This window comes from Pogonomyrmex barbatus, unplaced genomic scaffold (assembly GCF_055798465.1).
Source record: "Pogonomyrmex barbatus isolate J1 unplaced genomic scaffold, ASM5579846v1 scaffold23, whole genome shotgun sequence".
NCBI classification, from domain to species: Eukaryota; Metazoa; Arthropoda; class Insecta; order Hymenoptera; family Formicidae; genus Pogonomyrmex; species Pogonomyrmex barbatus.
Window position 1 is genome coordinate 2,684 of NW_028297120.1, and position 144,179 is coordinate 146,862.

At 31.1% G+C, this 144,179-nt stretch overlaps 12 protein-coding genes and 1 pseudogene across 24 annotated transcripts; 7 read left to right on the forward strand and 6 right to left on the reverse strand.

Moving 5' to 3' along the window:
• The first annotated feature begins 10,791 nt into the window (after positions 1 to 10,791).
• LOC148936320 (corrinoid adenosyltransferase MMAB-like) lies at positions 10,792 to 11,661 on the forward strand (annotated as a pseudogene). The gene is made up of 2 exons (XR_016139620.1): positions 10,792 to 10,903; positions 11,059 to 11,661. The product of XR_016139620.1 is annotated as a corrinoid adenosyltransferase MMAB-like (transcript).
• Positions 11,662 to 12,443: 782 nt separating this feature from the next.
• On the reverse strand, positions 12,444 to 21,179 carry LOC148936321 (aminopeptidase N-like). 2 transcript variants are annotated; one of them, XM_089078510.1, is made up of 12 exons: positions 20,587 to 21,179; positions 19,270 to 19,366; positions 18,134 to 18,583; positions 17,774 to 17,957; positions 17,351 to 17,507; positions 17,015 to 17,096; positions 15,916 to 16,259; positions 14,959 to 15,239; positions 14,561 to 14,742; positions 14,106 to 14,447; positions 13,921 to 13,990; positions 12,444 to 12,988 (listed from the first exon to the last, which is right to left on the reverse strand). In XM_089078510.1, the coding sequence occupies exons 1-12, from the start codon at positions 20,726 to 20,728 to the stop codon at positions 12,854 to 12,856; spliced, it is 2,466 nt and encodes an 821-aa protein (XP_088934636.1). In that variant the 5' UTR covers positions 20,729 to 21,179; the 3' UTR covers positions 12,444 to 12,853. The 2 variants fall into 2 exon arrangements, with proteins under 2 accessions (XP_088934636.1, XP_088934635.1); XM_089078509.1 differs by having other exon boundaries at positions 19,270 to 19,886; positions 20,587 to 21,178.
• A 1,996-nt stretch (positions 21,180 to 23,175) lies between these two features.
• On the forward strand, positions 23,176 to 25,463 carry LOC105424680 (large ribosomal subunit protein uL5). Of its 2 annotated transcripts, none has more exons than XM_011635036.2 (5): positions 23,176 to 23,327; positions 24,200 to 24,388; positions 24,494 to 24,643; positions 24,723 to 24,870; positions 25,285 to 25,463. In XM_011635036.2, exons 1-5 carry the CDS (start codon positions 23,322 to 23,324, stop codon positions 25,410 to 25,412), a joined length of 621 nt encoding a protein of 206 aa, XP_011633338.1. In that variant the 5' UTR covers positions 23,176 to 23,321; the 3' UTR covers positions 25,413 to 25,463. The 2 variants fall into 2 exon arrangements, with proteins under 2 accessions (XP_011633338.1, XP_088934641.1); XM_089078515.1 differs by lacking the exon at positions 23,176 to 23,327 and adding an exon at positions 23,526 to 23,548.
• Positions 25,464 to 25,610: 147 nt separating this feature from the next.
• On the reverse strand, positions 25,611 to 40,926 carry qtc (GRIP domain-containing protein quick-to-court). Of its 3 annotated transcripts, XM_089078514.1 has the most exons (10): positions 40,511 to 40,926; positions 35,280 to 35,525; positions 33,301 to 33,605; positions 31,278 to 31,559; positions 30,405 to 30,956; positions 30,099 to 30,335; positions 29,927 to 30,022; positions 29,122 to 29,223; positions 28,551 to 28,608; positions 27,970 to 28,192 (listed from the first exon to the last, which is right to left on the reverse strand). In XM_089078514.1, exons 2-10 carry the CDS (start codon positions 35,491 to 35,493, stop codon positions 28,182 to 28,184), a joined length of 1,857 nt encoding a protein of 618 aa, XP_088934640.1. In that variant the 5' UTR covers positions 35,494 to 35,525; positions 40,511 to 40,926; the 3' UTR covers positions 27,970 to 28,181. The 3 variants fall into 3 exon arrangements, with proteins under 3 accessions (XP_088934638.1, XP_088934639.1, XP_088934640.1); XM_089078512.1 differs by lacking the exon at positions 28,551 to 28,608 and having other exon boundaries at positions 25,611 to 28,192; XM_089078513.1 differs by lacking the exons at positions 28,551 to 28,608; positions 29,122 to 29,223 and having other exon boundaries at positions 25,611 to 28,192.
• A 168-nt stretch (positions 40,927 to 41,094) lies between these two features.
• On the forward strand, positions 41,095 to 46,145 carry mIF2 (mitochondrial translation initiation factor 2). Of its 4 annotated transcripts, none has more exons than XM_011632661.3 (12): positions 41,095 to 41,460; positions 42,091 to 42,229; positions 42,344 to 42,627; positions 42,708 to 42,868; positions 42,945 to 43,171; positions 43,247 to 43,517; positions 43,741 to 43,994; positions 44,115 to 44,370; positions 44,455 to 44,619; positions 44,685 to 44,825; positions 44,892 to 45,084; positions 45,590 to 46,145. In XM_011632661.3, the coding sequence occupies exons 1-11, from the start codon at positions 41,405 to 41,407 to the stop codon at positions 45,062 to 45,064; spliced, it is 2,127 nt and encodes a 708-aa protein (XP_011630963.1). In that variant the 5' UTR covers positions 41,095 to 41,404; the 3' UTR covers positions 45,065 to 45,084; positions 45,590 to 46,145. The 4 variants fall into 4 exon arrangements, with proteins under 4 accessions (XP_011630963.1, XP_011630975.1, XP_011630959.1 ...); XM_011632673.2 differs by lacking the exon at positions 41,095 to 41,460 and adding an exon at positions 41,706 to 41,858; XM_011632657.2 differs by lacking the exon at positions 41,095 to 41,460 and adding an exon at positions 41,729 to 41,888.
• On the reverse strand, positions 45,156 to 63,668 carry LOC105423048 (uncharacterized). The gene is made up of 6 exons (XM_011632691.3): positions 62,894 to 63,668; positions 51,233 to 51,348; positions 47,461 to 47,576; positions 46,959 to 47,103; positions 46,515 to 46,697; positions 45,156 to 45,984 (listed from the first exon to the last, which is right to left on the reverse strand). The coding sequence occupies exons 1-6, from the start codon at positions 62,985 to 62,987 to the stop codon at positions 45,631 to 45,633; spliced, it is 1,008 nt and encodes a 335-aa protein (XP_011630993.1). The 5' UTR covers positions 62,988 to 63,668; the 3' UTR covers positions 45,156 to 45,630.
• LOC105423007 (uncharacterized) lies at positions 63,142 to 70,573 on the reverse strand. 2 transcript variants are annotated; one of them, XR_016139618.1, is made up of 6 exons: positions 69,408 to 70,573; positions 68,614 to 68,884; positions 66,874 to 67,143; positions 65,846 to 66,096; positions 65,091 to 65,436; positions 63,142 to 63,301 (listed from the first exon to the last, which is right to left on the reverse strand). XR_016139618.1 is itself a non-coding variant. In XM_011632627.2 (4 exons), exons 1-4 carry the CDS (start codon positions 69,662 to 69,664, stop codon positions 65,842 to 65,844), a joined length of 1,053 nt encoding a protein of 350 aa, XP_011630929.2. In that variant the 5' UTR covers positions 69,665 to 70,573; the 3' UTR covers positions 65,519 to 65,841. The 2 variants fall into 2 exon arrangements, 1 of the variants encoding a protein (XP_011630929.2); XM_011632627.2 differs by lacking the exons at positions 63,142 to 63,301; positions 65,091 to 65,436 and having other exon boundaries at positions 65,519 to 66,096.
• Positions 70,574 to 72,291: 1,718 nt separating this feature from the next.
• On the reverse strand, positions 72,292 to 78,816 carry LOC105423077 (uncharacterized). 2 transcript variants are annotated; one of them, XM_025217301.2, is made up of 6 exons: positions 77,466 to 78,815; positions 74,585 to 74,615; positions 74,181 to 74,505; positions 73,290 to 73,523; positions 72,893 to 73,128; positions 72,292 to 72,716 (listed from the first exon to the last, which is right to left on the reverse strand). In XM_025217301.2, exons 3-6 carry the CDS (start codon positions 74,450 to 74,452, stop codon positions 72,490 to 72,492), a joined length of 969 nt encoding a protein of 322 aa, XP_025073086.2. In that variant the 5' UTR covers positions 74,453 to 74,505; positions 74,585 to 74,615; positions 77,466 to 78,815; the 3' UTR covers positions 72,292 to 72,489. The 2 variants fall into 2 exon arrangements, with proteins under 2 accessions (XP_025073086.2, XP_025073081.2); XM_025217296.2 differs by lacking the exon at positions 74,585 to 74,615 and having other exon boundaries at positions 77,466 to 78,816.
• A 2,540-nt stretch (positions 78,817 to 81,356) lies between these two features.
• On the reverse strand, positions 81,357 to 90,249 carry LOC105422993 (uncharacterized). Of its 2 annotated transcripts, none has more exons than XM_011632613.3 (4): positions 90,006 to 90,249; positions 89,189 to 89,291; positions 88,893 to 89,087; positions 81,357 to 88,762 (listed from the first exon to the last, which is right to left on the reverse strand). In XM_011632613.3, the coding sequence occupies exons 2-4, from the start codon at positions 89,282 to 89,284 to the stop codon at positions 87,050 to 87,052; spliced, it is 2,004 nt and encodes a 667-aa protein (XP_011630915.2). In that variant the 5' UTR covers positions 89,285 to 89,291; positions 90,006 to 90,249; the 3' UTR covers positions 81,357 to 87,049. The 2 variants fall into 2 exon arrangements, with proteins under 2 accessions (XP_011630915.2, XP_011630923.2); XM_011632621.3 differs by lacking the exon at positions 90,006 to 90,249 and adding an exon at positions 89,654 to 89,903.
• Positions 90,250 to 91,648: 1,399 nt separating this feature from the next.
• Positions 91,649 to 99,589, forward strand: LOC105430715 (aminopeptidase N-like). Of its 2 annotated transcripts, none has more exons than XM_089078455.1 (12): positions 91,649 to 91,727; positions 92,447 to 93,060; positions 93,779 to 94,226; positions 94,398 to 94,581; positions 94,843 to 94,999; positions 95,282 to 95,363; positions 95,994 to 96,334; positions 96,917 to 97,197; positions 97,401 to 97,582; positions 97,698 to 98,036; positions 98,166 to 98,235; positions 99,147 to 99,589. In XM_089078455.1, the coding sequence occupies exons 3-12, from the start codon at positions 94,156 to 94,158 to the stop codon at positions 99,255 to 99,257; spliced, it is 1,818 nt and encodes a 605-aa protein (XP_088934581.1). In that variant the 5' UTR covers positions 91,649 to 91,727; positions 92,447 to 93,060; positions 93,779 to 94,155; the 3' UTR covers positions 99,258 to 99,589. The 2 variants fall into 2 exon arrangements, with proteins under 2 accessions (XP_088934581.1, XP_088934582.1); XM_089078456.1 differs by having other exon boundaries at positions 91,651 to 91,727; positions 97,698 to 97,759.
• A 1,601-nt stretch (positions 99,590 to 101,190) lies between these two features.
• LOC148936322 (glutamyl aminopeptidase-like) lies at positions 101,191 to 103,163 on the forward strand. The gene is made up of 2 exons (XM_089078458.1): positions 101,191 to 102,171; positions 102,884 to 103,163. The coding sequence occupies exons 1-2, from the start codon at positions 101,552 to 101,554 to the stop codon at positions 103,098 to 103,100; spliced, it is 837 nt and encodes a 278-aa protein (XP_088934584.1). The 5' UTR covers positions 101,191 to 101,551; the 3' UTR covers positions 103,101 to 103,163.
• Positions 103,164 to 103,548: 385 nt separating this feature from the next.
• LOC148936323 (aminopeptidase N-like) lies at positions 103,549 to 109,480 on the forward strand. Its single transcript, XM_089078457.1, has 9 exons — positions 103,549 to 103,723; positions 103,985 to 104,141; positions 104,411 to 104,492; positions 105,166 to 105,512; positions 106,119 to 106,399; positions 106,596 to 106,777; positions 106,891 to 107,244; positions 107,371 to 107,440; positions 108,571 to 109,480. Exons 1-9 carry the CDS (start codon positions 103,670 to 103,672, stop codon positions 108,694 to 108,696), a joined length of 1,653 nt encoding a protein of 550 aa, XP_088934583.1. The 5' UTR covers positions 103,549 to 103,669; the 3' UTR covers positions 108,697 to 109,480.
• Positions 109,481 to 110,248: 768 nt separating this feature from the next.
• LOC112552291 (aminopeptidase N-like) lies at positions 110,249 to 118,972 on the forward strand. The gene is made up of 12 exons (XM_089078454.1): positions 110,249 to 110,313; positions 111,018 to 111,628; positions 112,368 to 112,814; positions 112,986 to 113,169; positions 113,430 to 113,586; positions 113,863 to 113,944; positions 114,624 to 114,967; positions 115,574 to 115,854; positions 116,051 to 116,232; positions 116,346 to 116,699; positions 116,826 to 116,895; positions 118,096 to 118,972. Exons 2-12 carry the CDS (start codon positions 111,018 to 111,020, stop codon positions 118,219 to 118,221), a joined length of 2,838 nt encoding a protein of 945 aa, XP_088934580.1. The 5' UTR covers positions 110,249 to 110,313; the 3' UTR covers positions 118,222 to 118,972.
• The last annotated feature ends 25,207 nt before the right edge of the window (positions 118,973 to 144,179 follow it).

The window sequence follows — 144,179 nt, forward strand, 5'->3', positions numbered from 1 at the left end:
AACCTAACCTAACCTAACCTAACCTAACCTAACCTAACCTAACCTAACCTAACCTAACCTAACCTAACCTAACCTAACCTAACCTAACCTAACCTAACCTAACCTAACCTAACCTAACCTAACCTAACCTAACCTAACCTAACCTAACCTAACCTAACCTAACCTAACCTAACCTAACCTAACCTAACCTAACCTAACCTAACCTAACCTAACCTAACCTAACCTAACCTAACCTAACCTAACCTAACCTAACCTAACCTAACCTAACCTAACCTAACCTAACCTAACCTAACCTAACCTAACCTAACCTAACCTAACCTAACCTAACCTAACCTAACCTAACCTAACCTAACCTAACCTAACCTAACCTAACCTAACCTAACCTAACCTAACCTAACCTAACCTAACCTAACCTAACCTAACCTAACCTAACCTAACCTAACCTAACCTAACCTAACCTAACCTAACCTAACCTAACCTAACCTAACCTAACCTAACCTAACCTAACCTAACCTAACCTAACCTAACCTAACCTAACCTAACCTAACCTAACCTAACCTAACCTAACCTAACCTAACCTAACCTAACCTAACCTAACCTAACCTAACCTAACCTAACCTAACCTAACCTAACCTAACCTAACCTAACCTAACCTAACCTAACCTAACCTAACCTAACCTAACCTAACCTAACCTAACCTAACCTAACCTAACCTAACCTAACCTAACCTAACCTAACCTAACCTAACCTAACCTAACCTAACCTAACCTAACCTAACCTAACCTAACCTAACCTAACCTAACCTAACCTAACCTAACCTAACCTAACCTAACCTAACCTAACCTAACCTAACCTAACCTAACCTAACCTAACCTAACCTAACCTAACCTAACCTAACCTAACCTAACCTAACCTAACCTAACCTAACCTAACCTAACCTAACCTAACCTAACCTAACCTAACCTAACCTAACCTAACCTAACCTAACCTAACCTAACCTAACCTAACCTAACCTAACCTAACCTAACCTAACCTAACCTAACCTAACCTAACCTAACCTAACCTAACCTAACCTAACCTAACCTAACCTAACCTAACCTAACCTAACCTAACCTAACCTAACCTAACCTAACCTAACCTAACCTAACCTAACCTAACCTAACCTAACCTAACCTAACCTAACCTAACCTAACCTAACCTAACCTAACCTAACCTAACCTAACCTAACCTAACCTAACCTAACCTAACCTAACCTAACCTAACCTAACCTAACCTAACCTAACCTAACCTAACCTAACCTAACCTAACCTAACCTAACCTAACCTAACCTAACCTAACCTAACCTAACCTAACCTAACCTAACCTAACCTAACCTAACCTAACCTAACCTAACCTAACCTAACCTAACCTAACCTAACCTAACCTAACCTAACCTAACCTAACCTAACCTAACCTAACCTAACCTAACCTAACCTAACCTAACCTAACCTAACCTAACCTAACCTAACCTAACCTAACCTAACCTAACCTAACCTAACCTAACCTAACCTAACCTAACCTAACCTAACCTAACCTAACCTAACCTAACCTAACCTAACCTAACCTAACCTAACCTAACCTAACCTAACCTAACCTAACCTAACCTAACCTAACCTAACCTAACCTAACCTAACCTAACCTAACCTAACCTAACCTAACCTAACCTAACCTAACCTAACCTAACCTAACCTAACCTAACCTAACCTAACCTAACCTAACCTAACCTAACCTAACCTAACCTAACCTAACCTAACCTAACCTAACCTAACCTAACCTAACCTAACCTAACCTAACCTAACCTAACCTAACCTAACCTAACCTAACCTAACCTAACCTAACCTAACCTAACCTAACCTAACCTAACCTAACCTAACCTAACCTAACCTAACCTAACCTAACCTAACCTAACCTAACCTAACCTAACCTAACCTAACCTAACCTAACCTAACCTAACCTAACCTAACCTAACCTAACCTAACCTAACCTAACCTAACCTAACCTAACCTAACCTAACCTAACCTAACCTAACCTAACCTAACCTAACCTAACCTAACCTAACCTAACCTAACCTAACCTAACCTAACCTAACCTAACCTAACCTAACCTAACCTAACCTAACCTAACCTAACCTAACCTAACCTAACCTAACCTAACCTAACCTAACCTAACCTAACCTAACCTAACCTAACCTAACCTAACCTAACCTAACCTAACCTAACCTAACCTAACCTAACCTAACCTAACCTAACCTAACCTAACCTAACCTAACCTAACCTAACCTAACCTAACCTAACCTAACCTAACCTAACCTAACCTAACCTAACCTAACCTAACCTAACCTAACCTAACCTAACCTAACCTAACCTAACCTAACCTAACCTAACCTAACCTAACCTAACCTAACCTAACCTAACCTAACCTAACCTAACCTAACCTAACCTAACCTAACCTAACCTAACCTAACCTAACCTAACCTAACCTAACCTAACCTAACCTAACCTAACCTAACCTAACCTAACCTAACCTAACCTAACCTAACCTAACCTAACCTAACCTAACCTAACCTAACCTAACCTAACCTAACCTAACCTAACCTAACCTAACCTAACCTAACCTAACCTAACCTAACCTAACCTAACCTAACCTAACCTAACCTAACCTAACCTAACCTAACCTAACCTAACCTAACCTAACCTAACCTAACCTAACCTAACCTAACCTAACCTAACCTAACCTAACCTAACCTAACCTAACCTAACCTAACCTAACCTAACCTAACCTAACCTAACCTAACCTAACCTAACCTAACCTAACCTAACCTAACCTAACCTAACCTAACCTAACCTAACCTAACCTAACCTAACCTAACCTAACCTAACCTAACCTAACCTAACCTAACCTAACCTAACCTAACCTAACCTAACCTAACCTAACCTAACCTAACCTAACCTAACCTAACCTAACCTAACCTAACCTAACCTAACCTAACCTAACCTAACCTAACCTAACCTAACCTAACCTAACCTAACCTAACCTAACCTAACCTAACCTAACCTAACCTAACCTAACCTAACCTAACCTAACCTAACCTAACCTAACCTAACCTAACCTAACCTAACCTAACCTAACCTAACCTAACCTAACCTAACCTAACCTAACCTAACCTAACCTAACCTAACCTAACCTAACCTAACCTAACCTAACCTAACCTAACCTAACCTAACCTAACCTAACCTAACCTAACCTAACCTAACCTAACCTAACCTAACCTAACCTAACCTAACCTAACCTAACCTAACCTAACCTAACCTAACCTAACCTAACCTAACCTAACCTAACCTAACCTAACCTAACCTAACCTAACCTAACCTAACCTAACCTAACCTAACCTAACCTAACCTAACCTAACCTAACCTAACCTAACCTAACCTAACCTAACCTAACCTAACCTAACCTAACCTAACCTAACCTAACCTAACCTAACCTAACCTAACCTAACCTAACCTAACCTAACCTAACCTAACCTAACCTAACCTAACCTAACCTAACCTAACCTAACCTAACCTAACCTAACCTAACCTAACCTAACCTAACCTAACCTAACCTAACCTAACCTAACCTAACCTAACCTAACCTAACCTAACCTAACCTAACCTAACCTAACCTAACCTAACCTAACCTAACCTAACCTAACCTAACCTAACCTAACCTAACCTAACCTAACCTAACCTAACCTAACCTAACCTAACCTAACCTAACCTAACCTAACCTAACCTAACCTAACCTAACCTAACCTAACCTAACCTAACCTAACCTAACCTAACCTAACCTAACCTAACCTAACCTAACCTAACCTAACCTAACCTAACCTAACCTAACCTAACCTAACCTAACCTAACCTAACCTAACCTAACCTAACCTAACCTAACCTAACCTAACCTAACCTAACCTAACCTAACCTAACCTAACCTAACCTAACCTAACCTAACCTAACCTAACCTAACCTAACCTAACCTAACCTAACCTAACCTAACCTAACCTAACCTAACCTAACCTAACCTAACCTAACCTAACCTAACCTAACCTAACCTAACCTAACCTAACCTAACCTAACCTAACCTAACCTAACCTAACCTAACCTAACCTAACCTAACCTAACCTAACCTAACCTAACCTAACCTAACCTAACCTAACCTAACCTAACCTAACCTAACCTAACCTAACCTAACCTAACCTAACCTAACCTAACCTAACCTAACCTAACCTAACCTAACCTAACCTAACCTAACCTAACCTAACCTAACCTAACCTAACCTAACCTAACCTAACCTAACCTAACCTAACCTAACCTAACCTAACCTAACCTAACCTAACCTAACCTAACCTAACCTAACCTAACCTAACCTAACCTAACCTAACCTAACCTAACCTAACCTAACCTAACCTAACCTAACCTAACCTAACCTAACCTAACCTAACCTAACCTAACCTAACCTAACCTAACCTAACCTAACCTAACCTAACCTAACCTAACCTAACCTAACCTAACCTAACCTAACCTAACCTAACCTAACCTAACCTAACCTAACCTAACCTAACCTAACCTAACCTAACCTAACCTAACCTAACCTAACCTAACCTAACCTAACCTAACCTAACCTAACCTAACCTAACCTAACCTAACCTAACCTAACCTAACCTAACCTAACCTAACCTAACCTAACCTAACCTAACCTAACCTAACCTAACCTAACCTAACCTAACCTAACCTAACCTAACCTAACCTAACCTAACCTAACCTAACCTAACCTAACCTAACCTAACCTAACCTAACCTAACCTAACCTAACCTAACCTAACCTAACCTAACCTAACCTAACCTAACCTAACCTAACCTAACCTAACCTAACCTAACCTAACCTAACCTAACCTAACCTAACCTAACCTAACCTAACCTAACCTAACCTAACCTAACCTAACCTAACCTAACCTAACCTAACCTAACCTAACCTAACCTAACCTAACCTAACCTAACCTAACCTAACCTAACCTAACCTAACCTAACCTAACCTAACCTAACCTAACCTAACCTAACCTAACCTAACCTAACCTAACCTAACCTAACCTAACCTAACCTAACCTAACCTAACCTAACCTAACCTAACCTAACCTAACCTAACCTAACCTAACCTAACCTAACCTAACCTAACCTAACCTAACCTAACCTAACCTAACCTAACCTAACCTAACCTAACCTAACCTAACCTAACCTAACCTAACCTAACCTAACCTAACCTAACCTAACCTAACCTAACCTAACCTAACCTAACCTAACCTAACCTAACCTAACCTAACCTAACCTAACCTAACCTAACCTAACCTAACCTAACCTAACCTAACCTAACCTAACCTAACCTAACCTAACCTAACCTAACCTAACCTAACCTAACCTAACCTAACCTAACCTAACCTAACCTAACCTAACCTAACCTAACCTAACCTAACCTAACCTAACCTAACCTAACCTAACCTAACCTAACCTAACCTAACCTAACCTAACCTAACCTAACCTAACCTAACCTAACCTAACCTAACCTAACCTAACCTAACCTAACCTAACCTAACCTAACCTAACCTAACCTAACCTAACCTAACCTAACCTAACCTAACCTAACCTAACCTAACCTAACCTAACCTAACCTAACCTAACCTAACCTAACCTAACCTAACCTAACCTAACCTAACCTAACCTAACCTAACCTAACCTAACCTAACCTAACCTAACCTAACCTAACCTAACCTAACCTAACCTAACCTAACCTAACCTAACCTAACCTAACCTAACCTAACCTAACCTAACCTAACCTAACCTAACCTAACCTAACCTAACCTAACCTAACCTAACCTAACCTAACCTAACCTAACCTAACCTAACCTAACCTAACCTAACCTAACCTAACCTAACCTAACCTAACCTAACCTAACCTAACCTAACCTAACCTAACCTAACCTAACCTAACCTAACCTAACCTAACCTAACCTAACCTAACCTAACCTAACCTAACCTAACCTAACCTAACCTAACCTAACCTAACCTAACCTAACCTAACCTAACCTAACCTAACCTAACCTAACCTAACCTAACCTAACCTAACCTAACCTAACCTAACCTAACCTAACCTAACCTAACCTAACCTAACCTAACCTAACCTAACCTAACCTAACCTAACCTAACCTAACCTAACCTAACCTAACCTAACCTAACCTAACCTAACCTAACCTAACCTAACCTAACCTAACCTAACCTAACCTAACCTAACCTAACCTAACCTAACCTAACCTAACCTAACCTAACCTAACCTAACCTAACCTAACCTAACCTAACCTAACCTAACCTAACCTAACCTAACCTAACCTAACCTAACCTAACCTAACCTAACCTAACCTAACCTAACCTAACCTAACCTAACCTAACCTAACCTAACCTAACCTAACCTAACCTAACCTAACCTAACCTAACCTAACCTAACCTAACCTAACCTAACCTAACCTAACCTAACCTAACCTAACCTAACCTAACCTAACCTAACCTAACCTAACCTAACCTAACCTAACCTAACCTAACCTAACCTAACCTAACCTAACCTAACCTAACCTAACCTAACCTAACCTAACCTAACCTAACCTAACCTAACCTAACCTAACCTAACCTAACCTAACCTAACCTAACCTAACCTAACCTAACCTAACCTAACCTAACCTAACCTAACCTAACCTAACCTAACCTAACCTAACCTAACCTAACCTAACCTAACCTAACCTAACCTAACCTAACCTAACCTAACCTAACCTAACCTAACCTAACCTAACCTAACCTAACCTAACCTAACCTAACCTAACCTAACCTAACCTAACCTAACCTAACCTAACCTAACCTAACCTAACCTAACCTAACCTAACCTAACCTAACCTAACCTAACCTAACCTAACCTAACCTAACCTAACCTAACCTAACCTAACCTAACCTAACCTAACCTAACCTAACCTAACCTAACCTAACCTAACCTAACCTAACCTAACCTAACCTAACCTAACCTAACCTAACCTAACCTAACCTAACCTAACCTAACCTAACCTAACCTAACCTAACCTAACCTAACCTAACCTAACCTAACCTAACCTAACCTAACCTAACCTAACCTAACCTAACCTAACCTAACCTAACCTAACCTAACCTAACCTAACCTAACCTAACCTAACCTAACCTAACCTAACCTAACCTAACCTAACCTAACCTAACCTAACCTAACCTAACCTAACCTAACCTAACCTAACCTAACCTAACCTAACCTAACCTAACCTAACCTAACCTAACCTAACCTAACCTAACCTAACCTAACCTAACCTAACCTAACCTAACCTAACCTAACCTAACCTAACCTAACCTAACCTAACCTAACCTAACCTAACCTAACCTAACCTAACCTAACCTAACCTAACCTAACCTAACCTAACCTAACCTAACCTAACCTAACCTAACCTAACCTAACCTAACCTAACCTAACCTAACCTAACCTAACCTAACCTAACCTAACCTAACCTAACCTAACCTAACCTAACCTAACCTAACCTAACCTAACCTAACCTAACCTAACCTAACCTAACCTAACCTAACCTAACCTAACCTAACCTAACCTAACCTAACCTAACCTAACCTAACCTAACCTAACCTAACCTAACCTAACCTAACCTAACCTAACCTAACCTAACCTAACCTAACCTAACCTAACCTAACCTAACCTAACCTAACCTAACCTAACCTAACCTAACCTAACCTAACCTAACCTAACCTAACCTAACCTAACCTAACCTAACCTAACCTAACCTAACCTAACCTAACCTAACCTAACCTAACCTAACCTAACCTAACCTAACCTAACCTAACCTAACCTAACCTAACCTAACCTAACCTAACCTAACCTAACCTAACCTAACCTAACCTAACCTAACCTAACCTAACCTAACCTAACCTAACCTAACCTAACCTAACCTAACCTAACCTAACCTAACCTAACCTAACCTAACCTAACCTAACCTAACCTAACCTAACCTAACCTAACCTAACCTAACCTAACCTAACCTAACCTAACCTAACCTAACCTAACCTAACCTAACCTAACCTAACCTAACCTAACCTAACCTAACCTAACCTAACCTAACCTAACCTAACCTAACCTAACCTAACCTAACCTAACCTAACCTAACCTAACCTAACCTAACCTAACCTAACCTAACCTAACCTAACCTAACCTAACCTAACCTAACCTAACCTAACCTAACCTAACCTAACCTAACCTAACCTAACCTAACCTAACCTAACCTAACCTAACCTAACCTAACCTAACCTAACCTAACCTAACCTAACCTAACCTAACCTAACCTAACCTAACCTAACCTAACCTAACCTAACCTAACCTAACCTAACCTAACCTAACCTAACCTAACCTAACCTAACCTAACCTAACCTAACCTAACCTAACCTAACCTAACCTAACCTAACCTAACCTAACCTAACCTAACCTAACCTAACCTAACCTAACCTAACCTAACCTAACCTAACCTAACCTAACCTAACCTAACCTAACCTAACCTAACCTAACCTAACCTAACCTAACCTAACCTAACCTAACCTAACCTAACCTAACCTAACCTAACCTAACCTAACCTAACCTAACCTAACCTAACCTAACCTAACCTAACCTAACCTAACCTAACCTAACCTAACCTAACCTAACCTAACCTAACCTAACCTAACCTAACCTAACCTAACCTGACCTGACCTGACCATCTTGACCTAACCTTTCATATACTGGTTAGGACGAGTCAATTAGGTTACTCAAAACACAACCAACAAGCAAAAAAAAAAAAAAAAAAAAAACTTTGTTTACTACCAACGCTAATAATTAATAAGAAATATAGTAGCTAGGCCAGAAAATAAATCAAATCACACAAAAAATGAAAGAATGGCACACACATTCTAACTGAAAAAAAAAAAAAAAAAAAGAAAAAAAAGAAAAAAAAATAAGAAAATTTTTTCAACAACCTCAAAAATCCTCGTCTGTGAAAACACAAAGCAATAAAAAAAAAAAAAAAAAAAAAACAAGAACTATCTACTCCAATTCACAATTTTAAGAAAAAAAAAAAAAAAAAAAAAAAAAAAAAGAAAAAAAAAATTGAAATTATATTTCAATTTTACAGTTAAATTTAAAATTTAAGTTTTTAATTTCTTATATTTTAATCTTAAAATTTTAACTTGTAAAATTTAAATTTTCGAATTTAAAATTCATAATTTATTTCATTTTTAATCTAAATTATATTTGTTTTAAAATTTTTAATTTGAATTTAATTTATATTCTGATCTTAATTTTAAATACAAATTTTAATTTTAATTTATATCCAATATTTTCAATTTTATAGTTTAAAATTTTTAATTTTAATTTACATTATATTTTAAATTTAAATTTTAGTTTTATATTTTAATTTTAAATTTTCAAATCTAAAATTTATATTTTCAAATTTAAAATTCAAAATTTATAATTTAATTTTATAATTAAATTTTCATTTAAATTCTTCGTTTTTAAATTTTAATTTTAATTTTATATTTATATTCAAATTGCAAATTTATTTTTAAATTTATATTTTAATTTTAACTTATATTTCGAATTTTTGAAATTTTGTTATTTAAAATAATATAAACTTAATATGCTATATACTGTTACGTAAAGTTGTTAAACATAAAAAAATAAAAAATAATTTATTTAAATAGTCTTACAAACCTTAGAACCTCATAGTCTTATGTTGTCATTGTAGATTAGGCTACAGGCTTCTCTCTAATTCCATCAGAGTCTGTTCTTTTTATCTGAATTGGCTGCACTTGTTCGAAATTTATATTTCTTTTCCCATTGTTATAAAGAAAGAAGAAACTGCCAACTAGTACACACAGTTCAATTAAAAAAAAAAAAAAAAAAAAAAAGAAAAAGTCTATATGCAGTGTCTACAATGAAGTCTTAAGGCAGACTCAAGAAATTGACCAATCATAGTCAGCTATTCTTCGCAGTTATAATGCGATTATGATTGGCCAATTTCTCAAATCTACGTCTTGAAGTGGCATTGTAAAGGCTGCTATAGTCAAAGCTCTATACATCTTTCCTTTTTTTTTTTTTTTTTTTTTTTTTCGTACGTAAGTATCGGTCCACAATAAGTATTTAATCTTTAAGTCGTAAGAAATTAACCAATCATAGTCGATTATTCTTTTCATATTCGATTATAATTGGTCAATTTCTTACGTCTTAAAGCTTAAATCACCTATTGTGGACCGACACTTACAAGATAGAAGAAAGAAGATGAACGATACAATTTCAGCTAAAAAGAATAGGGTTGCCGTATAGCTCCAAAGCGTCATATATTTTTATCGATATGTTATATATATGTCGATATTATCGTATGCCGAAGGATTACAAAACACGTTTGAGAGTTATAAATTCGAAAATATAATCATCACGGTCGTAATTGTATATTTGTTATCTCGTTTTATATTCTGCGTTAAACATTCTTCGATTTTACGTGTGATACCACGCATGGAACTTCTCTTTTCATTTACCTTTATCAAAGTAACTACGAACTGTCTTGTTGCTCGTTAATTTCGTATCAATGCGTTATTGATGATCGACAAAAAAACGTTGATAATTATTATCACTAGCTGAAATTATTGACGCGCAAAAAAAAATAGAATTGATCAGAAGCATGTGGAAAAAGTCTACTTTCATATACAAGAGCGGAGTGCAGTGTATATCTTTAAGACACAGGTACGCGTTTAAATATTAACCTCAAAATGCACCATGAGACATGTAATACGTAACTTTGCCAACAGAAGCGATGTGCTATGTAATGGATGATAACAATAAAATGTTACATTGAAATAATATATACTATTGATTTACTGAAGATGACATCGTTGCAGCGGTACCACGACATCGAATGTAGCCGAGGTAGCGGTGTTCTCGCGAGATGGTGACTCCGGATTAACAATCACAGACACATACGAAACCAAAGGATGATATGATTTTCAATGCCCTCAGAGCAACCGACGAGTTGTCGTCTTACATAGCGAGGGAGTTTGCCAGTGATGGAAAGATTGAACATTCATATATCGACAAGCTTAAAAGAGTTCAAATGATCTTGTTCGATCTAAGCCATGCCATATCAAAGTCGGTACCTGGGAAAACCAAATTGATTGGAAAGCAAACATATCAAAGATCTGGAAGAATGGATTCTTGAACATGCGAATCAATTTCTTCTTCCTGAAGATTATATCATTCCAGTAATTGTAAATATTACAATAATTTTATATATAATATATATATATATATTAGGGTTGAAAAAATTATTTTTATTAAAATAACTTGTTACCGTTACTCATTACCAAGTAAAAAAAAAAATAACTAGTTACCATTACTATCGTTACTGTTATTACTAATTCTAAAGCATCTCGTAATCGTTACATTAAAAAAAAAAGTAAGTACCATTAGCAATTTGTTACAAAACAAAAAAAAAAAAAAGAAAATCGATAACGACATTACAAGTAATGCGTTATTTCTCAACCCTGATATATATATATATATATATATACACACACACACACGCACGCACGCACGCACGCACGCACGCACGCACGCACACACACACACACACACACACACACACACACACACACACACACACACATCAGATGTAAATTTAAAGTTGTAGACAATGTCTACAACTTTTAGAACATTTAGACAATGTCTAAATGTTCTTCAATTCAAAATTTTTAATAATATTGTTAATAGAAGATTCTATTATATATTTCAGAAATTTTTATAGTATATAATCTTACATTTTTACGTTATTCAAAGCAAATAAATGTTGATACATATTTGTTTATTTTTGCAGAAGTTTAATGAAATATTTTTACGGTTCTTCGAATAGCTTCTGAATTGCATCTAAAATTAAAATATATTAATAAATATAAATTAAAATATATAATGACGCTACTGATTCCTATGTTAAATTTATTTAAAAATACAACTTATCTTTACGATAGATAAACAATAAATAATTATTTAAATTAATACTTTAAAATTCTCTAAGGATAGTCCAAGTATTTAAATCATTTTGTCAATTGTATTCATAAAATTTCAAATATTGGGGATTGCAGTGCCAATTATAATATTTGAAATTTTGAATTAATTATCAATATTTATGCCATTCTTCGTTAACTATCTTGTAATTCTTTTCGTAAAGCGCCATATTCAATTTCGAAATAAGATTAGCGGACTAGTCAAAGATAAGACTAATGTAAAATCGTTAGTATTATTTGACGTTTATTATATGCATTTACATACATTTACAGACATCGTTTACGCTTCTTAGTATATCATAGTATTATTAATGATTATTATAAAATTAACTATGTATAAAAATAGTTTATAATAATATTAATAATATTTTTTAAAGTAATCTAGTCTAACATAAATGCAAGAAAGATGCGAATACGGATATGTATCTATTCTAACAACCAATCACAACTCACAAAATGATAAATCCTAAATTGTATTCCGATTTTCTCTAACAGTATTGAAAATCTATAATATTTGACACGAATTACGGATACAATTTTAGTACTGGTAATAATATCAAGATGACTCATAAAGCAGAATAAATTTAATGCAACCTTCTCTTATATAATCCATTATATCTTATATAATCCATCCAAGCTAAAGTGGATGGATCATCATACATACTTCACTTATAGTACCAACATATCGTTTCCTGAGACGCATATATATTTTGTATTCGTAATTGAACTGAAGTAATGAATTAGTAAGATTCTTATGAATCCATTCCCATACCTGCAACATTAGCATGGTCATGTTAAATATGCATATATTTTGCAAATTTAATAATTTTATTTAAAAAAAAATTGTAATATGAAACATGATATTATATAATAATGTTATAACATTACTTGTGTATTATACGTGTATTCGTTTATGTATTTTTTTACAGACTATCTAATCATTATTGACAGAGAGCTTATGTGCAGATAAAAACGATTTTACTGATAATAAATAAAAGAATTCGTACCGCGTCGCGAGTTTTATAATTAATAAAAAGTTATCGATTGATAAAAAGGTAGGAGCGAATTTGGAGAGGCAGTTCAATATTACGCGTATTTACAATTGTTAGGTATACAATGAGATGTTTTGGAGTTTGATCTACAAATAATGCACTATTCGCTTATTTGCACATATTCAAACATCTCGCAGCGTTTCTAATAATAATGGAGGGCTTCCTCTCCTAAGCATATGTATATTCACGAATTTTTATTAATTAATGATTTACTAGCAATTGGGAAATACGAAAAATACAGGACTTTTTATCCTATTTTGACAATGCTACTTGCATACAGACTTGTGTCATGAAGTATAAATGATCTTTTATATCACACGTGAGAGTATATCAAGTTTTAGAAAATACAGACGTTATTGTTTTCGTGTAAATAACATAATTTTTTAAATTTTTATGTTGTTTGAAAGGAAATAAAAATATACATTAAAAATTATTCATTTTACCGATTTTTATGAAATAAATAGAAATAGAGTATTATTTTCCTTATGTTACATTTATAAGTTATTCATCTGATTTCCTAAACAACAAATTCTCAACAACATTAAAGTAAAATTTTTGTAACATTATGACATATAAAATATAATCATAAAAATCATCAAAAAATCATAATTTAAAGAAAAGAACAAGAATTATTATGCATAATAAAACTTACCTTACAGAGTGATTCACTAGAATAGGTATAATTTATAATATTAATTAATGCTGCGGTTGTACTCATCTCTCTAAAAAAAAATTTGCATGTAATGTAATACAAGAAAATAATGTAATAAAATTTTAATTGCATTAAAATGAAAAATTTGCATTAAAAATTTAGAATTTGTGAAAACATGTTATTACTTAGGTTTGATTTTTTCCAAATTGTTTAATAAAATGTTATTCATTAAGCCATTTGCATGTCTCTGAATAACATAATAAAACAGATCAATATTGTATTTAGTAATAGTGATTGTCCTTGCATTATCTTCTGTATAAGCAGATATGTAATCATTTTTGAACGTTTTTAGCAAAGACACGAGACTAGAAATATCATGATAGCAAGCGACAACTTTAAACACATTTAGATTTTTAATTTTCAACATTGCATCCCAATCTTTAAATAGTTGGTCAAGAGAAATATTAGATACAGATAAACCATTACAGAACGTCCATTCCCTCCACCATGGTAATAGTTTATTTTCTCTGAAACATTTTATCACAAAATTAATATAATTTATAGTTTTACATTTTTATTTAAAGTAGGACGTGTATTGCAAATATTGTAAAAATATTATAACAGAAGAATTAATAATTACGTTGTATTTGACAAATGCCATTGCAATTTAAATTCAGCGTGTTTTTTGCATTCGCTATCACCGAGAACACATGCCCATTTTAGAGCTTCTTGTCTTAAACATTTAATGAGACTGTCGTCGTTAGGTTTTTCCTCGTACCCAATCTTTTTAAGAAGCGGACCCAGTTGCATTAGTAGATTCCTCTAAATATTGTGAAGTAACATAAAGATAACATTAATTATTCAAAAAATTTTAAGCTGAATCTTGTAGACACATAACAAATTTTATTTTTCTCAATTAGTTACATTATATCTTTTAGAGAAAGATTTAGATTATTATAAATAAAATATCAATATTTTGAACATAACAACATAAGTTGTTATGTTCAATAAAATTTTCCTTGCTGAAATCGCTTTTACCTTAAAGGTTATACTTTCGGTATCATAATACGGTAGAATGTATGACATGTGCTCAACAGCTTTAAACATAGGATACCATGCTACATAGTCCGTTTCCGACTTTAGGTAGCTTGTGGCTTCCCAAAATACAGAAACATTTAATTCGCCTGATATTAATAAATGGAACGTATCGTCGATGATTTGAGCACGATTTAAGACATTAATATTTGTATAATTCTCAGAATTAAGATAACTTACAATTCTTAACCAACTTTCCCTATTATAAAATACACGGTAATATCCTATCATATAATAAATAAATATTATTAATAAATATTATCATTAAATTGTATTAAATTATAATGTAATTGGTGTTAAGTAGAGATGGAATATCATTAAATGTTATTTTTATTTTTAAATGTGATTAAAAATACTTTCATTAGGTAATAATTAAGCTTGTATTATAAATAATAAGAAATTGATATTTACGAACTGATATAATATTGAATTTTATTGTCGAATTCTGCAGACCATTTACATTTAGTTGACAATTTGTTTACAACTATTTATAACTACTTTTATAACTATATGTTTATAACTACTAACTACAATTTGTTTTGTAGAAATAAATTAAAGTTTTAGAAAAGTTAATCTTTTTTCATAAATATTTCATGTCAGAAAGAATTAGTCCAAGAATTTCATCAAAAATGTGAATACGGTTATTAAACAAAATATGTTAAATGTAATTCATTTTCAAAAAAATAATTGTAGCCAGATTAAAATCTTTAATAGGCAGTTCTAATTTACTTTAAATGTATTTTAATTTAATTTTAAAGTCAATTTTAAAATATGTTTTATTTAAGAACTCTGTTATAGAAATAAGTAAAAAATTTTTCCTTTTCTATAGTTAACAGTGTACATAATACAAAATAAATGAATTAATGATATTCCACATTAAAGTATTTGATCGTTATTTACCTGTTTGTTGCTGATTAATTATTATAAATTGACTATCAAGACAGTCAGGATAATATTTTGCAAGAAAGTGCTTTTGTTCCCGGGTTAAACAAAAGTTAGGTAAAATTCGTTTTAAATTTATATACACTTGATTTGTTAATGGTACCGTCCAGTACCAGGGTTTGGAAGCGGTTTCTATAACAATTTGCGTCCCTTCAAAGGTTTCCGTTACATTAAGAATAGGATATTGCTTTTCTTGTATCCAAGGATTCATCAAGCCTTTTACATTAATTTTTTCCAAATCCATAGTTTGTGAATCATAGACAGATTGCATTACAGTCCAAAAATCGTCCAAACTACCCGTCCTTACAAAATTAATGTATAAAAATTAGTTCTATTCACAATGTATATTGTGTAATCGAGACATTATCAGAGGAAAAACATAATTCTCTGTATGTATAACATAAACACAAATTTATACAATTTTTATAATACTGTCAAAAGGCACGCATAGTTCGCATCATTCGCTCAGTTTAGTTCTTGTGGTACAGATGCCCGTGATTTTATTTGCGCAAATCTCCGGTGTAATTTATGTCTCAAAGTCTGAATAGCGATTAGACTGATTGAATTTTAGTTCATCATCAGGGATCATTGAATAACAGATAGATAAATTTTATAATAAAAATTTTATAATAAAAATTTATATAAAAAAAATTTTATAATAAAAATGTTTTTAATTTTTATCATTATAATCTACAATCAAAAATACATATGACAATATATTTGAAAAATAATTACATTATAAATTTTATTGCTGATTAGTCATTTATTTCGAATAACAAATTTTAGATAGAAAAACTTCCTACTTATTTTAACACATTTAAATTTTTCTTATTTTTTTCTTATTTCGAGAAGTAAGAAAGTATTTGAGAATATAATTTTATATGTAGTAATATAGTTGTCATACTTCGTAAAAATGGTGAAGAATATAGGCATAGAATATGGCAAATCATTATTTACATTATATAACCTTACATTATGTGAAAAATGAAGAAATGAAAAATTATTCATTTGACAGAAAGGAAAAGAAAGGAAAGACCCAAGACATGAAAATACTTACTCTCTTTTTATATACGCTTTAATTCCTTTCTGAAAAATTTCATCACCTACTGTATGATGGAGCATACGCAATATAGAAGGTGCTACGACAAATAACCATTATGAGATCAAACATGCAAGAAATTATACCGACGCTAAATTTATGAAAGTTCTCAGAAATCTTGATAAGCCTACAATTAATTAAAAACTTCTATGTTTTTGGAATATATTTGTTTTAGAATATGTCTTTATTTATTTTAGTGAATAAAAAAAAATACGTAAATTGAAAAACTTATTTTTGGTATCTTAAATAATTTTACATGTTTTGTTTTAATTTTATTTATCCAGTACTGTATACCTTTTATGTAATAAGTGAAAGAGAAGAGAGAATTAATTTCAGAGATACTGTTAACTTCTGAATCAAGAGGATTCATAACTTGTGAATCGTCTAGACGGAGAGATTCTTGTTGAGTCTGGACTACAAACAAATCCAACATCCGAGTATCTGGCATAGTCTAGATATTACAAGTATAGTCACGGAATAATTAATTATTAATTATCAGTTTATTATCATTTGACTAATAACCATTAACAATATAATTAAATTATTATAAATAATAATTTTTATAAAAGATGTTACATGAATGCGACAAATTTCTTTACGTTTAACATAAATATCATTGAAAATATTGGAAGAATATTCTTTCTCTCCGTGTATGTCTTCAAATAGAACTTATATTTAGTTTTCTTAAAAAGTATTATCGCATACATGAGGAAATACCTGATTGATTATGTACACGCCGAACAACGTAGCAATACCCTCGTTCAACCACATGTAAGACCACCATGATGGACTAACCGCAGTACCAAACAATTGGCCTACAATTTTACGTCCTATTATACGTGATAACTCTATTCTGCGTGCAATTGGATGTATCTCTTTATAGTAAATAATATCTTCAGCTCTGAAAACAACAACAACGACGATATCGTTATATCCATGTCACAAATATTCACAATACACCATCTTCTATTAATAACACTGCCTATTATATATTCTAATATTTATAACGTGTTTCTATTCTACAATTGTTTTATTATAAAAAATATAGAAATTAATTTCTTTAAATGCATATACTACCTGTAAAGTATGAACTGCAATTTGTCCACGCTATCATCTCTCAAACCTACGATCGCGTATTGATTTTCTAATAAAAATCTTTTTGTTTGTGGCGATATAGATTCAACAGTGACATTTTCCATTAATTCAAAAATTTTATCCCATTGCATTTTTATCCATTCTCTTTTCCATGATTTGAGAATAATTTTATTTTTTTCTTGTTTGGGAAAAATATGAAGATAATTATTTTTATCAAGTAGCAAAATTGCTATACGGTACGTAGGTATTTTAGGAGTTGTAACAAAACGTGTCATCGTCAATGTTGAGAGAAGAAAAGGTGTATTTGAAAAAACATTGTAATGTTCAGGATATTTTATAGCAATGGTAAATTTAGCTTTTATTCCCGGTTCGTCCCAACATGGAAAGAGACGTCGCATTCCTATCACTGAGTTACTTGTTGCGATAAGCCATCTAAAATATTTAATTAATTTTATTAGTGTTTATTAGTGTTATGAAATGAGATAATTCTTTATTTTTTAATAGCAATGGAAATTAATATAAAAAATGAGAAGAGAGCAAATATATTTTAAAATTAACATTTTTTTATATTTTATTAGTACAAGACAAATCCTTTTCTTCTATTACTTTTTTACAATTTATATACTTATTTTAATAGGCAGTTATGTCTATAGATCATGAATAAATGTTAAAAGATTTGAATTAAAAATTCTATTTTATATACGCGGGCAATATTTATATAGAATTTATTTAATAAAACATTTTTAAAGAAGGAATAATATCATTTTAAACATCATTACGTTCATAATTTTTTGCAGAATGTTTACATTCATTAAGTACACATTTTGTAACAAAACCAAAGTTCCTTTCAAAACTTTGTAAATATCATGACATTACTTTTATACATATTTAACGAACTTTCATTATCATGCAATGTAAGTCATTGTAAACGATGAATTTCTAATAGTTAATAGACTTTTTTAACTTTTGTTATATAACAATTGTAACAATTGTAATAAATATGTTCGCATAAATGGTTTTAGATATCAGGCATGAGTATTAGTTTTCAGTAATTAAGGAACATAAATAATGGAATTTTCTTTATTATTACATAATATAATATGTATTTTCTTACTTACTTTTTATGTCCTGTCGCATTTATATATGGTATCTTGATAAATCCTCCGACATCATTATCAATGACACCTTTATAGCTCATGCTCAAATTATATTCACCTGGATATAGGGTATCAATAAAATCCAAGACGATAATTTGTAGTTCGTGTATATAGTTAAGATTACTTATCGCATACATTTTTATTTCTCCATCAATAATATCAGTTAACATGCAACTAGTTATTTCTAAATTTGCTGAATGCAGGTTTATATTTTGTGTAGTTTTATTAATCAGAATGGTAATGTTACTCATTCCAGAGAAGCTATCCTCTTCTGTATTTAATCTTAAATCAATTTTGTATTCTTTTGGTATTATAAAATCAGGCAAACGAAAATTGATAAGTACTGATTTAACATGTTCATTATACGTTGTAGACATTATGTGAGCGTGTGTATCGTTGGATATGATTTCTGTTTTTTCTGATCTCCTAGTTCTCCTAGTTGTTTTTGGTCTGTCTGTTTGCTTGTTACTTATTGTATGTTTGTCGAATACATTTTCTTTATGTTGATAAAGAGCCGTAACGTAACTTAATATTAAACTTCCATATAGTAACAATTTTATTAATTCCATAATATTCATCTAAACAAATTTTTCATTTACAATAATGTATTTTTTACAAGAAACAAAAATATGAAGTAAAATTATATCTTATAAATTTGACTTCTGCAAAACTATAAAACCATAAGTATATGTTTTTATATTGATGGATTTTTTAGCACAATAAAGAATTAAACACAATTAAAAAGGTCACAGCCTCTCTTCAGAAGCAGTACCTTAAGTTCTAAATATCTATATATATAATAAATTAAATTACAATAGTAATATAATCCACTACGCGCCATTATTTTTAGCAGACTTGTAACGTATCGATTCTCAAATTCAGTATGCAAATTTTTGATATCGATTAAACGTTCCTTTCATTATGTACTACATCGAGAAAAAAATAGAAATAGAATCGTTTACTAATATTATAAGAACTAATATTATATTAATTATAGTTTACTAATATTATATATTTATTATATCGCCACATTTATAACGAAGTGAAATGATACTTCTTATCTTAAGAAAGACTTTTAACGTTAATAATAATTTTAAAAGAGGAATTTCATGTAAACTATACTTGTTTTGGAATACTTCTACATTTGTAAAAAGATTATATTTATAAAATATATATATATATATATATATACATATTATTTTATTGATTCAATTTATTAAAACTGTAGGTTAATAGATATTTAAAATGGTTATAATAATTGGTTCAAATTGTATTTACCATTATAAGTGATAGAAAATGATATTTTCTGAATCACGATCTCTCTGCTTCGACAGCTCGTTACAAAATGATGATTGTGCCAACAAACATCGATGCGTATAAAGGACATCATAATAAGTAGTGGGAAATATAAATATAACATATCATTATTTTGAACTAAATTCAGATCACAATTAATTTTTTGCTGTTATATATTTAAATGTATTATTAAAATTGATTTTAATACAAATTAAACTAACAATGAAAAATGTATATTGAAATATTTTTCTTAAAATTTATTAATATAAAAATAAGAAAAACGCAATTAAATGTAAAAATTCTTGAAATCTTCTTACACAAGTGAATGTATTATTAACGGATTAATCATAATTATTAAAGTTTATTATGAGTCGTAGGATTAAAAATATACATTAAATAACCATGTTATTGGATTGTGTTATTGGATTTCCTATTAAAAATATAAGGAACGTCCCATATGTTTTACATTTAACTGTATATAAATTATATTATTGTTTATTGCTAATAAAATGTTTTTATATTGATGTGTGTATAATATACATATTGACTAATCTTTTGTGATTCTTCAGGTCAGGTTGGATCTATCCTTCGTTGCCCCTGGCCACGTTGCTCTATCTATCCATTTGGTCACGTAGCCAGAACTTCTGGCCATATATAGCCAGAGATAAGGAAGAAAGCATACTCCTTCAATTATCGGCTAATTATGCCGGCAAATTCTTTGTTCGACGCGCGCACGACGGTCATACAATCGTGTCGATCACGAGGGCCATTTAACATTAATAAAATATGAAATTTGTAATAAAATCTTATAAAATTATATAAAATTTTTAAAGCTAATATAATTAATACCGCGTTTTTTGTGTAGTACGCGTGATTAGTCTTCGATTTAAAATAAAGAAACTCGATTACATAAAAAAAAAAAAAAAAAGAAAATAATAAGAATAGAAATATAAAAAAAATGATTTTAATCATTTTCATATACATAATTAATATACAGGATATTCCACAGCTATGGAGGACTATTTTCGGGTGTAGATAGAGCGGGCTAAATTCAGTCGAAAAGTCCTTTACCATTTTGCAATTTTCGCAATAGTTAACGAGTTATTAATTCTTAAAAATCATCGTATTAGTCCGTATTGGCCCACTGGCAAATGCAAGCGCGCGATAAGATATTCCCGCCCATCGTTGTTAGGCGCGCGAAGAATTTTTTTTCTTCAAGTGATAGTTATAGCTAATATATTGAAGAAAACAATTCCTCGCGCGCCTAGCAACGATGATCGCTGGGCGGAATATATTTTTATATATATTTTTTATTATGAGTAGTCCAGCTTAATAGCTGGCCCCTCTCAACTTTGAAATTTCGACGATTTCCTAGCTGCTAAAGGCTGGAGTAACAAAATTCAGATTTTGCCATATTTCGAAAGTGTGAGGTCTGTAGAATATATTATTATTAAATTCGACCGAGTGACAAAATATCTTTATTTATTTGTTATAATTACAACGTCTCAAATTTGACTCTCCGACACGCTATACAAATAAAATAGAATAAATAAAATAAAATGCATTAGATAAAATTATTCTTGTAATGTTTACTTTGAGACAATATGTGCAAAAAAACTTAACTTTAACACATACACAAAAATTTAACTTTTGAGTATGAATGTATTGTAAAAATTTTAGCTGCTATGCGCATGAGCAGAATGGTTAGAAAGAAAGAGATGACTCTCTGTCATCATGCTATTCCGTTCACGTTTCTGCTTATAGGCGTATTGTGGCAGTGCACGTTAGTCCAGTATTATTATGCTGGATTCAGACCAGCGCGATGACGCGACACGCGATGCGCGATATCCAATGAGCGTATAGCTTTTCCAAAAAGAGCTGTATCTGAATCCAGCATTATTTGGAAATTCAAGACCGTAGTAATAAAATATATAATTTTGTAGAAACAAAAGATATTTACTATTTAGCTCATAATGATAAATATTATAATAATATTATTGTAGTAATAAAATTTTTGTCATAATTAATATTTTCAGAACTTTCATACACAGAAAAGTTTTTAATTAAGCAGAAACAAAAATATCCTGAATTACTACGGTCTTGAATTTCCAAATGAAACATCTTCGACATCTTTGCGAGTTATGATGGGTTCGGAACACTTCTCGGTTTAGTTATATGGCAGCCAACATGTAAAAAAAGAAATAAGCCAAACTATCACCGTTTGAAATATATCCATAGTGTGTTTTGAACGCACTCTAAGGGCCTATCCAGACAAACTAGCATAAGGAAAATTATCCAATCGCATTTTACATGTCTCTTTATGATAGAAATGCGATTGGATAATTTTTCTTATGCATTATAATTATGCTACTATGCAAGTTTGTCTGGATGGGCTCTAAACAACACTATGGCTGCATTCTGATATTCACTGCCAGTACTGAAAATATATAGTTCAGGTCACGTATATTATAGATTTTCAATACTTGCAGTAAATATCGGAACGCAGTCTATAGCTCCTCTATGGCCTGTTCTACAATGCGTTGCATGTGACGTCGCAAGCCGCAAGCCACAAGAATTGACCAATCACAGACGAATGTGGGGAGAATACTTGATTGTGTCGGCCTATCTTACGGCCCACATCCACGCCAGCGACACACGACTCATTGTAGAACAGGCCTATGTGAAACTTTGGTTTTTGCGGTCCTTGATTTCTCAACATGGCGGTGAGTATGCGTTCCTTGTTTCAAAGAATCTTTTTAATCTGCATATATCCTTTGCATCATTAAGTTCTGTTAAATATCATTATCTAAAAATATAATTGACAAAATTATGCGCTATTGGTGATATCTATTTTTTTTTTATTGAAATATTGGTGTATAAAACTCGCTATGGCAGACAGGTGAGAGCGCACGCCTATTCTTAGACGTTAGACGATTTCAAACCGGTAAAACTATTTAACTTGCTTGCCAAATGAATACGTTTATATGATAAATTAGCTGTATGATATATTTTGTTTTAATTCACTAGTTTTGTGATTTTTAGTTTATTATAGATTAGATCAATTTGGTTCTCAAGTAAATGTCAACATAAGTATTTTCTGGTGTAATTAGTTTAGCCATTATTTATACATTTATAAATTTAATAATATTGTTTAAATTTAATAATATTCTAATTAATAATAATATTGCTTATATCCTATTAATTTTTATTTATGTAATGGAAATGTCTTCAAAACTATATAAGAGGATTAAAAATATATATTGTTAATAGGAACATTTCTTTTCTACGATGATTATTTTTAATATTTTTGTTGCAACAAATAATTTTTATTGTCTCATAAATATAAATATCATATAGCAATGTGATAGCTATTTTTTAAGAACATTTGTTTGATAGATTATTAATATGCGTAATATGTCAGATTTATTTAATATGCATAAGTAATTTATTAAAAGTATTATTTACAAACTATACTTGTTAACACTGAACAAAAAGTATTGAACTAAAAATGTTGACTCGTAAATTTATAATTCATGTAAATATTAATGTAATTGATATAAATACTTGATATTAATATTAAAAATAATAATTGTAGGACTCAAAGAAAGCGTCCGAAAAGAAGATTGAGAAAAAAATCGAAAAGAAGACTGAAAAAACCGTTAAAAAGGTAAAAAAAGAGCCAAAAGATGCATCGAAAAATATAATGCGGGAAGTACGAATCCGCAAATTATGTTTAAATATTTGTGTGGGCGAATCTGGTGATCGCTTGACACGTGCAGCTAAGGTAAATATTACATTATGATATAAGCATATTTTTATTTTATTTTATTAATTGAAATATTTTATGTGGCAATTAAATATTTGAAATTAACATACCTTTTTATAATAGGTGTTGGAACAATTAACTGGTCAACAACCTGTATTCTCTAAGGCACGATATACAGTACGATCCTTTGGTATTCGTCGTAATGAAAAAATAGCTGTGCATTGTACTGTTCGTGGTGCTAAAGCTGAAGAGATCCTCGAACGTGGCTTGAAGGTGAATTAAAGAATCTTTATAATTATTGTTCATACAATTTGTATTTATACTATAATCTTAATATATTATTTGTTTACAGGTACGTGAATATGAGTTGAGAAAAGAAAATTTCTCTGGTACTGGAAACTTTGGTTTTGGCATTCAGGAACACATTGACTTGGGAATTAAATATGATCCCAGCATCGGTATTTATGGTTTAGATTTCTACGTTGTACTAGGACGTCCAGGTTAGTCATAATAACAGTTTAATTGTAAATTGAAAATCTTAAATAATATTGCACATTATTTGCAATTCATAGATATCCTTGTTTTATAGTGATGTCTATTAAAATGTGCTAGAAAAAATGTTTCATATTTGCAACCCATGTCCACTTCATTTTACTGGACGTGTTACTTAATTGATACTACATTTTAAACATTAAGATATTTATATCTTATAGGCCTCTTCTTTGTCACTTATTGGAATACTAAAAACTTTTTCTTGTTTAAACTTCAAACTTCATACTTATTTCATTTTACAAATGTAGATTAGCTACAAAAAATAGATCTCTTAAATATAATAAAAAGGTGAAAGTTAAAAGCTTTATGATTTATATATGGATAAGTATAAACATAAATTATGAAATATGTTCTATTTATAGGATTTAACGTAGCCCATAGAAGAAGAAAAACCGGTAAGGTCGGCTTCCAACATCGACTTACCAAAGAAGATGCTATCAAGTGGTTTCAACAAAAGTACGATGGTATTATTATAACAGGAAGAAAATAAAAATACATATGTATTTTTTATTGTATGTCTTAGTAAATAAGTTAACAAAAATTATTTTTATTTTTTAATAATTTATCTAAACCTTGTATTATACATCTTGTGCTTACCTAAATTCATTTAGATATAATTATTAGATATAATTATTATTTAAAATCTTAAATTGAAATCTTAAAGCCTAAAATGATAAGACTATTAATATAAACCTTTAAAATTTTTATTTTAATTTTTTTCGCGTATTGCATACAATCAAAACATTGACATGTGAAGATAAATTAAAGCTTCTGATTTTTGCCGATCATTTGAATTAATAACAAGCGAATAAAGATAAAAACTCTTGCAATATAAAATAAAAATATTTCCAATAAAATAATTACTATAGGTACTATAAGTATAAAGTTACTAAAATATTTGCTATAAAATAGTTAATTGAGTAAAATATCTTAGAAACTTCTTTTGTCATAATAATCATTGAATATATTTAGAATTATAGTTGAATTATAGTATCAAAAACAAAAACTTTAATTATCAATTCAAAATGATCGTAATGAGTTGCTAAAGATTTTAAGAAAAGAATGTTCCTTATTAAAATATAAAGATAAGGAACAAATAAAAATAAAGTACATTGTTACTGTACGTAATTATTCAATCAAAAATACTGTATCAGGATAAAATCACAATATTCTATTTAAAAAAAAATGTCAAATGCTTAGTTCTAGCATCCTGTGCTATTACTTTTAATGGAATAATTGAAGTTTTATTAACTACAATCGAGCTTAGGCCTAGCATAACACTCGCATAAAAGGAACTTCATTATAAAATGAATATTATCTACAACGAAGATTCTCAGAGTTAGAAATGTGTGTTCGCATTAATATATTATATGAAACTATATTTTTTTCCTGTGCCATTGGACGTTTTGATATAGTAGGTATTACTGTCAATATTTCTGTTTCTTGATTTATAAAACATTTAGAAGAATGTTGCTTTAAAAAGCGATCTGTATGTGGTATAAACATTCGCATTTATTGGCACCTTAGGCATACTTTTCAAGCTAATTTCATTTCAACATTACAAAAATTTTAATGCTAAAAAAATTTTCATCTTCCCGTTGATTTTAGATCATATAATGTTAATGTTAATTCCAAATCATAACATAACAAAAATGTAAAAAGATGAAGGTAATTAGATATACCTGATTTTATAATATTCTTATTGCCAATGTTCAAAGCTTTAATATATAAAGTAACTTTAATTCGGTGGTCGATGTGGTGCCAAGCATTGAACTTAATTATAATCAAATATTCATTCATAATAATTAAATTGCCTGACTACTCTTTGGTTTTAAAAACATGAAAATGTTCCGTAAAAAAATGAATATAATAATGAATAATTATGATAAAATATATAGGAAGTGTATTTATTGACGTCCACTAATAGTTGCACTTGAATATCCTTTTCCAATCTACTTAACTTGAAGTTACGAGCAGATAAAAAGGCAAGATATATCCTTCAGTCTCCATATTGTTACCTTATCTGGACGTCATGTTAGACCAGACTTTGATATATAAGTAATATAGTGTATACAGGATGATTCAGAGTTACTATACATACGTACAATTAAGATTTCTATATTAATCACTTTAAAATCATTTTCTTGTACGTACTTAAAAATTTAAAAGATGGACAAAAAACTCTGACTCTTTTTTTTATCCTGAATACATGTATGTAAATATATATATGTACGTGTATATAGATATATATTTCATTTATAACAGGTGAATATATAAATAAATTTATTTATCTATATTCGGGGATTCTCACGTGATAACGAGAAAGATATATTTAACTTTTACCTTCATATTTGATGGACATGCATCTCAAATAATTACATAAAGATAAATTCTCGATTTAAGAAACTCTTCTCAGCAACTTCATCAATATCACATATCTCTTGCTCAATTTTGAAATATTTTATTATGATACAATGCATGCATAATAACCATTGAAAGAGCGATTGAAACACGATTTTAACTAGATATATATATATATATATATATATATATATATATAAATTTTTTTAAATATAACTATTATGTATATATCTACTAATTTCGAGCAAATCTGTCATGTGATACGCGTGATGTTAATTTGTAATACATGGCCATACATCGCAGAGCATTGGTATTACATACAACCGTAAACAAGTGTCTGTCCAAGTTGTATGTTATTTACGCTATTAAAATTCAGAATTTTAAATATATAACTAAAAGCAATCTCTTAAAATTGCTAGCTATTTACAAATTATTCACATATTTTTATAAGCTAGCAATTCTTTTTGTCAGAGAAGCTAGTTGCCTTTCGATATATATTTAAAATGTATATAAGTAATGTATATTTAAGATATCCATCAAGATTCGAAACGAATTTTCGAATTTTTCGAACACACATTAAAATATTTTTAAAGATACCAAAGAATTAAATGTATTCCGAAATCCGAGTGTTACATCGGATAATGCTAGTCGTCAATAATGATATAAGAGTTTTAAAATTGAAGAAGTTTTTAAAAAATATTACTTTCTCGCCGATCGATAATATCTATCGATATTGTGCCTTTCCGCATCCGTGAAGCCCAAGATACTTTCAATAGCATTTAAGTGACCGTGATGATTCTCCTTATCAGTTAGGAAATAATAGATCGCCGACTTTAGGAACTGCAGGGTAATTTCTGGGTCGAGAGTACCCTGGCTGCTTCTCGCCTCTACAATACGCCTATACATTGCCTAATCGGAACAAAATAGCATACTCGTTAAAGAATAAAGTTGAAATATTGTGACATTGACAAAGACAAATGTATAATTAGAAAGTGTACAATTGTTTAATATGATTATGTTTTATTACGTTTGAAACCAGATACATTAATATGTGTTTCATTTTCAAGATTTTGCAAAATAATGTAGTTTCAAAATTGCGTGTAGAATCAATTTCACATAAAGTCACAATATTATTTTTTTATTTTAAACTTTACACTTTTTAATATCAAATATTAAATTGATTCTGGATTCAAATATATAGTATAAAGTATTATTTTGAATGCAATGGTGAAAGCGTGCATTGCCTGTAAGCACGTGCAAAACTTACATTGCCCGAAGATATAAGAGGCTGTTTCTTCCAAGTGCACTGGATAACATCGTCCGATCTAAGAGCAACGTATAGAAGTATAAACCATCTACGTTTGTGCTTCAACGTCCGCATGCAATTGTTGCAGCAAAGCATTCACTAACGCGAATGTAAAGAAAAGAAAGATGCGAACGCAATTGTGCTTCTTTCCACACGCCCGTACCTATGTTCAAGAACTGATCGTCTTGCGACAGTATTTATGTATAACATTCCTCAAAATCATTCCTTTCATTTGCATTTGAATAAGCAACGACAATTCTGAGGTAATATTTATAAAACTCTGACAAGTTATAAAATAACAAATACCAAACTTGAATAAATTACAAAAATCTTTTCCAATTACATCCAGTTATTTAATCTCGGATTTTAGAAAAAGGAAACATTACGTTTGTGACGAAATATCAGTTCTTGAGATAGTAACACATCGATAGAATACGAGTGCATCGTATATGCGAACAACTGCTACTTTTATGGGCGATAAAAAGTGGATGAGAATTGCATCATCACGTCGTAGCCGAGTTAAGATACAGACCTTACGTGTGCCAAGGACCCAGAGAGAAACAGCCTCCTGAGCGCTTAATAAACTTTGGCTATGTTCGGCTGAAATGTGAGGTTCAGGCGAGTAGCTTGTGTCCTGGAGTGTGAGCGGCGACCAAAAAAAGTGGCACATCGTTAGTACAGGAGTAATGTGAACTACGAGAATGCTCGAAATGTGATGTACACGCCTCATAAGTGTGATAAATGTGACACATGTGAGAAATGAATAAACAATGCCTGCGAAACAAATGTAAAAGCTGGTTGGACTACGCGTAAAATACGCGTAAAATACGCGTTTGAAATTCACCTTATTCGGCGTGTTAATGTGTTAGCATTAATCGCGAATTAATCGCGAACAAATCTCGCTCGTTCGCTCTGTCTCAATCGTGAGAAAATCAGTTATTACGCGAAATTTATTATGCTTTAGATAGAACGCATTTAGAAAGAAAAACACACTAATGACTAAGCAAGGAAAATAAGAAAATAAGAATGCAAATGTCGAACTAATAAGAGATTCATTGTGTGCAAATATTGCAACGCAGTCTAAAATTATGAAAGTTCGTTGATGATAATTAAAATGAATAAATTCGCTGAAAAAAACTAATGTCATTAATAAACGTTTGAATCGTTTAAAAATCGTTAACAATTCTATTTATAAAATATATTAATAATTTAAAATTCCTCATCATTCCTCATCTATAGAATAAATGACATTTTCAATCACTTTGCGACGTTATATTGCTGTATTAGCATCAACGCAAGACTTATTGAATCCAGATTATAAACGAATCATATCTTACCTTAATATTTTCTAACTCAGCTTGCGTGACAGTTAATTGTTGAAGCAGTTCTGCGACGGTGACTTTAGGTGGTGACTGATGCGCTTGCACGAGTATCTGTAATTTTTAAAAAATTGTTTAATGACGTCGATTTTATTTATGTTTGTCATCCTTATATCTTCGATATATTTACCTGATCGGCTTGTTCGATACGCGCGGCTTCTTGACCTTTGGCATACATTTTCAGGTACATTTGCTTATTCCTTTCTTCCTGCTCGCTCAAAAGCGTTTTCTGCTCATTAAGCTCAGTCTTCACAGCCTCTAATTCCGCTTCTAATTCACGCGCCCGAGCCTCGGCGACATCCATAGCCGGCCGCACTTCGCAATAACGAGTATTAACTTCAGACAGCTGATTCAGCAAGCTTTCCACCTGTCAATATAAAAAGATCATAATTTTATTCTCAAAAAGAAAAAAAAAGGCTGCTAATTATAACTCTACCTTGTCGTTATGCTTCTGTTTGAGTTCTTGCAATTCGTCAACATGTCGTCTATGCATATCTTCGATTCTACTTTCATAATGACTAACTAATCGACGTCTCTCTTCGTCGCGCTCTGCGTTCGTTGGCGTTACAGGATTCGTATCGGAAACAATATTATTGGATACCGCGTCAATGCACGTTGTCGTCGTGCTGATAGTAATCTCCGGCTGCGATTCAGGTAGGCACACGGAATCTTTCGAATGGACGGAACCGTCCTCGAAGTGTCCGGAGTCAGCCAACGACGAGGGGAGATCCGTATGTACACGTTTCTCCGGCGTTTCCGGACTGGCAATGGATTTCTCCGGGATGCCTTCGTCGGGAAGATCTTTGCTCGGCGATTCCGGTGAGAAAGGATTGTTTTCGCGCACGGTGAGAGCGTCACTGCTATCTGTTCGCTCATCCGGACTGTTTAGAGAGGCCTTGTACAGCCTCAACTCTACAACCTCCTTCGTCAAACGTAGGATCTCTCGATCCTTCTCTTCGATCTCCTTACGCGCTTCCTTCAACAAAGCCTGGACATAATCGAAATAGAAACATTAATTAAGTAATATTGATAAGAAAAAAAATTATAGATATAAATACATGTGCGTAAATAATTATACTATTTGAGTTTTATTAACTTTTTGCCAATACAATTTCAGATTGCTCGTTATCTATCCATGAAAATTACTGTCTCTCAAGACAAGGATTCACAAACGATATTTTCTATTCAAAGGATAGACTAGATTGTACTTGGCTGCGCCAAAGAAAAGTACTAATAAGGGGAAGTTTAAGAGCGGAATAAATGATGAAGGCAACTCGCAGCTCCTTCTTCACTGTGGAAACTTAATTACCTGAAACTTTCTCACTTGTTTAGCCGCTCTCTGGGTAGGTGTGAGGTACTGTTCGTTGTCGCCGATGTAATTCGAGCAGTGCACGACATATTTCCGCGATCGACCAGACCAGGTGGTGCCGTTCAACGCAAAGGAGGCATGCTCGCAGGCGCTCGCCGTGCTGCAAGCGCTGCTGTAACTCTTCACGCTCTCGGCATCGCTGTCGTCGTTACCTCCCGCTGTCGTCGTTCCTCCTGAGGCCGCGTGACCTGGCCGCGGCCTCACCGGTGTCAGTGAGAGACTCTGAAACGATATATCATTCGGTTAATAACATCCGTTGGCGCGACTCATTAAAATAGACATGAATAGAATGAAATAGGCAATGTACAACGACGCTTGTGATATACGGCGGCACCATGTTATTAATTCTGGCGATACGATATAATCGTGTAGCTAAATTAGCGATTGTTTGGGAATAGCCTTGGAACTTTTTTGGAGAGATATCGTGTTGAGAAACATACATTTTCTTTAGAAACTCGCGGTTTAAGGAAAATATGCCTCTAATTTGATATAAATTTATGTTATGTTAAATCGAATGAGATTTAAATTTTACGTCAATTATTAAACAAGTAAAGGTACTTTAAAACTTAAAAAAAATCAATGTTTTCTAAAATCTAATTAGAAGAAAATATATAAGAAATATATAAAATATATAAAAAATATATAAAATATGTAAAAAAATATAATTTTTGAAAATATATAAAAAAATATAATTTTTGTCTCGCATGAATACATGTTTCTTGATTCCAAAATTCTATAGTTCTATAGTTTCTAAAATTTTTAAATTCTTAAATTGAAAAAAAGTAATTATTCCGTTAGCGATTCTCAATTATCTTCAAAATTTCTAGGTCCCTAAACTGATGAAAAAAGCTAATAAAAGTCAACTTAGTTTTCGATTCATATATAAATTTTTGCGAATTAAAAAAATAATCATTACATTAATATAATCATTTATATTAATATATTTAATATATTTAATATAAATAATATTTAAATACTATTTATAATATAAATTAATATTATTGATTATTATAAAATAATAAATAAGTTGATATAAATAGTATTTAATTGCTATTTATATTCAACGTTATATTATATTAAATATTATATTAAATAGTAATTATGCCGTTAGCGCACTTTTCAATTATTTTCAAAATTTCTAAGAGAATTGGTAAAAAGAGGCATGGTTTATGTACGGCGATGTGTGAGAGATCGATACGTGGGTGGATTTATAACGAGCTGCCTACCTGTTGGACGATTTCTTATATTTACCGCACTCGGAATAATGACACTCATCCGGGGTATATCTATCCAGTCACGCAACGGCGGGAGGGGCAGGCCGACTATCCGTGGCTTAACGTGCGAATCATCCGTTAAACAACGGAACTCGGAACGTCGTCTCGCGAAGTTATTACGGTTAACGCGACTAAAGGAAAAGGTCTCGGGCGAATAAAGGGAAAGGAATCTCTCGAGATACGAATCTCGAGAGATACTGACATTGCGCCGCACGCAAAAGCCAGAGATCAATTTCTTCTGTAGACTCGCCGAGGACGCTTAGAACGCGGATCCTAGAAAGGCGAGCGACGTTAAAAGGCGCATTTCAATATCCCGCTTCTCTCGCGTGAAAAAAATATTAAAAAATGCAAATATCAAGCAATATTTCCATACAGAATATCCGCGCTATTATATTACGAAACAAAGCGCGCAGAGCGGCATTCCAGTGGCATTCGATTTTTTTTGAATCGTTCAATTTTTAATACAATCCCTTTAATTTTCTCCCTTTTTCGCGCGATGCGAGAAAGGTCGTTATTCGCCGCCAGGATTCGCCTTCCTCAACCGTGCCGATTGTCGATACTTGGAATTCAACGCGGGACAGTCCGTCCGCACGTAGTGCGTAGCGATTAGTAGTTGTTCAATTCCCTCCGGAGTTTGGAGGACAGCGCGATTTCCCGGGGAAGAGACGCGTGTCTCGGCGGTTACTCACGAAGGATCGTTGTCGCGGCGAGTCGGTTCCATTCTCCGTGATGACCGGGAAGATACGATAATCCGGATGTTGATGCTGCTGCGGCGACTGCAGGAAGTGGTTGTGACGACGGGGATGGTGTTGGTGGCTGGCCAGGGCCGTGCTGGCTGCTGCTGCGGCGGCGGCGGCGGCGACGGCGGTGGTGGCTCGCGGATGATGTGGTGGTAGATGTTCGCCGCGCAGGCGCAGATTCGCGGCGCGACGCAGAGCCGACGGCGATGGCCTCGGTATACGGGAGTCCAGCGAAGACGGCGGCGAGGTGGCAGCTGCTCGTGATATATTCCGTTTAATAATTGAGTAGCGGAAGATGGAATCACGGTTCGCACGCTCGAGAATACGGCCATAAAGAAGGCCACGTCCGTTTTTCTGAGATCAGACAATTCTGGGAATTCTACTACTTAAAAACTTGAGAAAATCGACTTAATCCTCCGAATTATGAAACATCCTTTTTCTTTCGACGAATGTGGCTCGAAGCTCCATGATAAAATCGGAATTATATACATTGGGTCTTTGGAGTTTTCATCCGTTTTCTATGTACTTTATTATACTCGTGACAGCAACTTTAATATTTTTTCGATGTCGCCGACTTTAATATTGTGAAATCTTAAGTGAAAGTCTAAAGTTTTTAAATTCTATGAAAAAATTCTATTCATTAATCTTGATCATATTCTAGTAGTAAACTTTTGAGTGCAATTGCAATTTTAGCACATGTAAATATTAAATCTTTTTTTTTACAGAATATAATTCTTTCTAATATCTAAATTATTTATTGTTGTTAATACGTTTTAATGATATATAAGTTCAAGAGAAAATACATAATAAATAAGACATTCTTTTAAATAGAAACAGAATTTAAAAATAAGATAGAATAATATAAGTTATAATTTATAATAAAAAAAAATTAAAAAAAGAAATGAACGATAATGATAAATCAATTAATGAAAATAATGTATATATATATATATATATATATATATATATATATATATACACACACATATATAATCAATAAAATAAAAATAAAACTAATCAAAAGTAGACAATACAGAATAATATTCGAAACAATCACTTCTTTAAATAATTCTATAATTCGAATAAAACACCACTACAAATCTAAATATTATAACAATATTATATTTGCAAACATTTATCAAGCATAAAGATTAAAAAAAAAAAACATTCAAATTTCTGCTAGAATTATATAATATATTGTAATAGCAGGGCTGTAATTAAAATAATAATTCTATAATTATAATAGAAATTATGTAATAATAATAATAATAATAATAATAATAATAATAAACATTAATTTATTATTACTTTAATGATAATAAATTTATAATCATCTTAAGTTGAAGAATTATTACATTTTATACAAGGGTTTAATATAATTAGGAAGTGGTTAAAAAAAGTTTATGTAATCATTAATATTGTAATTGTATAACTAAAATTATAATGAGATAATTATTTCTATTATGACCTGTGCTTTTTTACAATATTATATTATTAGTTTCAGCGAAAATGTGAATATTTTTTCGTTTTAGTTTAACATAAATTATGATAATTGATAATTGAAAGTAACATTTTTATATTTTTGTGATTTATGTGATTATAATTTCGACACATAATATTGTATATTGCAAATGATTTAACTGTTTTAATGTTAAAAGACATGAAATAAATAAATAAATATCTATCGAATATTCAGATCGTTATCAAGTCTACCAAACATGGACATCGCGGCAGAAATAGTTTCTCATTGTTTCGAATAGAGTGTGATTTAGGTTGCGGTCCACTTGATACTTCAAATGTTTCGAAGCGTAAATTCCTTTGTCCTGATTACATTAAGCATTTTGAATCATTCGTAACACTAAGTAGACCGTAGCCCTAATAATAGCATTAAGCTGCTAATTCTTATGGAGGGTTTCTTATTGACTTACTAGGGCTATCAGCTGATTCAGCACCTGGCATGTGGGTAGAACTGGTAGTGGCAATGACCTTGTCGGTCGCGGTGACAGCACACGTTGCCAGGATCGGTGACGTCATGGGAGACGCCGAAGTGGCGGTGGTGGTGTGAGTTGAGTGACCCGGGTGCACCGGTTGCAGGGATTGCAGAGAAGATTGTTCGTTATCGTAACGGGCCATTCTGCCCATCCAGCTTATCTTGCCGCCACGACAGTTATCACCTGGAGAAACACATGTTTATCATTGTTTATCATTCCAGGAATCATAAAATGGAAAACGGCATATTAAAATACGATTTTTAAAATCTTGAGACGAAAGATTGCGACACGTGTTTTGCAATGGAAAATTTATATAATAATATATATTAATATAAATTTATATAATTTGGAATGGAAAATATACATATATAATAAAATTCGTAAAATAAATCGTTCAGCATTGATGCAGAATATACGTAACATATTTACGCTCAAGACACTCTTTAGTTTAAATTTTTATTTTTGAGACGTTAATAATACATTTATAATCATTTAGTTAATTTTGTTAATCTATCTTTTTATATATGTACATTGCAATAAATACAAATTTTTGTCATATTAAAAGAGTTATATAAACATATCAAAACTATATAATTACAAGCTTGTTGAAATGTGATTGAAAATATTGTATGGAAAATGTTATATCCAACTGAGACATTATTAACTGTCAATTTTTTAACTTGCAAAATATCATTTATCGAGCCAAATGGTAAGTTCTAAATAATCTAATGATTTTCAAATGCTTTTTCATGATCAAATCTCAAAATTGTCTTTAGGATATTTTTCAGTAAAGCCTTTAGGATGTCTTTAGGTTGTTTCGATAAAGTTTTTAAGATGTTTTTTAGTATTTACTGCCGGTCTATAATAGGTTTACAAGAAAAGATATAGTAAGTTTCAAGGCTTATGCTCTAAACTAATAAGTAATTTCTGGCAGAAAGCGTTTCTCGAACTATTTTAAGTCGTAATCCCAGCTAAGCTTTAACAATTGGCCAGATCCCAGCTATAAAAGTTTAGCGCTTAACACAACACATAGAAAATGCTTTTTGTCAGAAATTACTTAGTTTAAAGAATAAGGTTTACTATTTCTATTACAGATTTTACTGTATTTGTTGTAAAACGAGGAATTAAAACGTTTTTAGAATACTTTTCAGTAAAGCCCTAAAGATGTCTGAACGATGACATTTTTGGGATGTCTTTTAAATTCAGTCCGTTTTTATTTTAAAAATGTCTCAAATAATGTCTTAAGATACTAATATAATGTGATTGGCTATAATAAGAGTATCTTAAATATATATTTGAGATATTCTTAAATATAAGAAGTGACTATAAATATTGGCCTTGAATAATGATATTGTCTGAGTTATAAATCTGGATTATATTATTTTAAAATTAAAATAATTTAATATAATTCAGCCTTTTGAATAGAATCTTACGAAATAATATTTATTCACATGCAATTGTCTATAAAATGTTGTCTAATCTTATCTAAATCTTATCTAACTCATAAGAAAAAACAATATCAATCAATGGTACATCGATGTCTTTATCTTGATAAATAAACTTTTCTGAAAATCCGTCGTCGTGAGGATTAAATAAGAAGGGAGGGTTATGTCATGGCGGGGCCCGACCACCAACCAGTCGTGAAAACTCGTAATTATTTTGCGAAAAAATACCACCTCAGCCAGGAATCGAACCAGGGATCTCCTGTTTACTGGGCAGGCATCTTATCCCTTCGACTATCGAGGCATGTGATGATATTTATCACAAATAACGTATTTAGAATAACACGTCAACAATATACAATGATATACATATAAACGTATATTACAATATACATATATACATGTATTCTCTCGAATCCTCACGACCGGAGGTATATGATAAAGAATCCTTTGGCAAACAGAAAGGGGTGGTGTGTAGCCGAGGTCGAGGACATATCGATTGAACGAAGCGCTATCGTACGCTGAACCTAGGTCAGTTGTCTGTCGAGACTAGTGTACCTTATTTTCAGCATTGCCCGTGAATCTTGCCCGTGGATATACATCTCGAATTCATCCTTTCCATAGAATTTTTATCTAAACACGACCAAGAGATGTACATAATGCAAGAATTCCGCAAAAAGTTTTGTACTATAAAACAAGAACAAGAACTTTTAGAGATAAAAGAATGCTTAACTGAATAGAAAAAGTCAGATAAAAAAATTATCTTTTCTTCTCTGGGCGTTAAGTTCTTAAGTTCAGTAAATCTCCTTTTAATTAACTTTTCCTACATGCAATTTTCGTGCATGTAATTATTAATGTCACAAATGAATATCAATAAATATAGATAACGATTGAGCAACAATAAATAAACCAGGCACGAATTTGAGGTGTGTGCACATTTTCCGCAGACAGCCTATTGCGTGACCTCGCCGTTATTCGTACGGATGCATTAAGCGTGCCATGCGTTTGTTAACTTCGCGTGCACTTCGTCCTTGCACGCGGAAACTGAATCGGTACCGTAATTTTGCGGCACGCCTTTAGGAATGAATAGAATTGCGTAAAACATTTCAAAGAGACTGCGTGTGAATCCTGAACGCTCCTCACAATTGTGTTCTCTGGAGAAACGCAAAAAGAAAACTGGAAAAGAATCTAGAAAGCGGAAATGTAATCTAGGTATCTTAGATACTTACGTAATATTCATAAATGTATAAATAAGAAATCACAAGTTAAAACAATAATAATAATCATAGGCTATTATTTAATACGCAAGTAACAGATAATTAAATCAGAAATTATCTAATTGATATTGTTAAACTTGATGAAAAATCAAATTGTAAATTGTGTGTGGGGGGGATGGGGGAGGGCGTTCAATTCAAACGTTCCTAAGTAAGTCCAATTAATTAAAAATCATACATACATACATACATACATACATACATACATACATACATACATACATACATACATACATACATACATACATACATACATACATACATACATACATACATACATACATACATACATACATACAATCATGTACAATAAATCCACATTACGATAAAGAATTCGAGCAATTTTTCAATATAATTATCAATATTTTTTAAAACAAGATTTGTAATAATTAAAAAATACGAAAGCGAAGTTACTTTACATCTAAATTGGTTTTATTAATTCAGCCGAATTGATTTGCTTTCTTCTGAAAATTTCCTATTTAGCTTAAAAATCTCCATCCATTTTGAATCTTTCTATGTTTCTTGCAAAAAATGACAAAAAAATAAAAAAATAAAAAAATTTGAATTCGAAATTTTCTCTTCAGCTAAGGTCTCTCTGAGCTATACTGAACTACCTGAAAATACTGGAATATTTTAACTTCGGAGTCTGGTTACGTAAATCGATCGTAACGCTCGACGGTTTCGACATCGCCGAGTTTGCGAAAGTAAACCGGGAAGACGGAATAATCGCGCTTGACTTCGGGTGACCGTAACGTCGATCGAAAGGACAGTCAAATTGAAGTGAAAGGCGCGAAGGGAAACCGCGACCTTTATCGAAATAAAATAATCGATCGGGCCACGTTTCTATTTCAAGGCTACTCTGCGGCATTATGCAGCGTTTTAGCTCGTCGACGAGCCGCACAGAGCCGCGATCTTACGTCAATAGAAGGCCCCGATAGACACACGGTGTAATAAATATAATATCATATAAAGCATCGTTATAAACGCGCGCAACGTGTCTACGAAATTGTCTATTACTAAAACGTAGCTTTTTAGCTATTGGAATCAATACAGAACTACGTCCATTTCTCAGAAAATTTACAAATTACATTTCTTAGTAAAAATGCAGATTAATTTTGGCTTTATTAAGTAAGCTTTATTATTAGCTATCATAAAATTAATTAATTAATCAATATTTGACTTTATTAATCTCGGTAATTTATTTTCTATATTTTTTAAGTTGTGTAAATTTTTTTTCAAAATAATTAAACCGAAATTAAGATTACTAGATATTGGATACATTAATAGAGAATTGGATACAATGCGCTTGCTTAATTCGTAAATTATTAAACTTTATCGAGAAACGAAACGCATTGCTCTGTCCGTTCTATAATCAACTAATTCCATATTAATCAATATTAGATAATTAGTGCGCCTATTTCCGTGAGCCATTGCTGTTTATTCGCTCTTCAGTGAAATTAATACATCACAGAATTAATGTGTTTGCAGTAACGATTCGTATTTTATTAGAGAAAGAAGATATTAATGTGCTTATTCTATATTAATGCACAAAATTAATTAATTAATTTAAACTTAACTGATACTAGTTTATTACATTTTTATGTATGATAAAACTAATACAGAGATCTATATTTTACATCTAAATCAGAAAAGAGGATAAAATAATAAAAGTTTAAGATTAAAAAATAATTGATGACTCAGAATACGTGCAGATAATATTTTTTAGCAAATTATGAAATTTTTATGTCACGCAGATTTCTTCAAATAAGAACAAATCGAATAGGTCGATAATTCAAATAAACGGACTACAACTCTCTGTATACACGAAAGTCGCGGTCAATTGATGCGGAAATATAGGCACACATACATACACATACACAGATTATATAACGCGAGCCAAATAATTATACGTAAACTGGCGCGTATTAACGAACTAGGAAACGAATGTGCGATTAGCATCGAGCGATATACGAAGTCATCGTTACGTTGCGCAAATAACGGACAGCTTCCTAATATATATAACTTGAGGGTATTTTTCTCTTTCGTGAGAAAAATATCGATTCCGCAACGGCATTTTTCGGTCGCATATTTTTACCGTCTATCCGTATGATCTCTATCTCGCGATAAGACGTCACACAGATTAAATTCCTTTTTAACGTTTATACGCTACGCTTTCTACACGCGAAACAGATGTGTGATCAAGCATCAGAAGGAAAAGAGAAAAAGAGAAAATCGAAGATTGGAAAAAAGTACACGGAGCTGAAAAAAAAAAAAAAAAAGCGCGAAAAGAATCGACTGTCAATTTTTAGCGTAACTCTCTTCAAAAACACTGTTCTTTCATTCCTCTCCCTCTTCCTCTCGTTCTCGCACCTCTCTCTCGCTCCACTTTTAGGAGGAAAGCGCTAACATATGCAGATTCGACCGGGGACCGGGAAAATTCGCGGGCACTCACCTCGGTGAAAAGTGCGCCGGTATCGCGGGAAAGACACATTCGATCATTCGTCCGAGCGCTCGTCTCCCGGAGCCGTGTGTTTCCGGAGGCGCGTTGGCCGCGCGTCACTCAACTCAAGTGAGTCAAATCTGCGAGGGGAAGACACGTCTCTGCACACCCGCGTCGATCCTCACGCACCGTCGAACGCTCACTGTCTCACGCACAACAACGGACGGGCCACGTGGGCCTCCCAAAGAAGTCGAGCGGACTCGGAATGTGATTCGCGACTGTGCGAAATCAGGCAGCCCGCTCCCCTCCACTCTGCTCCTTTCGCACAATATCTCCAGCCCTCCTCCTTTGTCGAATACGCCGCGCGAGATCCGACGGTCGGGTCGGGTCGTGTCGCGCTCGCGCGCGATGATCGGAGCGACGTGAACGTCGTCGCGAACTCGTCGTGCGATGCGAGCACACCGTCGGGGGGGGGAAGGCGACGTCGCACTAACGACCGTGACACGAATCGCGCGGCGTGTGACGTTGACGACGAAAGAGATATAGTCTCACGGGACGTGTTATATGTATATGTATATTATCATGTAATTTTCGCGACGATTGTTTTGCGGACCGCTGCGGACTTCACGCGACATCTGCCGATGAATAGTTGCGAATAGTTGCGAATATTAGAACTCGGAGCTGGAATCATAGAGAATCCAAGAGAATCGGAGATGCTGTTTTCTATATCTGCACCATGCTGCACCTAAAATGAGATAGATACAAGATGTTCCAATATATTTGCATATATTTGCATGTATTCGGAACACACATGCGATTGTACGGAAAAGAGAAAGGCAATTTTTTTTTCTCTGATAAAACTGTATTCACGAGAAATAGTCTTTAAATGAATGCTCTTTGTGATGCATGAATCAAAAGCAACGTGCATTGCATATATACTATTTTGCCATAGAAAGAGAAAGGTACAATAGAGTTTCTAGCCGCTTTCAAATTTTTCTCTGCTGTGATATAACCATCATTGAAATAGCCAGAGATGATAAATAAATGAAAAAAGCCGTGCAGATTTATTTGCCAAAATTAAATATGTATCTACTATTAAAAAATCTCTATAACATTCAAATATTTTTTTTATAGTATCTGAACGGTTTAATTTTTGTTTAAAACTAAGAGTGCGTTAAAGAGAAAAAGAGAGAAAAGATAAATTCAATCTTTCAAAGTTGGCTAAGCTGATATGTTTGCATAATCGATGCAAACATGGCTGCTTCCTTAGCTAAAACGTGTATAGAGTTTCAGTGATTATTTCTTTCTTTGAAAACATTGTCATAATGATCAAAGTCACATTTTCTAGATTTACTATGCAGTATGTGTGGTATTTCGATACAATACCATTGTGAGAAATTAAAAATTATTTACAGAGAAACATAACCTTATACACTACAATGTTATCAGTATTCTTATTTTCTCTAAAACAGTGTAAAATTGAATTATAATAAAAATAAATCGTATATAAATACGTATTGTTAATTTAGATTAAAATATTTTCTATAATATTCTCTATTATTACTATAATAATTTTACGTTACAATTTGCAGTTTACTAAAACAACCTTTCTGCAAAATTGTCAGAAGTGGCAATGCAAGAAACCATATCCTGTACAATTTGTTTCTTATACACACACAATGTCAGTGTTATCATACAACACCACAATATTTTAAAACAAAAAAGCCAAAGGTAATTATTTTTTTTTTTTCTTTAAAATGTTTTTATTGATATATACTTTAGGCTTTTTATCTACATGCAATTATCTAAACATTTTTATATCAAATTTAAAAATTATCTGAATAGCTGAACGTTTTTAAACAACTGAAACCAAAGAAAAAACTGCCAGTTGTGGATATATGGAATAGAATGACAGTGTCAGAATTGGCAATATCTGCAGGAAGAGATATAAATGATGTCCTAGATGCATTTTGTCTATCTGATCCACTTCAACGTTATAACCAAAATACTATTATAGAGGATCCGAATATATTACACGACGTTGTACGAAAACTTGGGGCAAAGTTTAGAGTGGTTTCTCTACCTGATAGCAAAGTGGAAAATAATACAAAAGATGATGTCGTTAAACAGTACTGATAATAGAATTAATTAAATATAACAAAATAATCTTTTTCTCAATTTCATACATTGTTTTTATTTTATTCATTAGGCCTCCACCAGACAAATCGATACTGGTGAAACGACGTCCAGTGGTAACAATTATGGGTCATGTTGATCATGGCAAAACCACTTTATTAGATACATTACGTAACACATCAGTCGTGGAAATGGAATTTGGTGGTATCACTCAACATATTGGAGCTTTCAATGGTAAAGTCCTGGTCTTATCAAATATTCACCGTATCTAATTACATTGAGAAATTTTTAATATTACTCTGATTGACAGTAACATTGAAAACGGGAGAAACAATTACATTTTTGGATACTCCTGGACATGCTGCTTTTAATATTATGCGATCGAGAGGCGCACAGATAACCGACATTATAGTATTAGTAGTGGCAGCGGATGACGGCGTAATGGAACAAACCATAGAAAGTATACATATGGCAAAGGCCGCGAATGTCCCCATTATTGTGGCTATTAATAAAATCGATAAGCCGGAAGCTGACATTGTATGTGATCTTAATATTCTTAATGAATAATAGGATTTTAAAAAGTAGAGCAACGCAATTTATAATATATTTTAGATGAGAACGCAAAATATGCTTGCGCAACAAGGGATTCAAGTGGAAGCACTGGGCGGGGAGATTCAAAGCGTTAATATATCAGCTTTGCATGGAACCAATCTAGATACTTTAATAGAATCTATAGCCTTACAAGCTGAGCTTATGGGACTAAAAGGTGATCCAATGGGCTTGGTCGAAGCTGTCGTAATCGAATGTTTAACCGATCGTCGTCGCGGCAAATTAGCAACAGCTTTAATTCAACGTGGCACTCTAAGGAAGGGCGCGTTTCTTGGTAAGAGCAAACTCATCTCAAGTATAAAAGATAAAAAAAAAGATAAAAATATTCCATTAGAAAAATAATTCAATTCTTCAATAATTCAATTCAATAGTTTAATTGAGAATGAGTTTTTTTTTTATCTATTTTGTTTTGACTTATTTTTAATATATTTTTAATATATTTTAAAGTAATTTGATAATATGATTAAAACATTAATGAAATTTTTATTGAATAACAGTAAGCGGACTAACATGGGCTAAAGTAAGAGCTATGTTCGATCATTCCGGTAATCCAGTCATGGAAGCCAAATTATCCGATGCAGTACAAATTATCGGATGGAAAGATTTACCTACTGCCGGAGATGAGATTTTGGAGGTTGAGAATGAGAAAAAAGTACGCATGGTAATGCGATACAGGGAAGCAAAAAAAGCTGCACAGCTCGCAGAAGAGCATAGAATTGCCGCAGATAAAAAACATGAAGAATATCTGAAAGTAAGTTTCTCTTAAAGTATACTACTATAACAGTATAATATAATAACTGTAATATATTACTGTATTATTATTTATTTTGCGTATTTATATTTATATCGTATTATTATTCAATAATGATAGGAATATAAGGAACATTTGGCAAAGAGAAGAGCACTTGGCAGATATACAAAAATATCATTGCCTATTAAAAATGAGAAACCTGATGGAATTCCCAAGCTTAATATTGTCGTAAAAGGTGATGTCGCTGGCTCTGTAGAAGCTATATTGGACGTTTTTAATACATATGGAAGTGATGATAAATGTCACTTAAACGTCATTCATTACGGTGTCGGACCTGTTACAGAGACAGATTTAGAAATGGCAGATGCGTTTGATGGTAAGAATATATGCTACTGATTAATACTATTTATGTGTCAAATATCACATTCATGAATTTTAACATCGCAAAATTTACGCACAGCCATTATATATCCTTTCAATGTTGGTATAACGAAAGAATTGCAGCAGGAAGCTAATAAAAAAAAGATATTGATCCGTCCACATAATGTGATCTATAAACTTGTGGACGATGTTAAAAAGGAGATAAATAGTAGACTTCCGTCGCTTGACGCTGAAGAAGTGATAGGTACAAAAGAAGCATAAATCACTCATCATTATAATCGTAAATCTATCTTGACTTTTCATTTGCAGGCGAAGCCAATGTACTACAAGAATTTGTGATCACAGATAAGAAGAAGAAAGTAAAAGTTGCAGGTTGCCGGTGCGTCAAAGGCAATCTGAAGAAAAATGCATTATATCGTTTGATGCGCCAACAGGAAGTTCTTTATACTGGTAAAATCAAACTTGATTGAAAATTGTAAAAGAAAAAAAGAAAGTAATATTTACGTATTCTTTTAGGGAAATTGGTATCAATGAGGCATATGAAAAACGAAACAGATACGATCAAGACTGATGTAGAATGCGGCTTGAGATTCGAAGATCCTACATTGTCTTTTAAACCTGGAGACGTTTTAATTTGTTATCAAATGTATAAAAAACCACAAGAAACTGACTGGGATCCTGGATTCTGAATGATTTAAAAAATGTTAAGGTTAAAATAATTATATATTCTTTTCGCTCGAGTTACTTATTTGATGTAGGAATGACGGAAATATTCTCAAATTAAGTACAAATTTATTTATTATTGCCTGAGAAGCGCGTAATCTTCTTTTACATTCTTTTTACATCCAGTTTTATTTCGCTTAGAGTCGAGATATCTGATTCTTGAATACAGGTCGTGAAATTAAGACAGCCAAGCTACACTGTTACAATTTGTCAGAATTAAAAGTTCGTTCACGATCCTATTTATGTGCATACATGAAATGGAATGAATAACATTCGCGTAATATTCTTTTAGCGCATATACTTTTTTTCTTTTATAATACTTATCAAGCAATATACAGCAAGAAATATTAATCAAATTTTAAAAAGTAGCTTGCGATAATCTTAGTTTCTCTGCTCATAAGATCGATCTCTTTCAAATCAATTGCGAAATTTTATCTTGCTCCATCTCGACGAACGTATGAAGATTTAGTTTTTAATTTTGGGTCCATTAGATCACCCTAATAAAATGTTTGGGATCACATCAAGTATTATATTAAGACGCATAAGTCTCGCGAAATCGTCGTTGAAGATGCTGGTACGCCGTAAGGACGCTACGCTTCTTCTTCTGGAGGCGGCAAGGAGTTGTTTCCTGGTTAGCTATGGTAATTTTTGTGTCTAACGGCTCGATGGGAATATTGTCATCTGGATGCACAAAGAAGGCAATGGAATGGCGGCCGCGACCGCAGTGTTCCGGCATAACTACGCGATGTCTCAGAGCTGGAAGCTGCCCGTTGGTCCAAACTGCCAATAACTCGCCAGTATTCACTAATATGGCGCCTGGAAGATGACCTACTCTAACCCATCTTTCCCCACAGGGAGTTTGTATTTCAAGGCCACCCTCGCAGTCCTGAAAAATCAATTCAATTTATAGTTGAATTTATAGTTGCTGTACATTTTATAGTCTTGAATTATAGAATATAATGACATGAATATGATGACATTTGTAATTAGTGATTTGTACATATTTATGTATATTGTACATAATACATACACATAATATTACTTTTATATCGATTTGATATTCTTCCTCAAAGTGAGCTTGAATTATAATGTTTAATAATTCATTATCTTTTATGCGCGTGTTTAACACTTCCCCTGCATCTCTAAATATTTTTATTTTTATATTTTTGATAGCGGTTAAAGCCGCTTATCGCATAAAGAGATTGCGCGATTGAACGTACCGAGATATCTCTGTCAGTTCCGACGAAATTATAAAGATATGTAGAATCTATGACACGTTACGCGCGAAAAACGCCGTAAAACGTGATATCTTCTAGAGGATTATTTACGCTCTCGCAGCCTTTTGTGTAACGGCGGATGGATACTATAACGGGCAGTGAGTTTCAAGCCGGTAATGTAATGCCGCAATCTGCATACCTGCGCCAACAAAGTGAAAGTGCCATAGTCGCAATGGGCGCCGCATCGGGTCAGTCCTTGTACCGGTGCACCGAGTGGCGGATAGTAAAGGAGACGCAGGGTGGATTCGTTGCCAGAGTCGAATATGTGCGCGTGCTTCGATAGCAGGAAGTCGTGGGACTGTTCCAAACCCACGGATAGAGCCTACAATAGACGATATGATTTTCCAATGTTCGCTAGATTCTCCAAGGAGAATAAACGTATAAATTATCCTTGTTAATTGATGAAATTGTTAGAATTACATTTGTAAAATCAAATAATTGGCAAGGCCCTTCGTAAGAAAATCCCGGCCATGACAGAATTGATAAAGAAACGAGGTTCGCAGAAAGCGATAAAATAATCAAGATCTAGGAATTAAATTTACGGAAACGACATGCGAGTATTAAATAACTCGGCGATTATTACGGTAAGAAGCAAGGTGGCCAGTTGTTTAAAATCGCGTGTCAATTCATCCACTGCTGATCTAAATCCATGAACTTCATCCTCCGGCAGAATCCGATCGCGTCCGGTTATATTAAATGCGTGGCGAAGTTCCATTTCTTCTGAAAATCTAGAAAATAAATTTTATTAGATGAAATTTATTAAGATAAAATCGTCGAGACTTATAAGTATAAGAAATGCAATTTTAATTATGGTTTAAAAAAATGTATATATTAAATAGTAACTTATTTAGAATATTATTATGCGTGTTATTATAGTTTACGTAAGCAATAAACAACTAATATAATTACGTAACTTTATTAGAAATATTTTTATCGTATGAACTGAATTCAAGCGATATATATTACATATATATCATCATCGAGTTACACAAATCGCAGTTAGTTAATAGACGAGATGTTCATTAAATCGAATTGCGGCAAATTGAATTACGGAAACAATTTGGGAATGCAACTTTCCAACTTACTTCTCCGTGCCTGGCTTAACGTAGCCGTGATTATCCGGCGAAACGCGCTCATATTTTGCTCGCGTTTCATCCGGCAGCTCGCAAAATGCATCTAGAGCTCTATAAGCTGCCTTCATCTGCGAACATACGAAACGTAAAGATTTAGCGAGTCTTGAACGAAAGATGATCGTGACGCGCGAAACACTTTTCACTTCGACGCCACGCCATCCAGGTGTGAAGCAGACGCAACGCAAAAAGGAGAAAAAAAAAACGGCTATCTACGATAAGGTGATATTTATTTTCGAATGAAAATTATTGTCCCCGCGAGAATGGAGATTCGCGTATCTCGACAACCGTAATCGCGTCTTTCAAATTTCGCATTACGCTCTTTCGGGAAACGTGAAGGTACATTACGAAGATATCCAGATCATTCCGGTAACATTTGGTAATGAGCAGTTTCGCAAATGGCGAATCGCATATCTTTGACCGATTGGGGATGAATTCCTACAAAAGGAGAAAAAAAAAAAAAAAAAAAAGAAAGAAAAGCAAAGCACGTTGAAGAATCGATCTTTTCGCGAGAGGAACATCGGTACAAACCGTGACGTCGGTTCTCGTCTCGCAATTGTGCAAACAATCGCTCTCAAGTGAATCAGCGAGAAACGATACGCTTATAAGCGACCTATACGTTCTTTTTTTTTTTTTTCCAATTTTCCGCGCAAACGAGTTCATCTCTGATTCAACAAACTTAACAATTCAAATTGCGATCGTCCCGTCGGAGATTTCTTTCAATCTTGATCGCGCACGCTGTAGCTTTCTTCTCCTCTTTTTTTTTTTCTTTCCGCGATGTTTTAAATAATATATACACGGTAAGACACGTGAAACGCGCAGATAATTGCGCAAGGTTTCATAACACGCCGCGTTCACGGCTCGCACGAGCGCGGAGTGTCCCCGAGTGACGGGTAAATATTCGAAGAGGAAATGTCAAGAAGTCTCGAAAGACCGAACCGTGATTCACGCAATGACGCGGTACGGCGATTTTCTCACAATTGAGCGGTACATATACCGCCGCGAAGGATGATCGCGTACGATACGATGTGTATCTTCTGGCATTATCGATGGCGCAATATCGCACGCGTTCGTTACATAATGCCAGGAAAATCCACGCTGAAGGGAAAAAAACCGAGGATTATCGCTAATTCCGCCCGCGGAACAATCGTACAATATACCGCATGTCCGCGCGAGCTATTTCAATAATTGGAAATGGAAATCAATATGCGGAACGAGGTGAAAAAAAAAAAAAAATCAGCGGTTGCAGCGAACGCAGCTTTGTTGTTCCAGCATATTCTGTTCTGCGTATTCGTTACTCGTTACTCGTTATCGCAATACAGGAAAAAATTAGCCTTAAATCAAGATTGTATATATTCTCATTAAACAAGAACATTATAATCTTCACATAGAAAATTTTTTAAGCTTGAGCTGATAAAAGTAATACTTGCATCAATAAAGGTTCAATCGAATCAAGATAAAAATTTTTCATAATATTCTTGCTTATACATGGGAATATTTTTCTTGATTTAAGACTATTTAACTAATTGTTTTTCTGTGAAGCCACCTCGCGATTTGCGATTTGCGACAGCTGCGGCGATCCGGTAAAAAATTATCGAAGACACGTGACCAATTACGTTTTCTTCATTGAACGTCGAAATCTGGAGTGTCACGATTATCATCTGAATTGGCTGGGCAAACTAATCAATTCAATCGAGATAAAAGCGAACGATTAATCTCGCAGAAGTCGCTTTTACATATCTAGAGAAAGTGTGAAAAAATAGAAAGAGCGATCCCAGAGCCCTACATTAATTCCTCCAACATTAATTCTATAATCTACACTGATAACCTATATTGAATGACACGAACAAGGGAAAAATCAAGTTCGTGCCAGATAAAGAACACATCTGTTAAATTTTATGATCCGAATTAGACTCATTCGGATGATCTGATTAATCTCAAGCGATAAGCGATTAATCGCGTTTTAAGTAAGCCTTCTCTGACCATCATTGATCAGCGCCCGGAGGATCGAGTCAAGATCTCGCCGAGAGTCTCAGACGATCTTTACAAAAGTATCCTTGAGAAAAGTTCGTCTTGTCTTCCTGTGGCAATGTATTTCTTATTAGCAGCACGTTTTTCTCCACATTTTTCTTTTAATGGGCTTTAACGTGTATGTTTCCCTGCGCGTGCACACGCGGGAATAATATTCTTGCGATCGACGTAGCCGCATTACTCATCGACATTCGTTCGCGATTGTAAGTAAGTACGGCGAATTATCGCGCGAAATTTCAATACACCGTCGTGGTATCGCCGCGTAAATTAAATTTCCGATAGCACAAATGACGGCAAGGCCATCGCGCGACGCGTATTGTGTTTATCGTGGGCCCTTGAAAACGCAACTGCTCTTTGGCCGCGACTCTAAGATATCGAATTCCAAGATAAGCTTCTTCTCGATAACGATAGAGAAAACGTTTCTTTCATTTATATAGTATTATAAAGTATGGCACTTGTACGTTTCTCCTTTTTACGGAAAGATCATTGATTAATATTAGTATAAATGTATGCCTTTTTGGCTTATTGGCTCCCTCTCTCAGGATTACAATTAATAATGTATGTTTACGAGAAATTATGCGATATAAAAATATTATACAAAATAATACAAACAAAAAAAAATAACATATCGCTCGTATAATGGACGTTTTTTTTACGTTCGATCGCCAATTTATATTTGCTATATGTAATATTATCGCAATTTTTACTTTTACTCCTTCGCTCTTTCAATCCTCGTTACACTAAACATCGCATACAATCTCCTCTCTCTCCCCTTTCGACCTACACTTCCATTATTTTTTATTATTTATTTCTTTTTTTTTACAATCTACGATTCTGCAAATTTTTTTTTTAAATTTTTTAATAATTTTTCTTTCAAACCCTCTCTTTTTCTGCCTCTTTCTCTCCTGCTTCCATTCTCTCCAACTCCCTTATTAAATTTATTACAAGTTTCTTTTTGACTTTGTAAAGTAATAATTTCTATTTTCTCCTTTTTCCTTTTCTCTCAAAATTCATAATTTAATAATTTTCCTATTAACTTTCTATTACTTCTTCTCAAATTATTAATCGATATTATTTAATTAATTCTTATTGTCTTATATTTATATTTAATTAATTCTTATATTTTATTAATTCTTATGTCAGATTGGCCGTGTATATAATACAATAGCGAATTAATGTTAATAAAATTATGTATAGATAATATTTTTTTTATTAGTACGTAGAGTTGATTATTATTTTTAACCATATTTTAACTAACTTTACTGCTAGTCGCCTTTACCGCTAATCTTTCTAGATTACAATTGAAATCATATAACTTAAAAACAGAATAAAATTTATGATTTTCAAAAAAAGACCCGATTCTAAAAAAAATTCTCAACACTTTGTATCCTTAGATATTTGTATAAAATGAAAACTGTTAGAAATAATATAATTATTTTTTTTTTAGACATGAATTTTGAATTCAACATTTTTAATCTCACAGAGGCGTCATCGGTAACTCAATATGTTTCAAGTTATGTTTGACGCTTTAAATTATTTGATCACGACGGTAAGTTGCGACAACGCGTGATATCGGTTACATTTACGATCAGCGGAAATCGGCAAGACCGACAACACCGGCGCCTGATCAATCAAATGAAGCCTTGCAAATCGCTAATCGTTTTGCAAACGTATCTCCCCCTCTTTCTTATTATACCTTGCACTCTGGAATGCCGTGGTTAACGAGCAAGGCCAATCCTTTCTGAGACAGCGCCCTTACTAGTTTCGAGGCCACCTGCCTTACGACTCCCTTTTGAGGGCATCTTTCCGTGCCTGCAATAAAAGGACAAAATTTATTTAAATTTATTTAAATATAAAAATGAGAAATAAAATTGCATGGGACGAAGAGTTATTGTCCTTATTTATCATAATTACTCTTTACTCATTTTTTTAACAGCCTCATCGCGCAATTAAATTATATCATTTTTTTTTTATGACGAGCGCGAACTTCAGGTAAGATTAAATTATTTAAAACAGAATGGAATTTATAATTTTCAATAAAAATTTTTAATGAAAGTCCCGAAAAAGTTTCTGATTCTAAAAAAAATATCGTCAGATATATTTGTATAAAATGACTTGTTGAAATGTTAGGAGTTAACATAAGCATTTATTTTCTTAGATGTAAGTTTTAAATTATAATAATTTGATATTTTAATATTATGAAAGCGCCATCAATAACTCATACGTTTCAATTGATGCTTTATAATCATTTCTATCAGTAGCAGATTAAATCTCAGTTTAAGCTATTCTTTTTAATTTTAAGAATTAAAAGAAAGCTACAGAGTAAGTTAAACCAAGAGATTAAACAAAAGGTAGAACGATGCCAATTATCGCGTATTGTATACAAGCAATATATACAATTTCATGTCTATATTTATATATATATATATATATAAATTTAATATCGTTGTATATCTAAGTATACTAAGGCTCAGATTTCTCGAAAGATTACGCCGAATGCTGATTGCGGATTAAGGAAGTGGGATATTCAGTATTAAATTTCTCGCGACTCTACTCCCCGAGCGATATACGATCCCGATGCCGACTGCACCGATGATTGATTAAGCCTTTCGCTCAATGAGCGTTCATTGACACTGAAATTGATATTGTGATAGAGAAGTGAAGAAAATACACAAAGCCGACAGATAGATTCATATGTTTGTTGCACTTACAAATTGCTCTCAATCGCAGTTATACGTTATGACTGTAATACGTAAAGCTGTGTGTGAAGTTGACGTATCATTTTATGAAAATTTACTTAACTATTGAGAGAGTTCTGATCTCATCTTTAATTGTTCTATAGTTCTATCTGTGTTAAACGAATAATTCTTCACTAAAAATCTATAAAAATCATTGTCTCAGAACAAACCGAGACACCAAATACGAAAATAATATAGTGTGTGTGTGTGTGTATATATATATATATATATATATATATAATCTTGCGTTTATTTACGAATCAATTTTGATTTACTTAATGCATCAACGAATAACGTCATTCAGCAGGCAATGATGTTAACGGCCTTGCGTCACGATTTGCATTGTTGACTTAGGTAGTGAAAATCCAAAGCGGTTAGTACAAGCCTTAAAAGCCGATGCGAGGTCATAATTCTCGAGAAAGCCATCGTCGCCCCCGGGAGAACCTCGTGTCGTAACGAGATCCGTCCATGAGCGATGAGAAAAGAAACATATCGCAGATATACGCGTTCATATCGCGCCGGCGATTATTACATTCGCCAGGCTGTGTTCACTCGATTAGCTCTTATTCTCGGTTATGCGTTTGGCGATTAAGTTTCATTTTCAATTATACATTCGGAGCTACAAACAGAAGCCCTTTAAGCTCGCCCACAGTCGTCCACCGACGACAGACTCAACATAACGATTTACAACAATTCGTTTCTCTTTTAATCGATCAGTTTAGGATTAATTTGGAAAATTTCTTCAGATTTAATTACAGAAATATATAATTTAAAAATATGGAGATATCCTTCTCTCTCAGAGGAATATTATTTTACGATACACGCCGTATGTGGAGAGCGTTGTACGTGCTGAAATTGATGGAACTGCTTCGACATATCGTTGAAAAAAATATTGAATTCGGTGGAATTATGTGCTCTGATAAATTCTCCGATGTATGTAGCTGGAGCTACAATTGACGTCAGCGGAGGAAGTAGCACTCTTCCTACTTTGTTCGTTATTTTGGCAGCAACGATGACGCTGGCAGTCGAAGAACCGCTTTCGTTTCAGCGTCCTCGAGGCATACATCGGCCACGGGCACGATGCCAAAATCGCCTCGTGCAAAAGACGAAAGAACCGCCGCCGACAACAAAGCCGTATTAATATCGTGAAACTATAAGAGAAACATTGGACTTTAATAATAGCTTCCGGATATCCAATCCTGATCCAACTGCAGCTGGTGATGTTTAATCTCGATCGACCTATTCATCTCTTTGTCACGTTCAGAAAGAAATGTTTCGAAACATCTAACGCGATGGAATCCATCTTGCCACGTGGCAGAAGTGTACACAATATCGTATTGCAGTGACAAAGAATTAGTTTATCGAATTCGTTCCGATCGAACGGTTAGCGTAGAATAAAAAAAAATGTTTGATTAAATTTCTTTGTTTAAAAATGCCTTTTCATTTCATTTCAATTTGATGTAAATAACAATTTTATATAACTTGTTCTAATTTCTCCCAGTTTTACATAGCCAACAAAATGCTCATTTCTTTTTCATATAGGTAATAATAATTTCGAAAAATGAAAAATAATAACTTCCGTGAAAACGTAGAAACAACGATCACAAATTCGATCACACCAATGATTACACGATGATTATATAATATTAACCACAATAATAAACTTTCCGCGATAACAAAAAAAAAAAAAACATTGTTAAAGAATGTCAGTGTTCAACTTCAAAGTACGAGCTGACTTGCAGGGCGGCTAAAAATATATTCGAAACTCGACGGTGGACTACTAAAGGCTAATGGCACGGGAGGATTCAAAGTCTTTAACACAAATTTAACACACAAACGGTACTTTCCCACAGCAATTGCGTATTCTCCTGCGTAGAAGATATAGAAAGGATATACATGTAACTAAAGACCGGGAGCCGTTTCTAGGGTGTACGTACGTCGCAGAGAAAATATTTGTCGGAGTTTCTCCTGGTAGCGACAGACTCCCCGATACTTTCGCCTAGAGTAACGATCGGGTATATACCGTTACCGGACATCGACTTCGAAGGTGTGCGATATGTAATCTACCGGCAAGTGCGACGTTACATATATAAATATTATAAATTTTGTATCACCGCCGTTTTGTACACCTACCGTCAGTTTTGTATAAATCCATAGTTTGTTTAACGCAACGCCGATAAATAAATCCTAAACACAAAAAAAACTTCTTTTCTGAAAAGAAAGAGAGCTTCCTCTCTAATTTGATTCAAAATATTCAATTCCTTTCCTTTTCACATTTTCCGAAACTGCAGTGTTATAAACGTGTATTTCAAGTTTTTTTACTGCTAAAAATTGCTAAACTAACTTCGAATAGAATGTATGACTCTAAAAACCGACATGTGTAATATTCATTTTCTCGGTGAGCTCGATAATATATAGATAATAATACTGAATAGTAATACTAAATTATTATCTATATATTATTATCATATTATATTTCAACACGGTTAAATTTCAAAGATCAAATATTTTGAAAATAAAATATTTTTTTTCTTCCGTTCCGAAACTTTGGGAACACATTGTATATTTGTGTACACATATTTGACTTGGATATCTGAAAAACTCGAACGATAAACAATTAGAATCTCAATTTGCTCTCATAATCTTCAAAGCATACTGTATTAATCTGCGTCTAGATAAAATAGTATCTAGATTCACTGAAAAGGTCATCTTATCATTCTAAAAGTCCATTATGTAATTTTTTTTAAGAATATAACTCACACACACACACACACACACACACACACACACACACACACACACACACACACACACACACACACACACACACACACACACACACATACACACGCACGCGTGTAAAAAAATCATAAAAATCCAATTAATTTTTCCTATCACTATAATAGACTATATAATTTTATACTATATAATTTTTCCTATCACTATAATAGAAAACTCACTTAAAAGATATTGCATGTTTCTGTAAATAATCGAAAACTTGAAATACATTTCTTCGTAGCATACGTAATTTTTTAGAGAAACGCGAGAAGTCTGCTTTTCGTGAAATTATATTTTATATTTGCTGCGTATAAATGACGTGCAAAAATCGCATAATAAAACATCTTCATTGAAATTAGGAAAAATAATTTGATATAACAATATAGAGACGATAAGGAAAGATTTCGATATTCGATAATATCCAATTCATGCATTTTGCATGCTGTATGTGTCAAATTTGTGTATACATTTACATACATAAGCAAAGTTTAGCGACATTTCTCTTTCTCAGATGTTTTGACTTTCAAATTTGTACTCATCAAAACGATCGGAATAATTAGAAAAGATATTTTTCATTCGCAACATGTAATTCAACGATATAAATTTCCGCAAATTTTCACCGATAGTTTGCAATTCTTCGCAGGTGTGTAAAAATAGTTGCGACACAAATCGCAATCTCAATGTATTGTTATCAATTCGATGTTGCCGACGTCAAACTTTCATGCTGCGTCATTCCGCCTATCAGGATGTTTTCAGCTTTTTGTATATCTTTTTACTGATTTTATTTTGAGATTACTGTTTATTGTAAGTTCGAAATTAACATGAAAGAAAAAGTTTTAAAATAACGGAGCGTCAAGATGTCAGGCGCATTTCGCAATTTTTTATTATACATGTTCAAAATGTCAAAATAAACTAGAGTAGTGATCGTTCCCTTTTGAACGGATAGATTGATTTACATTTCGCTTCATTGACATTCTCGATCGTAAAAATAAACTCGCGTTCTCACAGATATCGCGAATCCGTCTCATGTTTAATATGCACATATGCAGATTTGCGTGACATCTAGATACCAACAATCCGTTGTGATTTTACGCATGTGTAGCTGTAATTATAATCCTGTAACTTCTATCCTATATATTTTTATTTCGCATTTTTATTTCTATATTGCCGCCTTCTCCCTTTTTTCGCGTCCCGTTGCAAATTTCGCAAGTTTGGAGAAAAGAGAAAATAAATCCCTCTAAATTCCTGTCACATTAAAATTTCGTAATCCAAATAATATGGTCATTCGCCTTCTGTGTCGTGTATGAGCTAACAACGTATAGATATATGCATATAGATAAAGAGAAAGAGATAAAAAGAAATCAGATACGCGAAACATTTTCATATTAGATTCTTTAAAAGCGTTACTAGGATAGTGAAATCAATTAAGCAAAAAGCATGCTAAGTTTAATATCAAGTTATGTCAGGACGTTACAAGTTGTGTATATGTGTGTGTGTGTGTGTGTGTGTATATATATATATATATATATATATATATATATATATATATATTGACGAATTATGTGAAATAAAAGCAAATTATACAAAATAAAATAGAAAAGAAATTTAAAAATATAGAAATTATAGAAATAATAATTAAGGGAAATGCTGAACATATCTGTTGTTGACAGAATGCGGTAATTTATCGCTCTAATTTTTTATTAATTTGATAAATTTGGAAATCTTTTTCCACAATTAAAGTTTACGCATTAATACGTGTCTAGCATAGAAATTTCGTAGAACGAAAAAAATTTTTTTAATTTTTCAGAAACGAAAAATGTTTTAAATTTAAATCTTTTTTATCTTTAATACTTTAATATGACGTCTAAAGCTATCAAGTCGCGTCAATATTTGCTTTATATAAAAATTTTGCAGTCTATATCTGCAAAACTGATATTGCTAGACTAGAAGATTACGTGAAGGAACAACGTTCTTCTTAAAAGTTCTTCTTAGAAGTAAACTAGATACCTGATCTGATACAAAAAGGCAACACGAAAATTTGTTCATATGTGTATCATGTATACCATGCTGTGCAGAAATATGTATGTATGAGTGTATGTATGTATACATAAATGTATCTACGTATGTTAGAGATGTGCAGCATATATGTAAATGTCAACTCAGGATCCCCTTAAAAACTAGGGATGAGCTTCGACGAGAATTCATCCCTTTGAACTTTCCCTAAGAACTTTCACAATAGATTTCATGTAATTCTACCGTTGTTTCAAAAAAAAGAGCAGGCTTTCTATTTTCTGTGAACAAAAAAAGATGAATTTCCCAGTGGAATATTCGATAAAATGAATGTACGAATGACGACGGTCGACCATTGAGTTACAAAAGGCAGACGAGGACGAGGTCAAACCGAAATGCATTACAACGCTTTTCACTCGTGAACCATTATTTTCTACGCTTGGCAGGCACTTAAATCATGATCCAGACCCCGCCAGACACGAAGGCGCGCGAGATATTTCATTGGCCGCGACGTATGACGCTGTGTTGTTACATGCTATTTAAGCCGCATGTAAACTCGTGCGTATCAAGCCGACACGAGTTGCACGCGCGTGTTCTACCTTGCACCTCGATGACATTAGCAAAATTTCTGCCAATAAGTGATAGAGCACGCGCAATGAGCTAATCGAGCTTCAAAGAAGAAAAAATGTATTCTCTTATTCTCACTCGAATGAATATTCTTTCAATAGTCAGAAATCAAAGTAAAAGTGCAAATATTTTTCGTGCCGCATAGAATTTGTGTAGAGAATATTTTCTCTACAGAATGATGCTACAGATATACTTGAATATGTCTATAGCTTGAAATGTTTAAAATATAAATACAGTGATCATATTTTCTTAGGGAAAAAAAAGACAAATCTGAAATAAGTTTTAAAAAATAAAAATAAATCTAATCCGAATAATTCTAATAAAAAACATTGGAAACATAGTTAATAAAAAACAAATGATGTATTTTTTCAACAAAAAGTAAAAAAAAAAAGTTTTTAATGATATTTTTATGTTGAATGTATGACGAAACTAAATTTGTCTCAGTTGTTTCTTCAAAAATTCGTTCATTTCAGAACGACATTAGACATTGAAATGCTGATTACAAAAAATTTTCTCGCAGTATTCTTTAAGTAAAAATAAAGTTATAAAGTTAAATAAGTAAAAATAAAGCTTCAAAACATTCAAAACTTAAATTTAAAAAATGAATAAATTTAAAAGATAACTATCTGAAATAAAAGACTGTCCTTTAACAATAAAGGATATATAATTATCGTAAGTATAAATGATCAATGACGTGCGAGCTTTTGTTGGATAGAACATGTGGTCTTTAAATGGCGAGCAGACGTTGCAACAGATGTATGAATGTTAGCTTAATCCTTATGTAATTTAATAATCATATAGACTAATCGAGATGCGCGACGTCACGAAATTTGGCTCATATTAGTCGAAAGAGAACAGTAGGCCGTTACTTTTAGGTCAAACATATCCGGTTAGAGTCTATCACAGTGACCGACTTAGGGCTCTGATTAGTGTCATACAGAACGGCACTTAAAAAGTTCTATGAGTTGACTCATCGACTTCCCATATTATTTGGAACGCGTAGAATATATTTCAAATAAAATAAATATTTTTATTCCAATAAAATATTAATAAATTCCGATAAACCTAAACTCGTCGAAACATCGGAAAAATTTCTGACTGGATTGCTTTAGTCTTAACATTTTCACGCTTCGTGGAATGGGTCGACTCCAAGTCGACTCATTGTATGTTTGCTCAACTGTGGACACGACTTTACACGCTACTCGCATATACTCACCACGCCGGCCATTAACGGCAAGTCGCGACGAGGAAAGAAAGGAAACGATTTTTCGCATCCAAGGACTCTCAGACCGCGTAATAGAAAAATCTTTAATGTAACAGGTGCCCCTCTCTCTCTCTCTCTCTCTCTCTTTCGAAAAGCGTGATACGAGAAGAGAACACGCGAGCGAAATAGGAAATAATGTTACGTTACGTTGAATTCTCATTGCATCGTGAAAGGTAATTATTCAGCCTATGTCACAGACAGATGTCGTAGGACAAACAGTCAGGGAACGTTGTTATTTTAATTTGATATAATATTCGTACAAATTAATCGACTTGAGCTTGTTTTCGCGTTTCCAAACGAGCTCTCAAGTCAGTCTATAAGTCGACTATGTGCTTACTGTACGTCAGTAATTTGTCGCAATCGATATTTCCGTAACGCAAATGAAAAAAAAAAAAAAAAAAAAAAAAAAAAAAAAAAAAGTAATCGTCAACAAGAATAACAACGAACAGTAATAATCAATCATTAATTACAAATTAATGAAATTATTTCAAAACAAAGACCAACTGAGAGCGTATGGCACAGTAATTAATGCGCAAACAATAATTCTTATAAAATATTTATTTCTCATTCCAAAAATCTTTCATTCCGTATTATAAAATATTTATTTCTTCATTTAAAAAATCTTGTATTTCGTACTATGTAATGAAAACGTAAATATTTTAAAATCATTGTTTATGCATTAATTATCGCGCCGCATGCATTTTTAGTTCCTCCTTATTTTTCATTAATCTCTTATTCAGATTTGAGAATCTTTATATTTTATTTTTATTTATTAATTAACAAGATATACCACGCTTCATCTTGATTCGAAATTCTACGGAAATATAGTTTAAGTCTACGGAAGTTATATGGAAGTTCTACGGAAGTATAGTATAAGCCAAGTCACAAATCTACGGATTTTGATAATAAAAGCCGAAGAAGTCATGACTCATGCTTAGGGACCGGATGGGTTTAAAAGTTTCAGATTTGAATGGTAAAACTCAAAGGAGTCAAATTTGATTGTAAAAGTTTCCAGATTTCGATGGTAAAACTCAAAGGAGTCAAATAGGACTCGAGACGAGTTTGCCTGTTTCCGACGGGCGACGCTCCACGTCTAGGACTGGATGTTGGGGTTCGCAAGATATTTCGTGGATCTGAGAGTGAGAAACGGTTTTACGGCTGCTTGGCAACGAGACCAGGCACCTAGCCAGACGAACCAGCCAGCGGCAACCGGAGGCGCCTATCGCGGATCCGACGATCCGTTGAGGTCAGAGCCCCTCTCACAAAGAAGGGCCCCTCCCTTGGCGCCCTCGAACGTTTATACAGGGTGTCCTGCTTCTGCCTCATCCTCACGCTATCTGGCATTCACAAGGGGAACAACTGTTCGTCGATACATTACTCGAAATTTGTTCTATTTTTTGCCTCAATAGAAATAAAAATTCCTATCATTAAATGAGAAATGAAAGACAATCGAACGTTCATTCAATATTAAATTCTTCTTTGAATCTTAAAAAAATTAAAAATTTATTTTATGGAGCTTATAATGAGTTATGAGGATTATAAATGAGTCAGAAATCATAAGAATTAGCATGAAAAACATATTTTTTTTCGTTAAAATTCATTTAAATGAGAAATTTCTTGTGCCAACGTGTTGTAATAATATCATTTTGATTGAACCTTTTTCTTTTCAAAATTAAGTCATAAAATGAAAAATAGAATTTCGATGTTCAAGATATTGAAATAGTTTGAAATAAAAACATAGAAATATACATATAAATATACATAGAAATATACATAGAAATATACATAGAAATATACATAAAAATATACATAGAAATATACATAGAAATACAAAAAATATATATACAAAAAATTAATCTTAAAGACAAATATTCTCATATATAAGCAAGAATATTATAATCTTGTTAAAAAAATTTTAATCTTGATTTGATTGAATTTGTATTAATACAAATATAGATATTCTCATATATAAGAAAAAATATTTTTTATATAAAATAATCTTCATATAAAAGATTTTCGAGTATCGAGTTGAACAAAAGTAAAACTTGTATCTATACAAATTCAATCAATCTCGAGAAAACTCAAGAAGATTATAATATTCTTGCTTATATATGAGAATATTTGTCTTTAAGATTAATTTTTTGTATATATTTCTATGTATATTTCTATGTATATTTTTATGTATATTCTATGTATATTTCTATGTATATTTCTATGTATATTTATATGTATATTTCTATGTTTTTATTTCTTCAAACTATTTCAATATCTTGAACATCGAAATTCTATTTTTCATTTTATGACTTAATTTTGAAAAGAAAAAGGTTCAATCAAAATGATATCATTACAACACGTTGGCACAAGAAATTTCTCATTTAAATGAATTTTAACGAACTCATTATGTAGTCTTGACTAATTTCTTTTTGTGCATATGATTAAAGTAGATGAAGCACTTAAAAGCGATAAAAAACACGCCTCAAAAACTGGAGCCTCTGGTAGGTGAAGCAATAAACATTTATTTTTATTACACCTTAAGCGAATGGCTTCGCCTACGTTTTGACTAAAATTATTTTTTTTTTAACTTTTATAATTGAAAGGATAATTCAACCTGAAAAGTCCAGAGTTCTGAGAACACTCAAGATTTTTATTATTATAGCAGAAATACGCACGATGTGATATATCTCAACAATTGAATCACTCGTTAAAATCTCGCGAGATAACAGATAATAACAGTAATAAATGAAGACAGATTGAATCAAGGTTCGATAACAGAGATACATGTATATCTTCTTAACAGTAAGACAAAATAACTTTTCGCACGTGCAAAACATGTTTCCGGTCCCGATTTTCGGTAGATAAAAAATTTATTAGCGCAGAAGAAATGAATAAAGCAATTTCAAAAAAAAATTTCAAAATTGCTAATTTCCACTGGCAAAATTTAATTCAATTAATAGTTATTACTATTATTTTGTTATTTAACATTTTATCTCACAGATATTTAAGAATTCAATAAAATCTGAAATTCAGCATCATCCTCTAGTATTAAGAGACAAATAAGAGACAAAGAATATCCGTAAATTATTTAAATTCATATGTGATCCATAATTACATGCAATATATAAAAAAATCTCATCGAAAATCTCATCCACTGATTTCTTGCACACAGAAAAAAAATTAATTTTAAATCAAGAAAAATATATATTCTCATATATATAAGCAAGAATATCAATCTTGTTAAAAATTTTAATCTTAATTTGATTGAATTTGCATTGATATTACTAGTATTACTTTTGCTCAATTTAAAACTAGAATCTTCTATATGAAGATCTTTATTCTTACTTACATATGAAAATATCTACATTTACATCAACATTTTTCTACGAAGATTTAACATTCTTGCTTATATATGAGAATAATCAATATATAGCCTCGATTTAAGATTAATTTTTTTCTGCGAATGCTTTTCGGAATGCTGCGATTCCGGGACAGAACTTTCTAGCTGTTTCGTCACGAGGCGCCGCCGTTCGTTTTCCGCGCCGAAATTTCGCACGCAATTCTGAGGTATGTAAACTAGTCTAGTTTCTGTCTAGTGTCGCGTCGTTAATTTCGTCATCGTGCCGACCTATGACCAACTTGCGACACCAACAACGAGATCTTTCGCATGCGAAGAGGCCAGTCCCAGTTTGCCTGACGTTCGTTGTCTGACGTTACTCGCGATCCGGCGTTTTATCGGCCTCGCGGATGCGAAAAACGTACATCGCGGCCCCGCACGTTCGTAAACAATTTCGAAATCAGTCATTCCCGCAAAATCACGGCCGTGAACGCCTGTACATACACACTGTGTAGCGGACGACGTTTCTCTCGCGTGCGATCGAGGAAGATTCGAGATATGCAGACGTGGATAAAAAAAAAAAGAAGAAAAAAGGGGGAAGCTACTCACCCATGTGAGCGAGGTCGATGATCGGGATTTCGCACTTGCTGAGAAGAGTCTCGCAAGTTTGCGTGACCATGGGCGCGCTGGTACAATAACTCATCTTGACAACTGGAATCTCCTTGGAAATCGGTCGAGATTCCTTTTACACCGGATCGCTCGCTCTCCTCTCTCGCTCTCTTCTCCCTTGGTTACTCTCTTTATCTATCTTTCAACCAACGCTCCTGTCGCAGATCGACCAGTCTCGACTTTCTCTCTCTCTCTCTCTCTCTCTCTCTCTCTCTCTCCCTCCCTCTATCTTTCTCCTCTTCCGTGCGTTGAAGTGAGAGCGCAACGGCGAAGGAAAGAAAGAGTACGTCACTGCACACCGCGATCGATTCGGGCCACCCGGTATAAGGCGCTCACCACACAGACTCACTGGAATATCCAAGAGAAGATCATACTATCACCGTGTGCGCACACGATTCGTGATCACCCGCGCGCGGAGCTGGACGGCGGGCGCGATTTAAATGGGCGTTGAATTTCTGTACATGCGTGAAATGGCGAGGAAGCCGCGGCGAAAGGGGAGAATACGGCTGCCTTAACGGAGACAAGTTTATTGTGCGGCTGGTTATGCGGTAAGCGGTATACGTGGCTCCGGACTAGTGGGCACATGCTACGACGGCGTGATGGCGGTTTGGAACAACGAGTTCGGGTTGGATGGTCGGCGCAAACCACCGACAAAAATAAGACAACCACACACTGTCGCGCGGTCCTTCGCAAACTGCCGTACCGCCACGATCGCTGCCGAACATCAAGCGACGAGCATTCCGCGCGCGCTCACGAACGCTCACGAACGCGGCCGATCCTCCCCGAGGATCGCCGACGGCGCGCAACGACGCGGTGCGCGAAAAATTTACCAGGCGGATCGTTTGTTTGTTCAGAGCGGATCTGACCTGACGTCGAAGCCGATTCCGCGACATCGAGACAATCAAATCCGTCTTATTACATTTGCATTGCAGATCTCTGCGAACGCGGATTCGCGAGCAGTTTGTTGGGCGAAAATCCGAATTTGTCTCATTCCGATCGCGAAAACGTTCGATCTCGTATCGTCGAGGCGCGAGCCTATAATGTTATAAATTGTTAATATTTTTATATTACAATACAATATTATATTATGTAATAAATTATTATAATAACATATGTTAAAAAATACAATATATTATATTAAATACAATATTATGTATTATAATTAAATAATATTATAAATTTATATTTTTGTTCAATTTTTCGCGAATTTTTTAATTGGCTTTTGTTTTAATAATAAATTATTTTTAATATTGTCTTTTAATTTTCTTTTTATAAAAATATTAAAGTAAACTTCTGTCATGTCCTGTTCGTATAATATTTATAACATTCTATTGTTAATAAATAACATACTGGATTATCAATCCAGTTACCGCCAGTTATATTAATATTTCTTTATTTTTTAATGTTTTTTATTTACACGTTACGATTATTAACCGAGCAGAAAAAGAAGGCTAGCCACAACTAATCTATCGGCACTTGTTTGTTTCTTTAAAACACGTCTGGTACGAAAGTCCGTTGCGAAACAACGACGTTTTATTATTATTTTCGTAATGTCCGTTGCGCGTCACATATTTAGTTCATTTTATACGCACGGGAAAATAATAAAATACGTACGATCTAAATCTTAAATAGAGCGGAGTCGATTTCTATATTTTTTCCCTCAAATATGATAAAGCTGATAATCGTTGATTTTCATCGTGAGCCTAATATAAACCTCATTTGAATGAATTTTCGGGTTTCTTCAGGACTGTATTTTCAGCCTGCGAAGTGCACCGATGAAATGCAATAGGACGAACACGAGTTCCGCTTATAGGACGTCACCAGTTCTATTAAAGTCCGCAGAAGAAACACAGAAAGGAGCACACGGGATTAACGCGTATCAAATATATTATATTACCGCGAACGGCTTTAAAGTAGCTTGCAAACTTGGAAATTATTTCATCAGTCTTTAAAACTGTCAATACATCTGATAGTTCTAATCGTTAAATATTGCAAAAAAAAAGAGATAAAAACCACGTAATCACATTCGAATTTATCTTATAAAAAAATATTGTAATATTAAACAAGATTTATATGTGTGACAGAATTGCACAGTAAAAGCAAAAAAACAACTCAACATTACGTGTATTTGAGTTACCGGCGAGATTGGCATCGCTTGTCCCTCATTCGCGTGCGATGTTTTGAACTACACTGATGAATTCCCCGATGTCGATGTCTTGTGACTTTCAAACAGGAAATTTACTTGCCTCCCACCAGATTACTCAATGTCTAGTGATACGACTTACCTCTAATGGTAGCAATTAGCGTTTTACAATCGTTAATACGCAGTTTGTCTGAAAGACAGCCGCCGTTCTAATTGTTTGGAAGATCTACGGCTCATTAGTGCAAAGTGGTTTCAATGCGCTCATTTGTTACGAAGACATTCCACAGATATTCTATGTTCCTCGTGAACGCTGGGTTTAATCTTTGCCACGTCCCAAGTACTATTAAGCAAAATATCTAGTTATTTTTATATTTGCACATTTAATTGACAATTTTATCATGAAAAAATTAAAGTTATGTGATATTTATTCAAATAAAAAATCATTTTTATTCATGACATCTTATAATATCTTAATTTTATTATACATTTTTATTTTATATAAAATTTTATACCAACAGATATTTCCAAACCTTTTCTTTAAATATTTATTTTCAGATTATAATTAAATCAATTGTAAATCTTAGAATTATAATTATAATTAATTTAATATTTAAATTAATTGCAATTAAAATGCTAAAATATAAATTATAAAATATAAATATATTCTGAAGCACCATTATTTAAAAATTTAAAACAGTCGATGCGTTTTTCTCTATACCTATTTTTATTTTTATAAAAGGATTTCTTACCAATTTCCATAATTCAGAATAGGATATTTGCGTTTTATCTTGGGCGATTTAATGATGCGCTTCTTCTTAATGAATGCGTTTCTCATCATTAACGAATGACATTGCATATTCGGCTTCTTGTACCTAGTATATTTCTTAAGAGAAGAAAATCGTGACACATAGGTTCTTGATGTATTCACAATAGTGAATGGCTTAGTGGAACATCTTACCTGAGGAAAGGTCATTTGCAGAGGGACAACTCTACAGATCATCTGTGACAATAAAATACTGAAGATATAGATAAAGGTAAAGGTAAAAATAGAGGTTTATTGTTAGGAATAATTAGGATAAAGCAGAGACTTTTTTTCTGATCTTGAAGAAAAAGGAAGTGTATATAAAGAAGTATATAGGAAGAATATTAGAAATAGGAAATATATTAGATGTAAAAATTCCAGTAAATATTAATGGCAAAGATTATTTTAAAATAAAAATTTTGATAAATCAGTCATGATTATCAAATATTTTCGTATTTTTTAAGTACGAAATATTGAAAGATGATCAACCATTTGAAATTTATATGCTCGGACACAGCACATCGCACATATTTATAATATGTTTTATATGATAGCTTTGAAATTTCAAATAATTTAGATGGTTAATTTTAAACATTTTTTTATTTAACAATGATTATAGTCTCGATTTTGATATTAGGATTTTCATCTCAAAATGACTTTAAGAGTATGCATTAATATTTTTTACCAAAGGAGCAGTGTATAATATAATATCAATATGATTGTGTAATTTAAATAAATGAATAATAATTTTAAATAATATTAAAATTTTGAATAATTAATTGAATTTCTCGCGTAAATTTTTTATTATAAAAAATGTATCATCATAGCGAGTTTTCAATAAAATATTATTAATATATAAATATAACATATATCTATAAAAAAATAAATCTTTTTGACGAAGGAATAACAATGTTAATATGTAACTTCTAAACTGGGAGCATTCGGCACTTGGTGAGATTAAGCAAGATAACGTACTCTAGTAATTAAAAAGGCCAATAACACTTGTATAATGATTAAAGTGATAGTCATGACATAAGCGACTATGACGATTCTAAGAAGAATGGGACTGATGACTTCCGCGCAGCCGTTCACGTTTATCGTTTTGTCATCCGTCATCTCCAAGTGCATACAAGGTGCCTCAGCATGCAAGTTGCAGCAGCTAAAAGGGACTCCGAGACTCCTGTAATCCTCGTCAGAGATTCTGTTTTGTTCCGCCATTTCTTCTTGAGATGCGTAATCTACAGACTAAAAGTAAATAATGTATCACGAATATTTTTGTTGATCTATTCTATCTTTATCACAGAAAAAAATTTTTTATCTTACAAGTTTATTATTGAAGATATAATAGAATGTAATATAATAAATAACAAAATAAATGTCAATGTAAACATGTAATTATTAATATAAATTTTGAAAGCAGAATTTAATTAAATTCTTTTATAGCTTTGTATTTATCAGCTATTTATCAGCTTTGTAAGTTTTGTAATATAAATATTTTTAAAAAAATAAAGAAGACTGTGAAAAATAAAGATTATAAATCTACATTGGAAATATACATTCCATGCATATTCCATGCAAATGTACAAATTTCAATATTAATAAGTATTAAAGATATATTTTACTGGCACAAAAAAATATAAAAAGATAAATATATCGATGAGGGGAATCTACCTTGATGATTTTGATTTTGATATATATTATCCTAATCTTAACATATGTTATCACCTTGAACAACATTCAAAAGATTTTAGCCGTCGCTCGCTCTTCATTAAAAAATTATTAACAAAAAAAGTATTAAAAATATAATAACTTATATGAGTGCTGAAGGCATAATTTGCTAATATATGTATAAAAAAGTTAATATAATAAATTCATATGGAAATGTAAATCCTTGCTTCACATTGAAAAGTGTATGCGTGGAGACAGTATATTCCATCCCCTCCCCCCCCCCCCTCCTACAAGAGGACTCCACTTCTGAGAGATCTAACCTAATCCAACACGTATCACAGTGATAGTTCAATATTACAATAATGATGTGATACACAATGATATTTAATTATCATTGTGATACGAGATGGGTTACGAATGGTCCAGGAGGCGATCCATCTCTCCCCCGCCCATGCGTGTTCTATACCTATATGGAAAATCTTGTTAATTCTATAACTGTATAGAAATTAATGGATTTTACTTTTCAATCTACTAGTATATATATGTTATAGCAAATTGATGACTAGCTCAAACTGGTACATTTCACAAACTTTTTTTGTTAAAACTTTTTTTGTTAATAACTTTTTAATGGATAACGAGCGATGGCTAAAACTTTTTGATTGTTACTCAGGGCGGTGATAACATATAGAGATCAAGATCAAAGTCATTGGGGCAGACTTCCCTCATCGATATATTTACCTATAAAAATAATTATAAAGATATAAAAATTTACGAATTATACCGTCGTATCTAAAGTATATAAATCTTATGTATTAAATTTCAACTCTTACGGAAGAGTTAAGAAAGAAAATAAGAATTGAAAAAAGAATGTGATAATAAGTAAGGTAAATCACAACAAATAAATCAAACACGAATGTTTTATAAATTATCGTTTTATAAATTATTATAATATTATGTTTTATAAATATATATTATTTATAATTCAATGAATTTTTGCAGTAATGCTTTCAATATCTGCAATCGAAGCGAATAATATTGAAAGCTTACCTGCCAGTCGAAGAGAAACCAGTCGGTATAAGAGGAGTGACCGCAGCACTGTAATATAAATTGAATCTCGTCTATCACATATTTGTATGACGAGGCAGTGGCGTACAGATGCATAGAGGCATTGAAGACATTGATCAAAGTCTTCTGCCTTACACTAATGTGACACCCTATCGAAGCTAATGTGGTCGCGTTCATGATGGTGCATAAAACTATCATTATCAAAAGATACCTTAATATCTGTTTCGTTTTTAGAAAGGTCCATGATTCGTGCCTGCAAGAACGCATCCATTATTACAGATCATGTCAAGAGATTTGTGAACGAAGAAATTGTAATAAAAATGTAATAAAAATGAATCTTTCACGAATCTTTAATAAATTATCGTTTCCGAATAATCTTATTTTAACAATCAAAGGTAATAGAAAGAAGAATGAATTTATTAATATAATCAATTAATAAAAATAAATCTCTCTCTAATAATACAGAATTGTCTTTCAATAAATTCTTCTTTAATATGAAAATATAATTCAATCTTTTTTTTTTTATATTATTTTACATAAATAAATATTCAAACAGCAGATCATAGAAAATGTTAGTAAACTAAATCTTGGATGTCTAATAATTTTCCTTTATTGAATTTATATCTGTAAATTCAAAGCAATTGCTTATATCGCTAAATTACATGCCGTTGTTTTTACAACTAAATGAACATTATTTCTCCCAATTAATTATATTAACAAACACAAATATTCTTTGAGCTCGCTTGTTCATCCGTCACTGTGCAAATAAGCGTTACCTGCGTATAGTGCGTACGGTAATAAGGGCACATGGCAATCCTAGACTCACGTCCGCAAAGGTAAGGACGACCGGTTGGAAACCACCTGCGAAACGAATCACCTGCCACTCCGCGAATACCTCCAAGACGAACACGAGGAGGCGCTTTGTCTCGAAAACGGCTAGCGTGAAAGCCACGCCGTAGCCGAACTTTACCTCCCATCCACAAATGCAACTTGCTCTTTTGCGGTATACCTGGTTGCGACAGTTCTTCGTCATTCAATGACTACGGGCTGCGCCTGTTTCATTTATCGCTCTATTGTATTCCTCTTCTCTCTTTAAATGTTTCGAACGTGCAAAATGTCATGGTATGTGCCCAGAAATTTTAACGGGTTATTATTTCACGGATGACGATGATTTCCACACCATATATATCTTAATTTAATGCAATCAAGCTAATACAATAACAGTCTTGGGAAACGTGCAGTGTTTCAAGTATTGTAATTTTACGTGTGTCATATGTTGCTTTACGACATTACAAAGTTTATATGCATATACTTTATATATATATATATATGTGTGTGTGTGTGTGTGTGTGTGTGTGTGTGTGTGTGTGTGTGTGTGTGTGTGTGTGTGTGTGTGTGTATGTTTACATGTTTAAATATAAAAATAAAATAAAATCCATATAAATCCAAATAAATTGTAAGACAATTAATTTAACAAAAATTACAGAATGATATTATTTTATTTCATAATAACAAACTTGCCTGTTGCTACTTAATACTAATAATCCTGCACATTATTTCACAACGTCGAATTGTCACGGACGCACCGGCTGCACCGTTTATTACTCATCATTGTTGCGCATACCGGAAGAAGCATGTAAAAAGAAAAAATTGTTTTGACGAGGTACAATTAAACGTGCCGGGGTATAATTGACGTGGCGTGCAAATGGGTCGCATGTGCACATTAGGACACGTGTCCTAAAGCGGTTGTTATAACAATCGCGCAATTTATTTGTCTCAAAATTTTGTATTTGTTTATTGATATAATAGAAGAAGCGCCCATTTGTAATAAACTTTTGTAAATTTAATTATGATTTTCAATGTTCAATGAATTATTTGTATTCAATAAATTAGTAATTTATATAATACAACAAGTATAAATATTACAAATAATAAATATTATATGTACATAATAATAATATAATTATTTTATTATTACATTAATTATTATAAAAGAATTTCTAAAAATAGGAAATTGTCTTTTTATTTAATATAAAGAAATAATTACTAAAATGATGTTAAAATCATATAGTGTATCTTATTTACAATTATTTACATTTCTTATTAGAATAGAGCAATTTAACATTTTTTTAATGTGTTTAATATTTACATAATGACTGACTTAAAATTAATTTTCAAAGGCATTTTGATTTTATGAGATTTAAATGTTTTTAGATTACATAGATAATACTTACATAGATAATACCAATAAGCATCGTATATCTAAAGCAAAATAATTTCCTGAATTTTCGAAAAGAGATTTATGATTTTGGTTATAATTATGACTGGGGAAATGTAGAATGTAACGTGAATAATGACACATTGCACATTGCTATTCTCGTGATATCGATATCTCGAGATTTGGATTTTTAAAATATCAACGTGCAAAATATACAAATTCTACATATATGTATTTTATAATTAAATATAACTAATTTGTAAATGAAATTTCTATGCAGTTAATAAAATATTTCTGGTTTTCAATTTTACTTGAAGTACTTTCTATTAAATACTATACTTTATATTAAATGACATTACATTAATATTATAATTTTCCACTTAACAATACAAATGTAATGTAAGATATGTTGTATCTAACAGTTAGGTTAGTTGTAGGTCGAAAATTATAATATTGATATAATTATTGTTAGTTGATATTTATTAGTTATAACTGGAAATCTAAATAAAATTTTCATGTTTCTTTAAATTATTACAAAATATTGTTATATCAAATTATGACATTTTGAAATAGAGAGCTCGATAAAACAAACTTTCTTTTATTGCAATTTTTTTAGTAACCTGTATTTTTAAAATACATAGCTTTATGTAATTTTTTATTTTTATTTATAATGGTGGGATCAAATCTAATTATTTAATTATTTAATTTGAAAATACCTAATTTGCAAATGTAAATTACATTAAAATTGTTCGCATCACTCCTCAGCATTTCTTGTATCTACATATAAGTATAGAGAAAAGAAAGAACGAATAACTTAACTCTACTAATAACTGAATGGAAATATAATAATCCATTTGTTCAGAATCATTTCAAGAACTGAATTAAAAACTAAAGCAATAACAATATTTATAATTTGAAAAATATAAAGATATAAAATAATACATTTTAGATATCTATTTTAATTAATATTATTAATTAATAATTAAACATTATTTGGAATATTTATTTTACACATTTGAATTAATAGTCCCAAAATAATTGAACTTTTCGTAATTATGATTATTATAATTTTATATTATAATTGTTATAATTATCATAATTACTGTAATTACGCAAGTTTTATTACATATGTACATGCGCTTTATCCATACATTATTAACAAAACTGCGCAATATATTATTTTTTTTTTTCAAGTATACATCTAGAATCCTGAATATCATTACATAAATATCATTTCACATGTACGCATATTATTTTATTCTTTTATCTTTTTCTTTTCCGTAGAAATATATCTGCTTTTTGATACATTATTGTATACAAATATACAATATTATTTTATACAAATAACAAATTAATAACAAAATCACAATTATGCGAATTTTCTATTCATTAATATTTATTTTCATGTAATTTTGTTATCGGCATTTTTTTTATTTATAACGTTTTTGATTGCGAGATTAAATGAGTTTTGCAATTCAGGACATAGTGCACTTCTTGCACTGATCTTTTTGTTCTTTCTTTTTTTTATGTTCGTATTTTACGTCCATCTCATTTTAATTACAAAAAGTGCACTATTCTATTAATAATCGCTCAGAGCGATCAAAATCGATTGCGATCGAAAACAAATTATAATTAAACTCTTAGTCGAAGTGATAATGAAAAATATTGACATCTGCATATTGCTTCCCAAATGTCCAGGTAGCTATGAAGGGAAATTTACCCAGAAAAAAAATTGAAAGCCGCATTAAACCATTAAAAATCGCGCGGAAAAATGGAGACCACCAAGCACTAGGTCGCATCAAGTATTTCAGCACAAAGTGTTGCAAATTGAACAAGTACCAGCTATAAAATGGCATAGTCGAAGTATCTGAAATTATATATATAATTATTAATTATATATATATATATATATATATATATATATAATATATTTATAATATAATATATATATTACTTATATTATAAATAATGTACACACACACACACACACACACACACACACACACACACACACATCTTTATTAAATATTTTTACTAAATTACCTATTTCAATGGAGTGATTATTGTTACGCGCAGTGGATGAAGCCAAGTATAATGTAAAGGCAGTGAATGCTATTGGCTCGATATTAGTATTAATAGGCCAAAGGCTCTGCAGCATCACAGTGCTCATGTGATTGAAATTTTCGTTTCTATTTGACAAGCAAGGAATAAAAACTTCTTCCAATACTCTTTGGCAAAGCGCGCGGGTTTCTTGGACAGTTCCTGTACAGAGATTAAATCTAAAAAAAAGAACAAATATAATCGTGAATCACGTAAAATGGATTCAGTGTATTTAACCAAACAAAATAATAAATTGAAATATATTTTCGACTTTACAACGATTTGCTTACATTATCGTTATCGTACTATATGCAACAAAAAAAGATAAGTAGATACGAACTTATCGTCCATTCCGAGCATGCTGCCGATGACTCTCCAGAGATGCACTGTACCCTCCATTTCCTCAGGAGTGGCATTTATCCCCAGATACTCTCCACTCACCATAATGTATCCGACAAATCCAAACTGGGCAAGTGCCATGTCTAATTGCGTTGGCTTATGTACACCAGCCTCGGTACTTCTTTTGAATGCATTACAATGCTTTCGACGAACAATTTTCAAGGATTCCAAGAATCTATAATAATTATTGTATATATTATTTACAAGCGAATACACGTAATACTGAGGAAAAGAAATAAATTGTTCGCATTATATTATGATAAAAGAGATATAAGAAAGATTTTCAAAAATATTTCAACCAACATAAATATATTGTAATTTTATACTTGTATCTATAAATATATAATTATAAATATTATTTATATATATATATATATATATATATATCTACTTATTTAACATTAAAAATTGTTCAATACTGCCATTTGCAATTTAAATCATTTATTTAAATACTACACTGAACATTCCAACAACAAGTTTCCATTAACAAGTTTTAGATCTACGTTATTTTTCATTTTCGATTTCTCTCGCAATATTTGTGTTTCGTATAACATAATTCTTATTTTCTTGGAACACTATCCAAATTTAATCATTATCATTTTTCTCACTGAATCCAAATATCTTTTTGTAAATTTCTACGGCAAATTTATTCATTTCAAGAATAAAAATAAGAGAATTTTTTAAATTCCATTGTGTAATTGTTTTACACAATGGAATTATTGTGGATGCAAAAACATAAAATTTAACTTAATTTAAAATTTGACTGATTTTCCCAGTGTTGTGCAGTGTTGTGTTCTCGTATAATAGGTTCTTATTTTTCTGGAAATCTTACTCGTTGGGTTTGCCGTTGGGATCCTTTTCATGCCAGACGAATGTATGGAGTATCGTCGACGCATACCTGCGATACGCCAAACAAGGAGTATTGCTTTTTTTGGTGAACATAACTACATCCAGTATGGTTGAAATTGCGAATAGCGATACAAGGCCGGAAAGTTTTGCAATCATCATGGAGAATACGTTATTATAAAAGGCTTGTTGACCCAATCGAAATTTCTTCTCATCATAAAAAGGAGGCAATTCTGGTTTCACATCTTCGAAGTTCATTGGACTCCGAGGTCCTTCATCTAGAATAATTCGCAGTCGTTTCTCCACTACATCTAAAAAATGCATCATAAATTATTCTCGTTGATAAAAATAAAAGCGTCGGAAATAATAATAACAATAATTTTCGAATACCTTGTTTATGCCATAGTGCTATATATTATACCTATAATGAAGTGTAGATAATTTAAATTAACGCGCTTCCTCTTTTGTTGTGTGCAAACACATAAATAGATTATTAATATTTCCGCACTTTTAAAATTTTATTTTAAAAAGAGACATAAAAGTGTTTTTTCAAATAACTAAAATTATATTTTACTGTTTAAAATTTTTAACTTCTTTTCTTATCAATTCTACTAAGGTAATGCTCTCAAAAGGATCCTTGCTCAAATCACCCATTATGCAGGCATAATTGGGAATTTCCAAAGCCACGTTTGGCAGAACAAGAGGACACATGTAAAAACGTCGTGCGGGCGATCGCATAAATTGATCGTACATGTTCCGCATGTAGAAACGTCAAAATTAACGTTAACGTTCGTGCGTGGCACGTGAACGGAATACCGGAAATTTTACAAGTCTTAACAATTTGATATTATATCCTATGTAATTATATACTGAGAGATAACTATTTATCGCATCATAATGAATAATTAATATTTGATATCAATAACAATTGATAGTTATATATGGCGAGACATTACTGCTTATCACAAAGTTATTGAATAATTAATATTTGATATTGATTGATAGTAACAATTGATAATTTAATATTAATTATTGATGTTATTAATTAATTAATTTGATATTAACATTTGATAGTATTGTTGTGTATAAAAACATGGCCATCAGCACATTTGCTTTATTTTTTATTACACTTGCATTTTCTACAAGCACAAATTTATGATTAAAGAGGATAATAACACAAAATAAAAATTTTTTACACAAATTAACACAAATTAAAAATAATATAATAAATCGATCTTAAAACGATAAAAAAATAATAAACTCTGCTATGTCACCATTACGAACATCAATATTAGTAAAAGACACTCAAAATTTTTTGAGTATTTTTTGCTTTTGTGATATTTTTTTTCTGTAAATGGAATGTATACACAATTATAATGTTACAGTTTAAAAGTAGATAATAAAATATTTGTTATATTTTGACTTTCACTTTAAGAATAACTTTTTGTAATATTTAGACATTTTTGTCATTTGAATATTTAATACATTATTTTAACAGAACAATATTATTTTCTTAATCAAAAGATAAAAATAAAGATATATATATATATATATATATATATATATATATCTTTTTTTACTCCCAACTGCTGCCAACGGAAGATTGACATAACGGAAGAAATACATATTTCAGCCGAGGCCGAACCTTTATTATCTTAGTTCTCAGTAATTATAATATAATTTGATATCAACTGATAGCAACTAATCGTACATGAGTTGCTTATTAATCAAGGATTTATGCGATATAATTATCATTTGCTGTTGTATTAATACAAAGTTATATATTAAAACGTAGAAATTATTATGTAAAATGTAGGCGACTTGAGATAATTAAAATTAAGATATTCATAAAAAATAATAAATTAAAAAAAAAATGAAAGATTGTATAATTTGACACACACACACACACACACACACACACACACACACACACACACACACACACACACACACACACACACACACACACACAAATCCATAAATATGGAATCCATTACAAATAAAATTTATTTTACACTTATATTTGTTTTAAAATTTAGAGTAGAATTTTGTTCATAATTTTATATTTATTTATATAATATAAAAGAATATATAAAATATGCTTAATGAAATATTTATTAAAATACACATGTATGCCAAAATACATATCAAATTATATAGAAAATTATAAAAAAAAATTAGTCATAAAATCTTATAAACATTATGAATCATCGAAAGCGGGCTTTTTACATTATACTTTCTGAAACAGATAAGTTTCATAATCAGCAAAACAATTATTTCATTATCACAAAATTTCTTTAAATGTTTAAATATGTTTCTATTTAGTTTGAACAACATTTTAAAGTCAGAATTTTTCTTTTATTAGATAAATATATCTTGTTATTTTCTAATAAAACTTTTATTTGTTTTATCTGTTTTAAAGCAATGTCACAACGATGGTCATAAGACGCGTGTACAGTAAAAAATAAAATTAAATTAAAAATATATTATATAACGTACAATATTCTATTTTAATAGAATCTTCTTTTCAAATAAATTCAAAGTATGTATACTTTTATTTTATATAAAAGGCATTAACATTACGTAAAAGCTGCAGGTAACCTAAAAATAGTATATTTACACATACAACATCTACAAGAATTTATAAATCAGAAATGTTATATAAAGTATTCTGTATCTTAATAGTATTTGAAAGGCATATATACATATTTTTTGTTGCAACATTCTTATGTGTTTCACTAAGCATAACCTTGAAGAACGTAGTATAATACTAGATATAGTATATGCATCTGTATACGTATTCTCGTGTTTTACGATTTTTTATTTTTAATTTAATTTATATCTGATTACAATTACTTAAGTACATTTCATATTTTTGTCGCTCTAATTTTTTTTATTTTAAGTACATTTAAATATATATATATATATATATATATATATGAAAGCAAAATATTGTTATTGCAATTCTATTGCAGCTCTTTAACGTTGAAAATCCTTGATTTTTTTATTATTGTATTAGTACGTATTCTTTAAGTACATACAGTAACCGTATTGTTTTATCCTGGAGGAAAAATATATAGAAATATATAATTTAAATCAAAGAAAATATTTATTAAAATTAAGATTCGTAATTTGAGATAAATAACACTAAAAAAATAGACTTATAATTAAATTTTATTTATACAAAATATGCAAATTCAGAAAGATTAAATGAAACTGATTATTAATTTAATCGAGCGATACCGCATTCCGTTGAAGCAAAATAACTGACCTTTTATAATAGCGTCATCCGGAAAGTTTTCAATCATCTTGTCCGCTTTATGTCGACATCAAAGAAGAGAAGCACTGCGTTATGAATAAATAACGGTCCACCTATGAGCGATCTGATTCGAGGAAAGTGGTGACACTGATGAGTAAAATTGTCAAGATGATATCTGATTCAGTGCGTGATCCTGTGCAGCCGGTGAGTATATTGCGAGGCGTATTTTGCGAAAGTTTCAATCGTACTGGTCATACCTGAGACTTGCTACAGAAATTTGTTTCGCGCATCTTGCGGAGAAAGGAACCCCTTCCACTCCTTTTTTCTTCCTTTCCATCTCTCCCCCACCTCCCCCCCCCCCAGATGACGGTAAACTACTTTGTATACCTCTTGTGCACTTGTCTACTTGAAGAGCAACGCGTAGTATTGCAAAGCATAATTCCCATAATTGCAAAGGAAGACACATCGAAATTTTTTCTTCTTCCGTGAAGTTGTTCGACTAATCATCGCTTCAATCTCAAAAATCACCCTTCCGATTGTCGCAATTTTTTATTTTAAATTATGCGGTAAAAGAAAGATTCACTCGCAACGTGAGTTCGCAATTTGATGCGCAATTTGAAAAGTTAAAAGTTTGATGTTCGTGATGCGAAACCTCATGAAGAAATCCACGAACGAAAAGGTTGATTTATGCAGCTTAAGCTGCCGTCCTTCCAATTATTTATTTTAACACGCTCGTTATAATGCGACGTGCAAATGCAACGTTATTTGTTTTGCGTTATATAATGCGTGTCCAAATCTATTTTCGAATGCGCGAGGTAAGAGCAGTGCGTGACATCACTGCGTCGCTTTCACATCGAGAAACGGAAGATAGAGGATTCCTGATAGTCAGGCAGAAAATCGGATGTAAAAGTGCCGCGGGGATGCGATTGCGAGTTGCCAGTTTCCGCGGCATTTCCGTCACTTTCGATTCCCCGAAGGGAAGAGGAAGACTCGAATTTTCTCGCATCCACTCGCGTCCACTGTGCGTCCACTAACGATAATTTGCCCGCGCAAATCATTATTTGTCACCAGAAATGCGCGCGTCACTGTCTCAAATTGATCAGTGACAGTTGATCGGTGGTAACTGACTTTGCTTCGTGAGAGAATCCACGGCGTGATTTAGCGCAGAGTGAGAGTAGTCGCACGGCTTGTTTGCCATAGACAGGGAAAGGAAAGTCCTCTCTGCTTCGCTGCTCCCCCGTAAAACCTCCTTACGCAGCACGGAGCATCAAACTGGTCCCTCACGACGACTATAATAAGTGAAAGCATAAGCAGTCGAGTTCTATATATTTCTTCGCCATTGCCATTCGCGTCATCGCGCGTCATGCTATTCTAATATTTTAATCTTTTTAAAAAAAAGAGGCAAAAGAAAATAATGTTGTAATTTCCGATCGAGAAATTATTTTTTAATATTAAATGTAATATTAAATGTTTATAATAACTTCATAGAGATTTATATCCTGCCGATATATTTTGCCAATATCTCAGAAATATTCAACAGAAGCTTTGAATATATGAAAGATATTAAAATATAGAATATACTAAATTCTGTCCGCATTTAAGAAAACGAAGAGATAGCGATTTCAATGAAATATGTTCTTATTGATGATTGATTGATATGAAATATGTTACTTCTGACATCTTTATGGTTACTGCTGTTAAAAATTTTAAATGTATATTACTTTGAATGTATATTCAAGATATATGCAAGAGTTAATACGCATGTTAAATAGATGTAAATTATTATTTTAAAAAGATTTTTTTCTAGATATATCCCGAATAATTACTAATAATCTCTAATATATTCAGTAAATCTTGAATATATTAGAGATTATTAGTAGTTATTCGGGATACATCTAGAAAAAAATCTTTTTAAAATAATAATTTACATTTATTTAACATGCGTATTAACTAAAATTGATATGCACAAATAATCGATAAACTAGATTGGTATCCCAGACAAAATCAGGTCGTCTAAAAAAATGTCTACATTTCTATAAAGATAATCTTAATTAATAATTGTATTGTAAACTAAATTGGTTTTTCTTTAGATGTGTGAAAAACTATATTTAATTTATTTTTATTTTACAGCTTCTCATCTAGAGGCTGTACTAGGCTGTGTTTAGGTGGAATTCCATTTTGGGAACTCGTCTTAAAAAAAATCATTTCATTAGAGAAATAATTGAAATGATCTCATAATAGTGAGTTTTTTATTTTATTCTATATAGTTTTTATAGTGGTGCCGTATTTTATAGTAGTGCTCGTGAATGAGCGAAAAATATTTATTTAATTTTAGATATCTCATAATTATAATATATAATATGTATGTATTATAATATATACATTTACATATACATTTTCATTCAGAATAAGATATTTCCTGAATATCTTTTATGAAAATATTTTCATAATTTATAATATCATTATAATATGCTAATAATGCTCTTTGTAATATACTAATGATATCTGAAAAAAATATATTTTGTATCTACATAATTGATAATTTCAATATATTTCACAGATTTCCATTATTATATATATATATATATATATAGGCAAATTAAAAAAATGAATAATTATTAATTACTGATTTTGATCGAAAAATATATATAGTTTTTGACGATAGTAGATTTTTTGACGACGAAAAAAAAATTAAATATTCCTAAAATTCAATACGCAAAATAAATTGTCTTTCGTTTCTCATATAAGATATTTCAAATGCATTTCCGAATATACTTTTGAAAGAATTGCTTGCAAAATTCATAACATTGTAGATTATACCTATAGATGTATCTATTGGACTCAAATAGTTTCAAATTATAAAAACAGTTAATGTTTATACTTACTTTTTAGCAAATATTAAATGTTTCCGGTAAATCTCTATAAATTGTCATAACATCTTATATAAAGATTTAAATATCTATATCTAAAAGAAAATTTATCAACTTTATGTTAACTGTGCAAGAAATTCAGCTAAGAAGAACAGGTCTAAATTAATAAAGTCAAGTTTTGGCACGTAAAATTGCATAATTTCTTTGCGTTCGGTTTTTAAATCCAGGATCGAGGAGTTCGATTCAAAAGAATATTAATATCAAACGCAGATGAGATGTAGTAGAAAGATGAATTGTCGAACGATTTTCGAAGCGAGAGAATAAATGATTGTTCGATTTGCAAAATCGGACGCATTTTTCATAAATACCAAATCCAGTAAAAATCTAATGGAACGATGTACAGCAAGAAAATACAGCGGATGTAATAGATCTCAATTTAATTTCCTGAGCTTGCATTGCATTTGAATTAAAATATGGAGTCTAATGTGTGATGGAAGATAATGCCTTTTGTGTTGATCAAAATGATCGGATATTTGTGATTGTGGGCAGAAGTGATTGATCGAATATTTTTCTTTAATTTCTGTCTTCAAATTGTCCATATTATTCGTTCATTTTTCTATTATTCTAATCGACCTAAAAAAATTGGATTGGTTTTTAATTAGCTAAGCAAAGAATTGACTATAAACATGAGTTATTCTTTTCGATAAGATTATGCGACATTCAACATGAAGTTTTAAATTGTACCTAAATATCTTTAAATACCAAAGTACGGTTAATGTTTAAGGCTCTCAGGTCTTATGTTGAAATTCATGGATTAGTATTAAATCTACTAAATTACATTAATCATCAATACAATTAGTCATCGATACAAGGACGTAGATCGGAGTACGGCTGATTTTTAGGTCAAAATTACTTTATTTGAATTTTGCAAATCATCCTTCACAGATCGCAAATAATTATAACAATAATTAATATTAATTGTTAAATTAATATTATCTTATTTATGGCTTTTTAAGGATAAATAAACAAACGATTTTTCTCGATATCTTTATTAAGGAAAGAAAATCACTTATGATTATTTTAAAAAAACCTGAAAGTAAAAAACAATACAATTTGCGAAATTAACTAGTAAGGTTTAAGCACTATGATCCGATGGATAATAAAGCAAGATATAAGTAACAACGACACTAGACAAATTTTGAAAAAACTATGTATTATAATAGATTACAATGTTCGTGATAATAATGATTTAATAAACTGTAATATACCTGGACAATAATAATAAGAATCTAAAATAACACAAATACTGAATACATATTTTTAACAATAATGAGAGGAGGAGCGGCGTCGAGGAAACGGTTTTGGCGTTTGACAGAAACGGGCCAAGCCGCTATCAAATTATAATTAAAAAAAGAATCGCCGTACAGGTCAAAATTGAGAAAACATTTGTCGATGTTCGAATACGCTGTTCTCCGAAGACTTAAAAATAGAAGCATTTAGAATCACGGTGTAGTTTCGGTAAAGTTATTAAAGGTCTGCATTGTGCAAGACACATAAATTTAATTCATCTTAAATAAACTTATAAATAAACGTTCGCCAAACGCGCACTAAGCGCCACTCGCCATGTCTCATCATCCGAATGAAAATAAAAAGAAAAAAAATGTAAAAAAAAAAAAAAGGAAAAAACGACTGTATATTTTAATGGTAGATAAATATGTATATTAACAGGATCAAAATTGTAATTCGAAATTATTATCGTAATTATTATATCGTAATCATCATTATCGTAATAATTTTCATTTCGCGAGGCTAAATCATCTTCATTTGTTTAAAACGTCCTTCTCATTAACGAAGCTCCGCGTTTCGCGTGGAAAGTCAAGTTGCCATCTCATAGCAAACTATAATTTGCATTTGGATTTTAGTGAAGTCCATTACATTTGCTGATCCTGAATAAAGAGTTCATCTTATAAATTATTCATGAGGCTATATTCATCCTTGGAATCCGTGGTCTCCCTCCTACCCCCCCCCCCCTCTCTCCCGAGAATCCGTGTCATTCGCAATCTCATTTTCGTAAAAATTGCGCGAGTAACAACACATCGATTTGCATTTGTCGCAACGCAGTTTAACCGAGTCGTAGCTTTCATGGCGCTTAGTGTATTAAATATAACAACGGTCTAGACGGATCGTAGAAGGGACTCAGGTCGCAAAATAATGTCGCTAATAGTGATTATTACACAGCCTTATTCCTACATTGTCATCTCTAGGAGAATTCAGCCGATACAATTGTAAAGTCGCGATTTTCAAAAATAACAGAGGTATTTTCACATCATCACACTTACGGCGCACACATCTATTTTCATCCTTTTTTTCTTCTTTCCGCGCTTATTATAATTGCACTGTCTTTCTCTCTTCTGCGGATTGGTCCTTTCCATGCAATTGTACATAAACAAGTAACTACTCGCGAGCTGAGATCTCTTAACGTTAACTAACGAAGCGCTTCGAATACAAATGAACAAACATGACTAAATGTCCGGAAATAAAATTCGAGAGCCGATCCCCTTCGGTTCAAACAGCTTACAAGTACATTCTAAAATATCGAGGCATGCGACACAGGGAACATGATAAAAATGCGGTTCGCAAATTTAAATAGTTGCAAAGAGTCTTCCTGTAGTCGTTCGAATCGAAGTCTCTTAAAATTATTAATCTGTATATATATCATTCAAAGAACGCTGAAATGGCTGAAAATGTTCTCTCTTATAAAAATGTCGCTTCCGAACATTTACACACATTTTTATATTAATTTTCGTAGCTAACACTCAAAGCTCTCTTATAGTTACTTTTACATTTAAATCACAAGAGATAATTTTTATAATGTAGATTTTATATTTTTATAAAAACACAATAAAAAAAAAATTGTTCATCTAATATTCAAATATTATAATTACAATTTATCAGCTTTTTATCGAAAACAATAAAAAAAAAAGTAAATTCCCAGTCTGATATATCTACAATCAACAAAAGATGAAAATAATCTACGGAATTTAATTCTACATATCATAACAATTTCGCAATTATTCAACACCCCTTTTTGTTCGTAAAAAAATAATACTTAGTTTCGGGGGATAATTTCACAGTTTCTAAACTGCTTTGTTTTCAGCCAAGAAGCTGCGCATCACCGAGTACAAAAATATATTTTTAATAAAGCCGATTTCGTTAAGATCGATCTAAAAGACAGCCAATTATTGAATATACGCACGCAGGCATACAACATATACATCAAAACACACACACACACACACACACACACACACACACACACACCACGTTACAATCTGCACGATTAAAATCGACTCTTTCCAACTATTTCAATTTAAAAATGGCAGTTTTATCCGCCGCTTTTACGTGGCAGCGACTGTTGAACTGTTAGAATACAATAACGAATATCATCTATGTCCGAGGCCAAACACTATTTTTCACGCTTAAAAGACCGTTTGTTAGCATTAGGAGTATCGGTGACTACATAACGCGTTGAACATTACATTTCGCTAAAACTGTTTGGTTTTTCTTCAGCTCTTAGGAACAAGATCGCTGATGTCCGGTGTGCGTTTAGACGCCTTATTGCGCATTAAATAAGAAAATAATGCGCGTGATCAAGTCATGTCTAATCGAGAAATAATTGGGCGATCATGTGCGCGATAATGTGACCGATTAGTCTCGATTAAATTGTACGTGATGCGCGACATTCCTTCCTCTTAGGCTGATAAAACTGGCAGAGTACATCCAACCGAGAAGCACATTTCCTCGGTATTTCTATATAGTAATTCCTATTATATTTTTCCGACTGTTTATTGAGATTACAACGATTTTGTGATGGCAGATTTATCCCCTGTAAATCGCGTAATTGACTCTGAGTATTTGACGCGTCGAGGACAATCGCTCGATAGGAAATTCGAGAGACGAATGATGTAGAAAGAATTAAAATATAATCGACTTGCTATCGAGAGATTAAAATCAAACGGTTTTTATATAAATGCAGCTAGTGAGTCATCGTTTAATTCTCTCCATTTGCTAATTGTTAATTCATCGAGTTAAAAATATCAAGATTTAAAAAAAAAAGTATAATTTTCTTTATATGATAATATAATCATAATATAAATCTATAGTACTGTGTATACATACATACACACACACGCACGCACGCACACACAATGTGTGTGTGTGTGTGTATATAAATATATATATATATAAATATAAATACATATATATATATATATATATATATATATATATACAAATTTTTTAAAATTATAAAATTTAATATTCGGAGATCAGAGATTAAAAAACGACTCACTGACAGTACACTTCGAAAACAAATTTTAGGCTTTGTTCACATTATAAGTACAGTAATAATTCAGTAATAACATTTGTTTCAATTTTCTTAAAATGGCATGATTTGTATAAATATTGTCTCTTGTCTTTTCATCTTCGCACAAGAATTCACACAAGATTTCGCATAAAAAATATGTATTTGTTAACACTGTATCTTAATATATCTATAAACAATTGCTATTTCTTAAAATCATTAGTTGCTATATAAACTTCTAATTTTTTTTTAAAGTTTATATATTTCAAAATTAGGAAATGCAATTTTTATAATAAAATTACGTAATTGCAATTACATAATTTTTAAAAATATAAATAACGAGCATATTATGCATATTAATAGATTACATTTATAAATGATGTTACAAAAGAATTACTTCAATACAATATCACTTTCAATACAATATTTTTTTTTTTCGACAATCATTGCTAAAACGGAATTATAAACTGTTTTAACAAACAATGTATAAACAAAATTTAAACTGTTAATTTAACTATTCTTATTGAAATTTCGTTAAAAAGAAAAGGCAACCAGAATGCGATTGGATTGTTACCGTATTTATAATGTGTAAAGTTTTGTCGCGACAAATTTTTCCAATTGCTTTGTAGAAGGATAAGTACGAGATGATTAGCTGTTTTACGTTCTATAATGAAATGCTTCGTTCCACGTAAATATACGAATATACGTTCGTCTTGCAATAATTACACGGTGTTTTTTTTTTATTCCAGTTATTCCAATTCAAATCTATCGATTCCTCTTAACTATACACTGTCAATATCACTGTATATTTAATGGAGCCGGGTAAAACACACGTTCACACATTTCAATTATGGAGTTGATCTCATAATTATTACTGATTCGCTGAACTACGAGATCCGTCCATTTAATAAAGATGCTGAATATCACTGAAGTAATCATGCATATATCTGTACCGGATAATACTTTAATAAATCTTAATTTAGCGATCACATAATATTCAATAACATTCGGCAATATGTTATCGTTTTTGTTCAGCTTTTGGTGCTTAGGCAGATTCAAAGTAAATTTCAATCAATTTTCATATATAAGGAAGTCCAGTATCCAGGAGAGAATCTCATATACTTAAAAATATTTTAATATCACCTTCTCTATTCATCTTATCTTATTTGCTGTGAGATATTGGAAGTAGATTAATTATTAAACAGATCTCGATCAACAAAGCGTGAATTTACATTCTCAAGTAATCACACTCGTCGCCGTAGTGGGTACAGTAGAAATAGCGAAAAAATTATATTTATACTTATTTTCTCAAAGTAGATATTTTTAAAATAAATATATACCTAGATCAAATTTTAAACATTTAACAAATTATCATAATATTTCATTTAAAAAACACTTATTTTTCTATAAAATATAAAAAATATAGAGAAAATTAAATTTATCATACTTTTCATCAGCTAATATATAGAAAAATCTAATAAATCATAACGCAACAAAACTCCGATATTTCAGAACTCTGCAACTTTGCTCTTAGTTACAGGTACGGACACATAAAAACTATAATAGATACCGAAGATGTTATTGAAAGCAACATTCAAGAAAATGATCTATCTTATATAAGTAAAGTCATTGCATGAAAACTAATTAATCAAGTGATACGTATGGATATGGATACATGAATTTTTTTGTTTTTAAATTGTACCCAGCTCCGATCGCGAATGTTTTGATATTTTGACGAAAACTGATAAATATTTCGTTGATCTTACATGTAGTACCGTTATTTCTGCTATGATCATATTCAAGATGTTTACATCCACACAGTTTAGTAATTAATCCTTAATCCTTAATCCGATCCACAATGTCTCAATATTTTATTTATCTTAGGTTTGGAGTTTATCATAAATTTTTAAAAAGTATATAAACTCTTCAATAAAAAAAAATGTTTAAGTGCATTGAGCAATCATTAGTGTTGTGGATCACGAATTAAAACATAGACTATCGAAGAATCTTCAGTACATAACGATGCTTTTAAATATCAAATAATTCGATACCACTGTGAATCGTAAAATCACAAATAATGTCAGTGACGTCAAATATTTGCGCGATGATAATCAACCGTTGAAACTGCCCCCCCCCCCTCCTCTCAAAGAGATACATCAATTTAATCCGGAAAAAATCGAGATGTTTCATTAGGACATTATTTATAATCATCAAAGATGTATCTTGCCTCCTCTCCCTCTCATTTATATGCGGTGTCTTTTGTTTCCTCACTTCTTTTTTTTTTTTAATAAAATCCTACCTATTTACATCAAAGCTCTCGGTCGCGTGCCGACACAGCTGAGTAACAGCTGTAGGCCAGGCTATCACGAGAGCACGGGAGCGACTTCGGTCGCTTCCTTGCAGTCTTGAATGGATAATTGAGCGATCTCGCTCATCATCTCCTCCTGAGTCTCCTTTTTTAATATCGTATATCCCTGTTGTACGTGTTCCTCATTCTCGCACATAGCTTTGCCGTTAGTTGTTCTCGTTTGACCATTCATTTTTTTCTTACCGGACGACTCTTCACCAGATGCGCCTGGATTAATTTTGAATACACTCTTAATAATGCTATTCATAGTCGGCTGCGAGCGTTTTGGGCTCTCCGCAGCAGAAAAGTTATGCTTATCCCCTTTAGTCGCTGGCGTCCTTCGCGTTCGCGCATTGCCCCTAATGAATTTATGGTATTCTTTCTTTGAGATATTCTTTTGAACAGTCAATTGTTGTGACACTTCCGCTTCTTTTGTTTCCATTAAAGACATTTTACAAGATTCTAATTTTATAGAATGTTTTTCTTCGCATGATGGTGCTTCATCGACGGTATGCACGAGTTCCGAATTACAGATGTCTTCTTTTTCCGTGCATACATACTCAACCACGATGTCATCACCTTTTTTAAGATCTTCATCTAAATCTGTTACCGGAACAGTCTTTAATTCTTCTGTTTTTTCAACTGAAGTTTTATTATTCTCGACAAGATTAATTGTATTCTGCCGTTCTGTTAATGTTTCCCTTTGAAGAACTTTAACAGGACTTTTCGGCTTGCTAAAAGATTGATCTTCCTTAGTTTGACAATTTGTACAAGAAGTGTGCGTTGATGAATTTGTCTGCCTTTTAGTAGCATTATTCTTTTGAGCTACTCCCATATGTGGTCTACTTCCTCTATGTGCGTTATTTTGTACGTTGAATGACCCAGATTGCTCAGCATACTGTGACTGCACTTGACTCAGTTGTATTTGTGATTGCGTCTGTGACTGCTGTGGTTGCTGTTGCATCCTACGAATATCAATGTGCATCGCATTATCCATATGCAGCGGCGGTGGTAGCGATGGTAATGGCTGCTGTTGTTGTTGCTGTTGTTGTTGCTGATAAGCAGTATATGGTTGAAAAGACTTGATTGGATTCGAAGGATTAATTGTCGGAGTGGTATTTGTAGCCGGTCCATATGGCAAATTTGAATTTGGATGCATGTACTTCGTATTGGAGTTTGGATGCATATATTGCGGCCATGTTTGTCTTGGCTGAAATTGGTGCTGTGCCGCAATAATATTCTGCACAACTTGACCATCCCTACCACGTTCGCGATAGTTGTAGCGATCAAGCGCAATTCGAGGAACGTTGCCATGATACTGCTGGGGCACAATATGCCCAGATATGAAGATAGGCTCGTTTTTGGAAATTATAGGGTTCTGGTGCCCATAACTCTCATAGTGCATATTTTCATTGTTAACAGTCCTACCGTATGCAATATTCGAATGATACTGTGGCGGTTGTGGTATATATTCTTGTTGCTGCTGTTGCTGTTGTTGCTGTTCTGGATATTGAGGAAATTGTGATATAGATGGTTGAACATCGATCCAAGTTTCCTGCTGCGGTGGACGTTGTTCATTTTCACGTATAGCTAGTACCGTATTCCAGACTTCTTTCAATTCGCCCGTAATGTCTCGGTCTTTTAATATTGAATAATGACGAGTGAAAACTACGCCTGCGTTCATCGCTTCTATGAAGTCAAGCAGTAGTTCAATAAAGCTTGAACGCTTCTGTTAGAAAATAACAATATATGTGATAAAAATTCCAGATATATTACGTGTGCTTGTTTTATAAAAATTAACAACAAAAAAAAATGGTGATTACTCTGAAAACTCTGCAAATTAAAAATATTTTACTTACTTTTGCATCCGCATTCTTGCCGCTCATTCGTAGAACTTCTGGATTTACCATTACAGCAAACACTACGGCATCTGTCTTAGTGCGAGGTGGTGGCACTCTCATACCTCCGTAGAGTGGCACAGGCAGTGAAGGTTTTCGAGGCATTGCAATTTTGTCCCAAGACAGTACGTTTATATAACATGGAGCCATATTGCCCTATATCAAGAAGATTGACATTTATATATAATACTCACGCTATTGATTCCTGCAAGTTATATAATAAACAATTCTTGCAATAACTATCACAATGATAATACCTTTATAAAATCTTGTATACACATGTGCGGTTGTGGTGGATTCTTAAAAAGTCGCGCTCCATTCCGCTTCATTTTGGGTATGCTGCTTTCAGTCATTTTGCAGCTGAAAATTAATCGATTGTAAAAAAAACCATACATACAATTCAATTTACACGCTATCAAAACATGAAAAAATTTTTTCTTTACAGTGCCTCTAAAGCTTATCATTTTTTACAACCGGCAAGGAAGCAACAATCACAAGTTTGTTTTTCAAAGTCACGTAAATACGATCTGTGCAGATTGAAATTTAATTTTTCGAAGCAAGGGCCTACGAACGAACGAGTGACTTTTGAAATTACTTCTGAATTAGTACCGTTCATGGATTACTATGATCACATGTGTCGAAAATTTCTGTCTGGTGGCCCTTGTGAGAACGATAAAGGATGCTTCGCGCGAGATATATATCCCGGAAAAAACAGGAGTTACCAATTGAAAACACTTCGCTATCAATATGGCGTAGCGAGCGGTCGAAATCGCGCACGTTATGACGGATGAGACCGCGCGAAACTCCGATGGTGTTCGCGGACGCTGTGCTACACGATCCTCGAAGCGAATTACGTAATGTAACACGGGAAAGAAAGAGGATTTCGCGAGCCAGATTCCCAGCCACTCGAGGTCGCTCGAGACACGGCCAAGGTTACACACGCCTGTCAAACATAACCTGTCAAAATTGGGACGGGGCTCGGCTCACATCGACGAATCGAAGAGGGGAGAAGGGTACAAGCGGGTCGTATTCCCTCGGGAATCGATGTCGATAGGTTATTTCGTGAAAACTCACCCCGTAAAGCTGTCGCACTCGCGGGGAAAACAATTTTACACAACCTCGAAAACAACCATAGGATATCACCGGCGAGGGAAAACCAATTTAAGAGAGACGAGCCATCGTTCCCCTTGTTTATTGTCTTCCCGAGGGCTGCACCAAGCTGCACGGAGCTCGATGACACCTTACGCCCTCGTCACGGTCACCATATGAAACTTCGTCTCCCGTCGTTCATATGGTGCGAGCGCATGAAAATCATCAAAGGAAAATCTAACAGTGACGTTCAGTAGAATGTTTATTTTGCAATTTAGAATTTTTTGTTCTGAGATTGGATTATTCCTCTAGATCTAAAAATATAATCCAATCTAAGCATATAAAATTTCCAACAATTAGCAAAATAAAGATTCTACCTAGAATAAGTTTACTCTGAATGGCGCCCGATTGGTCAATTAAATATTAGATCTTTGATAGGTAGTCCACTAGAAAATTACTAAGCTCCTATTGACATGAGTGGATGTGTTCCATGTGATCTATTTACAATGTGATCAAAGGAAATGCTTCCATTCGCTTTTTATTGGCTAATGCCCGATTCTATTAACATAGATTTATTTTAAAGTCAGTAGCACGCTTTTTTCCTGTTGGGACCATATTCCGTACACGTTTACCAATAACTATCGGTATCATTAACTAATATTAGTTAAGAAAAATAATCTCATTTATGCTCTCCATTGTACACTTGTGGACAATAAGATTGCAACACTTTTTTTTTAATAAGTTTAGAAACGCAAGCTTAACTTTAAGGGGTCAAATCATGTAATTTCACGCGAAATTTTTCACTTTTTACTTTTTATTTTTCACGCATTAAAAATTTTGCGTAAAACTTTTCACATATAGCGAGTGTTCAGCGAATGTTTCTCAATTATTTCTTTCCAAATTTAATTTTGTAAATATATCACTAAGATAATTTGCCAATTTGTTAGTAGTATTTTGCCGCAATATTATTGCAAAATTAATTACGCAACAATTATCAACGTTTCTTTATTAATTTTGATAACAATTTATTTAAGTATTTCTTATGCATCAATAAATTTTGCATTCTTATTAATAAAGCATAGATTGTGAAAACTATAAATCCTGATAAAGAATCCTAATAATAAAATATATATATATATATATATTTTATTATTAGGATTCTTATATATATATATATATATATATATATATATATATATATATTTATATATAAAATATAATATAATGTTATATATTATGTTATTATGTTAGGCTATATTACGCTGAGCTAGCTACTTGCATTGAACAAAAATATTATTATGTTTTCGTCATTCATAGCAAATAAGCTAAGAAAGATGTTAACGGAAATATTATTATACAAATAAATTTTTATCTATATTTTCACTTCCTTAATAAATTCTAAACAATTATCCTAAATAATAAATTCTAATCTTGTTAGCTTAATTTGTATTAAAATCAATAATACAATATAATATATTATAATAATACATATTTAAGTACATAACAGCAAAAAAATAAATTTTAATTTGAATTTAGTTATAAATAATGATATTTATACCTCCCACTACTTACTATAATGCCAACAAAGATCGATACTTATGATATCTTTTATAAGATGTTTGTTGATACAGTCGTTACTTTGTAACAAGCTGTCGAAGCAGAGAAATCGTGATTCAGAGAATATACTATTTTCTATCACTTATAACGGTAAATACAATTTGAACAAATTATTATAGACTATTTTAAATATCTATTAGCCTACACAGTTTTAATACATAAATTGAATCAATAGAGCAATAACTATATATATTGTGTTATATAAATATAATTTTTCTAAAGAAGTAAACGTATTCCAAAACGCAAGTATAGCTTACATGTAATTTCTCTTTTAAAGTTATTATTAACATTAAAAGTCTTTCTTAAAAGAAAAAGCATCGTTTCACTTCGTTGTAGATGTGGCGATATAATGATTAATATAACAATGATATGTTCTTATAACACTAGTAAACGATTCTATTTCTTTCTCGATGTAGTAGATAATGAAAGAGACTTTTAATCGATATCAATAATTTGCGTACTGAATTTGCGTACTGAGTATTAATATGTTGCAATTCCGCTAAAAATAACGACACGTGGTTGATAATTTAATTACTTAAATTTAACTTATACAAATATATGATTTTTAGAACTTAAGAGCCTGCTTTCGAGGACAAGCTTTTTCAGTTATTTTTGTACTTTCGTGATGTTGTGATCATAAACTTATCAATAAGAAAGTCTATAACTACACTTTTATTGTTTTTGCAATAGTCAAATTTCGATATAATATAATATAATTTCAATATATTATATTTCAATAATTTTACGTCATATTTCTATTTTTTATAAAAAATACATTACTGCAAATGAAAAATTTGTTATTCATTTAGATGAATATTGTCGAATTAATAAAATTATTACTGTATGGAAGTTTAATATTAAATTACGTTACGGCTCTTTATCAACATAAAGAAAATGTGTTTGACAAACCCAAAATAAGTAACAAGCGAACAGATACATCAAAAACAACGAGAACTAGGAGATCAGAAATAACAGAAATCAATAAAAAAATCACATCCAACGATACACACGCTTACATAGTGTCTACAACAGTACATGCTACACCTGTCAACTTCCGTCTGTCTGATTTTCTAATACCAAAAGAATACAATATTACTTTAAGATTAAATACAGAAGAGAATATCTTCTTTGGAATAAGTAATATTACCATTATGATTTATAAATCTACACAATATATAAACTTGCATTCAGCAAATTTAGAAATAACTAGTTACATGTTAAGTGATATTTTTGATGAAGTAATAAATCTGTATGGAACACGTAATATTATGTATATACACAAACTGCAAATTGTCGTCTTGGATTTTCTTGTCGCCCTACATCCTGGTAAATATAATTTGATCATGACTTATAAGGGTGTCATTGATAATGATGTCGGAGGATTTATCAAGATGCCATATATAAATGCGACAGGACATAAAAAGTGAGTAAAAAAAATATACATATTATATTAAAAATATTATGTAATAATAAAAAAAATTTCTATTATTCTATTATTTATGTCCCTTAATTACTAAAAATTAATACTCACGCGTAATCTAAAGCAAATTTGTGCAAACATACTTATTACGTTACAATTGTTATATATCAAAAGTTAAAAAAAATTGATTGACTATTGGAAATTAATTTACGTTGTATAATGAAAGTTTCTTAAATAATGTAAATATAAAAATATAAATATAAAAATAATGTCATAATATTTATTATTTAAAGTTTTGGAAGAAACTTTGGTTTTGTTAAATATATAATTAGCGTATGTAAACATTCTGTGAAAAGTTATGAAAATAACAATGTATAAAATGATATAAAATGATATTTCCTGCCTTAAAGAAATGCTTTATTAAATAAATTCTTTATAAATATTGTCCGCGTATATAAAACAAAATTTTTAAAATTCGAATCTCTCAATATTTATTCATGATCTACAGATGTATCTGCATAATAAAATAAGTATATGAACTGTAAGAAAGTAATAGAGGGAAAGGGCTTGTCTTGTACTAATAAAATATAAAAAATGTTTTTATTAAAATAAAATAAAATTTGCTATCTCCTCAGTTTCTGCATTAATTTCCAATGCTATTGAAAAAATAAGAAATTGTCTCATTTCATAATACACTAATAAAATTAATTAAATATTTTAGATGGCTTATCGCAACAAGTAACTCAGCGACAGGAATGCGACGTCTGTTTCCATGTTGGGACGAACCGGGAATAAAAGCTAAATTTACCATTGCTATACAATATCCTGAACATTACAATGTTTTTTCAAATACACCTTCTCTTCGCTCATCGTTAACGGTGACAGAAATTTATTACAACTCCTGAAATTCCTACGTACCGTATAGCAATTTTGCTACTTGATAAAAATGATTATATTCATACTTCCCCTATACAAAATCTTGAATTATGGAGAAGGAAATCAGTCGAAGTGCAATGGAATCAAATTTTAATATTAATTAAAAATGTCACAGTCGCAGTTGAATATACATGGCGACAATATGTTTCAGAAGAATCCTTAATGAGAAATAAATATGCGATCGCAGGTTTGACAGATGATAGCGTAAATAAATTGCATTTCGAACTTTACAGGTAGTATGTGCATTTAAAAAAATTAATTTCTCTATTTCTACAGTAAAACAGTTACAGAAATGAAAAGCGTTGTAAATATTATATATAGTATAATGTTATTAGTAAAGAAAATGTTACATGATGAATATTTGTGACATGTATATAATAATATTGTTTTTACGTTGTTTACAGAGAAAAAGATATTATTTACAATGAAGAAATAGATCCTATCGCACGCAAAATTGAGTTATCACGTATAATAGAACGTAAAGTTGTAGGTCAAGTGTTTGGTACTGCGGTTAGTCCGTCATGGTGGTCTTACATGTGGCTGAACGAGGGTATTGCTACGTTGTTCGGCGTGTACATAATCAATCAGGTATTTCCTCATGTCTGTGATACTTTGAAAGAAAACTGAACATAAGTTCTATTTGAAATCATACGAAAAAAGAAAGCATATTTCGATCATTTTTAATGATATTTAAGTTAATCGTAATAAATTTTGTCGCATTCATGTGAAATCGTTTATAAAATTTTTTAATAATTTAATTTTATTGTTAATGGTTATTAGTTTAATAAAAATAAACTGATAATTAAATTATTGTTTATTGTATTTGTTGATTGTATTTGTAATATCTAGACTATGCCAGATATTCGGATGTTGGATTTGTTCGTAGTCCAAACTCAACAAGAGTCTCTCCGTCTAGATGATTCACAAATTATGAAACCTCTTGATTCAGAAGTTAACAGTATCTCTGAAATTAATTCTCTTTTCTCTTTCACCTATTACATAAAAGGTATACAGTACTGAATAAATAACGTTGAAACAATTAAAACATAAAAATTATTTAAGAACTATGCCAAAAAAAAGATTTTTTTTCAATTCTCATATTTTTTTTACTTACTGAAATAAGCAAAGACACATTCTAACAAATATATCAAACACAAATATATCCTAAAAACATCGAAATTTTTATTTAATTATAATCTTATCATATTTCTGAGAACTTCGATAAATTTAATGTATAATTTCTTGATATATATAAGATATTTAATCTTATAACGCTTATTTGTTGTAGCACCTTCTATATTGCGTATGCTACACCATACAGTGGGTGATGAAATTTTTCAAAACGGAATTAAAGCGTATATGAAAAGAAGGTAAGTATTTTCATGTCTTGTATCTTTCATCTCCTTTTTGTCAAATGAATAATTTTTTATTTTAATTTCTTCGACATATGATGTAAGGTTATGTGTAAAGAATTTACTATATTCTTTGTTATTTTTGCGATGTACAACAACTATGTTACTACATATAACATTTTTCTTGTCAAATACTTTCTTACTTCTCGAAATATGAAAAAATTTTAATGTATTAACATAAAAAGAAGATTTTGTATTAAAAAATTTGCTATTTAGAATTAAAAACTAATTAACAATAAAATTTAATGTAATTCTTTTTCGAATATATCATTACATGTTATTTTCGTTTGTAGATGATAGGGATAAAAATTGAAAACATTTTTATTATAAAATTTATCTATTCAATCCGTGCAATCGATGTTGAAACTTTACAACTTATATTGCAATTTTGCGCAAATAAAATCACGGGCATCTGCCCCGCGAGAACTAAACTGAGCGAACGATGCAAATTATGCGAGTTTTTCGATAATTATTAAATTGTTGTAAATTTGTGTTTATGCTATATATCGAGAAAATCATGTTTGTTTGCTGATATTGTCTTTATCATATACATCGTTAATAGAATTAATTTTTTTCCATTTTTGTAAGAACGGGAAGTCTGGATGATTTTTGGACTACAATGCAATCTATCTATGATTCACAAACTATGGATTTGGTGAAAATTAGCGTGAAAGACCTGATGAATCCTTGGATACAAGAAAAGCAATATCCCATTCTTAATGTAACGCAAACCTATGGTACCGAATGGACAAAAATTGTTCTAGAAACTGCCTCCAAAAATTGGACGGTGCCATTAACAAATCAAGTGTATATAAATTTAAAACGAATTTTACCCAAATTTTGTTTAGCCCGTGAACAAAAGCACTTTCTTGCAAAATGTTACAACTCTGAACACAGTCAGTTCATAATAATCAATCGGCAACAAACAGGTAAATCAAATCTTTATCGATCAAATAATTAAATGTGGAATATCATAAATTCATTCATCTTACATTATGAAGACTTGTTAATTATGGAAAAAAAGAAGATTTTGACTTATTTTTGTAACAGAGATCTTAGATAGGATATATATGACTTTAAAATTATATATCAAGGATCAAGGATAAGTTAGAATTGCCTGTATGCTCCTTTTAGTGATTTTAATCCATATATCTATAATTATTCTTTTCTTAAACGAATAACAGTTAACGTATTTAGTTTAACAATTATATTTATATGTATGATGAAATTCTTTGATATTATTCCTTTCTGACATGCAATATTTATAAACAAAGGTTAAATTTCATAAAAATTTATTATATCGTTGTAAAAAAGTTGTCAACCGAATGATCCGCAACATTTTCGACATAAAAATTCAAAATTATATTATATTATTTGTATTAAATTATATTATTTGTAAATACCAATTTTTTATTATTTATAATACAAGCAATTCTATCTCTAATTAATATCAATTACATTATAATTTAATACACTTTAATGGCAAATAATATTTATTTATCGCATGACAGGATACTACCGTGTATTTTATAATTTGGAAAGTTGGTTAAAAATCGTACGTTATCTAAATTCTGAGAATTATACAAATATTAATGTCTTAAATCGTGCTCAAATCATCGACGATACGTTCCATTTAACAATATCAGGCGAATTAGATTTTTCTGTATTTTGGGAAGTCGTAAGCTATCTAAAGTGGGAAACGGACTATATACCATGGTATTCTATGTTCAAAGCTGCTGAACACATGTCATACATTTTACCGTTTCATAGTACCGATAGTGCAATATTCAAGGTAAAAGCGATTTTAGTAAAGACAATTTTTACAACTTATGTTGTTATGTTCAAAATATTAATATTTTACTTTTAATAATTTTCTAAATCTTTCTCTAAAAGATATGATGTAATCAATTTGGAAAAATAAAATTTTTTTTATGAGTCTACAAGATTTAGACTTAAAATTTCTGAAATAATTAACGTTATCTTTACAATACTCAGAAGAAGCTACTAATGCAATTGGGTCCGCTTCTTCAAAAGATTGGGTATGAAGAAAAACCTAACGACGACAGTTTTATTAAATGTTTAAGACAAGAAGCTCTAAGATGGGCATGTGTTCTTGGTGATAACGAATGCAGAAAACATGCTGAATTTAAATTGCAATGGCATTTGTTAAATACGACGTAATTATTAATTCTTCTATTGTAATAGTTTTACTATATTTGCAATACACGTCATACTTTAAATAAAAATATGTAAAACTATAAATTATATTAATTTTATGATAAAATGTTTCAGAGAAAATAAACTATTACCATGGTGGAGGGAATGGACGTTCTGTAATGGTTTATCTGTATCTAGTATTTCTCTTGACCAACTATTTAAAGATTGGGATGAAATATTGAAAATTAAAAATCTAAATGTGTTTGAAGTTGTCGCTTGCTATCATGATATTTCTCGTCTCGTGTCTTTGCTAAAAACGTTCAAAAATGATCACATATCTACTTATACAGAAGATAATGCAACGGCAATCACTAAATACAATATTGATCTGTTTTATTATGTTATTCAGAGACATGCAAATGATGCTTTATTCAATCACATTTTATTAAATAATTTGAAAAAAATCAAGCCTAAGTAATAATACGTTTTCACAAATTTTAAATTTTAAATGCAAATTTTTTATTTGCATACAATCAAAATTTTATTACATTATTTTATTTTATTATATTATATTATTTATATTACATGCAATTTCTTTTCTAGAGAGATTAGTACAACCGCAGCATTAATTAGTATTATAAATTATACTTATTCTAGTAAATTACTCTGTGAGGTAAGTTTTATTAAGCACAATAACTCTTGTTCTTTTCATGTATTTTAATTAAATTATAACTTTTTATTATATTTTATATGTCATAATGTTACAAAAATTTTACTTTAATGTTGTTGAGTAAGAAGTTAGATGAATAACATATAAATGTAACATAAAAAGAAGTAATATTTTATTTCTATTTATTTCATGAAAGTCGGTAAAATTACTAATTTTTAATATGTATGTTTGTGTATTAATTTCATTACAATCAATATACAAATTTAAAAAATTATTTTATTTACAAAGAAACAATAATGTCAGTATTTCTTTAAACTTGACCTTCGTGTGTGATATAAAGAATTCTTTTTAAACTTCCTGACACAAATTTGTATGCCAGTAGCATTGTCAAAACAGAATAAAAGGTCCTGTATATTTCAATACAGGACTTACCAATTGCTAGTAAACCATTAATTAAAAATTCGTGAATAAACATATGCCTACGACATATAGCTTTCATTATTGTTAAAAACACTGCAAAATGTTTGGATGCGAATAAGCGAATAGTGCATTATTTGTAGATCATATTCCTAAACATCTCATCGCATACCTAACAATCATAAATGCGCGTAATATTGAACTACTTCTCCAAATTCGCTCCTTTTATCAATTAATCTTTTATTAATTGCAAAACTTGCAAGGCGGTAAAGATCTTTTTATTTCTTATCAGTAAAACCGGTTTTATCTACACATAAGCTCCCTGTCAATAATTATTAGATAGCCTGTAGAAAAGAATCTAAACGAATACATGTATAAAACACAAATAATGTTATAACATTATTATATAATGTTTCATATTATTACAATTTTTCTTTCTAAAATTAATGATTTTGCAGAATATATACATATTTAATATGACGATGTTAATTTTGCAGATACAGAAAGGGATACATCAGAATCTTACTAATTCATTACTTCAGAAAATTCAACACAAAATAAAAATGCGCTTCAAGAAACACTACATAGGTAGTATAGAATATTGTTAGAGAAAATCAGAATACAACCTAGGATTTGTCATTTTGTGATTAAAATAGATACACATTGATATTCATACCTTTCTTGCTTTCCATTTTGTAGATATCTCTTTGTAAAATTCGACAATCAATTTCAGAGAAAAAAGACATACTGATATCATTAGAAATTTTTGACATTTATGTTAGCATTACTTTAAAAATATATTATTAATATTATTATAAATTATTCTTACACGTAATTAATTTTATAATGATTGTTAAAAATATGTACTATGATGCGTAAACAACTTCTGCACATATATTAAATGTATGTATATAATAAACGTCAAATACTAATGATTTTACATTAGTCTTATATGTGACTATGTGACTACTTGATTAGTCTTATATATATTTCGAAATTGATTATACTTTACGAAAAGGACTTCAAAATAACTAATGAGGATAGGCATGAATATTGATAATTAGTTCAGAAGTTCAAATTATAAATGGTATTGTAATCCTCAATATTTGAAATTCTGTGAATACATTTAACAAAATGATTTAAACCTGTGCTTTCCTTAAATAATTTTTGTATATAATGTTAATTTAAATAATTATGTATTGTTTATCTATTGTAAAGATGATTTCCATTTTTAATAATTTTAAATAAATTTGACATAAGCATTTATCAATAGCATTTTATTATATATTTTAGAAACATTTCAGAATCTATTTGGACAAAATATTACAAATATGTTTTACATTAAACTTCTGCAAAAATAAACAGAAATATGTATCAACATTTATTTGCTTTAAATGACGTAAAATTTTAAGATTATACAAATAAATTTTGAATTATACAGTTATACAATATTCTTAACAACATTAAAGTTTTTGAATTGAAGAATATTTAGATATTGTCTATAAATTTAAAGTTTAATTTACATCTGATATATATATATATATATATATAAAATATATATATATACATAATATATATATATATATATATATATATACACATATATATATATACATAATATATATATAATATATGATATATATATATATATATATATATATATGTATATATATACATAGATATAGAAGCATTTTGTTACCAATAAACAATATTATAATTGACATGCAATTAAATATAAAACATATTGAACATCCATTACATTTTTAATAGGAAAATACATCTAATAAACGCAATGTTTACTTAATGCGTACTTTTAATCGATTCATAATAAACATTAATAGTTACAATAATTTATTCACAACATACTTGTGTAAGAAGACATTTCAAAAGTTTCTACATTTAATTGCATTTTTCTTTATTTTTATGTTAATAAATTTTAAGAGAAATACTTCAATACTCATTTTTTATTGTTTGCTTAATTTGTATTATTAAAATCAATTTTAATACATATTTAAATACATAACTGCAAAAAAATAATTATGATCTGAATTTAGTTTTAAATAATATGTTATATTTACACCTCCCACTACTTATTATGATATCCTTTATACGCATCGATGTTTGTTGGCACGGTCATTACTTTGTAACGAACTGTCGAAGCAGAAAGATCGTGATTTAGAGAATACATCATTTTCTATTACTTATAACGGTAAATATAATTTGAGCAAATTATTGTAGACTATTTTAAATATCTATTAGCCTACACAATTTCAATACATAAATTGAATCAATAGAACAATATCTATGTATGTTGTGTTATATAAATATAATTTTTTTAAATATGTAGAAATATTTCAAAACGCAATTTACATACAATTCTTTTTTTCAAATTATCATTAACGTTAAATGTCTTTCTTAAGGTAAGAAGTATCATTTCACTTCATTATAGATGTGGTGATGTAATATTTAATATACTAACGAAATTATATATTCTCATAACAAGTAAACGATTCTATTTCTTTCTCGATGTAGTAGATAATGAAAGGGACTTTTATTCGATAACAATAATTTGCATACTGAATTTGAGAATCAGTACGTTGCAATTCCGCTAAAAATAATGACACGTGATTGATAATTTAATTACTTGAATTTAACTTATACAAATATATAATTTTTGGAACTTAAGAGCCTGCTTTCGAGGACAGGCTTTTTCAATTATTTTTGTACTTTCGTGTTATGATCATAAACTTATCAATAAGAAAGTCTATAACTACACTTTTATAATTTTTGCAAAAGTCAAATTTCGATATAATTTAATATAATTTCAATATAATTTTACTTCATATTTCTATTTGTTATAAAACATACATTACTGCAAATGAAAAATTTGTTATTCGTTTAGATGAATATTGTCGAATTAATAAAATTATTACTGTATGGAAGTTTAATATTAAATTACGTTACGGCTCTTTATCAACATAAAGAAAATGTATTTGACAAACCCAGAATAAGTAACAAGCGAACAGACAGATCAAAAACAACGAGAACTAGGAGATCAGAAATAACAGAAATCAATAAAAAAGTCACATCCAACGATACACACGCTTACATAGTGTCTACAACATACAAAATACATGTTACACCTGTCAATTTTCGTTTGCCAGATTTTATAATACCAAAAGAATACAAAATTAATTTAAGATTAAATACAGAAGAGGATATCTTCTCTGGAATGAGTAATATTACCATTATGATTTATAAAACTACACAATATATAAATCTGCATTCAGCAAATTTAGAAATAACTAGTTGCAAGTTAACTAATATTATTGATGGAGAAATAAATGTGTATGGAACACGTAATATTACCTATATACACAAACTGCAAATTGTCGCCTTGGATTTTCTTGTTGTCCTACATCCTGATGAATATAATTTGATCATGACTTATAAAGGTGTCATTGATAATGATGTCGGAGGATTTATCAAGATGCCATATATAAATGCGACAGGACATAAAAAGTGAGTAAAAAAATATACATATTATATTAAAAATATTATGTAATAATAAAGAAAATTTTTATTATTCTATTATCTTATTTATGTCCCTTAATTACTAAAAATTAATACTCACGCGTAATATCTAAAGCAAATTTGTGCAAACATACTTATCACGTTACAATTGTTATATACCAAAAGTTAAAAAAAGTTGATTGACTATTGGAAATTAATGATTCACAATGACTTACGTTGTATGAAAGTTCGTTAAATATGTCTAAAAGTAATGTTATAATATTTATAGGGTTTTGGAAGAAACTTTGATACAAAATATGTAATTAGCGAATGTAAACATTCTGTGAAAAGTTATGAAAATAACAATGTATAAAATGATATTATTCTTCTCTTAAAGATGTTTTACTAAATAAGTTCTTTATAAATATTGTCCGCGTATACAACAAAATTTTTAATTCGAATCTCTAAATGTTTATTCGTGATCTACAGATATATGTGCATAATAAAATAAGTATATGAACTGTAAAAAAGCAATAGAAGAAAAGGGCTTGTTTTATATACCAATAAAATATAAAAAATGTTATTAAAATATATTTGCTCTTATCTCAGTTCTTATATTAATTTCCAATGCTATAAAAAAATAAGAAATTATCTCATTTTATAATACTATAATATTATAATCATTTTATAATACTATAATAAAATTAATTAAATGTGTTAGATGGCTTATCGCAACAAATAATTCAGTGACAGGAATGCGACGTCTCTTTCCATGTTGGGACGAACCGAGCCTAAAATCTAAATTTACCATTTCTATAAAATACCCTAAACATTTCGATGTTTTTCCAAATACACATTCTCCTCTTATACTTTATACATCAGAACAAACAACGACACGCTTTGCTACAACTCCTGAAATACCTACGCGTACCGTATAGCAATTTTGCTACTGGATAAGAATGATTATATTCATATTTCTCCCAAACAAGAAAAAAATAAAATTATTCTAAAATCATGGAAAAGAGAATGGATGAGCGTGCAGTGGGATGAAATTTTTGGATTAATGGAAAATGTCACAAGTACTGTTGAATTTATATGGGGACAACCAAAAAGCTCTTCATTAGAAAATCAATACGCGATCGCAGGTTTGAAAGATGGTAGCGTGGACAAATTGCAGTTCATACTTTACAGGTAGTATATGTATTTAAAGAAATTAATTTCTATCTTTTTATAATAAAACAATTGTAGAATAGAAACACTTTATAAATATTATTAGAATTTATAATAGACAGTGTTATTAATAGAAGATGATTAATAAAAGATGTATTGTGAATGAATTTGTGACATGAATGTAACGATATTGTCGTATGTTGTTTTCAGAGAAGAAGATATTTACAATAAAGAGATAGATCCCATTGCACGCAAAATAGAGTTATCACGTATAATAGGACGTAAAATTGTAGGCCAATTGTTTGGTACTGCGGTTAGTCCATCATGGTGGTCTTACATGTGGTTGAACGAGGGTATTGCTACGTTGTTCGGCGTGTACGTAATCAATCAGGTATTTCCTCATGTCTGTGATACTTTGAAAGAAAACTGAACAAAAGTTCTATTTGGAATTATACGAGAAAAGAAGGAACATTCTTCGATCATTTTCAATGATGATGAATTTAAATTAAATATTAGGAATTTTGTAGCACTCATGTAAATCGTTTATAAAATTTTTAATAATTTAATTAGATTAGTAATGGTTATTAGTTTAATGATAATAACCTGATAATTAAATTATTACTTATTTTGTGACTAAATTTCTAATATCTAGGCTATACCATATTCTCGGATGTTGGATTTGTTCGTAGTCCAGACTCAACAAGAATCTCTCCGTTTAGACGATTCACAAATTATGAAACCTCTTGATTCAGAAATTAACAGTATCTCTGAAATTAATTCTCTCTTCTCTTTCACTTATTACATGAAAGGTATACAGTACTGAATAATGTTCAAACAATTAACACATGTCAAATTATTCAAGAACCATACCAAAAATAAGATTTTACTTCAATTTACTTTTTTCTTATTTATTAAAATAAGTAAAAACATATTCTAAAACAAATACATATATTTCTAAAAATAAATTCGAAATTCTTAATTAATTAAATTGTAGTCTCAATATTTCTCAGAAGTTTGATAAATTTACTGTAGGTATAATTTCTTGTATGTTTGATCTTATAACGCTCATTTGTTATAGCACCTTCTATATTACGTATGCTGCATAATACGGTGGGTAATGAAATTTTTCAGAAAGGGATTAATATGTATATGAAAAGAGAGTAAGTATATTTCATTTGTCTTGTATTTCTTCTCTCTTTTCCTTTTGTCAAATAAATAATTTTTTATTTTCATTTTTTTATTACATGATGTAAGGTTATATGCAAATAATAATTTACTATATTTTTTGCTATTGTTGGACTTTATAAGAAGACTCTATGTTTCTACATATAAAATTACTTTCCCACATACTTTCTTACTTTTCGAAATAACAAAAAATTTAAATGTGCGTTAACATAAAAAAAAAGATATTGTATGTCAAAAAATTTGCTATTCAGAATCAAAGACTAATTAACAATAAAATTTAATGTAATTATTTTTCGAATATATCATTACATGTAATTTTTGTAGAAGATAGTGATAAAAATTGAAAACATTTTTATTATAAAATTTATTTATCTGTCATTCAATTATCCCAATTAAAATCGGTGCAATCGATATTGAAACTTATATTGCAATTTTGAGCAAATAAAATCACGAGCATCTACCTCGCAAGAACTAAACTGAGCGAATAATGCAAATTATGTGTGTTTTTCGATAATTATAAAATTTGTGTAGATGATTTGTGTTTATGCTGTATATCGAGAAAATGTTTGTCTGCTGATATTGTCTTTATCATAGTATATACATCGCGAATAGAAATTTTTATACATCATTTTTATACATTTTTGTAAGGACGGGTAGTCTGGATGATTTTTTGGCTGTAATGCAATCTGTCTATGATTCACAAACTTTGGATTTGGAGAAAATTAGCATAAAAGACTTGATGAATCCTTGGATACAAAAAAAGCAATACCCTATTGTCAATGTAACGGAAATCTTTGGTACCGAATGGACGCAAATTGTTATAGAAACCGCTTCCAAACCCTGGTACTGGACGGTACCATTAACAAATCAAGTGTATATAAATTTAAAACGAATTTTACCCAAATTTTGTCTAGCCCGGGAACAAAAGCACTTTCTTGCAGTATGTTATAATTCTAAACACAGTCAATTCATAATAATCAATCAGCAACAAACAGGTAAATAACGATCAAATACTTTAATATGGAATATTATTAATTTATTTATTTTGTATTATGAAGACTTGTTAACTACGCAAAGAAAAAGATTCTTGACTTACCTTTATAACAGAGTCCTTAAATAAACATATACGACTTTAAATTTGTACATCTCAGATAAATTAGAACTGCCTATTAGAGATCTTAATCCACCCACAATTATTTTTTTTAAACGAATTACATTTGACGCATTTTGTTTAATAATCGTATTCACATGTTTGATGAAATTCTTTGATTAATCCTATTTGATGTAAAATATTTATAAACAAAAATTAACTTTTCTAAAAATTCAATTTATTTTTGTAAACAAATTGTCAATGGTATGTACTAAATGATATATTTGTCAACTAAACGCAGCATTCGACATAAAATTTAATATTACATCAGTTCATAAATACCAATTTTTTATTATTTATAATACCAGCTAATTTATTATTTAATAAATGTACTTTCGATCACATTTAAAATTAAAGATAATATTTAATGATATTCTATCTTTTACTTTATCAATTACATTATAATTTAATATAGTTTGATGGCAAATAATATTTATTTATTATATGACAGGATATTACCGTGTATTTTATAATAGGGAAAGTTGGTTAAGAATTGTAAGTTATCTTAATTCTGAGAATTTTACAAATATTAATGTTCTAAATCGTGCTCAACTCATCGACGATACGTTCCATTTAACAATATCAGGCGAATTAGATTCTTCTGTATTTTGGGAAGTCATAAGCTACTTAAAGTGGGAAACAGATTATGTAGCATGGTATCCTATATTTAAAGCTATTGAACATGAGTCATACACCCTACTCTTTCCTAATGTCAATACTATTAATTTCAAGGTAAAAACGCTTTGGAAAAGGAATGTTTTATATTGTTATGTTCAAAATATTAATTTTATTTTTAATAATCATTTAAATTATTTTTAAAAAATATGTGTTTCTAATTTAAAAATAAAGTTTTTTACGTTTTTACGAGACTGAGTTAAAAATTTTTTAAATAATTAATGTTATTTTTATGTTACTTCGCAATATTTAGATGAAACTACGAGAGCTACTGATTTCGCTTCTTGTAAAAATTGGATACGAAGAAGAACCTAACGACAACAGTCTTATTAAATGTTTAAGGCAAGAAGCTTTAAGATGGGCTTGCGTTCTCGGTGATAGCGAATGCAAAAAATATGCTAAATCTAAATTGCAATGGCATTTGTCAAATCCGACGTAATTATTAATTCTTCTGCTATAATATTTTTACAATATCTACAATACACGTCATATTTTTAAATAAAAATATGTAAAAATACAAATTATTATTTTACGATAAAATGTTCCAGAGAAAATAAATTATTACCATGGTGGAGGGAATGGACGTTCTGTAATGGTTTATCTGTATCTAGCATTTCTCTTGACAAACTATTTAAAGATTTGGATGAAATTTCGAAAATTAAAGATTCAGAAATTTTGAAACCTCTAGCTTGCTGTACTGATAATTATAGTCTTCTGTCTTTCTCCGATAAGCTAAAAATGTTAAGAAATTCTTACGTATTTTCTTATACAGAAGATAATGCAAAAACAATCTGTGTTATTAAAAATTACATTTATTGGTTTTATTACATTGTTCAAAACCATGCAAATAATGATTCATTTAATTACATTTTATTAAACAATTTGAAAGAAATCAAGCCTAAGTATGTACTTTTTCATTATTTTCAAATTTTTAATTTTTAATGCAAATTCTTCATTTGAATGCAATCAAAATTTCATTACATTTTATTGTATTTTATTGTATTATATTACATGCTATTTTTTTCTAGAGAGATTAGTACAACCGCAGCAATAATTAATATTATAAATTATACTTATTCTAATAAATTACTCTGTGAGGTAAGTTTTATTAAGCATATATATTAAGCAATATATATAAGCAATAATTCTTGTTTTTTTCATGTATTTTCATTAAATTACAATTTTTTGGTTATATGTAACATAATGTCACAAATGTCAAAAATTTTACTTTGATATTGTTGAATAAGAAATTAATTAAATGACATATAAATGTCACATAAAAAGAAATAATACTTTATTCCCATTTATTTCAAAAAATTTGGTAAAATTATTAACTTTTATATATATTATATAATTATATATTATATAATTATTAACTTTAATGTACATATGTGTGTGTGGTGTGTGTGTGTGTGTGTGTATGTGTGTGTGTGTGTGTGTGGTGTGTGTGTGTGGTGTGTGTGTGTGGTGTGTGTGTGTGTGTGTGTATGTGTGTGTGTGTGTGTGTGTGTGTGTGTGTGTGTGTGTGTGTGTGTGTGTGCGCGTGTGCGCGTTGTTATTTATTACAAACAACATACAAATTTAAAAATTATTTTATTTACAAGAAAACAATATCGTCAGTATTTTCTAAAACTTGATATATCTTCATGTGTCATATAAAGGATCCTTTATACTTCCTGACACAAGCATTTATGCAAGAGTTGTCAGAACAGGAGTTCTGTATTTTTCGTATTTCCCAATTGCTAGTAAGCTATTAATTAATAAAAAATTCATGAATAAACATATACTTAGAAGAAATAGCCTTTTATTGTTACTGGAAACAATGCTGCTAGATGTTTGCATGCGTGCAAATAAGCGAATAATACATTATTTGTAGATCATACTTCCAAACATCTCATCGCATTCCTAACTATTTCATAAATGCGCGTAATATTGATCTGCCTCTTCAGACAAGTTCACCCTTATCTTTCTATTTATTAATGACTTTTTTATTAATTGCAAAACTCGCGGGGTGATAAGGATTTTTTATTTATCGTCGACTTTATCTACATATAAGCTCTCTGTCAATAATTATTAGATAGCCTGTAGAAAAGAATCTAAACGAATACATGTATAAAACACAAATAATATTATAACATTATTATATAATGTTTCATATTACAATTTTTCTTTCTAAAATTAATGAATTTGCAGAATGTATGCAAATTAAGATGATGTTAATTTTGCAGATACAGAAATGGATACGTAAGAATCTTGCTAATTCATTACTACTTCAGAACACTGAACACAAAATAAAAATGCGCCTCAAGAAACACTATAATACTATACATGATGTATGTAAGATGATGCTTTAATCTTTAATGGATTATATAAGAGAAGATTGCATTAAATTTATCCTGCTTTGTGTACATTTCGATATTACTGCCAGTACTAAAAATGTATCCGTAATTCGTGTTTCATAGGTTTTCAATATTGTTAGAAAAAATCGGAACATACAATCTAGGATTTGTCATTTTGTGATTAAAATAGATACACATCGATATTCATACCTTTCTTGCTTTCCATTTTGTAGATATCTCTTTGTAACATTCAACAATCAATCTCAAAGAAAAAAAACAGACTAATATCATTAGAAACTTTTGACATTTATGTTAGCATTACTTTAAAATATATTATTAAAATATATTATTAATATTATTATAAATTATTCTTACACGTAGTTAATTTTATAATGATTGTTAAAAATATGTACTATGATGCGTAAACAACTTCTGCACATATATTAAATGTATGTATATAATAAACGTCAAATACTAATGATTTTACATTAGTCTTATATGTGACTACTTGATTAGTCTTATATTTCGAAATTGATTGTACTTTACGAAAAGAACTTTAAAATAACTAACGAGGATAGGCATGAATATTAATAATTAGTTCAGAACTTCAAATTATAAATGGCATTGTAATCCTTAATATTTGAAATTCTATGAATACATTTAACAAAATGATTAAACCTAGACTTTCCTTAAATAATTTTTATATATAATGTTAATTTAAATAATTATTTATTGTGTATCTATTGTAAAGATGATTTCCATTTTTAATAATTTTAAATAAATTTGACATAAGCATTTATCAATAGCATTTGATTATATATTTTAGAAACATTTCAGTACCTATTTGGACAAAATATTAAAAATATTTCATTAAACTTCTGCAAAAATAAACAGAAATATGTATCAACACTTATTTGCTTTAAATGAAATAAAATTTTAAGATTATACAAATAAATTTTGAATTATACAATTATACAATATTCTTAACAACATTAAAGATTTTGAATTGAAGAATATTTAGATATTGTCTATAAATTTAAAGATTAATTTACATCTGATATATATATATATATATATATATATATATATATACATACATACATAGATATAGAAGCATTTTGTTACCAATAAACAATATTATAATTGACATGCAATTAAATATAAAACATATTGAACATCCATTACATTTTTAATAGGAAAATACATCTAATAAACGCAATGTTTACTTAATGCGTACTTTTAATCGATTCATAATAAACATTAATAGTTACAATTAATTTATTCACCACATACTTGTGTAAAAAGACATTTCAAAAGTTTCTACATTTAATTGAATTTTTCTTTATTTTTATATTAGTAAATTTTAAGGAAAATATTTCAATATTCATTTTTTATTGGTTGCTTAATTTGTATTATTAAAATCAATTTTAATACATATTTAAATACATAATTGCAAAAAAATAATTATGATCTGAGTTTAGTTATAAATAATATGTTATATTTATATCTCCCACTACTTATTATGATGTCTTTTATACGCATGTTTATTGGCACGGTCATTACTTTGTAACGAACTGTCGAAGCAGAGAGATCGTGATTCAGAGAATACATCATTTTCTATCACTTATAACGGTAAATACAATTTGAGCAAATTATTATAGACTATTTTAAATATCTATTAGCCTACACAATTTCAATACGTAAATTGAATCAATAGAACAATATCTATATACGTTTTGTTATATAAATATAATTTTTTTAATATGTAGAAATATTTCAAAATGCAATTTACATACAATTCTTCTTTTCAAATTATCATTAACGTTACATGTCTTTCTTAAGGTAAGAAGTATCATTTCACTTCATTATAGATGTGGTGATGTAATATTAATATAATAACGAAATTATATGTTCTCATAACTAGTAAACGATTCTATTTCTTTTTCGATGTAGTAGATAATGAAAGGAACTTTTATTCGACAATAATTTGCATACTGAATTTGAGAATCAGTACGTTGCAATTCCGCTAAAAATAACGACACGTGGTTGATAATTTAATTACTTGAATTTAACTTATACAAGTATATGATTTTTAGAACTTAAGAGCCTGCTTTCGAGGACAGACTTTTCCAGTTATTTTTGTACTTTCGTAATGTTGTGATCATAAACTTATCAATAAGACAGTCTATAACTACACTTTTATTGTTTTTGCAAAAGTCAAATTTCGATATAATTTAATATAATTTCAATATATTATATTTCAATAATTTTACGTCATATTTCTATTTTTTATAAAAAATACATTACTGCAAATGAAAAATTTGTTATTCGTTTAGATGAATATTGTCGAATTAATAAAATTATTACTGTATGGAAGTTTAATATTAAATTACGTTACGGCTCTTTACCAACATAAAGAAAATGTGTTTGACAAACGCAAAATAAGTAACAAGCGAACAGACAGATCAAAAACAACGAGAACTAGGAAATCAGAAATAACAGAAATCAATACGAAAGTTATATCTGACGATACACACGCTTACATAGTGTCTACAATAGTACATGTTACACCTGTCAACTTGCGTTTGCCTGATTTTATAATACCAAAAGAATACAAAATTACTTTAATATTAAATACAGAAGAGGATATCTTCTCTGGAATGAGTAATATTACCATTATGATTTATAAACCTACACAATATATAATGCTGCATTCAGCAAATTTAAAAATAACTAGTTGCATGTTAACTGATATTTTTGATGGAGTAATAAATCTGTATGGAAGACGTAATATTAAGTATATACACAAACTGCAAATTGTCGTCTTGAATTTTCTTGTCGCCCTACATCCTGGTAAATATAATTTGATCATGAGGTATAAAGGTGTCATTGATAATGATGGAGGATTTATCAAGATGCCATATATAAATGCGACAGGACATAAACAGTGAGTAAAAAAATATACATGTTATATTAAAAATATTATGTAATAATAAAGAAAATTTCTATTATTCTATTATTTATGTCCCTTAATTACTAAAAATTAATACTCACGCGTAATCTAAAGCAAATTTGTGCAAAACATACTGATTACGTCACAATTGTTATATATCAAAAGTTAAAAAAAGTTGATTGACTATTGCAAATTAATGATTCATAATGATAATTTACGTTGTATAATGAAATTTCTTAAATATGTAAGTATAAAAATAATGTTATATAATACTTATTATTTAAAGTTTTGGAAGGAACTTGGATTTTGTTACAAAATATGTAATTAGCGAATGTAAACATTCTATGAAAAGTTATGAAAATAACAATGTATAAAATGATATAAAACGATATAAAATTATTTCCTTCCTTAAAGAAATGTTAACTTAAATAAGTTCTTTATAAATATTGTCCGCGTATATATAAAACAAAATTTTTAATTCGAATCTCTCAATATTTATTCATGATCTATAGATGTAGGTGCATAATAAAATAAGTATATAAACTGTAAGAAAATAATAGGAGGAAAGGCTTGTCTTGTACTGATAAAATATAAAAAATGTTTTTATTAAAATGTATTTGCTCTCTCCTCAGTTTCTGTATTAATTTCCAATGCTATTGAAAAAAAAAGAAATTATCTCATTTCATAATAATAAAATTACTAATAAACTAATAAAATTAATTAAATATTTTAGATGGCTTATCGCAACAAGTAACTCAGTGACAGGAATGCGACGTCTCTTTCCATGTTGGGACGAACCGGGAATAAAAGCTAAATTTACCATTGCTATAAAATATCCTGAACATTACAATGTTTTTTCAAATACACCTTTTCTTCTTTCAACATTGACGATGACACGTTTTGTTACAACTCCTGAAATCCCTACGTACCGTATAGCAATTTTGCTACTCGATAAAAATGATTATATTCATATTTCCCCTGTACAAAATCTTGAATTATGGAGAAGGAAATCGGTCGAAGAGCAATGGAATCAAATTTTAAAATTAATTAAAAATGTCACAGTCGAAGTTGAATTTATATGGCGACAATATGTTCCAGAAGAATCTTTAATGAGGAATAAATATGCGATCGCAGGTTTGACAGATAATAGAGTGGATAAATTGCAGTTCGAACTTTACAGGTAATATGTGCATTTAAAAAAATTAATTTCTATATTTCTATAGTAAAACAGTTACAGAAATGAAAAGCGTTGTAAATATTATATATAGTAAAATGTTATTAGTAATAAAAATGTTACATGGTGAATATTTGTGACATGTATATAATAATATTGTTTTTACGTTGTTTACAGAGAAGAAGATATTATTTACAATGAAGAAATAGATCCTATCGCACGCAAAATTGAGTTATCACGTATAATAGGACGTAAAGTTGTAGGTCAAGTGTTTGGTACTGCGGTTAATCCGTCATGGTGGTCTTACATGTGGCTGAACGAGGGTATTGCTACGTTGTTCGGCGTGTACATAATCAATCAGGTATTTCCTCATGTCTGTGATACTTTGAAAGAAAACTGAACATAAGTTCTATTTGAAATCATACGAAAAAAGAAAGCATATTTCGATCATTTTTAATGATATTTAAGTTAATCGTAATAAATTTTGTCGCATTCATGTGAAATCGTTTATAAAATTTTTAATAATTTAATTTTATTGTTAATGGTTATTAATTTAATATAAATAAACTGATAATTAAATTATTGTTTATTGTACTTGTTGATTGCATTTGTAATATCTAGACTATGCCAGATACTCGGATGTTGGATTTGTTCGTAGTCCAAACTCAACAAGAGTCTCTCCGTCTAGATGATTCACAAATTATGAAACCTCTTGATTCAGAAGTTAACAGTATCTCTGAAATTAATTCTCTTTTCTCTTTCACCTATTACATAAAAGGTATACAGTACTGAATAAATAACGTTAAAACAATTAAAACATTTAAAGTTGTTTAAGAACTCTACCAAAAAAAAGATTTTTTTTCAATTCACATATTTTTTTACTTACTGAAATAAGCTCAGACATATTCTAACAAATATATCAAACACAAATATATCCTAAAAACATCGAAATTTTTATTTAATTATAATCTTATCATATTTCTGAGAACTTCGATAAATTTAATGTAGGTATAATTTCTTGCAAGTTTAATCTTGCAACGCTTATTTGTTGTAGCACCTTCTATATTGCGTATGCTACACCATACAGTGGGTGATGAAATTTTTCAAAAAGGAATTAAAGCGTATATGAAAAGAGAGTAAGTATTTTCATGTCTTGTATCTTTCATCTCCTTTTTGACAAATGAATAATTGTTTATTTTAATTTCTTCGATATATGATGTAAGGTTATATGTAAATAATAGTTTACTATATTCTTTGCAATTTTTGCGATGTACAACAACTATGTTGTTACATATAACATTTTTTTTGTCAAATACTTTCTTACTTCTCGAAATAAGAAAAAATTTAAATGTGCGTTAACATAAAAAAAAGATATTGTATGTCAAAAAAATTTGCTATTCAGAATCAAAGACTAATTAACAATAAAATTTAATGTAATTATTTTTCGAATATATCATTACATGTAATTTTTGTTTGTAGAAGATAGTGATAAAAATTGAAAACATTTTTATTATAAAATTTATTTATCTGTCATTCAATTATCCCAATTAAAATCCGTGCAATCGATATTGAAACTTTACAACTTATATTGCAATTTTGAGCAAATAAAATCACGAGCATCTACCTCGCAAGAACTAAACTGAGCGAATAATGCAAATTATGTGTGTTTTTCGATAATTATAAAATTTGTATAGATGATTTGTGTTTATGCTGTATATCGAGAAAATCATGTTTGTCTGCTGATATTGTCTTTATCATAGTATATACATCGCGAATAAAAAATTTTTATACATCATTTTTATACATTTTTGTAAGGATGGGTAGTCTGGATGATTTTTTGATTGTAATGCAATCTGTCTATGATTCACAAACTATGGATTTGGAGAAAATTAGCGTAAAAGACTTGATGAATCCTTGGATACAAAAAAAGCAATACCCTATTGTCAATGTAACGGAAATCTTTGATACCGAATGGACGAGAATTGTTCTAGAAACTGCCTCCAAAAACTGGACGGTATCATTAACAAATCAAGTGTATATAAATTTAAAACGAATTTTACCCAACTTTTGTTTAACCCGGGAACAAAAGCACTTTCTTGCACAATATTACCCTGATTGTCCTGATAGTCAATTTATAATAATTAATCAGCAACAAACAGGTAAATAACAATCAAATACTTTAATATGGAATATTATTAATTTATTTATTTTGTATTATGAAGACTTGTTAACTACGAAAAGAAAAAGATTCTTGACTTACCTTTATAACAGAGTCCTTAAATAAACATATACGACTTTAAATTTGTACATCTCAGATAAATTAGAACTGCCTATTAGAGATCTTAATCCATCCACAATTATTTTTTTTAAACGAATTACATTTAACACATTTTGTTTAATAATCGTATTCACATGTTTGATGAAATTCTTTGATTAATCCTATTTGATGTAAAATATTTATAAACAAAAATTAACTTTCCTAAAAATTTAATTTATTTTTGTAAACAAATTGTCAATGGTATGTACTAAATGATATATTTGTCAACTAAACGCAGCATTCGACATAAAATTTAATATTACATCAGTTCATAAATACCAATTTTTTATTATTTATAATACCAGCTAATTTATTATTTAATAAATGTACTTTCGATCACATTTAAAATTAAAGATAATATTTAATGATATTCTATCTTTTACTTTATCAATTACATTATAATTTAATATAGTTTGGTGGCAAATAATATTTATTTATTATATGACAGGATATTACCGTGTATTTTATAATAAGGAAAGTTGGTTAAGAATTGTAAGTTATCTTAATTCTGAGAATTTTACAAATATTAATGTTCTAAATCGTGCTCAACTCATCGACGATACGTTCCATTTAACAATATCAAGCGAATTAGATTCTTCTGTATTTTGGGAAGTCATAAGCTACTTAAAGTGGGAAACAGATTATGTAGCATGGTATCCTATATTTAAAGCTATTGAACATGAGTCACACACCCTACGCTTTCTTAATGTCAATACTACTAATTTCAAGGTAAAAACGCTTTGGAAAAGGAATGTTTTATGTTGTTATGTTCAAAATATTAATTTTGTTTTTAATAATCATTTAAATTATTTTTAAAAAATATGTGTTTCTAATTTAAAAATAAAGTTTTTTACGTTTTTACGAGACTGAGTTAAAAATTTTTTGAATAATTAATGTTATTTTTATGTTACTTCACAATATTTAGATGAAACTACGAGAGCTACTGATTTCGCTTCTTGTAAAAATTGGATACGAAGAAGAACCTAACGACAACAGTCTTATTAAATGTTTAAGGCAAGAAGCTTTAAGATGGGCTTGCGTTCTCGGTGATAGCGAATGCAAAAAATATGCTAAATCTAAATTGCAATGGCATTTATCAAATCCGACGTAATTATTAATTCTTCTGCTATAATATTTTTACAATATCTACAATACACGTCATATTTTTAAATAAAAATATGTAAAAATACAAATTATTATTTTATGATAAAATGTTCCAGAGAAAATAAATTATTACCATGGTGGAGAGAATGGACATTCTGTAATGGTTTATCTGTATCTAGCATTTCTCTTGACAAACTATTTAAAGATTTGGATGAAATTTCGAAAATTAAAGATTCAGAAATGTTGAAACCTCTAGCTTGCTGTACTGATAATTATAGTCTTCTGTCTTTCTCCGATAAGCTAAAAATGTTAAGAAACTCTTACGTATTTTCTTATGCAGAAGATAATGCAAGAAGAATCTGTGTTATTAAAAATTACATTTATTGGTTTTATTACATTGTTCAAAACCATGCAAATAATGATTCATTTAATTACATTTTATTAAACAATTTGAAAGAAATCAAGCCTAAGTATGTACTTTTTCATTATTTTCAAATTTTTAATTTTTAATGCAAATTCTTCATTTGAATGCAATCAAAATTTCATTACATTTTATTGTATTTTATTGTATTATATTACATGCTATTTTTTTCTAGAGAGATTAGTACAACCGCAGCAATAATTAATATTATAAATTATACTTATTCTAATAAATTACTCTGTGAGGTAAGTTTTATTAAGCATATATATATATATATATATATATATATATATATATATATACAAGTACAGCATATATATACAATATACAAATTTTATTAAGCATATATATATTAAGCAATATATATATATGCTTATATATATATATATAAGCAATAATTCTTGTTTTTTTCATATATTTTCGTTAAATTACAATTTTTTGGTTATATGTAACATAATGTTACAAATGTGAAAAATTTTACTTTAATATTGTTGAATAAGAAATTAATTAAATGACATATAAATGTCACATAAAAAGAAATAATACTTTATTCCCATTTATTTCATAAAATTTGGTAAAATTATTAACTTTTATATATATTATATAATTATATATATTATAAATTATATATTATATAATTATTAACTTTAATGTACATATGTGTGTGTGTGTGTGTGTGTGTGTGTGTGTGTGTGTGTGTGTGTGTGTGTGTGTGTGTGTGTGTGTGTGTGTGTGTGTGTGTGTGTGTGTGTATGTGTGTGTGTGTGTGTTGTTATTTATTACAAACAACATACAAATTTAAAAATTATTTTATTTACAAGAAAACAATATCATCAGTATTTTCTAAAACTTGATATACCTTCATGTGTGATATAAAAGATTCTTTATACTTCCTGACACAAGCTTTTATGCAAGAGTTGTCAGAACAGAAGTCCTGTATTTTTCGTATTTCCCAATTGCTAGTAAGCTATTAATTAATAAAAAATTCATGAATAAACATATACTTAGAAGAAATAGCCTTTTATTGTTACTAGAAACAATGCTGCTAGATGTTTGCATGCGTGCAAATAAGCGAATAGTACATTATTTGTAGATCATACTTCCAAACATCTCATCGCATTCCTAACTATTTCATAAATGCGCGTAATATTGATCTGCCTCTTCAGACAAGTTCACCCTTATCTTTCTATCTATTAATAACTTTTTTATTAATTGCCAAACTCGCGGGGTGATAAGGATTTTTTATTTATTGTCGACTTTATCTACATATAAGCTTCCTGTCAATAATTATTAGATAGCCTGTAGAAAAGAATCTAAACGAATACATGTATAAAACACAAATAATATTATAACATTATTATATAATGTTTCATATTACAATTTTTCATTCTAAAATTAATGAATTTGCAGAATGTATGCAAATTAAGATGATGTTAATTTTGCAGATACAGAAATGGATACGTAAGAATCTTGCTAATTCATTACTTCAGAAAATTGAACGCAAAATAGAAATGCGCCTCAAGAAACACTATAATACTATAGATGATGTATATAAGATGATCCTGCTTTAATCTTTAATGGATTATATAAGAGAAGATTGCATTAAATTTATCCTGCTTTGTGTACATTTCGATATTACTGCCAGTACTAAAAATGTATCCGTAATTCGTGTTTCATAGGTTTTCAATATTGTTAGAAAAAATCAGAACATACAATCTAGGATTTGTCATTTTGTTGTTAAAAAACATATCGATATTCACGCCTTTCTTGCTTTCCACTTTGTAGATCTCTTTGTAACATTCAACAATCAATCTCAAAGAAAAAAAACGGACTAATATCATTAGAAACTTTTGACATTTATGTTAGCATTATTTTAAAATATATTATTAATATTATTATAAATTATTCTTGTACATAGTTAATATTATAATGATTATTAAAAATATATACTATAATGCGTATACAACTTCTATACGTATATTTTAAATATATATGTATAATAAATGTCAAATAATACTAATGATTTTACATTAGTCTTATCTTTGACTAGTTGATTAGTCTTATTTTTTTAAATTGATTATCACGCTTTACGAAAGGAATTACAAAATAACTAAGAATAAAAAGGCGTGAATATTGCTAATTAGTTCAAAATTACAATTATAAAACTGGCACTGCATTCATCAATACAATTAACGAAATGATTTAAATTCCTAGGCTACGCTTAGAAAATTTTTGTTTAAAGTGTTAATTTAAATAATTATTTATTGTTTATCTATTGTAAAGATGATTTTCATTTTTAAATAAATTTGACTTAAGCATTTATCAATAGCGTTTTATTATATGTTTAATTTTAGAAGCGTTACAGAAACTATTGGGACAATCGTTAAAAATATTTCATTAACCTTTTGTAAAATTAAACATAAATATGTATCAACATTTATTTGTTTCGAATTACGTAAAATTTTAAGATTGTAGAAGTAAATTTCTGAAAAAATGAATTTCCTATTAACAATATTATTAAAGATTTTGAACGTATATATACAGAATGTATATTTTTTACATGTATATTGTTATACATTTAGAATGTATATATATATATATATATATATATATAATATATATATATAATATATATATATATATAGTCGTATATATATATATATATATATATATATATATATATATATATATAGTGTGTTGCATCAATATATTAGGCAGTACGGGTTGTGTGACAGATTTTTCAAAGGCAGGTGCGGTTCAATAGGTAATGATACATGGTACAGCATCTACATGTACCATCACAATCTTATCACTGCGGGTGAATCGCCTTTATATCAATGAAATTTGATAGAATTTTCAAAAAACACAATACGCAAAAGCTGTTTCTCCAACATTTGTCGAAAAACATTTTGTGATTGAGTCTCAGATCAAATAAATTTAATCGAAATTAAAGATTGAATATTAAATTAATTTTGCTGCAATTTTTTACATTGGCTGTATTATTCATAGCACTCATCGACCATCATCGATTACATTACACTTATTCTATGCTGTGTTTCAGATCGACTCGATTTTTTTCAGGAGCTGATTCAAAAGTGGAATACCAAGTTGCAATAAACATATTCTTTTTCTTTCACTTCTTTTGAATCTAAAAATTCTATCTAAACATATAACGCGAATACGAAAAGTAAATAGATGAAAAAAATTTGTCGTCATGTTTGTTTTTTTCCCTTACGTTAACTTTAAATTCAATCATGTTAACTTAAATCATATCTTAAATATACACCATTTAAAATTCAAAATTTTTTATCTTTAATTGTCGTTTCGACTCCTCTTATAATAATCACAGCAATTATTATTATAAGTAATAATTGGAACAATGCAAATTTTATTGATATAAAGGCGCGCGATTCACTCGTTCGGTAAGTTATAATGGTACATGTTGTATATGTTGTATATGTTGTATATGTTGTATATGTTGTATATGTTGTATATGTGATATATGTTGTCATTACTTATTGAACCGCGTCTGCCCCTGCAAAATCTGTCACGCAACCCGACGTACTGCCTAATATTGTCGATGCAACATCCTGTACATGTGAATATGAACATGTGATAAATACTAATATATACTAATATTAATGTTCATCAATACTTCTACAATAAATAAAAAACGTACGCGAACGTAAATACGACTCGTAGATGTGTTATTATATAAACGTGCTCTTGATCTGAATTGTGACAGTAGCCAGGACACATACCAGAATGAGATTTTATCATCGCAGAAAATCGAAGTGGCCGTTTAATTCTAATACTAAAACGGAGCTGGGGGATGCTAGTGGCTTACGGAGTTTCGACGGTCCCACCAGAGAGAAGTCTGAGAGTGGTCATGGCCGCGTTTTAGCTGTAACTTTATTCGTACGTAGGTAATGTGCACGATTTTGTGGTTCTCTTCCGTGCTAGACGCAAGAGTAATAAAAGACGGACGATACGAACACGACTGTCCGTCTTTATCTCTAAAACTGCCGTAACATCACTCTCAGGCTTTTCTTTGCTGATATTATTAAAAATTGTCTCAATCTTAGGCAAATTTAATCATTAAATATCTTGAGATAATTGGAAAATACCGATATTATCGACTATTGATATAAATTTACGATATTTAATATAAATATTTGAGTAAAATTATTAAATTCATTTTTATTTATTGTACATGAATGCTTCATGAATAAATATGCATACTTATATATCATATATATTGCAAAATTGCAATTTTTCCCCCCGACAAATCACTTCACATCACAGTAGATAATCAAATATAAATAGTAACTAGAAAACCGTTTTAAATAAAATTAAATATGTGCAAGTTGTAAATATATATATATATATATATATATATATATTTGTTTACAAAATATAAAATTTTATGATCATAAAATGAGTAATAATAAACTAATGATATCATAAAATGGGTAATAATAAACTAATAAATTAATATTACAATAAGCTAATTGTTAAAAATTTTAACAATCATGTGTGAACCATGCGAATTCCCTAAAATCGTTGGTTTTTAATAGGTTTTTAATGTCAAATCTCGTCGGTACAAGTATAAAATGTCGGTAATACATATTTGTACCGACAAGATATAGTTTCTATAGAGAGAAGCCTGAGAGTGGTCATGGACGCGTTTTAGTTGTACCCTTATTCGCATAGATAATGTGCATGGTTTTTCTATCGGGAATTTTCGTGGACATGCCTACGTAATTCAAGCTGCACATTTTATGCACTAGAGGCGTTAGTGGACAATTTTCAACTAAAATGCGGACATAATCCTAAGCTTCACTCTGATTATACTGTGATGTGACTACATAACTTATCCACTTTTTCAGTTAAGTGTAGTGAGCAAAAGTTTAATGATTATAAAAAAAGACAGGAGTTGCAATTCTTATATATCGATTTTTATTGTTCATTTTTATATTTAAGATCAGAGAGGAATCTTTTAAGATATTTAAAACTGGGTTAAGAAGCCAGCAAGAGAGATTGTGAAGATTTCTGTCCTTAGATAAATTTCTGTCCTAAGATAAATTCCTGTCCACTCATATCATGGTTAAAATTACGATATTGAGAGATTGCAATATTTAATTGCGATATTTATAATTAGGAAAATGACTTGTAAGTCTTTATAGTGAGTTTTTTTTTAATAAAAGAATAAATAATTCGTTTAATATGTAACTAGATTTACACTACAGATTGAAATAAAATATATATTCTTATTTATTATAAACTTTTAAGAATGAAATTGCAAAATCCGGTTCTATAGCAACAACTCTATAAATTCTACAATTCTATAGCAATAACTCTAAAAATACATATTTAATGTAATTGCTAAACTCTCTGTATTACTGACAGAATCGATATTTTTCATATCGAGACTTTTTTTTATATAATATTTTTTATAAATTTGAAAATCTTTTGTCACAATTAAGATTTATACACTAATATATGTCTACCATATTCGAATTCAAAAACAAGAAAAATTTTTTAAATTTTAGATCTTCTTTATCATTTATTACTTCATTTGCTACGGCATTCAGAATTGCCAAGTTGTGTCAATATTTGCTTTGTAATAAAAATTTCGCAGCCTATACCTACAAAAATAATATCGTTAAATATTAATAGATTACATGAAGAAACAACTTAGTTAAATTCTTAGAATTAATCTTAGATGTGATACAAAAGATGTACACGAAAATTTGTTCATATGTGTGCACAAATGTATGTATGAATGTATATATGTAGGCAATATTTATATACGTTAGATGTACACAGATGTTTATAGATGTGTAGATGCTTTCGTCAGAATTACCAATATTATCTTAAGTCCATGGCAAAAAATGTAAGCAGTAAGAAATTTAAGTAGTAAGAAAAATGACTAATCATATTTAATTATTCTTCTTACAATAGAGGAATATTATCTATGTTGGTCGTTTTCCTTATTGCTTTTGTTTACTGCTTAAATTTTTTTATATGCCACAAATTTTAAATACAGATAAGCAAAGAGAAAAATTTAGGACTTACACATGGTGAACGGAAATAAAAATAAAATATAAAGTCTGATATTCATAGGAATAAAAATTATCTTCGATCAATAAAAAAACAACTTTCTATTCTTTTATTATTAATCTTTTATTATTAATTTATTATTAATTTTATTAAAACATGAATTTCTATAATATATCAAAGTTTCTCGAGTCTCTATTTCCAATTTCTTATTTTTTGTTGTTTATTCTACGTTCATTGTGACGAGAAAGTGTTAAGTCATAAATCAATTATATTAGTGTCCTAAAATATTACTTAAAACGATTTTGAAATAAGAACAGACTAAAAATATCGATTTTAAATTGCTTTCTAGTATCACTCACGAAAATTGAAAGTACGATAAAATTGTTACAAATATTTTAAAGTATCTTGTGTCCGTTTTTACAACTTTATGTGTAAGGCGATCTCGCTTAAAACTTCAGATTGTTGTTAGCTAGTCGAAATATAATCAGCCTATTTTGATTAGACAAGTGCGGTTTCATAATTTAATTCCATCGGGTGTCACTTTTGCATAAAAATCAGTGACTGATTGCGATAAAAATTTAAATATGAAGAATCGAATACAGTAATTATTACTACAGTAATTATTACTACTGTCTATTTGAATATTGCGATTTTTTCGATTAAATATTGATTCAAACCAATTTGAAAGAATTAAAAATCAAATGTTGAATAATCGTTGATTTAAAATCAAATGTTGAATAATCGCTTGATTAAAAAAGATTTGATATTCACAATAATAATATCACATGTTATTAGATATATGTGGAAATTTGGAGCTAAAAATTGCAGGAAATTTTACTGGAATTAGAATTCCATTCCGACGTAATTTCTAGGTAAGTTAGAGTCCCCGAAGTAAACGTATGGTAAGTAATCTTTAAGCAATGTTACACATAAGTACGTTCCATCTCACTAGATGTAGACCCGATATTCGGTCAGTCAGAAAGATTACAATCGAAAATTTGTAAATTCAATCGTATCAATTTTATTCCGATCTTGAAAAAAATTGCACGCTCGCTCAACGATTATTTAATCGAACAGTAAACGATATTACGCAGAAAATTAAAGTAAGGTAATTGTATCTGATAAGACGCTGTTACCACTCAGCATTTTTGTGCACGTGTGTACACACGTTCATCCTTGATCCAATTACAAATTTAATTAAAAAATTAGTTAGTTAGCACGATGGATGACGAATAAAAAGAAGACGGTCGATCGATGGCTCGGGGAGCGCCTTATACTGAAACTTGCTGTAGAATTCGCACAAGCAAGCGGGCGGCTCGGAGGACTGTAGTTAGCGACTATTAATATCATCGATCGGGATCGATAGTTGTTCTGCCTGCGAGGCGTCATAATGATATGGTGGATGGTGCGGACCTCTCTGATATCCCGCCGATACGTCACGTACACCGGTAACGATGTACAAGTGGCGCCAATAATGCTCGCAAACATCGCGCGTCCCGCTGTACAATCTGTTATCGTTAACTCTCGCGCTCGGAACCGTCCGCTAATGCGGTGCCGCTAATGATGCCGGCATTAAGAAAGAAAAAGACGGCGCGCGCGCGAGAGAGAGAGAGAGAGAGAGAGAGAGAGAGAGAGAGAGAGAGAGAATCTCTCGTAAAATCGCGCGGCGGCGAAACGCACGTGCAATTCCACACGTCGTGAATGCGAGTCTCTCTTTTCCGCGCTCGAGCTGGCCCGATTGTGCGCGCCTATGTATCGCGTGTGCGATAGACGAATGCTAATAATCCGCTAATAATAGATAATGTCAAATCTATCTAAATTTGAAGTCAGCTTTAGCTATATTTATAATGACTTAAATTAAACCTTCACCTTTCCTCAAGTCACAATTTAAAGATTCGCTGCAAGAATAAGATTGGATAAATTCCACGATTCACTTAAATACGAAATTAATCTTACTTAGAAGAATGAGAAAGAGAGAGAGAGAGAGAGAGAGAGAGAGAGAGAGAGAGAGAGAGAGGGGCAGATTGTTATTTCTAAATTAGATGCAATTTATCTAGCTATCTGTATCATGATTATTAAATCCAACATTGGAGGATTTATAAAATAAAAAGAAATAAAATAAGAAAATGTAATTTTAAAATAATTAAAACGTAACTTTTACTTTGAAAGATTTTTTACTCTTTTATTATAAATTTTCAGATACATTCTAATAATTATATGAAAAATACAATCGTAATTTACAAATATCTATAGATGCAATGTATTTGACTCAGAACTATTTTAATAGAAAAAGTATGCCTTCTGAGCCAATCTACCAATCGTGTAACTTTTTATTTATACATCGTGATTATTAGATCTGATATATTTGAAATAAAACAATAAAATATAATTTGAAAATAAGTAAATGTAACTTTAGGAAAAGATAATTTTTGCTTTTATTATTTTCAGAAATAGTTTTCAGAAATAATCGTATTGTATAAATACAGTCGTAATGTACAGACGCATATCTCGATGCAATATATTTAATTCGAAATTAATCTTTGAGCGAAAAAAACATTACCGATGTGCTAATCATGTACTAATCTTCTTCTCCAGAGCGGAAACGTGAAAAAGTGAATCTTCTGTCATCTTCAATAATAAAAATTTTCATTTTTCAGCTCTCTCCTGGGAAAAAAGTTATATGATCGATACACCAAACCTTTTACTCGTGCATTTACAAATGCAGTCACGTCGATTTATAATTAACAGGCAACAATTTCGCGGCTTAACTATCCAACGTTAAATGCCAAAAGCTTCTTGCTGTCTGAATGGGCGAAGAGAAAATCTCGAGAAGGAGAATGTCATGCGTCGCGGCTTGCGCAAAATTGTACATAAGCTCGCTGAAATCTCGCGCGCGAGTTCTCGCGTCGTTAATGCGTGATCGTTCCGCTCGATCCTCACGACCGGCACGATCGTACCTCTCGTAAGGACCCTATATAATGCGAAATAATGGGTATCCACCTACTCGATGAAAATTACATGAGACGCGCGAGTCCTCTCGAACGAGCTGGGCGCACTCTCTCTCTCTCTCTCTCTCTCCCTCCCTCTCTCTCCTCTCTCTCTCTCTCTCTCTCTCTCTCTCTCTCTCTCTCTATGCGCGCGGGGCACCACCTTAGGGGGCACGTACGGGCCCGGCGAAACGACAGGCCCCGAGGAGAGAACATCGCACCACGGCCAACGGATAATTGTTTGGTAAGCGCGAACGCCGTAATTAAAATTTCAGAGAATACAGATGCGAGGTACGGCGTACAGTGTCTTTTCGTATTGTTACGGCATACGATATGTCATGTGGATGTTCCGTGCGATGCGTTTACATTAATTTGCATTTGTTGCAAATGTACATGTTAAGACGGACAAAGTCGGATAAAGATCTGAAAACGGATTTTATAGTGTAACATTTCTTTATTAATATAATTATTAGAATATGCATTGATAAAATTTAATTATTTTAGGAGCTTTTTTACATTTAAAAAATAAATTAAGATAAGTGTTTAACAAATTAAACTAATAAATAAAACGTAATATTATTGAATTCATACAATTTAAGAAAAATATAATAATATTTGATAATTTTATAAATTTTATAATTACATGTGCTTATAAAGATATTTGAATATATATTTAAATATGTTTAATTTTTTAATAGATTATATGATACATATATATAAAATAAAATTGCAGTTTATTATTATGAAATGATGAAAAAAATAATTAAAACTTTTATATTTTTAATAATACACATTAAGCATTATTTTTTTGCATAACAAAATATGATTTATAAATATGTATTATAAATGTATGATTTATTGACTTGAATTATTGACCTATTTATTTATCCCAATAATATAATTGTTAACATAAATTGTTAACATAAATTTTTTAACTATTGAAAATCTAAATTTCATAAATTATACAAAAATTATATAAAATATATTAAGAATCGCGATTATTTTACATTTTAATTTTGCGAATTTTTAATTTTTTTTGTTTACCTATTATTTATTATCTTAACTTTCTATATAATAATAGCTTGTAAACAAAAAAATATTCTGAATTTCATAAAGTTATATATGTAAGAATTATAAAATTTTAAAAAAAATATTTTTTGGATTGAATTAATATAATAAATTTTGCAATCTAGTTTTTTATTTAGTTCTATTTTTATTTCATATATTATTATTTCATTATAATAATTATTTTATTAAGTAGAAGTCAAATATCTGAAATATTATATTTTTATATAATTATTTTACTTAGATAATAATAATTAATAATCACGTGAATGGATATCACCATGGCTCGGATTATTCATATCACTCACAGTTTCATCAAATAAATAATATCAATTTTGTTTAAAATTGATTTTAAAAAATTTTAAAAATCATAAGAATTTTGCGATAATATACAATATCTTTTTTTATTTATAAATTATTATAACTTTTAAATACAGTTACGATTTTTAGATTTTAAATTTTTATACGATTTCGATATTGTGATTTCCGTCAAACGATATTCGCAAAGGAATTGCGAAATTGAGCTTTGCAAGGGTATAGCGAGGCGAAACGATTTTTTTCAGAAATATTGGGATAACAGTTCTCGCAGAAATATTGTAAAACGGGCTGATTTTTGTAAAAATATTCCGAAGTATAAATGTACATTAAAACGCAATACAAATGTAAATTAAAATTATATTTAAAAATTGCTCAATTTTGTTTCGCGATAAATGTGTTTTAAAATGGATATGAATATGTTACAATAGATTATTATTATTAAATAAATTCGCATATTTTCTATATTCTGCCATTATATATAAGTGTTTTTAACTAAATTCACAAATTGAATTGTAGATTTCTTATTTGCGAGTAACAACAATTATTTATTATTAAACTGATAATTTTATATGTTGTATATTGTGCTGCAAAAATTTTTAATTATTATTATAAAACAATAGTCTTTCATATTTATATTTATATTTTATATATGTAACTTTTATACACATACACACACACACACACACACACACACGCGCGCGCGCGCGCGCACATATGTACATACACATACCGTTTATATAACATTTTTATTATGCATTTTTAATTTAATATCTTTGATATATGTTTACATTTATCAGTTTGTTTTTCTATTATTCAATTTTACATATCTTTACACGCAAAATTTTGTGTAAACCCGTTACAAATTTAATTAATTAAGTTTACATTTACACATCATTGTGTCGAAATATACACAGAGAAAATGATTTCTTTGGATTTAATAAATTTTATTAGATTCAAAGAAATTTTTTGAAATAGTCCAAACAAATCAATTATTGATTCAACAAATTTGATCGCTTGGTTTTTCAAATAATAAATTGCTTTATTTTAAATAAAATATTTATATTTAATAAATTGTTTGAAAAAAGTAATGCTCTTTATCATATGTTTCAACAATATCAAAGAATCTCTTTCTTTTATTGAAATAATATTTAATCTAGCCAAACAAAATATTATTTAGTTTAAAGATAAATTTTACTTCCTTTAAATAATAGTGTTTCTTCTATCAAAAAACATGATATACATTAATTAACAAAATGATATTTAATATAAAATTATGTTTAAATTAAATAAATTCAAATCAAACAAATAGAATTGCTAAATCTAAAAAAATCTTTTTCTCAGTGTAATCTACGAAATATCAGTCAATAGTAACAAAAACGTAGTTTGAAAAGAAAAGAAAAGAAACCGTCAGGTACTCTTGCGCGCGTGTGTTTGTTGTACATCAGTTTCCCATGTCCTGTCTGACCATTTAAATTAGTCGAGAGCAGCCTCCTTTCAAAAATTAATTGACGTATCGATTGGTATCGATGGTATCCGCCCTGCAGACACATTATATCGATGTTGATGGTGCCAGGACTTGAGTTTACACTACCTACCGCATGAACAAAGGTCGAATAATGACGTCGCGCTTCTTTAAATATAATAAGGTAACGTATACGAAACGCAAAGTATACGAAAAAAGCGGAAATCACATTCTCAATTCATAATTATCGTAACAACAAAAACGATTAAGGCTATTGTCTACTACAGCACGTATTATATTGTCCGTAATACTTTTGGTAATATCGAAAAAGAGTACTATTTTTGCATTAATAAATGACAAGTAATTGTAATTATCCTTCTATGCCTTATCAAACTTAGCTCAGCTTTAACGACAATATAATTCCAGCTTGGTAAATACGATAATTGGAATTAATTATCATAAAAGATTTTACGCCCGCGTCAGAGGCGACCAATCCGGATGGAAGAGTACTCGAGCGGGGCTTTATCCCGCGAGCAAAATTGTTCACCCATCATCGCGCGATGTCATAGGTACTCAACGGATCGAGGAATACCCGAGCGGGGTTTTTATGCGAGCGAAATTTGTTCGTCTACCAGCGCGCGACGAGCGCGCGGGTCTCCAGTTGTTCTCGTTGCATTCTTCATATTCGTTCATATCGTTGGCGGAGAACGCAAAAATGTCGAGCGCGCGAGGCGCGCGATTGGGACGGACGCGCTGGATAATATAATAACGAACACAACGGAGACACGCGGATATAAAAATAAAATGGCCGTGGAGAGAGAGAGAGAGAGAGAGAGAGAGAGAGAGAGAGAGAGAGAGCTCGGCGACCCGACGTGCCACACGCAGAGAGACCGCGCGCGAGACGTGTTTATAGTAATGAGCCTTGTCGTTATTTGTCCAGCGAAGGGGATTTATCGAGATACCTCGTGAGATCTTGTTGCTCGATCTTCCTCCCTCGACGTCTGCTTATTTTCTCCGCTGTTCCTCGCACCGTCCTCCTTGTCCCCGCCAGGTTGTTAACCCTCTCGCGCCTGTAACGGAAAGAAAGCGATGGGGGATTGATTTTATTGGTGTGACAAAAGGGAAATATTTATTACGGGGGTGGGGGGGGGGGGGGATGTCGCGTGTGCATCCCCGCCGTGAACTTTAACGACGGACTTTTCGGGCGGGTCTAATCTCTTTCATCAAATTAACAAAAAGCGCTGATAATCCTCCTAGAGAAAAAAAATGCAAACGTCATGTAAGCATGTAGTACACGTTAGGTTCTCAATAGAAACGCACAATCCCGTAAATGCATACTCAACAGAAATCAATGCAAAACTAAAAGGAAGAGATAAGTCTTTTTATTGACGTTACCGACTAATTATAAATTAATATTTTAATTATCCGAATGATTTTACTGGAAGAAAAGACATATAAATATAATCTCATCGCGCAACAACGGCGCAAATTGTACGCGCACGTAACTGATGATTCACTATGTTGATGTTTTTGCAACAAATGCAAAAGCTTAAGCTGAAACATATAAATTATTTATCGCACAGCGCTTCGCGCGTAAATTACGCTGTATTTGTAAACCCGGCCGTTTACGACACTCACCATTTATCGACTTTTCTCTTATTTGGCGCGATAAAAATAAATTAATTTAATTTTATAAAACAATCACTTTTAATGGGTTATTTATGCAAAATAGCCATGTCGCAAACATCATTCGCACCTGTATTGACTGTAAAAAAATAAAATTACCGGGACTCCGGGACACAAATTTCAACGCAAAATCGTACGAGCGCGTGCATCAAAGCACAGAGATGCGTTCGCCCGATACGAGATCGCCGTTGCGAATGAATTTCGCACACGGTACACTTGTGTCTACCTCAACCTCCGGGGAAAAAACTGGCAAGCACGATGTAAGAAATTATCGGCCGTTTAAGAGATGATTTTGCGAGCGTTCCCTCGGCATGCCTGTATTTTTGGGATCCTGGCTATTATAGCTATCTCTCGCGCGAATCACTGTAATATGCCCGTAATGTGTGACATATCAGAGAGAGTTGAGTTCCCCGCTCGAGTATGAAGTCATTAATCTGTCTAATGTACGAAGATTAATTTAAAAAGTAGAAAAAAAGACAGATTTTCAGCAAATCTTTTATTTATTTAAATGTTAGCAGAATTCAGCGAAGAAGTTGGTAGATGTTAATAATTTTCTAAAATGAAATAAAAATTTGTGTGTATCAAATTGTATTATTTCATGGGAACTCATTAAGAATTTAAAGTTTTGATTTTATTTTCAGTAATTTTATAATTCTAAGTTAGATAAATAATCCTGGCCATTAAAACACAAACATTGATTCAAGATAACTTGAGGTATCAGGAACAAACTGAGATGACAGGCAACTTTTTTAATATTCATTTAATATTACATATTAAAGCAAATTTCCACTGAGCAATAAATTATACTAGCAATAAATATTTTATTTCTCGAATAATATTATAGCCCGAGAAAGAGATTTTTTTCGAATATAAATAATGGCAATGTTAATTTTCAAGAGATCAATTTCATTCTATTTTTATAAAATACTTATTGTCCAGTTCTAAATGTATTTAAACATTTTCTAAAATATTCTAATAGTGATTGTTACTTTACTTTTAGAATAACTTTCTGTCAAAGATATAACTATAAATTAGCCGTAATTTTCTAGTTAATAGCTAAATTCTCAATATTTAATAAATCTCCATGCATAATAAAGTTAATTAATATTTTATTTAAATCTTAATTATACTTCTTTTATTTTTATTAGTTAAACAAACTTGAAAAAAATATCTTTCTAGAAGAAACTTTATGCACTTATACTTTTCTAAAACTAGCTTATTTATTAATATTTTTTTCTTAACAATATTTAAACTTTTATTATTGAATTAGTACATATTTAATAATAAACTTGCGTTATCTGTAATGTATTTGAAATATTGTATCTACGATTGATTTAAGATATATTAAAATTTTCACAAAAGAATAATTATAAGTTTAATAAGTTTATTAATAAAAATGGGGGTATTGTTGTAGTAAAAATAAAATAATGTGAAAGTAAAAAAATAAATACATAGCTAGATCTGTTGTACAAATCTGTTCACTTTGATTTATGTTTTACTCGAAAAGTATTCCATGTATGAATTTTCTTCTCTATTATATACATGTGAATCGAAGAAATAAAATAATAAAGACAAATGTGTTTTATCTATTGCGAAACTAGCGAGCTGACTATCCTTGACAGTTCTCCGTCTGGCAGCCGCTATCGTGGCTGGCAACCGCAAAGTTTCAATAAGGAGGCGAACCGACCGACCGGTACAGGTCGCCGTGCGTGCACGGGATATCGCGCCTTATTCGCGAACAAGGTGCACGTCAACGTGACTAAAGAGGCCTCGTTACCATAATCGTCCAGGCACGAGGTGTATTCTTAAATCTGGCAAGCCAACACCTAAACACGGTCATCATCGCTTCGCGGTATAATAAGATCACATCGCGCTGGGCCCAAACGGGGCCTCCCTCGTGACCCTCGCGGCCCACGATAGCGACCCAGGTCGATTCAATCGGAATGACCTTTTTTGCGAGCCAGAAATTCCTGCCAAAAGCCATTGTAAAGTTTATTATTAACGATTTTAAGCTTTCAGTGTATCGAATACGTTGAAATTTTACTGGAAATTATTTAATATTTGTAAGTTGCTTGATATATCTTGTACATTTTAAAAATCTTTTTGTTGCGTTTTTCAAAAAAATAGAAAATTTAATTTTTAACAATAATAATAAATAGTAAATTTACACGTTCAAACCATAAAGTTTTATTACATACATAAACATTTTAATATCTACTTGATTTAATTTTTTAAGAGTATAATTTAAATATTTATTAGACCTGAACAGATTAATATAAATATTTATATGTATGTACATTTATTCATTACTTGTAACAATATGTATCAGACATACATATTCATGGTACACAAGTATTATCACAAATACTGAATGGTTAAACTAAAAAAGAAACATAACATAAAATCGTATTTATATCTGTATAAAAGTAAAAAATGTTTTCTAATTACACTCGGGAAAAAAGAAGAAGATAGATCGCATTTGGAAATATGAAAGTCTCAAATTTGTGTGAGCTTTCCTACGTCCCTGAAATTTGATTTCTCGACAGCACAGTAGAGAAAATGTAGGCTCAACCTGTAGAATCAGCCTGACGCTATTTAAGAGCAACGAGATGAACGAGCGGGATGATTACCAGCAGTTTAAAGATGATCCGCCGATCGAGAGACGCCTACTTGGATACCTGCAGTTTTCTGCGCGCTTATTAAGGTTATCCTTCCGTCGGATCACCGTAATACGCCCGTAATGTGTGACAATTCGGATGATTTGCATCCTTGGATGCGGAAGACATAAAGCCATCAAGCGGGCTGTGCAATCTCGCGGCACGCCGAAGGTGCATTGTTCTATTAAGCGCTTTTGCAGAAAGTGCAAGGCGCACGTGTGCTACACGGATCGGATTACTTGCGGGTATTTCCCCCTTTTTTCCCCACTACGCGTACGAGTTTCTTTTTTTTCAATTTCATATACATGCGTCCACTCGTGGAGGGGAAAAAAATTGATTCGCGAAAACGAGTAGACGGAAGACCCGAGGGGGCACACTATTGGCTTCGCGAAAACGATGGGGCTCGTATAATAATGATCAGACACGAAACGCCCGGAGTTACGTGAGTAATTGTAAATTACCTATTCCTGTTGTTCTCTCTCGGAGCAAATAATTTGTTCCACGCGTTAAAATAGTGTTTTTCCTAAAGTAACAATGCGTTTCATAGCAAAGCGAGCAGAAAAAAAAGAGAGAGAGAAGAAATATTAAAATCTACAGTAGTCCATAGTGGCTTATATAATTGTTTATTATTGCAATGTATAAAATTCGAAACACAAATAATAATTGACATATCCCGTTTAAATTAATTGTCTAATTTTAAAAATAAGAAATCTAATAATATCTTACCTTCTTTTTTGTTAGCAGTAAAAATAAATAAATGTAGCCGCTTTGTCTAGAAATCTAATTATTGGCGAATTATATTGGCTAAATATATTCGGATTTATCTTACACTCGATATATTTTTATTTTATTCCAACGTCCGAATTAACAATATTTGTATATACGTATTTCGGACGGAGTAGCATTGCTTTGCAGAGAACGAATGTAGTTCCAATGGAAGAATATTTTTAATTATTTCATTTGAAAATCCCGCGTGAATTGAAAAAAGAAAAAAAAGACAAAACAAAATCGGCATCGTGGGATTTCTCACGAATTGTCGAGGCATAACTGGTCATCGTGTTGGCCGGAGGAGGCGTTCAAAGTTGCAGGTACGCGCAGACGCGTTAATGGCAGCTAGAAGGAAAGAGAGAGAGAGAGAGAGAGAGAGAGAGAGAGAGAGAGAGAGAAAGAGAGAAACGTCGATGTCATTTCTTATTTGCGATATGTTGTTGTCGGCGTGAGATATATCGAGCCTAATGACAGGCCGCTTCGCACCGCCATGCGGTATCTTCACGCCCCACAAGAGCGCCCACTTTTTTACCTCCCAGCCGCAAAATTTTCCTTTTCGTTGCATGCCACAGATTCTAAATTATTATTTTATATCCATGAAAGAAAGCAACGCGTAATTGTTTTAATTGGAATGTCATATTTTATATAACAAATAATTTTTCTCTCTCCCTCTCTCTTTCTTCAATTGCGAGCCGTAAAAATCCTAAAGAAGCCTCACGTGATTAATTCATCCTTATGCATCGATGCGATGATATATTTAATAGCATAATCCTGTTGCGATGTTGAGAAATTTAATATAGAGCGGAAAAAGAAAATATAAATGTTGAAGAAAGAAATTGTTTGTAACAAAGTAACGTATATGGTACTTATGACGGCAGCGAACATAAATTAAGGGTACTTTCTGTTCATGTCGACGCACCTCCGGCGTGCTAAACAACGCTCGTTTATATTCGCTGTCGCTGCTTCGAAGAGTCAACTTTAAATGGATGTTCTTGTAATGAACGAGGATCGATTGGATTGTATTCAGGGACGGATCGAGTCATTTGGCGCCTTAAATAGGATACCGAGTACAGGAGACATAAGAACGTATAAACAAATTACACAATTGATTTTTTATTTGTCAAATAAATTTGGATTTAGTGAAACGTTAAAAGGTAGTATCGAAAGAAATGTCGATGTAAAGAAAGAGAATTTCTTCAAACACAACGCATTAACGCAATAAATGCACCGTATTACTCATTAAATATTTAATTAAGCGCGACGTTATATATCATCATGACGATAGCGTATATCGGCAGCGAGAAAAAAAATATATACGTCGTTTAATGGAAGGGGAAACTGGTATAAATGTTAAGCCGGCAAAGTATCACGTTGGAAGAGGTAAGTGGCAAGAGGGACAAGCGAGGAGAACGAGCGAGGGGGCGCGTCTCGGGCCCTCGGGGCCCGTCATAAACAATAGCGGAGGAGTAATTGATTCTCTAATAACTTAACGCGCGCCAGCACGAGTCGGCCACTAACAGCCTTAGGTAGGCATAATGTATTATGGCTGGCAACAACTCGACTGCCACGCCGGGAGAGTCGAGAAGGCTTCGACGAGAAGCACCACGGGATCTGCTGCGGGTGTGGGGGCCTCGGACTCGGAGATTTAAAGCCGCGCGCCGATAATAAAGCAGCCATCCTCGGAAAATGCCGTCGTCCTCGCGCACGAGGAAATCTACCACCTTCTTCTACCTCCTTCGCTCGTTGAGATATAATACGGTCGCCTGACGGTCCGCTTCGCTCGATCGATCGGACGATCCTTTTCGCGCTTTGAGAACCTGCAATTTTTCATTTTTTTCGTCCTTTGGCTTGCTGCTAGGAAGCACGGAAAAGCGTGCTTCCAAAACAAAAAGATGCTTAAAAGCAATGGTTTTAATATGTAAAATCAGCAGGGATTTTAAATTTTGATACACCTATTTGGAATTATTAATAAATAATTAGCAGACGATAATTCTAATATATAATTATTAATTCTTCCCCTGTCCTGTTGTTTTTCGACATTGACGTTTCCTCGTCATCTACGAAATTCGATCCCTCCTTAACGGTATGCCCGACATGCCCAAGCGAGTTGCAATCCTCAAGCAATCCCATAGACCGCGACGCGATCGCACGCCGTTGCAACTTCGATCTTCAAACGCGAAGATCACGGCTGCGATGGGTGGTCGATCGCACATGAATGTTTCATGACTCCTAACTATCCACGAAACATGATCGATGGCCGGTTAGCACTCCGCTCTCGCCGACCACCGCATCCACCACGAGCGAGCTCACACACCCGTCCACGAGCACGAGCGCGTTGCGCTCGCACCAACAGGCGTAGTTCATAAATACGCGGCCATTTGGCAGTAAATCTTGGTAGCCACCGGAGAGAGCCGATGGTCTCTCTCTCTCTCTCTCTCTCTCTCTCTCTCTCTCTCTCTCTCTCTCTCTCTTTCCGTCCTCGTCGGTTCTCCACGACGTTCCTCGTTGTTAATTACCGTGTTTTAACACCTAGGCCCCACACCACTCGCTCGCCCGAAGCTCATCGTCTTTCCCTCCCCTCTGCTCCCGGTTACTCCCGTGGACCCTTCGTCAGGGCCGTCTACAGATTCAGGCTTCATTCACTAGGTTTTTACTACATGTATGAGGAGCTCTAACAAAATGAATTTTATAAAATGAAATATAAAAAATTCTATAAAATATAAAATATAAATTTACAATATAAAATAAAATTAGATTGTATAAAAAATTTCGCATTATGTGACTTGTAGTTTAGTCTAGGTAAATGGAAAAGGCAATTAATGTTGTCAAACTTTTAAAAATTCTACTTAAATATTGCGCATATTGTTTTTTAATATGCAAAATATAGATATTAATGCATATTTTTAATATGTAAAAAATGTCATTTAATTAAGGGTACACTGATTTGTACTGTATCATATTAAAAGATACAAAGAGAATTTTTTTATCAAAATCTCTTTTTTGCTTAAGATGCAAATGAAAAATTGTACAACTACGAAAGCTAAAAAGATGGATCGAATAAAAAGAGAAAAAAAAATTACTTAATTATTTTCAGAATAATAATTAGTTCTAATTTATTTGACATTTTCAACTAATCGATATTTCCATGTTAAAAATATTCAACCTTTACTAGTCGATATAATATTTGTTCATTATGTGCTATATATCTAAGAATTTATGCATGTATAACTATCCGATTGACTTAATGTCTCTTTTTACCCTCTTTTCTTATGCTAGATAATTTGATTGCTAGAGAATTTCGATATCTTATCTTCGATACTATCTATTAGAATTCATAAATTATGTATTTTCTCGATTGAAATTTTTATTCATGCTTATAATTTATCTTAGTAAGACTTAAACCCGCAATTATCCAATTATGTTAACATGCTCGTTTTAATAATACATTTATATTCATTTATTTGCGCACATTTACAAAATTATATATAAATTCTGTACACAGTATTTTAAAGCAAAATTCTTTTTTTCATTTATTTTATCTGCTAGCTGTCGCAAAAATGATAAATAAACATGCAAGAGGTATAAAAAGAGTTAACAAATTACGTATAATTTGACTAAACTGTAAGGTAAAAGAAATAACATATTAGTTATTATCACTTGAATAAAATTTTCGCAAGATTAATGGCAAATTTTCACAAGTACAGTTGTCGCACGCGTTTGCAATTTTTCGAAACGTGCCGTTTATATACATGCAGATTGCGTAGCGATATCGTGTCGCGTGTTACACATTTAATTGTTTCGCGTATTCATTAGCAGCTCTTTGTCACTAAATATTCTATCTGTGCATTGGCTGTGAGCGCCGCATTGATCTCCGTGCGATCGATCGATCGCAAGAAGAGCGCCCAACTGCCCTGCGCGGGTGAAATCTCTCGCAGAAGCGACCGCGCCCAATGGCAGCTCGAGTTTCAACATTTTTTTTTTTTTTCCCCGGAGTCGGCTCACTGGATCACTATTAACGGTACATTTGTTAGACATTATTACGATCGGTTCGTTATAAAATCCTGCATATTTTCATGTTCTCGAGATGTTCCGGAATTTTGCTAAATGTGTGCAAGTTGCTGGTCGACCGCTTGCAAGCAATTGTCCTATATCCGATAATTTATTAATTTTTTTATTGAGAATGAGATAAAAAATAAAATTACAGGACTTGCAGATCTATACAGATGTAAAGATATAGGAATAATTTGCAATTGTCTAGTTTCTAGTTCTAATGCACATTGATATGGAGAAGACGATCATTAACGATAATAATGATTAAAAAAGTCTATTGCCATATTTATATTTTTCAGATTATCCAGGAATAACTGTTCAATTGCTTCCATTGCATCATTATTTGTTAATATATTTTTTTATACATTCTTTTAACAATAAAAATATATAAAAGTCCAAATTCCAGCAGTATCTGCGTTCAACGTTGTGAAATACGAAACTGGTTGGCCTGGAAAAAATAACCATGAAATATTGTCGGCCAACTGTATCCACAATGTTCTCCAACTATTCACAATCAAAACTGTTTGCAAGCGATGTTTGTAAGAGAGAAAGCGAGAGATAAAGTTGTATATATATATATATATATACATATATATATATATATATATATTTGGTTTTATATATTAGAGAGACATGACATGTAAAAATCTTGCTCTAATTGTGTAATTAGTATTTTAGGATATTTCTTGATTTAAGATATTTCTAAACTTTATACAGCGAATAATACGCCAAAAAAAAGTTTAAATCGAATATATATATATAGTAGTATACTAGAAAAATGCAATATCTAAACGACAAGCGATAACGAGGCAAAAATTATGATACAAATTGCTACTTATTAGATTATTGAATAAATTAATGTTATTAACTAAAAAAAATCATAAGATATATATGGGACTAGAGGCATTATGCGTATATCGGGAACGATAAAGTAAATATTGCGGTATAGACACTCATCAATCGTGCACGCACCTCGATAATGGGAACTCTTCGGCCGATTGCATCGGCTAGCATCGTGGATTTTTGCGAATACTCGCGAAATTTATGGCGCGGAATATTTCAGTCCGCGCAACACAATCCTCGGCAGGGTTTCGAATATATTAGGAGTCACACGTTGGCGGGTGCATGCGCCACGTTCGCCATACCGCCGCCACCGCTCGACAGATAATAACCGACTGTCTCGTATCTTTCTAATTGCAAACGAAGGGCGTAGTGCCGCTAGGGAGACCTCCCTCTTTGCGGGTTCCGCCTCGCACCGGATAAGAGATAAGCATCGAAAGAAGGTGCGAGATGCCAAGTTCGGCAGTTACCACAGTCATTCTCGCGCGTCCCACAATCTACATTTGTAATCGGTGGTATTCATTTAACTTAAACTTTACCAATAAAATCGGAGAGTAATTGTTAAAGAGAGATAAGCGCCGAAAGTACGTGCGAGATGCCAAGTTCGGCAGTTACCACAGTCATTCTCGTGCATCCTACACCTCTCCATTCATATATAATTCGTACATAGTATTTATTTAGTTTAAACTTTATCAATAAAGTCAGAGAAGAATTTTTTAAATATTGATACATATTGGTAATTTTTTCATATGACAAGATATTAATATTTATGTTAAGCAGATTATAGAGAAAAGAAGAATAAACGAAAAATCTTATTTTTCAGTAATATGGGTAATTAAATAATGTAATTTTTATAAAATATACATATATATATATTTATATTTATATAAAATAGATAAAATAGGCAAATATATTTAATGCTTAAAAAAGAAATCAATAATAATAATTAAAAGAGCATTTAGTTGGACGAAAATAAAAATTCAGAAAATGACAGTATTATTTTACGTTCACTATCATTGACATTATGTTTTATTGTGCGTTAAGAGATAAATGAGCAAAGCATTATCCTTCAGAGATTTAATAAGTCGCGCGAAGAAACGGCTTTCGCGCGATCTATCGGTCGTCGTCAACTTCGTATATTTGGAGAACGCCCGTGAATTTCCGGTCGTATCTCGACGTAATATCTTCCTCTCTGTCTCTTTCTCTTTGTCTTCGCCTCTCATTCCCTCCGCGGTTCGCGAAGGTACACGAGAGTGGAGAGAAACAGAAAAGAAACACACGCTACACCCTATAAATACGAGCGGGTAATTGATTCAGTAATAACTAACTCAACCGAGTCCTTCCTCCTCCATCGTCGACCTTTCTCACCCTCCTCCACCTCCGCGCATAAATATGTATGCAGGCAATAATATAAGCAGAGGCGCGTTGTTGGTGTTTCAGAAGAGACGCCTTTCAGGACCCCGAGGTGTATAGTGTACGTCACATTCTTTTCCTCGCGTCATTTCTTTTCTTTTGCGACGCGCGGCGCCGTTCTCACGGGATCTGACGTATATTTACTTAATCCATTTTCCACCTATTTTCCTCGTACGAAATCATCTAATAAGTCTTCGTGATGCCTCTTTGTCATCAGTGTTCATCAGCCCTCGTGTTCTTTGGAATCAAATATTCCAATTGAAGAATGCGAGTTCGGTTCACAATTTGTAATTTGTAATTAAAAAAAGATCTACGGATCTGTTGAAAAAATTAAATTCAATTACTTTCCCCTTCTAATTAAACTAAATTTCAACAATTACTCTCTCAGTATTTGTATTAATTTTGCGAGATCTCCTCGTTCAACGACGACGTTCTTTCCCCTTTTATCAAAACTTTAATTATCAAAAGTCAGTTCGCTACTCATGTCGAGGGATTTGAGTTAAAAATATTTTAAAATGTAGTTAATAAAATGTAGTATAAATAGCAGGACGTTAAAATTATTAAACCGGAACCGCTGCGGAAACGCTGATGAGGGTTAAGCGTGCGACCTAGATCCATCGCGAACCTGTCGCATATCCGTTCACGCCGCGACCGTCGTACGCGAGGACGTGCGACGTTGTTAATGCGTGCACGGAAGTTTTCCGTAACTGATACCTGGACACTGTTCTCCAGTTACCAGTGCGGAGCACGTTGGTACCACGACGCAGGGTACCATGAACGTCTCGGTCGTCCCGCTCGAACGTGCAATTTCGAGAGACGACGCTTCCACTTCCGTCGTCTCTGTCCCCAATATCCACCGTCTGGGATCAATGATTTCTACGCTCCGTTCTCTGGGAATTTCTCTCTCGATCACGTCCTTCGAGATCGCGGATCGCGTAAAATGTCACGTTGTAGAAATATCCTCACTTGTCCGATCGGACAGTGATAACAGTATCGGTGAAGCGATCAATCTGAAAGTGATTTCGAAATTTATTTTACATGACCTCGCATTCTTATTATTTAAATATTTAAAAGGAAAAAGCAAAAAGTTCTCTTTAAAAAAAGGAGATAATGTTAATTAAACAAACAAGTTTTTTTTTTTATTTTAAACCAAACGAGGTACTTTTTGTAGATTTTTGGGCGATAAAAACGATTATGCTGTAAGCTAAATTTTTCCAACACAAGTTTCCAAAATAATAATTGAGATTTAATATCCCCAAAAAATCTTCTCTTTGCGACATTTGAAGATTTTTTTATAAGATTAACGATGTCTTGAAATTCTGATCAAAAGTCATGAATGTATTGTTCATCCTCTATAAAATGCATTTCTTTTTGGTTCTGATATCTTAGTACAGACAGTATGAGCACAAACTTTTATTATCTTGACAAAACTCTGTATTAAAATTCTTCATAACATGGCTAAAAAAAATATCAGAATAAAAAGATCACAAAAAATCCATTCTTTGCATATTAAACTTCAATCATTTTGGAAATCTGACATGTTGGAAAAATTTGGTTTGTAGCATTCAAAAATGTAACACCTTGTCTGATTTAAAATAATTTTTTGCTGTAAACTAGTATAATTAATACTTTTATATAAAAACTTAATAACTTACCAACTAAAATATATAATTGCAAAAAAATAGACTAATAAAGACTAATAAGAAATGATAATATTACATTTTATAAAGAATCTTAATTATTTTACAAATTTTACGAAATAAAATATAATTTGGTATTTTCCCAAATAGAGAAATGTTTTATGTAAACGTATATTTTTATTTATTTTGTTGTATCTAATAAAAGCATTTAATAACCGCTCAATTAGAAATAAAAATAATAAAAAAGTAGACATTGAAGAAAATCATATTAACCGTATTAACTGTTAATGTATATGCCGTGTCAAATGGGAAAAAAAACTCTAAACGATTCTATTGCGTTGGATTAATGGTTCTCAACGGGATGACCGGCAATAACAGCACAATTGCGGACCAACAAGGGCTAAGAAAGGGCCACACCTCTTTCTTGCCCTTCTTGTCCCGAGTAAGTAGGTAGCCAGCTATTTACGACTATTGCCTCTTGCCCACCTCGTTTCATTACCGATGCATTACCGGATGCCAACGGCGTGCTGGTCCCCAAAGTCACGCGACCATAATGCGCCGACTCGTAAATGTGCGCCGCGACGCCACCCGGGAAATTGAATTTTAGATTACAAATTGTTCTGCGGGAAGATTTTGCGAATTCCATTTCACAAAATACTCGCGATCGATTCAGCTCAAATATTCTACTTTTTTTTTTTTTTTTTCGAAATATATCGAAAAATAAACGCGAAATATTTGTAATAATTACTTAAGACTAAATTAATACCAACTTATTTTCTTTGTTATGTGTATTAATTAGTTAAATTGCAAAATATATTTAAAATGTGTATATTATATCATAAACTGTAATGCCATGTCTGTTAAGAAATTTATTAAATATTAAGAAATATATTTGTGTAATATGGATTCAGTAATCGCTCAATAATTTAATTAAAAGAAAATAAAAGCTTTATTGTGATCTATGATTTAAATTATATAAAAAAATCCAATATTCTTTTTATTTTTTTTTGGTATTATAGGTGCAATAACTACTTATTTATTGAATTTATTCAGTATTACAACGTTGCAATAACCAAATTAATATTTTCTGAAAATATGAACAATTATTAACTTTATTACAATTATTAACTAATATTATTAACTTATAATTTTTCAATGTACATAAAGTAAGACAATCACTTACAATAACTTCATCTTCCTCAAAAGAAGTTTTCATATGATCATTTACGCTGATTTATATTATTACGCTTTATATATATATATATATATATATATATATATAAAATAGATGCTTGAGTTCTCGTTTAATTTTGTAATTGGAAGATTTCTTTACTTTGATTGATATATTTCGACGCAAGACGTACAAGGTGCATCCAGTATATATGTTCCCATGTTTCATGGAGGAGATCCGTCGGGGAAGTTGAATAGCGTAAAAGGAAATTCGCCGCACGTGATCGACGCGAGAAGCACGTGTTGGCGGCCTATCATGGGCGATTTCGGTTTTAGATACCACCGATACGTCTTTCGACTGAATAAAAGGGTGCCGGTGAAGGAGAAAGCCACGCGGTAGGGGCACCGACACGTGCTCAATCCGCTCGTCTTAATGACCCCCCTCATTATTGTGTCTCGACAAATTAGTCTTGTTATTCCCGCACCGAGTGCATAATCTTCTCACAAAAGTACCTTTCAATCTCACCCGTCATTTTCACGTTAACATTAACATTATCTCCGGCCAAAAAAGTGAATCAAAAATAACAACTCTGTAAGTTCATCTGTAATCTGTACATTTAAGTATAATATTAATTTATAGCAATCTGGATGAATCAATAATGAGATAACAATTTTGATAATAAATGAATCAACGTAATGAATATATCGGTGCAAAATAAGTAAATCAATGTAAGTAAATTTGTATATCTTTAGCTAAAAAATTGTAGCAGTTTATCGATAAATTTTTGTAACTTTTTATTAAAAAATTTATTATTTACGTTTATGTCATAATTAAGATAATTATTTTATCTCATTACTATTATTTATATTTTTTTTTTAGTTTAAATTCTTATTCTACGTCTTTTTATCGTAAAATAAAATCATAATATTTGCAACACAACGAGACAACCGAGGAGGATTATGGATGGGGAGAAGGTTACCTCTCTCGCACGGGATATTTTCTCGGTGCCATGATCTCGTTACGCGACACCCTCGCCTATTTACTACCCTTCTATAACCTCCAGTATGGCATGATCTATGGAAATACGGTGCACACGTATCGTCCATACATGCACGTGGATCAACACGTGGCCAGAGGCGACGGACCGATAATAGGTTTGAAGAAAGCTTGTCGCTCATGATCACCTTTGCTCGCTGATGCGCGACAGTCTGATAAACAACGACTGCTGGTAATTTGTATAATTTTCTCGTATACCAAGATCTATCCTGAATGAGTTAAGAGAGAGAGAGAGAGAGAGAGAGAGAGAGAGAGAGAGAGAGAAGTTGAATGATTTTCTTTAAAATCTCTTATTTAAAAAATAAAAAATATATAATATTAGCTAATATTATAGACAAAGAATAGATAAATTT

Excerpts from the sequence above, each read along its gene's own strand:
- LOC148936321 (XM_089078509.1), bottom strand. Across the intron at positions 18,584-19,269 it reads AATGCGACAGGACATAAAAA|ATGGCTTATCGCAACAAGTA; the intron begins GTAAGTAAGAAA and ends TAAATATTTTAG. Across the intron at positions 12,989-13,920 it reads CTAGTGAATCACTCTGTAAG|GTATGGGAATGGATTCATAA; the intron begins GTAAGTTTTATT and ends CTAATGTTGCAG.
- LOC105424680 (XM_011635036.2), top strand. Across the intron at positions 24,644-24,722 it reads TCCTCGAACGTGGCTTGAAG|GTACGTGAATATGAGTTGAG; the intron begins GTGAATTAAAGA and ends ATTTGTTTACAG. Across the intron at positions 24,871-25,284 it reads CGTTGTACTAGGACGTCCAG|GATTTAACGTAGCCCATAGA; the intron begins GTTAGTCATAAT and ends TTCTATTTATAG.
- qtc (XM_089078512.1), bottom strand. The coding sequence starts at position 35,493 with ATGGGCAGAATGGCCCGTTACGATAACGAACAATCTTCTCTGCAATCC. Across the intron at positions 29,224-29,926 it reads CTGAGTTAGAAAATATTAAG|GACACAAGCTACTCGCCTGA; the intron begins GTAAGATATGAT and ends CTCACACTCCAG. Across the intron at positions 28,193-29,121 it reads GGGTCCTTGGCACACGTAAG|GCAATGTATAGGCGTATTGT; the intron begins GTCTGTATCTTA and ends TGTTCCGATTAG.
- mIF2 (XM_011632657.2), top strand. The coding sequence starts at position 41,824 with ATGATCAAAGTCACATTTTCTAGATTTACTATGCAGTATGTGTGGTAT. Across the intron at positions 41,889-42,090 it reads TATTTCGATACAATACCATT|TTTACTAAAACAACCTTTCT; the intron begins GTGAGAAATTAA and ends TACAATTTGCAG. Across the intron at positions 42,628-42,707 it reads AAAGATGATGTCGTTAAACA|GCCTCCACCAGACAAATCGA; the intron begins GTACTGATAATA and ends TTTATTCATTAG.
- LOC105423048 (XM_011632691.3), bottom strand. The coding sequence starts at position 62,987 with ATGAGTTATTGTACCAGCGCGCCCATGGTCACGCAAACTTGCGAGACT. Across the intron at positions 46,698-46,958 it reads TGGCCACCTTGCTTCTTACC|GCTCTATCCGTGGGTTTGGA; the intron begins GTAATAATCGCC and ends CGTCTATTGTAG. Across the intron at positions 45,985-46,514 it reads CTTTCACTTTGTTGGCGCAG|GACTGCGAGGGTGGCCTTGA; the intron begins GTATGCAGATTG and ends TTGATTTTTCAG.
- LOC105423007 (XM_011632627.2), bottom strand. The coding sequence starts at position 69,664 with ATGACGAAGAACTGTCGCAACCAGGTATACCGCAAAAGAGCAAGTTGC. Across the intron at positions 68,885-69,407 it reads ACCGTACGCACTATACGCAG|GCACGAATCATGGACCTTTC; the intron begins GTAACGCTTATT and ends GCGTTCTTGCAG. Across the intron at positions 67,144-68,613 it reads GGTTTCTCTTCGACTGGCAG|TCTGTAGATTACGCATCTCA; the intron begins GTAAGCTTTCAA and ends ATTTACTTTTAG.
- LOC105423077 (XM_025217296.2), bottom strand. The coding sequence starts at position 77,502 with ATGATTGAAAACTTTCCGGATGACGCTATTATAAAAG. Across the intron at positions 74,506-77,465 it reads GGATGACGCTATTATAAAAG|ATGTAGTGGAGAAACGACTG; the intron begins GTCAGTTATTTT and ends TGCATTTTTTAG. Across the intron at positions 73,129-73,289 it reads ATGCTCGGAATGGACGATAA|ATTTAATCTCTGTACAGGAA; the intron begins GTTCGTATCTAC and ends TCTTTTTTTTAG.
- LOC105422993 (XM_011632613.3), bottom strand. The coding sequence starts at position 89,284 with ATGACTGAAAGCAGCATACCCAAAATGAAGCGGAATGGAGCGCGACTT. Across the intron at positions 89,088-89,188 it reads GTATACAAGATTTTATAAAG|GGCAATATGGCTCCATGTTA; the intron begins GTATTATCATTG and ends TTCTTGATATAG. Across the intron at positions 88,763-88,892 it reads GCAAGAATGCGGATGCAAAA|AAGCGTTCAAGCTTTATTGA; the intron begins GTAAGTAAAATA and ends ATTTTCTAACAG.
- LOC105430715 (XM_089078455.1), top strand. The coding sequence starts at position 94,156 with ATGAGAAATAAATATGCGATCGCAGGTTTGACAGATGATAGCGTAAAT. Across the intron at positions 95,364-95,993 it reads AAAGCGTATATGAAAAGAAG|AACGGGAAGTCTGGATGATT; the intron begins GTAAGTATTTTC and ends CATTTTTGTAAG. Across the intron at positions 98,037-98,165 it reads TTGAAAAAAATCAAGCCTAA|AGAGATTAGTACAACCGCAG; the intron begins GTAATAATACGT and ends TTTCTTTTCTAG.
- LOC148936322 (XM_089078458.1), top strand. The coding sequence starts at position 101,552 with ATGAATATTGTCGAATTAATAAAATTATTACTGTATGGAAGTTTAATA. Across the intron at positions 102,172-102,883 it reads AATGCGACAGGACATAAAAA|ATGGCTTATCGCAACAAATA; the intron begins GTGAGTAAAAAA and ends TAAATGTGTTAG.
- LOC148936323 (XM_089078457.1), top strand. The coding sequence starts at position 103,670 with ATGTGGTTGAACGAGGGTATTGCTACGTTGTTCGGCGTGTACGTAATC. Across the intron at positions 104,493-105,165 it reads AATATGTATATGAAAAGAGA|GACGGGTAGTCTGGATGATT; the intron begins GTAAGTATATTT and ends CATTTTTGTAAG. Across the intron at positions 107,245-107,370 it reads TTGAAAGAAATCAAGCCTAA|AGAGATTAGTACAACCGCAG; the intron begins GTATGTACTTTT and ends ATTTTTTTCTAG.
- LOC112552291 (XM_089078454.1), top strand. The coding sequence starts at position 111,018 with ATGAATATTGTCGAATTAATAAAATTATTACTGTATGGAAGTTTAATA. Across the intron at positions 112,815-112,985 it reads TTGCAGTTCGAACTTTACAG|AGAAGAAGATATTATTTACA; the intron begins GTAATATGTGCA and ends CGTTGTTTACAG. Across the intron at positions 113,170-113,429 it reads GCGTGTACATAATCAATCAG|ACTATGCCAGATACTCGGAT; the intron begins GTATTTCCTCAT and ends TGTAATATCTAG.